The sequence below is a fragment of the Cnephaeus nilssonii genome (genome assembly GCF_951640355.1).
Source record: "Cnephaeus nilssonii genome assembly, chromosome: 20".
Lineage (NCBI taxonomy): Eukaryota > Metazoa > Chordata > Mammalia > Chiroptera > Vespertilionidae > Cnephaeus > Cnephaeus nilssonii.
This window is the reverse complement of record NC_137091.1, coordinates 26,008,882-26,153,060: the sequence shown is the minus strand read 5'-3', so window position 1 is coordinate 26,153,060 and position 144,179 is coordinate 26,008,882. Positions and strand designations below refer to the sequence as shown.

Sequence of the window (144,179 nt, the reverse complement as noted above, 5' to 3'; positions counted from 1 at the left end):
TGACCTCTCCAGCCCAATTGTAAATGTCTTGAGAGCTGGGACCACATCGTACTTGTCTGTATCTCCCAGGTCACCTGACTTGGTTAGGCAGGAATTCAATAATTATCTGTTTACTTGTTTCATGCTGGGTACTGGGCTAGGCCTTGGGAGGGAGAAAGGAGGAAGCAGATTCAGATCTTGCCCTCCAAGAGCTTCTAGTCCAACCCAGAAGATAAGACTCAAACATAAGCAACAAACATCTGATATGGGAAATGGGGGGTGTGGTGGGGATCGTAGCAGAGAGCTACACTGGGGTACACCCCCGTCCCAAAGCATCACTTGTATTTCAAGATTGCTGGGGGATGCCCGGCTGGCATAGCTCAGTGGTTGAGCATCAACCTACAAACCAGGAAGTCACAGTTCGTTTCTCAGTCAGGGCACATGCCCGGGTTGTGGGCTCGATCTCCATTGTGGAGCATGCAGAAAGCAGCTGATCAATGATTCTCTCTCATCATTGATACTTCTATCTCTCCTTCTCCTTTCCTCTCTGAAGTCAATAAAAAATATATTTTTAAAAGATTGCTGAGGAATTTATTGCAAGTGTGGGCATGTTACAATTCCATAACATATCATATCTGTTATATGCATGCATTTTAGGTAAAACAAAGTTCAAGGTACTATATTTGGTACACCCTTCCCCCCGCCTTCCTCCTAGGCTAGGTGGCTCTCTCTCTTCTGTTTTTAGGAATGTATTGGTGGGTGATGATAAGCATGACTGTTGGAATCAGGCAGAATTAGGTTTTCAATCACTTTCCAGCTATGTGAGTTTGAACAAGTGGTCTGAGCTCTCTGAACATGAGTTTACTAGTATTCGTGATTTTATGAGGTTTATGAGAATCAGTGTTTTACATAAAGCTTTTGCCATATACACAGTAGCTTTTATGCATATTGTGAAGAAATGAATGTTCATGGGACGGACGGATGTATGTATGGATGGATGGATGGACGCACGGATGGATGGAGAACAAACCAGTCTGTTGCCAAAGCAAAAAAAAAAAAAAAAAAAAAAGGCACATATTCCCTTGGTCATTAATACTTTGCAATTCTATGGCATTTTGTACCCTTGAAGCACTTTCGTATTCACAAAAAAATCAAAAAAAAGTAGAGCCATCTCAATTTTGCCTCTGAGGAAAAAAAAATGAGGCCTCAAGAAATGCCCAGAGTCTTGCCAAAACTGAGATTGGTCAACTTGAAACTGCACCTGGTTCAGCATCTTTAACACAGTAACTTGGGGACTTGTTAGGGGGTGAGGATGAGGGGAAGGGGACATGCCTTTCAAATTCCTGCCTTTCCTTTCTGAGCTGTGTGCAGCCTGCTAATTGAGCTACATGTCATGGGTCATAAAATTCCGGAATCCACACAGCTGGGGCAGGGCAGAAGTTCTTCACTTTCCCTGTTGAGAAACCGATACAAGCTGTGGACTCGACTCTCCTAACATACATACACACATAAATTCACATGCAACTTCAGGAAGCCCATGGGCACCCTGAAGACCCTCTACCATGCCCCTTCAGGTGCTCAAGACCCCTCTACAGCAGACATCCTGAGCCTGACCAACTGCAGAAACCACAAACGCATTAGCTCCGGGCAGAGTAGTAGAAACAGTACATCCAACGTAGCAAACCTCAGCAACTTCAGCCAGGGACAGCCTACACTCGCAACTCTGCAATCATCTCAGTTCTGAAAAGTTTATCTTTCAATAAATATCCAAAGCCAAGCCATCCTTTTCCCTACCAGCTTTTGGAAAATTTTGGTAGAAATAAAAATTGAGGTCATCTGTGTTTTAGAGATGAAAATTGCCAGTGTGTTAATGGAACAGGGTGGAGACTCGTGAATAGGATAACACATAGTTATCTAGAATCAACTGGCTTTACCACGGGCAATAACTTCGCTGTCATGTAAGCCAAGATCAGGCGTGAAAGATAAAGAACCAGACTTGCTGCTGGAAGGAAACTTGTTAAGGTCATTCACACACTCATTCAACACTTGTGTATTGAGCAGCTACTATGTGCTAGGCACTGTTCTAGACCCCTAGGATATATCTGAGACTAAAACAGAGAAAAATCCTTGTCCCACATATAATCATTGAGCTTATATTCTAGTGAGGAAGATGAACAAATACCCCTTAGTGTAATAAATAAATTGTACAGTATGTCAGAAGGCAAAAAGTGCTGGTGGGAGGGTGAAGAAAGGAAGTCAATCAGGATAAAGGGATTAGGGGGGTGTGATGGAGGAAGCAAGTTGCAATGTTACAATAAGGTTAAGGAAATCTTCATTGAAGGTAAGATTTGGGTGAGGTGTGGGCAAGGCTTGAAGACGAGGAGGCTGCCAAGAAGATGCCAATAACAATACTAAATGGCTAATATTCAGGCATTCACTCACAAGTATTTATTGGGTGCATTAAGAGCTGCTTGAGGTATGCTGAATAATAGCCCCCAAACACACCCAGGTCCTAATTCCTGGAACCTGTGAATGTCACCTTTAGGGCAAAAGGGACTTTGCAGATGTCATAAAGTTAAGGATTTTTTTAAAAAAAAATTCTTTTATTTTAAAATGTTTTTATTGATTTGAGATAGAGAGAGGGGGAGAGAAACATGGATCAGAAAGAACCATCGATCGGCTGCCTCCTGCATGCCCCCTACTGAGGATCAAGCCCACAACCCAGGTATGTGCCCTGACCAGGAATTGAACTGGCAACCTCTTGGTGCATGGGACAGTGCTCAACTAACTGAGCCACACCGGCTAGGGCAAGGTAAGGATTTTATGATAGGGATATTATCCAGGATTTTCCGGCAGACCCTAAATGTACGCATTAGGGGGGCCTTCTAAGCGGGAAGCAGAGGGAGACTTAACTATAGAAGGGAAGAAAGTGATGTGACTATGGAAGGAGGGGGAGAAGAGTGATGTGATGTGATGTGATGTGAAGCCATCAGCCAAGGAATGAGGAAGCTGGTAAAGTCAAGCAAACAGACTCTCCCCTAGAGCCTCCAGTAGGAAGCTTTCCTTCTGACACCTTCATGTTATTCCCATAGAACTCACTTTGGACTGCTGACTTCCAGAACTGTAAGCATAAACTTGTGCTGCTTTACACCTCCACATGTGTGGAAATTTGTTTAAGCAAATTACTACAAGTGCTATTGTAGACAAGGATATAGTAATGCGTCAAAGTGACAAAAATCCCTGCCGTGTGATGTCCTATTCTTGACCACTTGTTCTGTGCTCTGGATACACAGAATCCCTTTGCACACCAGTGCTAGGAGATGGTTGTTACATCAGGCTGTGTAACTCAGAGACCCTGTTCTTTAACCATCTGAGGGTCTTCTGGTCATGCCCGATTAGACTGGGTTTGTTGCTCGATTTGCTCATGTCCTCTCCGATGCCATTGGACTCCTGGGTGGATTGTACTACTCTGGGTGCCTGGGAAGCTAACCCCTTCCTCTCACCACACCAGGAGTAAGGCTCTTCCCAAAGAAAGGGTGACATCCTTCATTCAAGGTTATATGAATAGCATCCTCTGTGAATTGCCCACATAATCTTAGCTAACTCAGAGGTGGGACTATGTGGCAGACACTTCTTCCATGGACTTCAAGAACATAAATTTAGCCCTATAAGGTGGATTCTAATATTCTCCCCATTTCACAGATGAGAAAATACAGGCACAGAGAGATTAAATAGCGTGTCAAAGGTCATACGATCAGTAAGGTTTGGGAGCCAAGATTCAACCTCTTAACTGCTTTTAAGGCTTGTTAATAAAAATTAAATTTTATTGAGCATCTACTATGTGTCAGATACTCTTCATTTAAGCTCCAGAACAACTCTTTGAAAGAAAGTACGATGTCTATTTTATGGATGATGAAACTGAGGACAAAGAGGATAAAACCCAGGCTGTGAACCTGAAGCCCATTCTCACCTATTGTGCTGTCATTTAACTAAGCACCCACTTTGTCCCAGGAACTGTACCAAGCCTCTAAGATGAGGACATGAATAAGATTAAGTCAATAAAAGTAAATGGTTAAGAAGTTGAACTTTGTACTAGACTCACTGGGGTGATCACTTCGTAGGTTATAAATATGTCTAATCATGGTATTATATACCTGAAACTAACATAATATTATACATGTCAACTATAATTGAAATTTAAAATTTTTTAAATAAGAAAATAAAAATACACCCCCCCCCCCCATCCCAAAGAAATCGGATTTTGGAGTCACAGGAACCATCTGTTTGATCTTGGACAAGTTACTTAACTGTTCTGATACTCAGTTTTCTCATCCATAAAATGGGAAAGGTACTAGGACCTACCTCAGGATTGTTGTGAGGGTTACATGAGAACCAGCATGTGAAGTGCTTAAGCACAGTGTTTGGCACAGCGTGAATTGTCAGTACACATCAGCTGTTGTCATATTATTGCTATTATTGTTATTATAAGAAAGCTCAGTTTCTGGCCTGAAATAGAGAAGAATGCACCAACGATGTAGACATTAATTATAATGGTAATTTAGAGAACCCTGAACTAGGGTAAGACCTCTTGTTTGCTCAACCCAAATGTCAGACTGAAGGGGAAATCAGGGAACCCATCCATGTCTTTCACCTGTCCTGAAGACACCTGGAATTGAGTAGGAGATCTAGGAACATTGGTCACTTTTAATCCTCTTGGAACACAGTGGATGTACTTGAAGCCTGGCCGGCGTGGCTCAGTGGTTGAGTGTAGATCTGTGAACCAGGAGGTCTTGGTTCGATTCCAGGTCGGGGCATATGCCTGGGTTGCAGGCTCGGTCCCCAGTTGGGGGTGTGCAGGAGGCAGCCGATCAATGATACTCTCTCATCATCAATGTCTCTATCTCTCTCTCCCTCTCCCTTCCTTTCTGAAATCAATAAAAATGTTAAAAAAGAAAATTCTAGAAAATCCCACCAGGGCGTATGACTCTGACTTGAGCACTTATATGCTGGACTTAACCTGGTGCTCCACCCCCTGTGATGGAGATGAGGACGAGTTCTGAATCTCCACTGCAGAAGGAGCCATGGCAACCACCACTGACAGAGGATTCCGTCTTGGTCTCCAGGTCTGTGAACCAAGGCTTTGCTGGGACCAGTAGAGAACTGCCCCAGAGTTGTTTCTTGCTGGTTGAAGGAAACATCTAGGGCAGTGGTCGGCAAACTCATTAGTCAACAGAGCCAAATATCCACAGTACATGATTGAAATTTCTTTTGAGAGCCAATTTTTTTTTTAAAGAGAAAGGGTTAAATCTTTTATATTTTTTTTTAATTGATTTTTTACAGAGAGGAAGGGAGAGGGATAGATAGAGAGTTAGAAACATCGATGAGAGAGAATCTTCGATCAGCTGCCTCCTGCACCCCCCCCCACTGGGGAAGTGCCCGCAACCAAGGTACATGCCCTTGACCGGAATCGAACCTGGGACCTTCCAGTCCGCAGGCCAACGCTCTATCCACTGAGCCAAACCGGTTTCGGCAGAGAGCCAAATTTTTTAAACTTAAACTTCTTCTACTGCCACTTCTTCAAAATAGACTCGCCCAGGCCGTGGTATTTTGTGGAAGAGCCACACTCAAGGGCCAAAGAGCCGCATGTGGCTTGTGAGCCGCAGTTTTTGCCGACCACTCTTCTAGGGAATGATGGAGAAATAGGGGCTACATTTTTTCCCTTCCTGGAAGATTTACAAACCCTAAAATGTGACTTTTATTCTGGGACAACTAGCTATCCATATGCAAAAGAATGAAATAGGACCCCTACCTCATTCTGTATATAAAAATTAACTTGAAATGGATCAAAGTGCTAAATTTAAGTGCTAAAACTGTAAAATTAATAGAAGAAAACATAGGAGTAAGTCTTTGAGACTATAGCCTGAACAACGGTTTCTTAGATTTGACACCAAAAGCAGAAAAGATAAAAGAAAAATTAGATAAATTGGACTTCATAAAAATTAAAAAATGGGTGTACTTCAAAGGGCACTATTAAGAAAGTGAAAAGACTACACACAGAATAGGTGAAAATATTGCAAATCATATGTTTATAAGAGACTTAAATCAACAATATATAAAGAACTCTTACAATTCAACAATGAAAAGACAAATACCTCAGTTTAAAAATGGCAAAGGATTAAGAGATTAACCAAAGAATTTACATACTTATATGCACAGCCCATGGACACAGACAATAGTGTGGTGAAAGCCTGGGTGGGGTAGGAGCTGGGTGGAGGGGGGCAAAGAAGAGGAAAATGGGGACATCTGTAATACTGTCAACAATAAAAATATATACTAAAAAATAAAAATGGCAAAGGATTTGAGTGGATATTTCCCCAAAGACAATGTACAAATGACCAATAAACACATGTGAGATGTTCAACAGCATTAGTTATTGGGGAAATGCAAATCAAAACCACAATGAGACTCCATTGTATCTAGGACGACTAAAATAAAAACAGCAGAGAATAACAAATGAGGGAGGATGTGGACATACTGAAACTCTCATACATTGCTGGTAGAATTGTAAAATGGTGTAGCCACTTTGTAAACCAGTTTGGGAGTTTCTCAAAATGTTAAACATAGAGTTATCATATGACACAGCAATTTCACTCCTAGGAATATACTCAGAGAGAACTAAAAACGTATGTTCACATAAAAAGTTTACACATGAATGTTCACAGCGGCCTTATTTATGATAGACCCAAAGAGGAAACAACCCAAATATCTATCAGCTGACAAACGGGTAAGCAAAATATGGTCTATTCATACAGTGGAATGTTACTTAGCCAAAAAAGGAATGAAGTACTAGTTCATGCGACAACATAGAGAGATTTGAAAACATTATGTTAAGTGAAAGCAGCCAGTCACAAAGAACCCAAACATTGTATGATTCAATGTATATGAAATGTCCAGAATAGGCAAATCCATATAAAGTAGAAAGTAGCTTTGTGGTTGCCTAGAACTGGGGAAGAGGGGTGCAGAAAAAGGGGTGACTGCTAACGGGTACAGGGTTCCTTTTGGGAGGTGATGAAAATGTTCTAAAATTAGTGGCAATAGTTGCGCAATTTAAAATATACTAAAACCATAAAATTGTACGCTTTAAATGAGTGGATTTTTATGGTATGTGAATTAGATCTCAAAAAAAGGTATTATTTTCAAAAATGACTGTCTATCCCTAAAGAAGTCACTGGAAACTTTAGTTAATGCCAATTCCATGTCACCTGAGAATAGATAAATTGGGGGTCTGGAACTTGTCTTTTCTATGGTCTACCTTTTTCAAGTTTCCCATGCTTTCTCCTGATTCCAGATCGAGGCACTGCCCGTTTCTTTATCTGGATCACCCATGTCACCTAGGTACCTGGTACTATCCTTCACATGTCAGCCATCCCTGGCTCCCAACACAGCATTTTCTTAACCCCATTCCATTGAATTGTGTTGGTTTGTTTCCTTGGTACTGTGTCCTGTACTATGCCATTCGCTCCCTGAGGACAGTTGAGATGCTGGTTTTGCTTACCATTACATGCCAACATGATATGAATGAATGGATGAATGAATGAAATGAAATGAAATGAATATATGCCTGAAAAAGAACAAGTATATGTACTGAGTGGAAAGATACAGAGAATAAGAAAGAATAAGGAAATGGAAGAAGGGGAGATTTGGACTAAAGTCATATTAGCATGTACCCATACCCAGTTTTTTTCTGTGTCTGAGAAATAAGGATTTCTCAGCCCCACAGCCACGTTGATCATTTGAGTCTCTCAGATTCTCGGTTTCCGATTAATCAAATCAAACCCATTGGCCTTTCAAACAACACCCTAAACCTTGTTTTTCTAACTTTGGCTCAGAAATCCTAAATTGGGAATCTAGCCAAAGAAGATAACAAGCACCTGAATACAGAGCTGGGGAGAGGGGTGAGCTCTTGAAACCCAGGCACAGAGTTACTAAATTGGCATTACTTGTAATAGCCAAAAGCCACAAACAACTTAAATGTCCAGCAGCAGGGCAGTGCACTTCATGTCACGTCCCAAAGATGAAGTAATATATACCCATTAGAAGAATTTAGTGACCTGGGAAAATGCGTGAATCATCCGTTGTGAAAAAATGACAACAACAGGTTATTAACGGGCTAGTAGATTAGAAAGTGATTGCTAATATGCAAACTGTACACACAAAAACATCTTAAACTGGGGGAAAAATACCTACACCAGAATGATTGAGGGGTTTCCTTTTTGTGGTGGGACAATGGGTGTCTTCCTCATTTCTTCTTCTTCTTTTTTTTTAATATGTTTTTTATTGACTTTAGAGAGGAAGGAAGGGAGAGATCAAGAGAGAGAAAAATATCAATGTGAGAAGGAAACATCCGACCAGCTGCCTCCGGCATGCCCCCTACTGGGGATGGAGCCCCATTGTCAGGAATCGAACGGGTGACCTTTTGGTACAACTGAGCCACATCAGCCAGGGCCTTCATTTCCTTTTCTTAATGTATCCAGGTGTTCAACAATGACCATATATGATTTTAATAACCAGAGTGGGGGAAATCCCCCAGTTCTCTCATTCCACTGCTGTTTCTTAGGAAATTCACTCTCCACCTGCTTCGTTCAGTTAACCCACATCCACCTGCAAATCCTCGTCCTGAGCTGTACCCTCAGCCTACAAGGACTCTGCTGGGTGCTCCCTCCCGCCACTTCTAGGAAGCCTTTCCTGATCACCAGAAGGAGAAAAGGCTGGCTGGGGCCCCACAATGCCACCACATAATCCTTTGCTCACCTTGTCTGAGGAAATCTCTAGCTTCTTGGCTGCTGCTTGACCTCAAGAGACCATTTTCTGATGCAGCCCAGCAGTTGGTGCAGCCAGGCCTGTGTGCATCTGCACCTGGCTGATGAGTCTACACCCCTAACCACTATGGGAAGCAGTCTGGCGATTCCTCAGAATATTGAGAATAGAACTAACATATGACCCAGCAATCCCTCTCCTGGGTACATACTCGAAAACCTTGAAATCATATATTCACCAAGATATATGCACCCCTACGTTCATTGCAGCATTGCTCACGGTGACCAAGACATGGAAACAACCAAAGTGTCCTGTGACAGAGGACTGGATAAGGAAGATGTGGTTCATATACACAATGGAATTCTACTCAGCCATTAGAAAGGATGAAATAGCTCCATTTGCAACAACATGGATGGACCTTGAGAACATTATGCTAAGTGAAATAAGTCAGTCAGAAAAAGCTAAGAACCATAAGATTTCACTCATATGTGGGATGTAAAATGGAAACTTGTGAACAGAAAGAGCAGTGTGGTGGTTGCCAGGGGGAAAGGGGTGGGAGGTGAAGGAGGTCCTAATATATGGTGACAGAAGATTTGACTTCGGGTGGTGGGCACAGGGTGCCATATACAGATCTTGTAATATAGAAACCCACACCTGAAACCTATATGTTCATGTTGACCAATGTCACCCCAATAAATTTAATTTTAAAAATTAAAAAAATGAACCCCCAGAAGGAAGTTGGTGTTGAGGCCATGGTCTCACCATTTTTGCTGGATAATGAGGAAGGTGGCAATGACTTTTCTGTATGCATGTCCTGATTTGCCATGGGAAAGACTTCTCATTTAAAAACCACCCAAACAGTCTTCAAACAACTTAAGAAGTGATCAAAGGTGTTTGTATTTAACCTGGACAAGCAACCTTCTTAATGGAGTCAGCCCGACGCTCGGTAACTTTGGTTGGGAAGAAATGAACACGAACCAATACCGCTGATGTAGCTCGAATGCACTTAGATTTTCCGTGAGTTGAGTTGTCTGGGTATATAGATCCAGCTTGTTCCTGAATTGGAATCAACTTAGAGAAACCCTTGAAGGAAAAGGGGAGTGTGTCAGCAAACACTTGAGAGCTTACCGTGTACCTGCGCTTCCATCTTAGAGCACTTGTGAAATGTTGTGGCTTTGCCAGAGCAATAAACAAAGCTGAGTGATTTTTCCTGTAGAGCTTCCTGGTCACGTACTCCACCCACCTGGAGCATAACAAGGAAGGCTCGAGGATAGGATGGATTGTCTTGTGGTGCCTTGAAGAAAGACGCATGCGTCTTAGCTCCTGCAGCATTTTGAGCTCATTACCCTGGCCTGTGTATGAAATGCGATGGAATAAAGGTACAAGAAAGGTCAGATATCATGGGAACTGACCTTTGGTGCTTTTGAAACTGAGAAAAAAAAAAGATTTGTTGTGCCAAGCTTCCTCATCAGTCTGGTATTTCACCTCTCATCTTAAGGTAAACAAACCACCATGGACATATTTTTCTTCCCCGCAGAACTGCACCCTTTTTCATGATTAGGTCTGGGTGCTGTTTGGCAATGGGAATTGAGTAGAATGGAGGTGGGGAAGCATTTTTTCATTCCACCCTCTTCTCAAATATTTAAAGTAGAATAATGAGTAGGCGAGTGACGATCACTGTCACAACCCTTCTCCACTCCTGCCACCTGAATGCAGACCTCAGTCACGCTTTCCTTCGGCCACCACTAATGGCATTTCCTGATGCGCCCTGTCAAGACTGGAGGTGCCGAGACCTCTGGGGGAGAGTCTGAGGAAGATGGGATGGTTTTCATTCTGTCACCTTTAGAGTCTGGGTTTTTTAATGAGATCTGTAAGCTTTGCATGAAATGGAAATTCTGGGAGGACAGAAGAGGTTTTTGAGGGGCCAATAGGGGAAGAGCGATGGCAGGAACCTGCATGGGAATTTTGTGTGTTGTCGTTGGGGTCCATGTGAACTGTCTTCCTCATCTTCCCAGGAGATCCTCGGTAAAATAAATATCCATTTCTTGTTGGTACATTATCGAGTTGAATCCGTTTGTTGAGGGAATTTATTCATTCATTCAACAGATATTTATTGAGAACCTGAACCTGCCTGCAGTATTCTAGATGCTGAGGATAAAGTAATGAGTAAAACATACCCAACAAGGGAACAGCTTCGTTGGATGAATCTTCAAGGAATTCTGCTGTGTGAGAACAGCTAATCCCCAAAGGTCAATATTGTGTGATTCCATTTTTCCATTTACATAACATTTTCAAATGATAAAATTTTAGAAATGGTGGTTGCCAGGGGTGAGGTATGGGAGGTGGTGGTGGGAGAGAGGTAGGTGTGGTGATAGAAAAGCAACCTGAGACATCCTTGTGTCAATGTACTATTCAGTATCTTGACTGTAGTGCTGGATGCAGGAATTTATACATGTGATAAAATTGTATAGAGCTATACACACACACCCCGCCCTGCCGCCCCCCCCCCCAGGTAAAACTGGGAAAATCCAAATAATATCTGTGGATTGGTCTATCTCAATAGTCTGGTTGTGATATTGAACTAAAATGTTACCATTGGGGGAAACTTTCAAGTTCATGTAGAATCTCCTGTTATCATTTCTTAAAACTGCACATGAATCTATAATTATTCCAATAAAAGTTTAAATTAAAAAAATGTCCCTGACCTGACAGTGCCTACATTTGAGTAGAAACTAAGTATGGCTTCAGGGTAGCTGCAGGGCAAAAGCCAAGATCATCTGCCCCCCTCCCGCTTCGGAGTATTCATGCACTGTCATGGGAGATTCCATCCCATCCTTGCGACATGTCATGAATCCCCTCTGGTGACTGAATGAAATCTAGACTCAGGAGTAGGCAGGTGCAATACTAAGGGTGGAATCCCAGGCCTCCCTGACCCGCTACCATAGGTATCCGGGAACTATCAGGCCTGCCTTTGGTTCTCTAAACCAGGCACCAGGCACCAGGCACGTCCCTGGGGCTCCCAGTATTCACATGGGACCGTGCTTGGCTTGCTCCTACTTTCCTACATCCCCACCACCACGTTCCTTCCACCTCTGCCCCAAATGCCTGGTCTGTCCTAACAGCACATTCACCTTGGAGAACCTTCTTTCCTGTACACACGGGCGTGGCTTGCTGCCCTGGTTCTCAGCATCAGGCAAGTGCTCCTCAAGCCAGCCCTGGCCTGGGACTCAGTCCTGGATCTTGGCTCCTTAGCCACGGCCAGTCGGGTCAGTGTCCAGACCCTTAACCACCTCCTGTAAAAGGCGATTCCCACACCCATCTGTTGAAGCTTTGGCTGTACAATGAGCCATCAAGCTTGCTACCAACCATCTAGCCCTGCCACTGTATTTTATTGCCTTAGAAGAACTTCAGAGGAAAGAAGCCATGTAAAAATAAAATAAGGTCTGAAGAGACTTTAAAGTTTTTATTATTTTATATTATGCCATGCCTTGCATGGAATGACCACAAAGCAACATGCCTTCCTGGCCACATAATTTACTAACAGGGCATGGTGAGAAGGCTAGAACTCCCAGGCGTACAATCTAGTCCACTGGAAAGAACAGAGGGAGGAAAGGGAGAGAAGGGGATGGACGAAGAAGTAAAGATAAATGTTTATCTCTCTCTTCTCTGTCATTCTAAGAGCGATGAATACATGACAACATAATTACTGATTCAAGGTCATGGTCTTTATAGGAAAGGAGCTTCCCTTCCCTTCCCTTCCCTTCCCTTCCCTTCCCTTCCCTTCCCTTCCCTTCCCTTCCCTTCCCTTCCCTTCCCTTCCCTTCCCTTCCCTTTTCTTCTTCTTCTTTTTTAATCCTCACCCAAGGATATTTTCCCATTGATTTTTAGAGAGAATGGAAGAAAGAGGGAAAGACAGAGAGAAATATCAATGTGAGAGTAACACATCGATTGGATGCCTCCTGCACACACTGACCAGGGCCTGGGCCAAGGAGGAGTCTGCAACCGAGGTATGTGCCCTTGACTGGAATCGAACCTGGGACCCTTCAGTCCGAAGGCCGACGCTCTATCTACTGAGCCAAACTGGCTAGGATGGAAAGGGGCTTTCTTAAAAGTGCTAGAGCTATCAATAAATATTTGATCAATGCTCAAACGTGGTTTTTATGGCCAAAATGAAATGAAAGAAAGATACTGATAAGCTTTACCTCCAAACCTTTGTCTCAAAGCAAACACGAAAGAATAAACACCAAATGAAAGGAAGGACCTGCTCTTCACTCAGAGGGGGATCGCACCTGTGTCCCTGGGAGCCTACCCACGGGGCCGCTCACGCCTGTCCTGTCTGCGAGGCCACGGGGCAGTCTGAAGCCCTGTCCTGGACTTCCTGGGGAGGGGCCTGCTTCCTTGGGTCCCAGTCTGTGTCCGGGATGAATAACCCGTGGAGATCCAGGTGCATGTCCACATCAACATATGCGCGAGCTAGTTCTGCAAAACTTTTGGCATCCAGAATAAGCAGAAAAGGCAGCTTTTGGGGATCAGAAGAGACAACGGCCGTTAAGAGAATTCCTTTGGGGAAACAAAAAGAGACACTTTGTAAAAGTGCAGCCTTGAATCTCCTCCAGCTGGAGGGACGAGCTTCTCAGCTATGCCTCCCCGTCCTCTATGAATGTCAGTATCTATCAAAACAGAAGGAAAGTGAATTTTATATTCTGTGTGAGCAGAAGAGAAAGATCGGGGAACTAGGACTCAGGAGACCTGCTTCCAGCCCTGGCTAGGCCAGTCCTTTTACCTCTCTGAACCTCAGTCTCTTCATTTGCAGAGTGGGATAATGTCCCTACCCTCACAGGCTTGCTAAGAGGATCTCTTGCATGATGAATTATGAAAGCACTTTGTAAATTACTGCATGTGCTGCGGAATGGCTATTTCCCTACTATTTAGAAACTGACTATAGAGAATTGGTTTCGATGCTGCATTTAGGCTAATATGTGTCACTTGGCTAAATTCAGAATAGTTACACTCAAATGGCATTTGAATGAGCCCAATTCACCTCAAGGCAGCCTCAGCTTCCCCCTCTGCACAATGGGAACATTCTAAGCACTCACTCTCAAGGAACAGAGGGTTAAAAATAATGCACATAAACTTCCAGCAAACATTCGTGCTTCGTCCCAGGGCCTCCCAGGTTTCAGAGTGGCTGAGCATGATTGAAGTCAGATCGGCTTGCTCTCAAATCCTATCTCTACAGGCACTGGGCGTGTGACCGTGGGCAAGTTACTTCATTCTCTTGGCCTCTCCTTTGGTGAAATGAAGACAATGCTACTTCCTGCCCATGGAGAAAATGCATGGAACACACTCTCATAGCCCAGTGGAGGGCCGGCCTCAGCAGGAGGTGGTACCCACAACCCCCAACCTCGGAGATGACAGTGACACGGGGTCCCCAGCCTAGCGCCATGCCATGCATGATCAGTAGGTAGAAAACCCCTCCCTTCTCACCTGAGGGAAACAGCTGGCAGGCTCCATGGGGCAGCCCCACCCAGGGTTCTTTGTTACCCTCCTTAGCACCCTCATGGGTGTAGGCAGGGCATTTCTGGGTCAAAGTCAGAATCAAGGAGGGAAAGGACCATCTGTCATGTGGAAATCCAGAAAAGCAAGGTGGGCCTCAAACACACATTTCTAGGTGCTCCTCCCCAAAACGTTAACATGCTTAGATAATGAAGAACTCTGACCCTGCCATGAAAGTGAATTTTAAAACCAAGATTCTACACTCTGGGAAAGCGTGGTGCTGCTCACTGGGAAGTGGGCTTTTGTGTCGCAAATAATTCAATGCTAGGAGGTGACTGCTAACCTGGGGCCAACCAGATAACCTACCCTCACAAAGGGACTGAGATGGAAGCTTTAAGCCAGAAGTCAGCTTGACCTCCAGAGGGACTGAAGACTAAAAGCCAACCACAGTTACATGGCCAAGGCCCCCCACTCCCCCCGCCTCCCCACAGGCTCTGACACCAAGGCTCCGGGGAGTGTCCCTGGTCGGTGATACTCCACGGGTATTGTTGGGAGAAGGTGGCATCCATGACTTTCCCGGAGAGAACCACTGAAGCTCCACGCATGGAACTCTCTTGGACGTGGCCCCACACACCTCTTCTCTTTCAACCTGCATCCTTTCGCTGAGATAAACCATAACCATGAGAATAACAGTTTTCAGTGTGTTCTGTGATTCCTGCTACTGAAACCAAGGGTGGTCTTGGGGACCACAAAACCCGTAGTTGATGTCAGAGGTATGGGTGGTCTTGAGGACTCCCTAACCCTACAGTTTTAGATTCATACAGACTGGGGTTTCAAAGCACGACCCCCCCAAGCTGTGTGATGCAGGCGGGGCCACTGGCCCCAAATGATGTCTCTGTCTGAGGATGCGATCACCAGCAGAGTACAGCGGACAGGCTTCCCTTCCCCGAGTCTTACCGTCATCCTCCTCTTTGGCATCTGGCGAGGACAGAAACACGGATTCCGATGGCCAGCAGTGCTCCTCTCTCCATCTTAAGAACGACTTTGTGAGAATGTCATATTTTAGTATCTGCACATCCAAAGAGGAAAACATGGGGATGACTTGTTGGAAAGCATGCTTATCGCACAGAGAAAGAAAGCATGGGAGGCCCACAGAGAAAGAGGATTTAAGCCCCTCCAATGTAGACTCCAAAATGACATCTTGGAGTCATGAAAGCAATGAGCTTCCTCCTCCAACTTGAAGCAAAGATCCTCTTGCCACCACATAGCTGACACTACACACTGAATTCTTTTCAAAACAAAAATCCTGAATTTAGCTGGTGTTTGGTATCACATTGCAATTTTTCTATAGTTAGATAAACTAACATATCCAATGCAAACATTTTATTGATTTTAGAGAGGAAGGGAGAGGAAGAGAGATAGAAACATCAGTGATGAGAGAGAATCATTGATTGGCTGCCTCCTGCACGCCCCCTACTGGGGATCCAGTCAGCAACCTGGGCATGTGCCCTTGACCAGAATGGAACCTGGGACCCTTGAGTCCACAGGCCAACATTCTATCCACTGAGCCAAATGGGCCAGGGCTCCAATGCAAACATTTTAAAGTATAATACAGCCCTGGCTGGTGTGGCTCAGTTAGTTGGGCATCACCCCCGGCACTGAAAGGTTACTAGTTCAATTACTGGTCAGGGCACATGCTCGGGCTGTGGGCTTGATCCCCAGTGGGGACTTGCAGGAGGCAGCCGATCAATGATTCTCTCTCTCTCTCCCCCTCAACTTTTCCTCTCTCTCTAAAAATCAATAAAAATTTTTTTAAAAAATAAAATAAAGTATAATACAATTCTTTTGTTGTTTTAAAGTACAGATTACTGGACTTCTCTTAATCACCAAGAGGCCAGTTTCCTTTAGGGTATGGGGTTAGTGGTGAGTGACTTGGGGTGTGTGTACATGTGTGTGGAAAACTTAATTTTCTCAGTGTTTACTTTTCTACATGTACATTTTTATCAAAGACTTCCCATTTTATTGTTTAAAAATGAAGATAAAAGTGGTATTTGTATAGCACTTAGCCTTTCCCTGGGATATAGCAAATGTTCCACAAATAGTAGTTTGAAAAAAAAACCCACCACAACTGAATCTTCCAAGTTTCAGCTATACCCTCCCTGCTTTAGAGGCCCTGTATACTTCCTTATCCTCATTGCCTACTACCTTGTAGCACATAGTTGGCATTCAAAAAACACGTCTGGAATAAAGAAATCAATGGATAAACTCCAGCCATGGCCTCTTTCCTGAGCTTCAGCCCACTAGGTACGGCTCCCTCCCTGGGCTCATCGTTGCTTCAAATGTATTTGGTTCCAAACTGATCTTACTCTCTGACCTACCTCCTGTCCCCCAGGGGACCCCCCTCTTGCCCTCCATTTTCTAATCAAGGTCACCCAGTCTGAGAACCTGAGAACTCAGCTTTGTAGACAGACAGGACTGTTGCAAGCGGTGATCGCCCAGGAATCAGTACCTTGTTTGGGATGGGAGTCCTTTGAACTTCAATAGCAAAGACATACCGATATGGCTTCCCGTTGTGAGCGTAATTGATCTGAGGCAGTTCTAAGCCTAGAAAGAATGACACAGCTGACAAAGGCCCATCCTGAGGGCTGGGAGCATCGCCCTTTGTGCAGGGCTGGGCACCCTCTCCACAAAAACATCTCCCAGGCCAGCATCCCTGAACTCCATTCAGGCCCTGGATTGGATCAGGGTAGTCACCAGGCAGGGGAAAGGAACCTCTGATAATTATCCTGGCTCTAGTAGAAGGTTCAGGAGCAAGGTACTTAAGTATATAAAAATCTTTAATTATCCAAGATAGAAATCAAAATAATTGCATGATTAAAATCAGAAGCCACTGCAATTTTTAAAGCTCTTTAAAAAGTACTCATGTGTGCACACACGTGTGTGTGGGTGTGAAAAGAAACTTCTGAATCTGTGTAAAGAAGTGTCAATGGGGAATAAATAAATCTGTCGAATTCATATAAGAACCTTATGTTAAAATAATATCTACAAATAATTTTAATAACATGGGAAAGTGTCCATATCATAAGATTAAGTGTAAGAGGCTGATTATAGGATTATATCCACTATGCTAAAAAAATAAAGAGAAAAGTTTAGAAGCATTGCTGGGGTGATAACTTCATTATAGTTTATGTCTCATATTGTACACTAGGTTTCTCATTTTGTGAAATTTTCATTGTACTTATTGCTTTTATAATTTAAAAAAACCCTTAAAATGTTGTCCATGTAAATGTATATTGATATATGCCTGTTGTGTCAAATTAAATTTCTAAGGCTGAATACAAAAATAAAAGTCCCCCTCTGATGAAATATGCCAGGTAGTTGGAGCCAACTGCTGATGAAAATATGATGTCCAAGAAAAGAGGAAGCAGGCATGGGCACAGCTGCCACAGAAAGGCCTCCTGAGAAGGACCAAGGCATAAATGCTTCTCAGGCTCACTGAGAGTAAAGGGGAATGGATTCCTGAGGTGGGAAGATGTATAATCTTACAGGTGAGTAACCATGAAACTTCCAAGAGACAGGACATGATGAACATGAGGTGGAGGGACCTCCCACACACTTAAATCGGAAAAAGATGCCTAAATCCCAGCTGGTGTGGCTCAGTGATTGAGCGTCAACCTATGTACCAGGAGGTCACAGTTCAATTCCCCGTCAAGGCATATGCCTGGGTTGCAGGCTTGATCCCCAATAGGGGGCATGCAGGAAGCAGCCGATCAATGATACTCTCTCATCATTGATGTTTCTATCTCTCTCTCCCTCTATCTTCCTCTCTCAAATCAATAAAAATCCTAATATATAAGAACCCTGGGTCATAATGACCAGTAACGACCGGAGGTTGACCAACCGGAAGTCAGTGCTGGCCCTGCCCCCAAGCAAGCAGTAAGGGGCAATCAGGCAGGCAGGCAGGCAAGCAGCTAGGGGTGATCAGGTAGGCAGACCAGCAGTTAGGGGTGATCAGGTAGGCAGGCAAGTGGTTAGGGGAGATCAGGTAGGCAGACAGCCCCTCGCAGGGCTGGCCCTGCCCCCAAGCAAGCTGTTAGGGGCAATCAGGCAGGCAGGCAGAGTGGTTAGGGGTAATCAGGTAGGCAGACCAGCAGTTAGGGGTGATCAGGTAGGCAGATGGCCCCTCGCAGGGCTGGCCCCAACCCCCAGCAAAGAAAGAGGGAGGCCCAGGCCAGCCAAGCCATTGCACCCCAGCCTGTCGCCTGCAGAGGGAGGCCACTGGTGACAGGGGATGGAAAGCAGCGCTGCACAGATGGCAAGCAGTGGCAGCGGCGGGGGTGGGGCCAGCTGCCTGGAGCCTGGGGAAGGAAAGCCCCAATAGGCCCTGATCTCAGGCCAAGCCTAGGGACCCTACCCAAGGGGTCCAAGATTGTGAGAGGGTGCAGGCCGGGCTGAGAGACTCCCCGCCGAGTGCATGAATTTTCATGCACTGGGCCTCTAGTATATATATCCTATCTAATAAAAGAGTAACATGCAGATTGACCATCATTCCAAGACACAAGATGGCCACCCCATGTGGTCAAAGATGGCTGCCCCCATGTGGACACAAGATGGCCACCACAAGATGGCTGGCAGGGGAGGGCAGTTGGAGGTGACCAGGTCGGCAGAGGAGGGCAGTTGGGGGGGACCCAGGCCTGCAGGGGAGGGAAGTTGGGGGGGGACCAGGCCTGCAGGGGATGACATTTGGGGGGGGGACCCAGTCCTGCAGGGGAGGGCAGTTGAGGGGGACCAGGCCTGCAGGGGAGGGCAGTTATGGGGGACCAGGCCTGCAGGGGAGGGCAGTTGTGGGGGACCAGGCCTGCAGAGGAGGGCAGTTGTGGGCGATCAGGCCAGCAGGTAGGGCAGTTAGGGGTGACCAGGCTGGCAGGGAAGGGAAGTTAGGGGCAATCGGGCTGGCCCGGGAGCGGTTAGGCGTCGATCAGGCTGGCAATGAAGTGGTTAGGGGGTGATTAGGCTGGCAGGCAGAAGCAGTTAGGGGCAATCAGGCAGAGGCAGGTGAGCGGTTGGGAGCCAGCAGTCCTGGATTGTGAGAGGGATGTCTAATCACCCGATTAGGTCCGATCCCGGTGGACCTAAACAGGCGGTCGGACATCCCTCAAGGGGTCCCAGATTGGAGAGGGTGCAGACTGGGCTGAGAGACACTCCCCCGCCCATCCCCTCCACACCCCCCCCCCCCCCCCCCGTGCACAAATTTTGTGAACCGGGCTTGCTCTCTCTCTCTCTCTCTCTCTATATATATATATATATATATATATAGATAGATAGATAGATAGATAGATAGATAGATATAGATATAGATATAGATAGATAGATATAGATATAGATATAGATATAGATATAGATATAGATATAGATATAGATATGCCCATAGTCAGCCTTAAAGTAAGCCTGAGACTTCCTATGATGCTCCTGGGCCCCTCAATCCTGATCTGGGACTCCATTCCCCCACACTGTAAATGGCCAACCATAGGTACTTGGTTAAGTAAAGTCTGACTCATCCCAGTAAATTCTGCATGGCTATTAAAGCCACATTTTTGAAGAAGAAGCCATTTCAGAACATTCTAAATGGTATAGTATAGTACACATTCCTAAAAGTATAAATGCAGAGGTTAAGGGTCTTTGAGTCAGAGAAACCTGGGTGCTGATCCTGGCTTTTCTGCCTGTTACCATGTTGTCCTCAGCTTTGGTGTCCTCAGTTCTAAAAGAAAAAGAGGACGTGCCAACACTCGCCTGCTGGAGTTGTTCTAATAGTAACGGCTACATCTCTCGGACTCTCACTACCCTGAGCTCAGCCCCTCGTGTGTGAACTCATTGAATGTGGATGACAACAGGGCGAAGTGCTGGGATGAAAGGAGAGAACAGCTGAGCAGCTCCTAGAAGAGGGCCTGGCATCCGCCAAGCAGTCCATACACAAGAGAGAAGACTGGATGGGTATTTCCAAGGGTTGTCACGGGTGGAGGGATTTATTTATCGTCATACTTTTCAGTATTACCCATAGTTGCTATAATAAACAGGAATTCTTAGAAACAAAAGAACTATAATGTTTTAAGTCTCCATCTCCCACACCACATGGTGGACGAGAAGAAATGGAAGTTGATGCCTTAAGAATTAGAAATGGGCCCTAGCTGGTTTGGGTCCGTGGATAGAGTGCCAGACTGCAGACTGAAGGGTCCCGGGTTCGATTCTGGTCAAGGGCACGTGTCCGGGTTGCAGGCTTAATCCCCCAGTGGGGGGCATGGTGGAGGCAGCTGATCAATGATTCTCTCTCATCATTGATGTTTCTATCTCTTTTTCCCTCTCCCTTTCTCTGAAATCAATAAAAATATATTAAAAAAAAAAAGAATTAGAAATGGCCCTGGCCAGTTTGCTCAATGGTTAGAGTGTTAGCCTGCGGATGGAAGGGTCATGGGTTCAATTCCCGGTCAAGGGCAGTTGGTTCAATACTGGCCCTGGTTGGGGCATGAGTGGGAGGCAACCAATCAATGTGTCTCTCTCACATCACTGTTTTTCTCTCTATATATATACTCCCTTTCTCTCTGCCTCCCTCACCCTTCCCTTACACTCTCTCTAAAAATCAATGGGGAAGAAAAGATCCTCACTTTTTGGGTGAGGATTTAAAATATATTTTTTAAAGAATTAGAAAACGAGATCTGTATTTTCACTTTTAAAGACTCTAAGAGTCTGGGGTGCCGCACAGAACTGGTTGTTGGATCCATGGGACACTGTTTACAGAACTGATTGTTAGTGGTCAAATCTGAGGTCATCCTAGGAGAGTCCCCAGGCCGGCACCCTTCCAGAGCCTGGACCTGGCATGGGGCAGCCACCTGGGGAGCCACGCCTTGCCACGCCTGAAGTATCCTGGGCAAGCCCGTTCACTACGAACTCAAGCGTTGAGCTCAGACCCAGACTTTGGTCACACGGTGATAACACTGAGCACAAAAGCGTGGTCCCCACCCCATGGACTTGTTATATTCCAGGGCAGAGATTCTCAATCAGGGCCATGGTGTCCCCCCGCCCCCCCCCCCCCCCATGGACACTGGCAATGTCCGGGCATGTTTTTGCTTGTTCCAGTTCAGGGTGGGGGTCCTACTGGCACCTGGTAGGTCGAGGCTTGGGATGCGGCTCAACATCCTACAAATGCCCAGGATGGCCCCACCACAAAGAATGACCAGCCCCAGGTATCAGGAGTGCCAGGTGGAGGAGCCCTGCTCTAGTGGGTGTGACTTCTATTCAAGGGGTTTACGTTGTGTGTATAGCTCAACCTTTCTGAGGCCTGGTTGGCTCCTCTGTGACATGCTGACAGCACCTGTTTATGTGGGGTATTGTGAATGTGTAGAGGTAGGGATCCAAACGTGCTGTGCCTGTTAGTCCCCATTCAGTACAGCACAGCATTTGTGGGGGGCAGCCATGAAAGTCACCAGGTCCAGTGACCACCCAGTGCCTTCCTGGGTGGGGTTTGAGGACATATGAAAGACAACTGTCCCCAAACGCTTTGCCTCTTTGTCTCTTGTCTGTGCCTAGCATCTCAGAATCAGAAGGAGGTATTACCCGAAGAGGCCTGCGGGGCTTCATGAAATTCTGCTCTTCCCTAAACACAGGGATAGAGGGTGTAGTTTACCTTCACAGAGCAACTCTGGTTGGCAGTAGACTTGGTCGTCTTTTTCCTTCAGGGCTCTTGCTGTCGTAGATGCCAGTTTGATTAAATTTGAGCCCACTTCCGCATTCTGAAAGAATGAATTTTCCAACAAAAATGAAAACTTGTTACCCAGAGGAAACATTTGTTTTACTGTGTACATTTTTAAAAAAATGCTTCTGTGTATGTCATCTTGCTGTGTCCTCACATTACTCACAGGAAGCAGCTATGACGTAACTGGTATTCTCAGTTAAAAATGCGGATTGGCGATTGTAAGTGACTCTTCCAAGATCGGATAGCTGGTAGGTGGTAGGGCAGGGGCCACTAAAACCGTGGCTCTTTTTTTCTACCGTGGACCACATTATCCCTCACAGGTGAAATGAATGTACTTTTTAAACACTGGATGATTCACCTGTAAAAGGCTGCATCAGTCATTAAAAGATTGTTTATAAAGAGTTCATAATAACATGGGAAATGCTCATGATAGAATACTGAGTGAAAAGAGCAGCAGAGTAAATTGCATACGCAGTCTGACCTCAGCCAGCTAAAGTAATTACATTGAAAAGAGCCTGGGGAGAAATATACCAAATATTAACAATATAGCAGGCAGTGGCAGTATGAAGACCTTAATTTCTTTTTCTATGCTTATCTATATCTTTGGTATATTCTCCTGTGAAAATGTATTACTGCTGAAAATAAAATAAACATGCAATAAAATTTACTTGGGAGAAAGATATCTATCAAGGACATTCCTTGGTCTCAGGTTTCAATCAGACTTTGCTCTGTCCAGTGCCTTACTGCCATCATTGTAACCCAGGAGAGGAATTTAACGCAATTGATTGAATATTTATTGAGCATTTACCACTCCCTGTTTCTCCACATACTAGTTATGGGACCTTGAGTAAGTTACTTAGTATCTCTGAAATTCAGTGTTTTCACCTGTATAATGAAGTGTAGTATATGCATTGTAGGAATGGTATATGTGTCTTCGAATTATTGTGCAGATTAAATAATCCATGCAAATAATTTAAAGAGAGCCTGGTTGGCAGAAAGTGCTAGATAATTAGCTGTTGTTGATGATATGACTGTTGTATTATAACCAATACTAGTGGCCCAGTACACAAAATTCATGCACGGGGGGGGGGAGGGGCGCCCAGCCGGCCTATACCTGCTCACAGTGCAGGAGCTCCGCAATCGATAGCCCCAAAAGGTAGGCCCCGCCCATCCATCCGGGGCTCCTCGATGGATTGCCCCAAAGAGGTAGGCCAGAGCCGGGAGTCCAGTCTCCAATGCGGGCATGGGGCCGTGGGACCCCCGGTGGAAGCCGTGTGGAGCAGCGGCCAGGACCCGCCCCAGAGCCCTGCCCACAGCATCAAGCACCACCCACCCTGGTGACAAACTGTGATGGCGTGATGACCACCTAGGCCAGTGGTCGGCAAACTCATTAGTCAACAGAGTCAAATATCAACAGTACAACGATTGAAATTTCTTTTGAGAGCCAAATTTTTTAAACTTAAACTTCTTCTAACGCCACTTCTTCAAAATAGACTTGCCCAGGTCGTGGTATTTTGTGGAAGAGCCACACTCAAGGGGCCAAAGAGCCGCATGTGGCTCACGAGCCGCAGTTTGCCGACCATGGACCTAGGCTTTTATTTGTATAGATTACTCCTACTACTACATTACTGCCATTACCACTGGGAGAGGATGAGAAGCCCCTGTCTTCACAGAGTTTACTGGGGAAAATTATTGTTATGGTTGACTTTTCATTTAAACTTTTCTCTACTCTCCAAATTTTCCAAAATGGGCTTTTATAATGAAAACAAACTTATTTGAACAATAGCTGCTTTTGGCTGGGAAGGAGAGAAAATTTACTGCATCCTAGCTATTAAATTGCAGGGGCCCTTCAAGATATTTTTAGTTCAATCCCTCAATTTACAGAAGACTAAACTGAGGCCCAGAGAATAAAGTGGCTTGTCCAAGGTCACACAAAGAGAAGCAGAGCCTGAGCCCAGACCTTCACCTGGCGATTCTTCTACTCAGAAGCAAGAGCACTGCAGGCAGAGGACAAAGCAAGTGCAAAGGCCCGGAGGCTGGCCCGTTCCCATCCTGCAGGTCTCAACTCAACATCCCTTCCCCAACAACTCAATCTGCAGTGTCTCTGAGGTGTGTGTCCCAACCTGCAATTATCTCCTTAGGGAGCTGCTTCCTTCTTTTATGCTCTTTCCCTATGAAGACAGGGACCAGATTTTGTTCAGTGCATGGCACATAGCTCCCAGGGAGTAACTTCTGAATAAATGAGTGAATGCATGACTCAGTAAGCTTTCCCTTTAACTGTCAAGGGGCAAAACATGCTTTGCCAAGTGGTTGTAAGAATGAAATGCGATAAAGTGCATTAAAAAGTCACTTAGCACCCAGCACATCTACGGTTTCTTATAAACAAAAGCTCCGAATGCCTCCACCTGTGATGCACAACAAATTGGTGGGAGGCCCCTCCTGGTGACTTGCTAGTCACATGACAGCAATAGGCCTCTTGTGCATGTCCTGGGCTTGATTCTTAGGGAGTCAATCTGCAGAGCCGTCTTATAACTCCAGCCTGAAACTGGTCAGACTAGTTGAGGGATAAACTGAATTTTTCCACACACAGCAGTAATGAACATGACTCGGCTGCTTTCAGTGGCCAACATGCTCAGCTTTGGGAAGAAATGGCTTTCCAGCCAGAATTCAACAAAATTCTGCGAGCTTACTTTGAAATCCCTAAATTCAAGGGGAGAAGAAGTCATCTCAGTAATTCCCCGAAACACTGACTTCAGCAGCCCTGGGTGTGAAATCTGACTCCACAGCTTTCTCTGTGAACTTTCTCAGCCTCCCTAAGCCCGCTTCCTCGCTTCGCTTCCTCGTTTGTAAAACGGGGGGACCATTCGTAACTTTTGGACGGGTTCTTTTGACCTGCGTCTGAGGATAATGGCTAGGATTAAGTTAAATAATGGTTATGAAAACACCTGGTCCAGGGCCAGACCTATCATAATTAGTAACTGGGAGCCAGGCAGACATGCATTCAAATCCCACTGATAATTCTGCAATGTCGGGCAGGTGGCTCTCATCTGTAGTCACGGGATAATGCATCACTCAGAGGGCTGTCATAAAGATGAGGTGAGAGACATGCAAAGCATGGAACCACCCCTAAAACTTCAGGACCCCAATGAGAATGAGGCCCACCAACCCCAGATCTACACATAGCAAATGGTTAAGTAAAAGGCCGTTTTCTCCTCTGCCTTGGCACACAGACCTTCACAATGTTGTGGACCGATGCTGTCCAAAACAGCAATAACTAGCCGCATGCGGCTATTTAAATTTAATGTTTAATTGAAATTAAATAAAATTTAAAATCCAGTTTCTCAGCTGCACTGGCCACATTTCAATAGCACATGTGGCTAGTGGCTAGTGGTTACTGCGTTGGGTGGACAGATAAGTGTTCCTTCATTGTAGCAGGTTCCATTGCATGGTGCTGGTCCCGAGTGTGAATTTAGAATTCTAGGAACTCCTGGCGTCCGAAGCTGGAATAGGGTCGCGGAACGAGGGCCAGCTTCTAGGCCTGGGTTCTCTGCTCCTGCCCCTTTTCTTCCCACTGCATGGATGCCCCAGCCAGCACAACCAAGCCAGCAGCCAGCCCTGGCCACCGTGTGGGCCTGAGGAAGACTGGAGCAGGTGCTGTAAGCAGGCTGGGGCTATTTGGGCAGGAAATTCAGGGATCCAGGGTAGCCAGTTCATGGTTGGGGTTGGGGAGAGTCCCTCTGGGTGGGCATAACTCCATAGCCCTTTAACTCCTCACCCTGGGGAGAAGGGAAACTGTTGGAGAAAGGCCAGATCAGGGCCCCCAAAGTGCCAAGGCCAGAGCAGGGTCCCCTCTTGCTGAGGAATAAGAGCAGAAAAGTCATCTTAACACAGGGCCTGGCACACAGTGAACTCTCGTGGTGGCTGTCTTATAATATTGGGTCATTTTTGCATTTGGAGAAAAAACAAAAAACAAACCAACTGAGCCACCCTTTCTAGGTCCAAGATACCTACCCTCCTCCCACCCCCTGCCTGTGATGGCCCCTATGTGTGGATGGCTGTCAGGAGGGAAGTCAGTGTTTACGAATCCACCTGCAGGACAAGGGCAGGGCACCTGCAGGGACTGTCTGCACACGCCCACGCCCCTCCCGGCCCAGCCCTGCCTTCCACAATCCCCACGCCACTCTACATAAACAGGCCTCTCCTTCCTTTGACCCCAGCTGGCCCAAACACAAGAGAATCTGGGGCAGCTAGGAGGTCCCAGACTTCTGAATATACTTCATCATTCTCATTCTACAAGGCAAACACTTTCCACTTGGGAAATGTTCTAAGTGCTAAAGGAAGACCTTGTGCTCTTTTGGAGACCTTGATTCATTCATTCATTCATTCATTCATTCATTCATTCATTCAAAAATATTTAAGAGCTTAATGAGAACTCTCTGAATGCCAGAAGCTGTAATGGGTGCAGGGGATAAACTGCTGACAAAACAGAGTCCTGGCCCTCTTGGAGCTTCAACAGGAAGAGGTGACTGAACAAGTTCATTACAAAGAGCTGCAGGTGCCATTAGAGTGTACAAACTCATCTGAGGGGAGTAAGGACCCTGACACCTGCAGGATGACCAGGAATTTGCTTCACGGATGCGAATTAGAATCCACTGTGGGCTCTGAGACCATGCCCACCCCTGGACCCCACTCCTGGAGGGTCTGGGCTGAGGCCCAGCAGGAGCTGATGTGGTCTCAGAGCCCCCAGGTAAGTCCGACCTGCAGCCAGGACTGGAGATCTGATGGGAAGAGAATGGGGTTGCAGGCAGAGGGACAGGGATGTGCAAAGGCCCCAGACTGAAGGGCATTAGAGAAAGAGTGGCATCGCCTGCAGTTCTTCCCTAATAAGCCTTTGGATGGGATGAAATCAGAGCTGCTGGATCTGGGCATAGAGGCCACGTGCTCCTGCTTGATTTCCAGATCACAATATGCAGGCGGGGCGACTTGAAAGTGAAGCAAGAAGACATTTTTTAAGGGACAATAAATAGCAATTAGAAAGCGTGGCCAGAGCTACCCTTCCCAGACTCACTCTTCTTTGCAAGTTTCAAAGCAGCAGATGGCTCACTCGGCGCCTTTTAAAAATACACATGCTAAACTTCTTAGCTTGGTTCCAAGGAAGCAAATCATTTTAGAGCGTGATAAAAGGTTATAAAATACTGTGGTGTGTGGGCAGTGGGAGGGAGTCTTTCCTCTCTGTCTTTCCCTGGACTGAGGTCGACATGAGATGGGGGCTGGCTCGTGATTTGCCACCTGTGAGCTTTGTGACACCCCCCATTGCTTCCTGGAACCCAGGAGCTGCGGTTTGAGGCCCTGCCCAGAGCAAGGGGCACAGAGGGCGGTGGCTCATGTGAAGATTATGTGGGACACAGCCAGTTCATTCAATAGCCCCGGGGGGAAAGCTAACTCCTTTTTCTCTTCCAAGCTTTCTGACAGGTCAAGGAGCAAGTCCCAGTTAGGTGCCACTAACTATTACTAAGTCTTTAACAGGTAATACATTTTAGAACTTTCTTATTAACAAAGACATTAAGTCTTGGCAAGCAACAACGTCTGACTAGAGCGTAAGACCTCTGCTTTATTTCCATTTTTTTTATGCTCATGATTACCTGCTATTTGCAGCAAGCAAGGCTGGCTTTCCATTGGGTAGTGATAAGTTTTCTTTCAACAGTGAGTGATTTAAACAAAAATGTGACTTGTAAATGTTAAATAGAGGTGATAGGAAATATGGTATAAATCATAACAGAGATATGCAGATGGAGAAATGCCGGAGAGACAGGAACAACAAACATACCTGGTGTTTAATGCAGGCCCTGCTCACTGGTTGGGAGATGCCTAAACTCTGGCACTGAGGAGCCTGGCAGTGAGGGTGGGAGAGGTTCTCTGGGTGCTGTGGGAGTGTCCCCTACTCCTCAAGCCTGCAGAGCCCCAAGAGGCATCAGTGGGACCCATCGGGGGTTCTTTCCAGGAGTTATACCCCTTACCAGCCATGAGGATGGGTTTAGAAGACAGGCAGGTACAGATAACGACCTTGGCTCTGCCATTCTGGGCTGTGTGACCTTGGGCACATTCTTTAACATCTCTGAGCCTCAGCTTCTTCATCAATTAAATGAGTCCAATATAAGGACCTCTCCCACAAGTTGTTTGGATCATTAAGTGAGGTAAGGAAAATAAAACGCTTAGCAAAGTACCTGGCATATGGAGTGCAGTTAGTAAATATGAGCCATCACAATTGAATTGAAATGAATTTGGCTTCATTTAAATTAATTAAGTCATGAAGTCAGTGAGTTCTGGAGCCAGAAGCCTCTGGAGCCTCCAAACCAAGTCCAGAACTCTGGCAGCATGACCCTAATTAAGGCTAACGTCTGATCTAGTGGTCATTTTTAATGCAAGAACCGTACCATTCAACAGCAGGGCACTGGGTAGGCAAACGGTGTTGAATCCCTGCCATAGGCTGTCAGGAAAATAGCAAAAACGATGTTGTAGAAAGATATTTAGATATACAAATAGGTGGGGAAAGCGGTACACAAAAGAGAATGTACACATTCAGCCATATATGGACGCATACTACAACACAGATGAACCTTGAAAACATGATGCTGAGTGAAAGAAGCCAGTCACAGAGAATCACCCCTGTATGATCCATTTCTATGAAATGCCCGAGAAATACATCCTCAGAGACAGGAAGTAGAGTAGTGGTTGCCTAGGGCAGGGGGATGGAGGGATTTGGGAGGTGTTATGATTAAGGGGTATGAGATTTCTTCTGGGGGGGTAATAAAAATGTTTTAAAATTGATTGTGGTGATAGTTGTACAACTCTGTGAATATACTAAACGCCATTGAATTATACAGTTTAAATGGGTGAAAATGGGTAAATTATATGGCATGTGAATTATATCTCAATAAAGCAATTAGCCCTAGCTGGTTTGGATCAGTGGATAGAGTGTCAGCCTGTGGACTAAAAGGTCCCGGGTTCAATTCTGGTCAAAGGTGCATGCCTGAATTTCAGGCTCAATCCCCATTGTGGGGCATGCAGAAGGCAGCTGATCGATGATTCTCTCTCATCATGGATGTTTCTATCTCTCTCTCCCTCTCCCTTCCTCTCTGAAATCAATAAAAAATATATTTACAATAAACAAATAAATAAAGCAGTTAAAAGTATGTACAGTGTGATTTCCTTTTGTAAAAGTAAATCACACTGTACATAATTTTAATCACTTGATTGTGATATATACATATCAATATGTATACAGTATATGTAACATACATATACTGTATACATATATCAATTACGTGCATATATATACACATATATATATATATCAATGTGTCTGTCTATATAGCTAGCTAGCTATGGAAAGAGAGAAAGAGAGAGAGAGAGACACTGACTTGGGGGGGCAATACAAATATATCTACAAGGCGTTTATTTCTTTCCTTTTTACTTAATCTATATTTTCTAGTTTCTACTATGACTATCTACTAACTATGGGGAAATAATGAAAACCTTTTTCTGTCTCTTTAAGAACAGCTCATTTTGGATTTCAACGTCAACCAACTCAGCTTCCTACCTGGTACGCACATTTTCCCAGGAATAAAACGGCCTTCCTTCAAGCCATTACCTTGTCCATGCAGAGGGGCACGGCGAACCTCTTGAGGGTGGGGACAGGGACAATTCTGGAGTTCCCTTCGAAGCCTTCTTTCAGGTTGGCCAAGTAGAGGCACTGGTAGAGGCTGCTGTCCTCATAGGCGATGACGTCAAACAGAAGGCAGCCGTCCTCTTCGTAGGCGTTGACATGATGAAAGACCACCATAGGGTCCGTGTAAAACTTGGTGGACACAGGCTTCCCAGTCCTTTGGTTGACAATGTGAATGTAAGTCTGAAAGAAGAGGCACATCCAGTGGTCAGCTTCCTCTCTGCTGGCCCAGCGTGGTGGCATCAGGTACGGGACAAGACCCAGCCCTGCCATGTACTGGCTCATGCCCTGAGTGTTCCTTCCCCCTTCCGGCCTTGTGTCCCACTCCAGAGTGCCAGCCACGGAGAAGCACTGAGTATGCGGGGCTGTCACTTGCTGCATGTCTGGGATGATCTCTTTCCCACGGAGAGGAAGTTTGTGGGCCAGGGCTTCTGTGTCACCAGGACAGTGTTTGGGGGAGGCCCCGCGGGGTGCACTGTTTCCCCTCCTTCACTTGGTTGTGATTCCAAGTGGGCGGCAATATGCCAGCTCCCTGGAAATGGCTGAGTTGGAGAGAACTGGCGAGGTGCCAGACCTCTAGGGCTTCCCAGGCTCCATCCACAGCCAGAGCCCCTAACACTCTGAAACCATACCTTCCCTTTGGGTCCCCTCTCCAACCTGCACCACAGAGCCTGCTACAGGGATGCGGTTGCCACAGCAACACCCCTGCCCTGGAGGGCTGGGTGACCTGGTTCTAGCTAAGGATCCCACATGGGTATCTGCTCATGAGGCCACTGCACACACTCTGGGTGTCACGAGGCGGTGTCACCCTGGGTGGTAATTAGCCATATCTGTAGCCCCAGTTGCCTAATCCAAAGGGAGAGGGGGGGTGGTTATATCTTTTGGCAGCTCTGGCCCAATCACCCTCCTCCTGAAAAGGAGGGAGGGACCACTCCGGGCTGATCTTTCACCACCTCCTCCCTGCTTGTTTGCTTCTCTCTCACCTTCCTCAGAACCAAGATTTGAATGTTGGGCAGGGTGCAGAGGAGGAAAGCTTTGATGGCATGGTGGTGGGAGTCAGTAGGAGAGTGAGTACAGGGGTAATTATTTTAGGCCTTTTCTGCCCTAGGATCCCAATCCCTGGGTCTTTCAGAAAGTATTCCAAAGCTCTCCCAGGGCTCTCAGCCTGCCCTCCAGAGCTGGGGGGGGGGGGGGGGGGGGAATTCCCAGGGGCCTCAGGGTGGAGGCTAAGAGGGCCCTGCAGCTCCTGCCAGTGGGATGCTCCTCAGGTGTTTGAGGATTTTTTATTTTTGGTATGAGCACCCTCTAAGGAAGCAGTCTTTATTTGCATTTTAAGAGAATGAACACATAAATGAAAAACACTGCAGACAGGTTGACAAAAAGCTCAGCCCCTTTTTAATTGACATCCTGGGAGAAAGTCAGAGACGTGGGGAGACAGAACAATGGAATACACACAAGAGACTACCTATGGTTCACCCTATGAGTAAACAATGTGGCCTAACTTCGCCATTCGCAAGAAGTGTTCGGGGATTTAACTGGCTCCCCTGCCGCCCCCTTGCCCCACTCATTCATTCCATAAATATTTATAGACAATTTCTCAGGAACTAGAGAGACAAAATAAAACCAAGCCCCTGCTTTCCTGCAATTTATATTTCAGTTGGAGTGAGGCCGACAGCCCATGATCAAATATATCCTCTGTCAAGGATGATGAGTGCTACTGAGAAAAGTGAAGCAGGCCCAGGGATGGAGAAGCCTGGGGAAAGGTCTGTTATAGATAAGTTCACCAAGGAAGGCCTCAAGGTCAGAGGGCTGGAGCTAAGACCTAGAGTAGTTTCAGGAGGAAGCCATGCGGGGAAGAATATTCCAGGGGATAGAAAACCCAAAGGTGCTGAGGCAGGAATGTGTGTGGCTGGTTTGAGATACAGGAGGAGGTGGAGTGAGCAGGGAGCCACTGGTTGGGGTGAAGTGTGAAGGGCTGTACAGGCCAAAGAGTGAGGCCTTTGGATCTTATTCCAAGGAATATGGAAAATAACTGGAAGGTCTTAGTAGAGGAGGGACCGCACCTAAGCCCTTTGTTCCTTTGAACACCTTACTCTCTTCCCCAAGAAGAGCGGATAGGCCTTAAAGAGGTGGGGGACACACACGTTTGTATATGTACATAAAGATGTGTGTGGTGCGTGGAAAGAGGAGCAGAAGGATGTCAAACAGATATGGTAGTTCTCTCTGGAAAGGGCAATGGTTGGGGGGAGGAGTAGGGACAATGTGGGAAGGGGCCTGATAGGTTGGTTTCTATACTTCTATATTATTTGAATGACATGGAATCACTTGATATATTTCACAAGTAACAGCAGCAAAAAAATACACACATACACATGTACATGCATACATGTAGACACACACATTTATACACATATACACATGTGAAGACATATATGCACATCATACCTACATGGACACACACACATGCATCCACACATACATACTTTGTGCACCCAGGTGTCCCTACATGGAAGGCGTTTCTGTTGTACCGTCTGGTGGAACCCTATCATTATGATGTCTGAACAATCTATGGCCCCCCTCCCCTGACATTACACAGCGGCTGCAGGGGTGCTGTAAAGGCCTTGTCAATGGACAGCGGAGGCTGAAGGAGCCCAGATATTGGTTAGGACTGAGGTGAGTGGGGACTGCCTTGGTTGATGAGGCTACCTTGTCCAAGGTCACACACCCTTTTAGGACAGTCTTCTCTACTGACTTATTGATATGGGGCCATAAAGGCCCGGCACCCTTGCCCTAACTCGGGACCTCTCTGAAGGACCACCCTAAGTTCAGAACTCTCTGGAAGGTTGGCTGATGCCTCCGGGGATGCTGTACGGTAGCTTACTTCCTCCTTTCCTAAGAAACCTCCTCCGTGCTGACCTCCGTCTCAGTGTCCAAGGACACCTCGCTCTGGCCGTCCTCATGTTGCGTGTCCTCAGGCCCAGCCAGGGCTTACCTTGTCCTCCCTGTGGAAAGCCAGGCAAGAAGCCCAGCTCACTCCCCGGATGTACGCGGTTGCCATCTTGAGAATATCCAACTTGAAGGGCTGCTCGAGAAAAATGATGTAGTTCTCGGTGACACCGAAGCTGTGGTAATAGCTCGGGGAGAGGAGGGAGCGGGAGGGGATGGAGCAGAGGACCTCCGTGTGCTGCAGGGGGCTCTTCCCCTTCGTCCTGTCTGGAGAAAAGCAAGCCTCAGGCTCCAAGCAGGGTCTGGCTGCCCAGACCACAGCACCATCACCTGTAGCAGAGCCCCTCAAAGCGAGTAAAGCAGGTGAAGGGGTGCTGCCTAGCTGATGCGGGGCACAGGCCCACCCCACTCGGAGACCTGGTTCTGCAATCTGAAAACAGTGAACCACAGTCAGACCTCTGGGCCGGGGGTCCACAACCACAACCCGGGGTTTAACCCGCCTCCACCTGCTTTTGGATGAAGGTTTATTCGAAACACAGCACGCTTCCTCCTTTATGCAGGGGCCACGGCTGCTTTTGCTTTCAAGCCACAGCAGCATTGCTGAGTAGTTGCAACAGAGACTACATGTCTGCAAAGCCTCAAATATTGACTCTCATAAATATTTACAGAAAAGTTTTGTCAGCCCCTGTTCTGGAGCAATGCTCTCAAACTCTGATGTGCATATGGATCAGCTGAGAAGCATGATGAAACATGGAGTTTGGCTCAGCAGGCGGGCTGGGCCTGAGGCTCCATCAAGCTGGCCCAGGGGAGGGGCCGTCTCCCAGGCTAATGCTTGGATATTTTGCTGAGGACCCTCATTTGACACTGTGAGTTAATAGAAAAAAATATATTTTGGCGTCTGCCCCCAGGTCCTGGCACGGGGCTCCTAAAATCTGTGTAGTTTCCTAAGTAGTGAGAGCATGAGGAACATCTCTTGTTCTAATGTTTGGTCTTTGACCCCGTCCATGACCCAGGGCTCCTGAAAGCTGTGTAAACTCCCAAGTGATAAGAGCATGAGAAGTACCATTTGAGGTGACTCTGGGTGGGCTCTGGAATGGGGGCTGGTCACCAGAAAGACCAAGTCATAATTACAGCTTGGAATTTTTCAGCTCCATCCGTCATCCTCCAGAGAGGAGAGAGAGGCATCCATCATGCCTACCTAAGAAAGCCTCTATAAAATCCCAACAGTATAGGGGTTCAAAGAGCTTCCAGATAGGCAAACACATGCACACTGGGAGCCCGATGCACCCCAACTCCATGAGACAGGCATTCCTGAGCCCCAGAACCTCCCAGACCCTCTCCTCTGCATCTCTTCATCTGTATATTCATGTGTATACTCTATTGTGGCCTTTAATAAAATGGCAAACTGGGAATATATCCGAAGAAACTAGAAACACCAATCAGAAAGGATATATGCACCCCTATGTTCATAGCAGCACAATTTACAATAGCTAAGATTTGGAAACAGCCTAGGTGCCCGTCAGCAGATGACTGGATCAGAAAACTGTGGTACATCTACACAATGGAATACTATGCTGCCATAAAAAAGAAGGAATTCTCATCATTTGCAGCAACCTGGATGGAATTGGAGAACATTATGCTAAGTGAAATAAGCCAGTCAATGAAAGAAAAATACCACATGATCTCACTCATTTATGGATAATAAAGAACATTATAAACTGATGAACAAAAAGATAGATACAGAGACAGTAAAGCAACAAACAGACTTTCAAATTACAGGGGGAAAGTTAGGGAGAGGTGGGGGAGATAAGAAATCAAACGAAGGACTTGTATGCATGCATATAAGCATAAACAATGGACGCAAAACTCTGGGGAGTGAGGGCATGTATGGGTGTGGGGTGGGGGGGGGCAATGGTAAGATATGTACACATATAATACCTCAATAAAAAAAAAGAAAAGAAATAAAAATAAAATGGCAAACGTGTTTCCCTGAGTTTTATGAGCTGCTCTAGCAAATTAATTGAAACCCAGGGTGGGGGCGGGACCCCTGATTTGTAGCCAAGTTGGACAGAAGCTGTAGATAACCTGGGGACCTACTGCTTGTGATTGGCATCTGAAGTGGGGTAGGAGCAGTCTTGTGGGACTGAGCCCTTAACCTCTGGGGTTGTCATGATCAAGTAGATAGCCTTAGGATTGAGTGAAATCATAGGACACCAGCGGGCATCACAGAGAACTGCTTGGTATGGGGAACCCCTCACCCCCAGCCAGGGTCCGAAGTGTTGTGAGTGTAGTGGAGTGTCAAAGTGAAGGAGACACAAAGGTGGGGAAATGAGTTTTTCTAATACAGACATGTATTTCAGAGGGTTTCATGAATTTCTCTTGCCATTGCCCATTCTGAAACACTTGGGAGAGACTAAGTACCGATGGTGATGAGGGGCTTTTCCATATATTGTGACCATCAAGGTAGGCTGTATGATTCGCATTTTACAGATGGGAACCCAAGACTTGGTGGAATGATCTATATCATTATGGCCAAAGTTACAGGGTAAGCCAAGAAGACAGCCCCTTAGCCTGGCTACCTCCTCTGCTATGTGTTAGGGGTCATAACATTGACAGCGTGAAGGAAGAGAAAAGTGAGATAATGGAGTAGTCCAAGTACCTCGCCCAGTGCCCAAACACGGAAGGTGCTCAGTACATGTTCAGTTTTCTTATTCCTCTGCAAGCGTGAGTCACCCACTGGCCAAAAGGCCTCCCCTCCCAGGCCTGGGGCTGATTTCTAATGAGCTATCTGCAAGCGTCTCTCCCTTCCTTGTGGCCACCTGTGCACATTGTGAACAGCTGGCTGGTGGGAGGGAGGCTGTGGGTTGTGGGTTAGTTCTTTTTTACACAAAACAAATGAAGCACAAAGCAAACTGAAATGAAAAGCACCCTGGCCTGGCAGGCAGGAGATGGGCGTGATCCTAGGGAAGCCACCAGCAGGGAGCAGGCGCTCAGAGTAGCTGCTTGCATGACGTTGCTGTAAGCTGTGACCGTGGGCATGTCACCTGATCCCCTGGGCCTCACAGTCCTCTGTAATATGAGGTGGTAAACTCAAATGCCTAGACCATCCCCAGGTCTGACATTCTAGGATTCTAAGCTAGACCCTAGATCCCTTTATTGGTTTAATCAATAGGAGTTCCATTTAACAAGAATACTCATTGTACCTTCTGACTTCAGGAGCTTGCTCACATCTGCCAGCAGAGCCTGGTAGCTTGCTTAGGAGGTCCTACAGGACTGTGGGGAGGGGGAGCACCAGGGAGCACAGATGGAAACCAGTTTTCCTAAACCAGGAGGTCAAGCCAAGCACCCTTATAGTTCTGCCCTATCTCCAGCCACCACGGGAGGCCTGGTCTCCTGGGTGAGGTGCCCAGGAGGGTCCTGGACAAAATAAGGCCATGAGCCCCACCTTCCTCCCCCTCAGGAATACGCAATCACAATTGGCCTGGGCTTCCCTCCAGGATCCCTGTGCTAAGTGGAGAAGGCCCAGAAGGCCTGCAGAGCAGGGTGGGGAACTGGAGTTGATCCCAGCAGGGCTGAGCTCCCTGAACAACCCTGGGAACCTGGCTTCAGGGGCTGGCATGAAAGTGGATGGCACAGCCCTGACATACAAAAGTTGGTCAGAAGACTGAAAAAATTACAGGAAAGGAGGGAGGGAAGGAGGGAGGGAGGGAGGGGAGGGAGGGAGGGAGGGAGGGAGGAAAGAAAGGGAAATGGGTAGATGAGAAATATATGGATGGATGTGTGGATGATGAATGGGTGGATGGATGGGTGGATGAAGGATGAATAAATAAATAAATAAATAAATTAATTAATTAATGAGCTGTAAGCTACAGAAAAGGTTAGAATAGTAAAGGATTCACTTTGTCCCAAAGGAAGCCCAGCAACATCTCTCTTCTCCTAAAGAAGGGAAATGAGCTCATGGTCATCTGGACCATCTGGGAGGGAGAGTGTCAGATTGAGTCTGTGCCATGAACAAAAGTCAGAATTCTTCAGAGAGAGCCACCTGGTGTCCGTGCTTCTTATATCCCCAGGACGACCTACCTGGTGCTGTGGCAGGGATCTTAAAGATCACATATTTTGTCTTCCCCTTGTCCACAATGGATGTGCCTATGTTGAGAACATTTCCAGCTGAATCATAATGAGGATGTGCTGTTGCCAGATTTATAGCCAAATATTTACGATAATCAACCTGAAAAATATGACAGGCACCTGGCTTTAAAAAGGAGAGAAGTTGAAATCCTACAAATAGCTGACTGATTCTAGGTTCAAAGAGATGAAGGCTATTTCTGCACATTGTCTGATCTGAAAATAAGGCAGACTTCACCTTTCAAGAGAAGGTTTATTCTTGGTGAACTGATATAACCTCATGGGGGGCCTCTACAGCAGATAGGTTGCAGGGGGTTAGTGAGCTGTGCGTTTTCTGTGGCAGTGTTTCAGATCCTGCTTCCTGGCCCTGTCGGGGGTCCTCAGAATGAATACAGGACACCTCGCCACAGAGAGCTCTAAGCAATGACCTGTGCAGAGAGGCAGCCATAGTGCTAATTCTGGCCACTGCTCTGTGTCATTCTGCCGAAGTCATTTAAACCATCTCCTTTTGCATTCCACAGGGGCAGAAATCTCCAGGCCTCTCTCATAGGATTATTCTGGGAATGGAGAGGTTACAAAAACATTTGTTCAGCCCTGGCCAGTGTGGCGAAGTGTTAAGAGTGTCGGCCTGTGCACCAAAGGGTGGCAGGCGGCAACCAATCCATGTGTCTCTCTCACATCAATGTTTCTCTCTCCCTTCCTCCCTCCCTCCCTCCCTCCTTCCCCTCCCCATTCATTCTCTCTAAAAATCAATGGAAAAAAATATCCTTGGGTGAGGAGTAACAAAAAAAATACACACATAAGACAAAAAAAAAAAAAATTTGGTCAAAGTAAAATTCAACTAGCAAGCTCAATAATGGCCCACTCTGAACAAGCCACAACTGCAGAACAATGCAGTGGCCTGGGAACCTGCTGAATGCTCTTCCTCCCCACAGCACAACCCCCAGCTAAAAGTCAGGCAATACTCCGCTCAGGTAATACTTCGTTCTCTCCTAGTATTTCCTCTCTGCGATTCTGTGGAACTCGTACATCAGTTAGACCTATGCCACCTAGCTTAAAAAGAGCTGGATATAATTTCACAGCTAAGAAAAGCACTCCTTTTAACAGATCATGAAAATGTATGATAAAGTCATCAAGGCTTGGAATGGCCAGCTGGAAAAAAAAATTGAAAGCGGGTCTATTGATTTTGACAAAAATGTTGGCTTGATTCTGCCCAGGAAAGGTATCTGCTTGGGCATTTCTTTTTGAACTCTTGCTCTCTGCCTAATGCCTCCCTCTTCAGGTCAATACAAGGTAGGGCCACTGCGATTCCTGGGAGGTCCAGCATAGCCATTCACTTAGACACTCATTGAGTTGCCACTCAGAGCCAAGAATTATGGCCTCTATTAAAGGTTGAGTTGTGGTCTTCCAAAAAGATATGTTGAAGTCCTAACTCCTGGTACCTATATTTAGAAATGGGGTCTTTGTAGATGTAATCAAGTTAAAATGAAGTCATGCTAGGTCAGGGTGGCCTTCATCCAATGATCTATATCCTTAGAAGGGACTGGAGTGATGCATCCTATCTATCAGTAAAGGAACACCAGGGATTGCTGGTAACTACCAGGAGCGGGAAGAGGCAAGGAATGATCCTCCCCTAGAGAACACTGTCCTCCTTCAGAAAGAACATGGCCCAATGACACCTTGATTTCAGACTCTCAGCCCTCAGAACCGTGAGAGATCAAATTTCTATTGTCGTAAGCCACCTGGTTTGTGGAGCTTGCTATGGTAGCCCTAGGAATGAAAACAGCCACAAAAATGAAAAAAAAAAAACCACAGGCCCAGCCCTAAAGATTAGAATCTAGTGTAAGTGCCACGAGTTCCTGCAGGCCACATGGCCTCCCCTTAAGGGGTTCCTGTCTTGAGTCAAAAACTGATGCTGATTATAAATTCACTGATACCTTTTCCAGAGTTTCCAGAGTCTGGGGGTTGATTTTCCTGATGTAATTGGTCTCCGTGGTCGCATAGAAGTCTCCTCCACACTTCATGAAGTTAATCAGGCAGTTGTCTGTGAAATCTGGGATGGTGTGGGACAAGTAGGTAAAAGCTCTGGGGAAGAAAGCAAATCTATGGGTCAATGGCTGGGTCTCCCCAGCGGGAAAATTCTGCTTGAGATGATTTTAGTTTTTCTAACACTTAAAATGTACTACTTTAACTTAAGAAAGAAAAAGTGCTGGGTCCCAAAATGTCACTTGAGGACTCGGATATCAAGTGGCCAAAGGTACCACCATAATGAATAAACGAAGGAGTGACAATCAGCTGGACAACATGGCCACCAACTGAGCCCTCCTGGGCTCTCAAAAATCCAAAGGTCTCCCGCACCAAAACCAGAAAGAACTACTGGGTTATTCTGAAGATTTTTAAGAAGCCCTATAGAAACCATACATGTATCCATAATGGTTCCTAAAGACTAGCAAAACAACTAATCTTTTGGCAGGAATGTGAGTCCACACTGGTTACCTCAAATTTGTCCAGGAAATGAGTTTGGTGTTTTTTTGTTTGTTTTTTTTAAAGAAAGCAAACTAATTTTAAGATAAGAAGCCATAACTAATTTGATCAGAAGGCAAACTCCAGAAAATTAAGGGGATAGAAAGAGACTTGACTTGGGGTAGTAAACATACTACATACAGATGATGTATTATAGAACTGTATACCTGAAACTTATATACTTTTATTCATCAACATCATCCCAATAAATTTAAAAAACAAAACAAAACAAAAAAAAAACACCAAAAAAACAAAAAGGCAAATCCAAAGCAGGAAAAAGGATCCTAGATTCCTGTATTGGTTAGTGCTCCCCCTACTGGCAAGTAATATAACAGCAAGGATGCCCCAAAGGTTTTATATTCATTCCCTCCCCTTTTCTTTGCTTCCTCTTCCCCCACCTGTAAATGTGAGTTTCGAGCAATTCTGGAAAAGCAGAAACAATCATCCATCTCTGGGCCCCTCCACCCCTAACACATTTCATAATTCTTCTACATATAAAGAGTACCAGGAAGGGGATACTGACAGCAAGCCCGATTCCGTGGCCAACAATTTAATTATTAAATATGTAATACATTCATATGCATCATAACCCAGATGATTTAAAATATATACAACTAAAATATTCCCCTATCCTCTTCTCCCATTTGCCAGTTTCCCACCTCTTTTATACATCTTTCCAGTTTCTTTTTGCATGTACAAGCAAAAATAAATCTATATTTCTTCCTGCCTTTTTACACAGAATATAGCATATTACATGCTCTTTAAATTTTTATTTATTGATTTCAGAGAAAGGAAGAGAGGGGGGAAGAAGGGAGGGGAGAGAGAGAAAAAAAAAACCACATCAATTTGTGGTTCCACTTATTTATGCATTCATTGGTTGATTCTTATATGTGCCCTGACCGGGGATCAAACCCACAAACTTGGAATATTGGATGACACTCTAATCAACCAAACAACCTGGCCAGGACTTATTTACTATTTATATACCTTGATTTTTTTTTAACTTAATATATTGTAGAAATCCTCCCATTCGGTACATAGAAAACATCCTCTTTTTTACTTCTGCCTGGTACTTTTTTTGTGTTTTTTTTTTGTAGTTTTACTGTTACTAATCTAACCATTCCTCTGTTGATGAACATTTGGGTTATTTTCAGTCCCTCATTATAACAAATGATGCAGCCATGAATAACCTTGTACGTTTGTCATTTCAGCAGGAACAAATATGCCTGTGGACAGAAGGGAATGTGCATTTGCAATTTTTTAAAAAATATATATTTTATTGATTTTTTTTACAGAAAGGAAGGGAGAGAGATAGAGAGTTAGAAACATCGATGAGAGAGAAACATCGATCAGCTGTTTCCTGTACACCCCCTACTGGGGATGTGCCTGCAACCAAGGTACATGCCCTTGACCGGAATCGAACCCGGGACCTTTCAGTCTGCAGGCTGACGTTCTATCCACTGAGCCAAACCTGTATTTGCAATTTTGACAGATACTTCCAAATTGCTCTCCCACCAGCCATGTGGGAGAATACCTAACAATCTGTCAGATGCTCCTTGCCTCTCTTGCTGTCAGTGACCAAAAATTGCATAGCGAAGATAGGCCAAGGCCGGTCACGTGACACTTTCATCTCCCCTAAAGACCATTGTCAGACCAGTAAACACTGGTTGTTTTGACCATCAAGAATATCAGAAAGCATGACCAGATTAAAAATGGACAGTTACTTGGAAAATATGTTTTTGCTGGGGTCTGGATAGGCCATTGTTCCAAACTCTGACACCACAATCCTGTTTGCCTCCATATTGGCGTTGTAGGTGTCACTTCTCAGGTATCTGCTCCTGTAATAGACTTCGCCTGAAAGAGAAGAAGCAGAATCATCGCAGGCTGACACCTTCAATGGGCTTTCACATCGATTTCAGCTATTCCAGGGGTTTTACTGAGGGGTATTAGGGTGAGCAGGACAGGCATGAGCTTTACACCTGAGGAGATTCAAGTCTCCACATGGATATGAATCCTTGCTCCATCATCTACCAGCCATGCACTTGACCTTGTGTCACATGCAGGCTTAGTCCCCTTCACTGTGACATGAGGATCATGATACCTTTCTCACAGAATTACTGTGGCATTTAAGGCCTGTATAGCATATAGTAGGTGCTCAATAAAAGCTCTACTCTACATCTCAATACCTGTGCTATTGAGATGTAGAGTAGAATGGGCAAGGCTTTGGGCCATTGTCACACATTGATAACTGATGGCTGCTAAAATTCTGGATTGTCCAACAAAATCCTGGAGGCAGAAGGATCAGTTAGAGCTTGTGGAGGCTACACACACTGGTCTTCCAACTAAATGCTACACAGAACCTGCTCTAGGGACATCCTGGTCTCCCCTTGAGCTGGCCTGTTCTTTCCTGGCCTCTCTCTGAGAGTCACCACCCATAGGCACTGGCTAAGGTGCTGTGAGCCCTGTGGGGCTTTACTTAAAATGTTGAAATCTGTTTACTTGAAATGTAAACACCCAACCCAGGCGGCCCATTTCCTGTAAACAACCAGCCTCAGAGCACAGAGCACTTGGGGCCACAGGAAAATGTGTCTTTGGGATTGCTCAAGGCTGACATTAGAGAAGGAGTCACCCCCCACACCCACCCCCGCTCCTGGAAGAGTCCAATTAGCCACATTCCTTCTAAAGGAACACAAGTAAACAGTCTCCTGCTTGGAATCTTCTAGAATAAGTTCTGGTTTGGGGGTAGGGGAATGGCTATATATATATACACACGCACATATACTTGTGTGTGTGTATATTACACACATGTTGGTAAGCTAACTTTCCAAAAGATATAACAATCTTTGGCGCTATAACAATTGAAAAAGCTTGGAAAGGCTAAATTCTCAAGATCTCTTTTGTCTGTAAATCTTGGCAACTCTGGCTCTTAGAATTCCCATGTTCCTCATGGGATAACTTTGACTCTTATAAGAAAACTAGAGGCCCAGTGCACGAAATTCGTGCATTGGTAGAGCCCCTAGCAGTCGCCCACGGGGCATGTGGAAGGTGGGGAGGGAGCCCCCTTGTCAAACTCCTGGTTGAGGGGACAATTTGCATATTAGGCTTTTATTATATAGGATTATTGACTATAATGCTGAAAGAGACCTGGGTTCATGCATCTCTATGCCTGCTTTATAAAATGTCTTATTTTAAAACCATTTTAGACTTAAGAGCACTCCTGCATACCTTCACCAGCTTCCCTTGCTCCACTCTGCCTCTTTCATTCAAATCTTTGTTTTTTTAAAGCATTATTTCTCTGGCCTCTGCTGAAGGCCACAAGTCCTTTTTCTGTCTTTTTGTTTTCTTGCTCCAAAGTCTTATTGGTTTGGCACTAACATAGGTTCTCCATGATGGCTGTATACTAGAATCGCCTGGTGCTTTTAAAAATTTCAAGAGTCTGAGCCCCACCTCACAACACCCTGATAAGCTTGTCCAAACGCACACAGCTAAGATGTGGTAGTAGTCAGATATAGGCTGGAGGTCTTCGGTGGAGGCTTTTTCAAACCTCTGTGTGCTCAGGGTCATCTGGGAAACGTCTTAGAAACAGATGCTCTGGCCCTACTTTCAGGATTATGAATCTCTGAAGGTGGTGGTGGTGGTGGTGGTGGTGTGTGTGTTTGCACCTTTAATTAGCATCCCAGGGGGTTCCAGTGCAGAAGGCTCACAAACCACCTTTTGAGAAATACTTTGTGTTCTCTGCAAATTCAAGAACCCCACTTGCCCTGTGCATGCCCTCTTGAGTCCTATATAGTATATTTACCATTTTGGGTTTATATTTCCATTGTTAGACAATGGGGAGCCATTGAGAGTTCTCAGGGAGAGGAGATGAGGCCAGACTGTGCCACACTAACACTGACAATCTGGCAGGCTCGAGAGGACTGGGTTGGGGAGAGATGGTAGCTGGCAGAATGGGGTCATGGGGGCAGAAGTGCATAATGATTGGGATTTGGGATTCTGGATTTAGAGAGTATTGGGTTTTTATCTGACCACCACATCTTAGTTGTGTGCATTTGGACAAGAATCTTGGCTTTCTGGCCTTAGACTCTCACTATACGGTAAAATCGAGATAATAACAGTAGTACCTACTTCAGAAACCATAGTGAGGGCTGAGGTGTGAATGGGCATGAAGCACTTAGGCCAGTGGCCAGCAAGCACTTCCTGTAGTGAGTATTGAAGAGATGGGTGGGAAAGGATTGCTTCCTTCTACCAAAACAATCTTACTTCATTTGTGTCATTTCAGCTCCATGAAGAGTTTTAAAGTGCCCCTCTGGGCAAGAGCAGGACAAGGGAAGTAACTGGGTGTATTCTCCATACTTCCCATTTTCCATCCAGTTCCAGATTATGAATAAAACTGTCTTTCATGCTACTGTATTATATCTATTCTTTCTAATTGTTTAACTTTATTACTGTTGCACCATTTATACAATTATATCACTCCAATGAATCCAGGTGTATTTTGATGTCTTGACATCTTAAAATACCTTTTTGGCTGGGGAGAAGAGACTGTCCTCCCTAGACTAGCCAATTCTTAGAGGTAGCAATGGGCCCAGCATGTCTTTGATATGCAAACTAATTCAGAACCAGATGGAAGACAGGAGGTTCTATCTGGTTCTTACACCCCAGGAGCGAACATTCCTCTACCTTAACCATCCGAGGGCTAGGTGCCAGGCAGCTAAAGACAACCACCATAGCCCAAGTCCATTGAATCATTCATAATGAGCCAATCCTGCCCTGTCTTTCCCTTGAAACCCCAATAAAGGCTGTGGCCTAAGCATTTGCCCTGTCCTGTCTTCTGCCTCTTGGCCACCCTGGTGTTTTCCCATGTGGCCTTGCGTGATGTACTGTGCCTCCTGTCCCTAGGACCTGTAAGTATAATCACCTTTGTTTCCTGAGCCTCTCTGTGTCTCCTCTTGTGGTCACACCTGTATGACCATCTCATAAAAGGATACCAAATAACTTCTTACCTTTGACAATGAATTTTTAGTTTGAAAACCTACTAGGAGCTTTTAGAAATTCTAAACAGCATGGGATAACTTTGGTCATTTGCCTCCTATTTATCCCACTAGAGGCCCAGTGCATGATTAAATCATGCACGTGTAGGGTCCCCTACACGCTTTCACTTTCGATCGCGGGGGAGCTGGGTGCCTGTCTGCTGGTGCACCAGGCCTTTCAGAAGCCTCTGGCATGGCGGAGGCTTCTGAAAGGCCTGGTGCCAGAGCGGACAGGCACCCAGCTCCCCCGCTTTTGATGGTCCACGGCGGGACGTGAGCTCGCTGCCCCAGAGGCCCCGTCCCCGTCTGTGCCGCAGCATAGCCATGGTGCAGACGCTGAGCTCGCGCCGCCACTGGCGACGCGAGCTCAGCGTTCTGCCGGCCCAATCGGCCACCCCGGCCACCCTGAGTCCCGCCCCCCCTGCGCCTCCTGGCCAATCGTGGGCATAGCGAAGGTACGGTCAATTTGCATATTTGTCTATTATTAGGTAGGATGCTTCCATAAGACAGCCATGGCTCGGCCACTCTCTGCTGGTTCCCTTGACCCTGGGGGGTCTCTATGGAAGGATGCCAGAGCTACTGCTTGGTAAGCTGTGAAGGGGCCACTTAAGCAATCTTGCTATTTCTCAGGTAGGGGTGTGTGTGTGTGGGGGGGTGGGGGGGTGGGTGTGGGTGTGGGTGTATGTGTGTGTGTGAGAGAGGGGGATGGCTGCAAACTAAACTCCAGACAACACAAGCCTGACCTTGGAAAAGTCACTCAACCTCTCTAAAGTCTCCATTTCTGCACCTGCCAAGAGGGGACCAGAACACCTCCTACAGCATCAACATGAGCACCAGATATGGCCACAGAGGACCTGGCAGCCTGGTGAGGCAGAGCCTCACAGAAAGGAAGCGGCCTTTTATGCATCTCATCCAGCACAGCATTTATTTCCCCTGGAATCATTGGTGACTTCTGTCCAGAAAAGGAGGAGATTGTTAGAGCTTGGGGCTATCAGGAAATATGGAACCACCCTCTCTGCAGCTGAGTCTGAGTAAAATGTCTAAGTTTTTGCAAACAGAGCTCATGGTTTTCACACGTAGTATCTCCATTCCTGAAACGTTTGAGCAAGTTGCTGGCATATAGTCAATAATTGCTTACTGGCTTGGAAGAAAGAATAGTTATGCAAAAATAATAGTTAATGCTTATTTAGCACATATTATATGCTGGACATTATGCAAAGCTCCTTACACATATTAATGCCTTTAAATTCCACAGCAACTCTATGAGATATGCTACTGCTATATCTCCATTTTGCTGATGGGAGACTGAGACACAGAGAGGGTCAGTAAGCTGGCCAAGGTCACACAACATAGGTGCATGTTAGCTAGGATGGTGGAGCTGGGATTCAAACCCAGAAATAGTGATGATGGCTTTTAATCTACTGAGCATCTCCCAGGTGTCAGGCCCTTGCTAGTCATCTATACTTCTAAGCATCACAACTCTCCAGAAAGGACGATTATGCTCTTTTCACAGATGAGGCCAAGGGAGGTGAGTGACCACACATTGCCCAGGCTAAAACACAGGGTTAAAGAAAAAGGTCACCGAGCTAAAGTTCTTGAACATGAATTTTCCCACCATGTGCCCCTAAGCCTGTTAAAGCCTCATGCAAGCCATCCTGGACCTCTTGGAGAACTCAGCTCATGCTGCTGTGACATAAACCAGCCAGTGGCCAACAGCCAAGAGTTCACACTCCACTTTTTGTTGTTGTTAATCCTCACCTGAGGATATTTTTCCATTGATTTTTAGAGAGAGTGGGAGAAGAAGAAACAGAGAGAGAGAAACATCGATGTGAGAGAGACACATTGATTGGTTGCCTCCACACACGCTCTCCAACCAGGGCGGGGGATGGATCAAGCCTGCAACTGAGGTATGTGCCCTTAACGGGAATTGAACCCGGGACCCTGCAGTCTGTGGGTGGACACTGTATCTACTGAGCCAGCCAGCTAGGGTTACAATCCACTTCTTGAGCCAGTATCCTGAACTCAGAATTTCGCCTTATCTGTGGCACTCTCTATTTTCTGCCCTATATTCTGTGTCCACTCAGGGAGAGCTACTGAATGTATTACTTGAGTGACATGGCTTTCCTGAGCAATACATTCGACTTTGATCTTTTCAGCTCTGTACTCCCCCTATTTTGAGTTGATGCATGTTTGATTCCAAAGCCTGTAATCTTCTGCCTGTGGTTGCCCACCTTATTGAGAATACATATTATTTTGCAAGTTGAACTCTTTGAAAAAGAACTTTGGCCACCTTTCCAGGAAGGTTTATGCTTATGGTGGGCTGAATAATCACCTCCCCAAGATGTCCATGTCCTAGTCCCTGGAACTGTGAATATGTTACCTGACAGGGCAAAAGAGACTGCATATGTATAATTAAGGTAAGGATCTTGAGAGGGAGGATGATCCTGGATTATCTGATGTGCTCAATGTCATCACAAAGGTCCTTATAAAAGGGAGATAAGAAGGTTAGAGTCAGAGAAGGATATGTGATTTTAGAATCAGAGAGAGAGAGAGAGAGAGAGAGAGAGAGAGAGAGAGAGAGAGAGAGAGAAACAGAGAAAGAGAGAGAGAGCTGGCTTTGAAGTGGGAGATGGGGCCACAAGCCAAGGAATGCTGGTAGCTTCTGAAGCTGGAAAAGGCAAGAAAATGGATTATCTCCTATAGCCCTGAAAAAATGCAGCCCTGCCAACACCTTGATTTTAGTCCAGTGAAATACCCATTTTAGACTCCCAACTTCCAGAACTATAAAAAATATTTAATTTGTATTTTTTGTAGCTACTAAATTCATGGTCATTTGTTACAGTATATAGAAAACTAATATAGTGCTTTTACCATCTCTAATTGTGAAGCTGTGGAGCAAGGCTAGGCCATCAAACCAATGGCTGTATCTGGTCTCCCCCACAGTGTGCATCCCAGGCCCATTTCGAAGCAGTGTTCCCCGTAGCCAGGTTGGAATCTTGCCTGTTAAGAGAAAGAATGTTTAGTTTCCAGTTTCCATGTCTAAACCAAAAAGCTAGGAGAAATGGCCATGGAAAGGAACTGAGGCCATACCACTCACTACATCCATTCATTTACCTAGCAGTCATTTCCAGAAAGTGTATCATATGCCTGATGTGGTGCCAGCACTGAGGATACCAAGATGAATAGGCATCGCCCCTGTCCTTAAGTTGATCTCCATCCATTGAGAGACAGAGGTAGAAGAATGAACAGACAGTCCAAATAAACTGTGCTAAAGGCAATGCAAGATTCAGCCAGGGGGTGAGGGGAGTGCAGTAGGGTGAGGGCTGCTTCCTAGGGGAAGCAACTTGGATGAGACTTGAGGGAAAGTAGGCCTGAGGAAATAACATTTTAGAGCTGTGCAATCCAGTATGGTAACCTCCAGCCCCATGTGGCAATTAAACACTTAAAATGTGGCTAGTCCAAACTGAAATGTGTCAAGTATAAAATATACACCGGGTTTCAGGGACTATGAAAAAATATAAAATATTGATTAGCAATTTTTAAAATATTGATTACATGTCAAACTGGTCATATTTTGGATATGTTTGGTGTGTAAAATAAAACGTACTACTAAAATTAATTTCACCTGTTTCTTTTCACTGTTCTGAATGTGGATATTATTAAATTTAAAATTACACATGTGGCATGCATTATATTTCTATTGGACAGCACTGCTCCAAAGATAGAGTGTTGAAGCACATGATGTTGGTCCCCACCCACCTCCCTTGAGGGCTTTGTTCTCATCCAGGGAGCTGCTCTGCTCATGTGCTGGACAAGCTGGAAGCACCTTGGAGAGCTAATGTCCCCGGAGGCAGTTCTCACGCATCAGTGGATGGGGAGTGGGGGTCAAATGCCACCACTTCCTTGCCCTGAGCTGGGACAATGTGAGGCAAGTGTTATACTATGCCCAGAGGATTCAGCTCTGATGGTTCCCAGTGGTCAGTGTCTTGACAATGCTCCTTTTTTTTGGCTTCCCTCCCAGTATTTCTTAGAATCGAGTCCCACATAAACTACTTACACCTGAATGCTTGTCTCTGGAAGAACCCAAACCAGGAGATCAAAGACCAGTCCAAAGAACTGGAGATGTGCCAGCTGTTGAGTGAAATTGTGCTGTAATTTTTGAGTGAGAACATCATAAGTATCGAGGTTATAGAGATAAGCAGGAGCCAAGGGACAAAGGACAACAACACCATACTCCAAGGGCTTTGATTTTATGTTCAGAAGAATGGGACACTTTTGACAGTTATAATAGGGAACAATAGGACCAGACTTTTTTAAATCCTTACCCAAGGATATGCTTACTGATTTTAGAGAGAAAGGGAGGTGGAGAAAGAGAGGAAAAAAAACATTGATGTGAGAGAGAACATCGACGGGTTGCTTTCCGTGTGCACCCCAACCAGGGATCAAAACTGCAACCTTTGGGTGTTCAGGATGATGTTCCAATCAACTGAGCCACATTGGCCAGGCAGGATCAGACTTTTTTATTTTTTTGAAATTACAAAAAATATATGTTTTTATTGTTTTAGAAAGAGAGGAAGGGAGAGGGATAGAGAGATTGAAACGTGGATGAGAGAGAAACATCGGTCACCTTGACTTCTGCACACCACCCATTGGGGATTGAGCCTGCAACCTGGGCACGTGCCAGCCTGGAATTGAACTGTGACCTCCTGATTCACAGGTCGCCGCTCAACCACTGAGGCATGCTGGCCGGGCTGCAAAATTTTTTTTTAATTCTTTATTGCTTAAATTATTACATGAGTCTCCTTTTTCCCCCATTGACCTCTCCCCTGCCCCCCCCACCCCGATCCCCAAGCACAAGCCCTCACTCCCCTACTCTCTGTGTCATTTGGGTTTGCTCATATACATGCATACAAGTCCTTTGGTTGATGTCTTACCCCCTCACTTACCCCCGCCTTCCCTCATAGGTTGGACAGTCTGTTCGATGCTTCTATGTCTCTGGCTCTATTTTTGTTCATCAGTTTATGTTGTTCATTATATTCCACAAATGAGTAAGATCATGATAGTTATCTTTCTCTGACTAGCTTATTTCACTTAGCATAATGCTCTCTAGTTCCTTCCATGCTGTTGCAAATGATAAGAATTCCTTCTTTTCTACAGCAGCGTAGAATTCCAATGTGTAGATGTACCACAGTTTTCTAATCCACTTGTCTGCTGATGGGTGCAATTTTTTTTTTTATTCAGAAAATTCACACAACATACGATCCACCATTTTAAAGTGTATAATTCAGGGGCTTTTAGTATATTCCCAATATTGTGCAACCATCACCACTATCTAATTCCAGAATATTTCCATCACCCCCAAAAGGAGCTCTGTACCCACCCGTTAATCATTCCCATTCCCCAGCCCCAGTCCCTGGGCAACCACTGATCTACTTGCTGTCTTTTAGGATCTGCTTCTTTTGAACATCTCATATCAATGAAATATGCTTAGATTTGGGATTTCGAAATTTTGTCCCTGGCTGTGGTATGGAGTTTGGACAGCAAAAAGATTTGGATGACAGAACTGATAGGATTGGACTAAATATGGAGGAAAGGGGAGGGGAGCATTAAAAAAAAAATCCAGACAAGTCTCTTGCCTTGGGAAACTAAGTCCCCTTGCGGGGATTATTCACAGAGACCCAGGACACAGGAGAAGGAGCAGGTGAGAGGTGAATTGGAGCATAGGATTAATGTCATAGACATATAATAGGAACAACATTTACAGAGCACTATGCAATTTCCAAGGCAAATTCTCAGCTGAAAAGCTCCAATCTGACCTTCCTCATAAAGAACGCTCACTGTTTTCCTCTCCTCGTGAAAAACATCCAGTTAATTTCTCCAAAGATGAACCTGCCCGTGAGCCTGAGCTGCCCCACACGCTGTTCTCAGAACACCAAGCAAGCGACCAGCTGGGGACCCGAGAGTTCAGACCCAGTCACTAGCCTGTATGTAGAATCTAAACAAGACGATACCAGAAAGTCAAGTTGCAATGCAGAAGAGGAGAAAGCCAGAGCAATAAAGGAGACACAAGGAATGGGTCTTTTGGCTCTGTAGGCACTCCATGCCCAAACGACCCCTGTGGTATCTGAGAGGACATCACATCAGGTTCTCCATGCCCTCTGGTGAGCACATATGCAGGAGTGGGAACTCACCCCACTTCTCGCACCACATTGAAATTAATTCACGATACGCACATTTGCACAAATACAGCACCCAGTTGGAATGGGCCACATTTTGCAGAATAATCCCGTTGTATACATGCCAGATGCAGCATTCCCGGGACTTTTCTCCTGGAAATAGTGAGGACAGTTCCCTCTCTGTGGAAATTGAGTTATAATATATAAAAGCACACCTAGATTGTCACAGAGAACGTGTCTGGTTTATGGGTCATTTTCTCCCAGATACTGTTTTCCAGAAATAACTCATAATAAGCAGAAAAAAAAGCATACATCTAAACATCAAAGAGGAGCCAATCATTTATACAAAACACTCACCTGTCACTTTGGCCCTCACAGGCTCCAGTTGTTCTTTCTTATTTTTGCCAAATAGTACATCCATCGCACGGGCCCCGAGGGAGAGTGACATTGACAGTGAACAGACGCTCCTCTGAGTTCAAGGCGACTGCTCCCAGGCTCCTCCTTGCCTTTCCCCTCGTGCTCTCCGGCAGCTTCCCTCCTGGCGCGCCCTGTTTCTCCCTTTGCTTTTTCACTCTCTGAGGACCTGGTATCTCTTCACCTATCAAGGGGAAGCTTCACCTGGGCTACTTATGTTTGGTCAAAGGTCAACCCCCCAGCCATCTGTCCTAGTTGATCTTTAACCCTCCTATTGTCTCTCCCTTTCCAGTCCCACTTTTGGTTTAACCGAGAAAAGCTAGTTTTTTGCTGGGCTTAGATTGGAGAGATAATTTAGCAGTGCATTTGGCTTGGGTATGCCGTCTGAAATAATCCAACCAGGAGGTGGGGGTGGTTTATAATCAGGAGAGAGGCTGTCAGGACCATCAAAGACACCTGGAATCAATGATGGGCGCTCATATTGTTTTGAAGAAGAAGAAGAAAAAAAACACCTGGAATTAGGGGGTGCCAAGAGCATGCTAATCATGTGAATTCCTTCTGCACATCATGAGAAGTTCTGCAGAGACGGGAAAGGACTTTTTGGTTTGGTTTTAAATAAAGGTTGCTGAGCCTCCTACGCCCCTCCCCATCCCCACCCCCCAAATCGTACGTAAAGAGCAACTTAATTCGTATTTCTCTTTTGGAGAAGTAAACATAAAATATTTTGTGTACCCATTTAAACAAATAAATGAAGGAAACCAAAAACAAACTTCAGCTCAACTTCCTGGCCTATCAGGAGGGAGAAACGATGCCTGAATTTGATTTTAGGGTCTCCCTATATTTGTGCATCTTGATGCGATGCCATTGCCTAAAATCTATATTCAGTTACTGTGAACGTTGGGTGATAAATTCTTGAACTCATCTTACTTGTGCTGCTTAAAGAAAGAACCAGCCATGCCCTCTCTAAGGAAAGGAGGTGGTGCGGCTGCTGAGTGGAATTACTGTCAGGCCTGGGCGGAGACTGTGTTCCAGTAGCTCAGAGCTCTGTCCTGACAGCAGCTGGCTGTGCTTCCCTCTTGGCTGCACATTCCTTTCACCTGGCTGGGCCCCACTCCAGACCCATGATTCAGAATCCCTGAAGATGGAACCCAGCCATTTAATGTCCTAAAAATGTCTGTAGAATCGTGGTCGGCAAACTCATTAGTCAACAGAGCCAAATATCAACAGTACATGATATTTCTTTTGAGAGCCAAATTTTTTAAACTTAAACTTCTTCTAATGCCACTTCTTCAAAATAGACTCGCCCAGGCTGTGGTATTTTGTGGAAGAGCCACACTCAAGGGGCCAAAGAGCCGCATGTGGCTCGCGAGCCGCAGTTTGCCGACCATGGCTCTAGATGCTTCTCTGTGTGCAGCAGACATTGAGAAGCCCAGATCCAGGGGCAGATGTACAAATTTGTGTTGATACCAGATTCACATTCCTCCCTTTTCTGTGTGTCTTGTCCTCTTTGAACCTCTATTTCCTTAACTGTAAAATGGGGGCATAATGGTATCAAAATCTCAAGGTTATTGTAGATCAAGGATCTGGCAAAAGCACCTGGCCCCAAGAAGTTATCCATCAATGTTATTGCCTCCCTATTCTGCCCCATTCTCTCAGAAGACACTTCCCTTTGACCTACATTTTCCATTAAGTCCCGTAATACTTGCCAGTTTATTCTGCCATCTGGTCTGAACATGTGTATCCATGTCAGGGTTATTTATTCCCAGGTTGTGAAAGCTGCATCCTTCTGAGGATTAAATGAGAATATCTGGCATACCCTGCGGGCTCAGGAAAAAAAAAAGCACACCACCGGGGGCAGCAGCTCTGGTGCAGAAAAAAAGAGCCCAGGGCTTAGAAGTCAGAAGACCTGGTTTGGGAAATCAACCCTGTGATTTAAAAACTCACTGACCATTGCCACATGATCCCTCTGAACCTCACTTTGCAAAACAGGATGGCAATTCCTATGTCACAAGGTTTGTTGGGAGGATTATATTGAAATTATAAATGAAAACATGACATACTCTCCTTTAGTAAAAGTATAAATGAAAACTGACATGTTCTCCTTTCTTGTCCATTTTGTGTCTTCAGAAAAGCAATGTCCCCCAACCATTGAGCTCATTCTCTGAGTCAAGTGCTTTGCAAAGTACTTCACATGTACCAGCTCGCTCTGGCCTTATATTATATAATCGTATGAGATGGGTATTCTTAGCATCATTCTAGAGATGAGAAAGCTCAGGGAAGATAACCAACTTGCCTTAGGATACACAGCTATTAAGAGATCGAATTAGGAAGCCACGCCAGGCAGTCTGACTTCAATGTGTACCATAATCTGTGACAATTCCACACAGCCCGAGTGCATGATGGATGTTTGCTAGATTTTTAATTGAATGAAGTATCAGGTGGTTATGTTGACGAGTGGAGGACCATGAGAGAGCCAGTCTTTAGTTGATATCATTACCTTGTTACATAATACTGAGGCACCAAGGCAAGCTCTCTTCATTTAGGTCCCATCTGCACCCTGGGAACAAGGATTCAGAGATAAGGATTTTTTTTTTTTTAATAACTAGAGGCCCAGTGCATGAATTCGTGCACAGGTGGGGTCCAGCAGCCCGGCCCCAATTGGAGTGGATTGGAGCCCCAGCCTGTCAGGAGGAGAGGGCAGGAGGTTGGCTGGCTGGCCCACCCCGATCAGGGCCCAATCAGGGCCAGGCCAGCTGGGGGGAGGGGCTGAGGGCAATTGGCCGGTGGACCCCACCCCCGATTAGGGTAGGGGGGCCAACTGGGGGTGGGGCCAGCTGTGGGGAGGGGCTGTGGGTGGTGGGCTGGCTGGCCTGGCCCAGAATGGGGTAGGAGCGCTGGGAGTCAATGGCAGGGGAGGAGCCGTGGGAGGTTGGCCGGCCAGCCCCACCCCCAATTGGTGTGGTGGGGGCTGATCTGGAGTGGGGCTGACTGTGGGGAGGGGCTGTGGGCAGTGGGCTGGCTGGCCTCACCTCCAAATGGGGTGGGGGGCCGATCAGGGGCCAGTGGCCTGGGGGAGGGGCATGGGTGGTTGGCAGCCAGCCCTGCCCCTGATTAGAGTGTGGGGGCCGATGGGAGGGCGGAGCTGGCTGGGGTAGGGGCTGTAGGCGGTTAGCTGGCCGGCCCCACCCCCATTGGGATGTGGGGCAATCAGGGGCAGGGCTGGCCATGGGGAGGGGCTGCGAGCTGATCGGGGTGGGGCAGGCTGGTCAGGGGAGGGGCTGGCTGGGGGGAGGGGCCTCAGGAGGTTGGCCGGCCTTCCCCACCCCCCAATCAGGCTGGTTCATCGGCCGCAGTGGGCATCATAGCAACTGGCCGTTCCAGTTGTTACAGTGTTACAGTCACTGGCTTTTTATATAGAGAGATGGTGATAATATATTGATCATAATGATAGATATCTATCTGTCTCAGTTTTGTAGGGCTACCATAGCAAAGTACCACAGACTTGGTGGCTTAAACAACAGAAATTTATTTACTTACATTTCTGGGAAGTCCAAGATCAAAATGTTGGCAGGGCATCTGAGGCTGTTCTCCTTGGCTTTCTCACTGTGTCCTTACATGGCCTTCCTTCTGGGGGCCTGCATCCCTAGTGTCTCTGTGTGTGTCCAAATTTCCTCTTCTAATAAGGACACCAGTCAGGCCCAGCTACTGTGGCTCAGTGGTTGAACATCGACCTATGAAGCAGGAGGTCACGGTTTGATTCCTGGTCAGGGCACATGCCCATGTTTCGGACTCGATCTCCAGTAGGGAGTGTGCAGGAGGCAGCTGATCAATGATTCTCATCACTGATGTTTCTCTCTCTCTCTTTCCCCCTCCCGTCTTCTCAGAAATCAACAAAAATATATTTTAAAAGAAAAGAAGAAGAACACCAGTCAGATTGGATGAGGGCCCAACCTAATGGACTCATTTTAACTTAATCATCCCTTTAAAAGTGCTATCAGCTCTGGCCGGGTAGCTCAATTGGTTAGAGCATCGTCCTGATATGTCACAGTTGCAGGTTGAATTCCCAGTCAGGGCACATATACTAGTAAGAACCAACCAATGAATGCTCATTCTCTAAAAAAATCAATAATTAAAAATAAATAAATAAAATACTAGTAAAAGTGCTATCAGTCACATTCTGAGGTACTAGGGGTTTGGGCTTTAACATATGAATCTTGGGGGGACACAATTCAGCCCATAACAATATCATGAAGGCTCAACAAGTTAATGGAAGACGCTTTGGCTGAAATTAACAAGAATATCTGCTGAACTCCTGAAAATGTGCATTCATCTTGGACATCATGTCATCTGTTGGATCCTGAGTAGCTCAGAAGCTCACCTGAGTCATCTCGTCAGGATCCATTCCATCCGACACATTGCCATCTTCAGAGAGGTGGTTTCTCATCTGTGGGCTTGTTCGGTTTTGCTTATGAATGATTGCCTTTACTCCGGGAACCGTCCTGGCATAGTAATATGCAAAAGCAGGGACATAGGTGGGGACAAAAGAGGCATTTTCTTTTCATATCTCTCTCCTTTAAAGCTAAAGGAAAATCTTTCCCAGAAGCCCTGATTTTTTTTCTTAGTCTCATTGGCTGAACTGTGTCACATGATCATCCCAGGCTAATCCCTGGTGAGGAGGAACTGGAGTGCCCTGATTTCCTTAAATCAGGAGTCTCTTCTGGGGGCAGCAGGTTGTCACCTGAATGATATCAGGACTCCATTACCAAGGGAAAAAGGAGAGAATGGCTTGGGATAGGCAACCTACAGGCAGTACAGTATTCATGCATTCTCACATTCATTCATATTCAACATATATTTACTGAGTATCTACTACATGCTGTAAATACAGCAGCGAATAAAACACTAATTCTGTGCCTTCTTAGAATTCACGCCGACTACACGCCACGTTCTAGGGATACAGAGGTGATCCATGAGACTCAGTCTCTGCTTTTTGGGGCTCCTGTTAGGTTCTTTTTGTTTGGGGCCGAGTTTGCATATCCCAAAGGACATGAACTTCCCAGAGGGGTTAGGGTCTGCCTTTGTGTTGAACCTCCATCCTTCCTCTTTATAAACAGAGATAACAAGCAGCAGCTGCTCTTCCCCAAGAAGCTCTGGCACTGCTATGAGCCCGAGGAAGCCTGATCACTGCTTTGAGATGTTTACTAACATGGGAAGAGTAGGACATGGGACTTGTTAGTCTCCTGGCCCATCCTCTAGCCTCTGATAAATGCCATTCACTGGACACTTGACATGTGCCAAGTACCATGCTAAGCGTCTTATTAGCAGTCTTTTCTTTAATCCCTATCCATCCCTGCAAGGAAACCATTAGCAATCTTACTTTTATAGACTCAGAGATGCAGAGGATCAAGGTCAAGAGCTGGTCAGTGCATGGTCTTTCCCATTACACAATAGTGCCTCCCACCTTTTGAAGATCCTGGTTGAGTAGATATGAGAGCAAAAGTGGCTGTTTCACAGACAATGTTTATAGACTGCATTCGCTGCATCACATGGGATGAAAACTGGCCAGTGCATAAGAGAACAGGGCAACGGGCACGTGAAGAGAAGTAACTCGTCTTATAGATAGATGGTTTCAGTCCGCCTTCGGAGAGTCTGAATTGCTCACTGGGTGAGTCGGAAGGCTTTGTCTCCTCCCTTCAGGAGGGAGAAGGAAGGGTGTTCACCCATGGGTGCCCCCTGCTCTGGATTTGCACACACCGTATCTTCTAATCCTGGTACAGGCCTGGCAGGCAGTTACTAACCCCTTTGTATCGAGGAAGCAACTGGAGCTTGGTGAGGTTGTGCCCCTAGGCCAGAGATCACACAACATGTGGCAGGGTGGAAGATTTGAACTGTGGCATCCTCTTACTTCATAAATTGGGGGAAGGATTTGGGAAGAGGAGGCTACCCTTCCCTGAGGCCACTTATTCCATGTACGTGTGGTGTCCCTAAAAAACGGTCATGAGGTGAAAAAATGAAAGCTGACTTCAAAAAGAAACATTGTTGTGCTATAAAAAACAGCAGTCTTATTTTGCAATTCTGTAGCTCCTATTACAAAGTTATTGCCTGAAGTGAGTTAATATTTCCCTTTCAGAGATAATGTTATCACATCTAAATTACTTTGCAGTTTTCCAAATAAGTTAGCTTCTAAATGGTACCTTTAATTAGCCAGGGTGATGAGCTGAGCAGATAATGTGGAAATCTTAGATAGCAAGGTTCAAGGTGACAGGCAAAGTCCCAGCAGCACAAAGGTGCAGCTGCCTCCCTGAGGGAGAAGCATTGGAGGTGAGCTCGGGAAAACCCCAGCTCTCCGCAGGCCTGTTCAGGAGGGAGGGAGTGGTGGGAGAGCCGCCCTGGGACTCCTGGAGTGAACACTTCACCACTAAAGGAAAGATCATACATGAGGCAATTAAAAAGCATTCATTAAGTCCGCAAAGTCCTACTGGACAGCCGCTTTCAAAGCCCTTGAGCAGCATAGAAAAGACTCACCATCAGATGCTAAGTGGGAAGTGCAGCATAGAAAAGACTCACCATCAGATGCTAAGTGCAATGTGCATTAATGATAGGTATACTATGGTTGTGCGTAGGTAAATATCTTCAAGCAAGAAGCATTCAAGGGAACCACAAAGAATTGAAAATGTATTAGGGTGATGGGACCAGGAGAATTCTTTTGCTAAGCTGTCTTTTCAGACGAGTGGAGGGCAAAGATTTACTATGACTAATTAAAAACACCAATTCACAGAGATCAATGTACTCCACACTCCCCTGCCACTGTTTCCTGCTGGTGCTTGAATTCTTGTCTCAGTTAGCTTTGGGGTGAACCCAAACTAAAATTTGTCTATTCCCAGGACTAGGGTATCTGGGCCATTGGGCATGAACATCTTCAGGGTTCTTTTCATGGTTCAATTTAAACCAGGCGTCCTCAAACTACGGCCCGCGGGCCACATGCAGGTGTTTTTGCCGTTTTGTTTTTTTACTTCAAAATAAGATATGTGCAGTGTGCATAGGAATTTGTTCATAGTTGGGTTTTGTTTTAACTATAGTCCGGCCCTCCAACGGTCTGAGGGACAGTGAACTGGCCCCCTGTTTAAAAAGTTTGAGGACCCCTGATTTAAACCAAACTCTTTCTCTTTCTATTTTCATTTGCTGATCCCCAAAATCAGCATTTGGTGGCTCAGACAGATGCTTCAGATAATTGGAAACACGTTCACACGTGTTCAGCCATGTTCTGCTTCCTTTCTTCATGTACACAGAGGCTGAGGAACTTTGGGAGTTGACATCATCAAGACAGATTCCGTGCCCAGGAGTCTGCAATTTATCAGAATGTAAAGAATGTGAAAATGGAATTTAGCCTGCAGATTGTGTTCCTTATCAAATGTCTCGAAGCATGTTCCACAAGCGACATAAATTAAACATTTACCCAGAAGATACATTATCTCTGTGTGAGGCCTTCCACATAGTTTTCTAATGGAAGTCATTAGAAGCTTGGATCCCACAGATAAGAGACCAGTTCTGCCGAGCCTGTGAGTCAGCAATGACATCGAATCCTGCCTTGGGCTCTGTCTGGCAGGGCTTGCAAAGGCTTCTGGGAAACCAAAGGGGGACAAGAGTCAGCCCCAGGGACTTGGGTGACAAATGTTCATTGAGTCCTACTATGTGCCAGCTATGGGATAGATAGAGAGTTTAAGAGACATTATTTCTTCCCCTCAAAAAACTCACAGAATAAGACAACTCAAATGTCCATCAATGGAAGAATGGATGAACAAAATGTGGTTTACTCATATAATAGGATATTATCCAGTCATAAAAAGGAATGAAGCACTGACACAGGCTACAAGATGGGATGAACTTTGGAGTTACTGTGCTAAAGTGAAAGAAGCGGGTCACAAAAAAGTCATCATCATATTGTATGATGCCATGTACATGAAATGTCCGGAATAGGCAAATCCAGAGACAGAAAGTAGATGAGTGTTTCTCTGATGCTGGGGGAAGGAGGAATTGGGGTGAGAATGCTAATAGATTTCCTTTTGGTGGGATGAAAATGTTCTAACACAACCTCGTGGATATACTAAAAAATGCTCACTGGTTAGAGCGTCATCCCACGGACTGAAGTGTTGAGGGTTCAATTCCGGTCAAGAGAACTTACCTCTGTTGCAGGCTCAATCTTCATGTACGTGGGAGGCAACCAATCAGTGTGACTCTCTCACATCAATGTTTCTCTCTCTCTGTCTCTCCCACTCCCTTCTACTCTCTCTCAAAAAAAAAAATCAATGGAAAAAATATCGTTGGGTGAAGATTAACAAAAAAATAAAAAATATAAAACATTGACTTGTATACTTTAAATGGGTGAATTGTATGGCATGTGAATTATATCTTAGTAAAGCTTTTATTGAAAAAAAAGAGAAAAACATTCAGAGGAGAGAAGCATATTATATGAAGCAAGTTCTACAAAGTTCACAAAGGAAGTGAGATTGGAGCTGAATCTTGAAGGTGATCAGGGAAGGACTAGGGAGAAAGTGGCTTCTGGACGAGGGGACAGCACAGGAGCACACAGTGTGAGGAAAGGTCTCCAGCAATTGATTAAGATAGTTAGGAAGAGCCGAAGCCGGTTTGGCTCAGTGGATAGAGCGTCGGCCTGCGGACTGAAGGGTCCCAGGTTCGATTCCGGTCAAGGGCATGTATATTGTTGCGGGCACATCCCCGGTGGGGGGTGTGCAAGAGGCAGCTGGTCGATGTTCCTCTCTCATCGATGTTTCTAGCTCTCTATCCCTCTCCCTTCCTCTCTGTAAAAAATCAATAAAATATATTTTAAAAAAAAAAGATAGGAAGAGCTATGACTTTGAGCTTGTGGAGGATGGGGTAGAGGATATTTTTCCATTGATTTTTAGGGAGAGTGGAAGAGAGAGGAAAGACAGAGAGAAACATCAATGTGAGAGAAACACATTGATTGGTTGCTTCCTGCATGTGCCCCGACCAGGGCCTAGGCCAGGGAGGAGCCTACAACCGAGGTACCTGCCCTTGACCGGAATCGAACCCTTGACCAGAATTGAACCCGGGACCCTTTGGTCCACAGGCCTACACTCTATCCACTGAGCCAAACCAGTTAGGGCCATATATGTTTTTATGTAAATGCATTAGACCATCAACAATGTCTCATACTTTGCTTTTAATAGTAACAAAAATATTAGATATCATTCCAAATTTGTATACAATGAATTTGTTCATTTTTTTAATGGGTATGTAGGATGTACCACATTTTGATCACCCATTTCTTATCAATGGACATTTAGGTTGTTTCCAATTTTTCCTTCTTAAAATAATCTGCAATAAATAATCTTATACATATTACATTTCACATATGTATGAATTTATCTGTAGGTGAAATTCCTAGAAGTGAAATTGCTACATTACAGAGCTTGTGCTTTTTAATTTTGTTTTCAGAGTTCAGCTTTCTATTGAACGTGTTACAAAAGAAGTTTAGTCAAATAGACCAAAGCCCGTGTCATCATCAGACTCCGAAGATTCTTCTTTCTTTGCCTCCACTTTCTTCTCCTCAGCTGGGGCAGCAGTGGCAGAGCGGGCAGGACCATTGGCTGGTGCAGCACCAGCTACTGGGGCAGGTCCAACAGCCCCTACATTCCAGATGAGGCTCTTGATGTTGACGTTGGCCAGAGTTTTTGCAAACAGGCTGGACCAGAAGGGTTCAACTTTTACACCAGCTACTTTAATGAGGGCACTGATCTTATCCTCTGTGACCATCACCTCATCGTTTTGCAGGATGAGGTCTGAGTAGATGCAGGTAAGCTCTGAGACCGAGGCCATGGTGTGGATGGGCACTAGGTGAGTGCTGCCAGCCATGGTGCTAGTTGCTGGATGGAGTGAGGGCCTCACCCCAACTCGGCCTTAGCTTCGTAGGAAGAACCCAGCATCTTACCAGCAGCTGGGGAGAGGGACTTAAATTTTGACAGATATTGTAAACACTGCCCACAATAGAGGTTGTACCAATTTATTCTTCCATTGGCAATGGGTAAAAGAGCCTGGTTCCCCACCTTTTGGGGGATATGTTTGGAAATATTGTCAATTACCAGTTCATAGAGAGCCTTGTATACTTAAGCAAAGAAGTTTGAACTTGAGCCGTAGACCATGGACATCCACTGAAGGGTTTAAACACTGGATGAGGATAGATAGGTTTGAAGTTTTTAAAGCTTATTTGCATGATAACATCAAATAAATGTTGTAGGAAATTTTTATTCTCTAACAGGCAATGAGTAGTAATGTGATGAATCAGAGAGGGGGAGGGGGAATCTCCATTAGGATTTAAGCCATGCTGGAGAGAATGTGATTATCATTTAGGTACAGCAGCCATTCTAGACAATAAGATTGGATATGAGTGCAATCTGTTTTTTTTACAATCTCATAACTCTAACTTTCCTGCCATTTTTCTTTTATCACAGCCTTCCCACATGCTGATGGCTTCTAATGAAGCATTTGGTCTTTAAGGGTGACGACATAAAACCAATAGCCAGGAATTTTTATCGTAAGCTAACAGTTGAGCAAGTGACAAGAAGACAGGTATATAGCAGCTTTATCATTCTCTAGAAGAACATTCTGCAAATGAATTGTATTTGGAACTGGCATTAAACAGAGAGCTGGGGAAAACAAAACAGCAGACACATTCATCCTGAGTCATTGTTTCTTAAACAGGAGGTAATCGCTATTATTTGGTGCAAAGTGAAAAGGAAGATGGATGGCAGATGGCTGTGAAGGCAACAGCATATGAAGGACTGACAGCCAGCTCCATCCAGACTCTCCAGCTGGTTCAAGGATGAGAGCAGCAGACCTGGTCCTCCTGGGGCTTGCTCTGAGGTTTATGGCCACTCCTGCTCAGCCAGAGGAAGGCAGCGTTTGCTCTAAGAGCCAAGTGGCTTTCAGAGACTCTTGCTATGAATTTGTGCCTTTTGGCCGCTCTTTCTATGGTGCCCAGAACTGGTGTGAGGAGCAAGGAGGCCATCTGGTCTTTATTCACGATGAAGGCACCCAGCAGTTTCTGCAGAAGCACGTCTCTCAGGACAGAGAATGGTGGGTTGGACTCACAGGGAACTCGGCTCAGAATGGAACCGCAGAAGGTAGGTGCTGTGATAACTATGTTTTATGGGAGCGAGTGGCTGCAATTCTCCCATTGCTTTCTACCCAGAGCTCCATAAAATAAATTAATATGTCCCATTCTCATGGTAAGCAAACCCTCCTCTTTGGTTGTTTCGTGGATAAAATAATTCATGCACAGTATTTAGCACAGTACCCGGCACAGAGCTGACACCAGAAACGTGCATTGCTTTGCATATGTCTAATATTCATCATATCTATGAATTCTTTGGCTCTTGTCAGAATAGTGTCCAGCTCTATCCTGAGTGAGTCATGTCCATTATCATGTTGAATCCTCACAATAACTGATAATATAGTTATTATTGCTGTCTCTATTTTACAGGTGAAGAAACTGAGCCTCGGGAAATAATTACTAAGCTATTTTCAAAGCACTTCCACATGTCTTCCTCCCTGAGACTGAAGCAGGTCAAGTGCTTAGCATGGTTCAGTTCCCATGGGAGAGTCTCATGTTAATAGTTCTCCCAGGAACTCGCACTTATCCTTTCTCTGCGAGGGCTCCTTCCTCCAACCCCAGCACAACCAGTTGAGTCCTTCTCTATGCACCTATAGGACCCTTTTGGCATGACTTTAGTTATTTAAGTGTCTTTCCTCATAGATAATAAGCTCTTTAAGGGAAGGAACCATATTCTGGCCAATCCCTCCCACCCCCAGTGTCCATACATATCTAAGAATGGACACATAAACCTTTGTATTTAATCCTTACACCGGCCCCATGAGGTAGGCTTTGCTACTCTTATTTTATGGGTGAGAAAAATGAAGTCCAGAGAGAGGAACTGCCTTGCTCAAGAAGACACATCTAGGGAAGGGCAGTGAGGTCTTGAGCAAGTGTCCCGCCATCTCAAACGGCTCTGTGGAAGCTACTGGGTTTTAGAAAAGAAAAACTTGGTCTGTGCTAAGTACCTAGAGAAATATACCAGAGTGGATGGAAATGCTTTAATAAAGGGGCAGATGGGAAGCTCATTTGAGGAAGCTTACAGCCAAAGGGATGCAATTTCTGCCATGTGTCTTCAGCCAATAACTCTTGAGTGGTTTTTTGCTTTGTAGATGCAGCAATTTGCAGATTTCCATTTGTATGCACTTAAAGGAGTCCAGACTATTTAAGATATTCAGGGGAAACTGCATGGCTTTACAGAAAATGAAGTAGATTTGAGTAGGCAGATATGTAACAGCTTTTAATATGTAATGTTATTTGAGAGGCAAGAGACAGTGCTGTGTGCAATATGATGGCATTTGTGTAAATAGATTTCAGGCACTCATGGGTGCCACTACATGGATAAAATGCAGCGTGGAACAACTCGCAAGAAACAACAATAATGGGAGTGGTCCATAGGTTGGGAAAGGGAAGATTCATTTCATTCCCTTTTTACTCCTTAAAAAATTTTAACCATTTGTATGGATTTCTTTTCTTTGAAAAATTAATAAATAGCCCAGCCAGCGTAGCCCAGTGGTTGAGCACTGGCCTATGAACCAGGAGGTAACTGGTTCAATTCCGGGTAAGGACACATGTCCAGGTTGTAGACTTAATCCCCAGTAAGGGGTGTGCAGAAGGCAGCCAATCAATGATTCTCTCTCATTGATGTTTCTCTCTCATTGATGTTTCTCTCTCTCTCTCTCTCTCTCTCTCTCTCTCTCTCACACACACACACACACACACACATACATACACACACACACACACACACACACACACACACACACCATCCTTGGGTTCAAGGCTCTGAAGAGTCCTGAAGTAAGCAGTCCTGTGTCTGCTGCAGCTCAGCAGTGCCCATTTCTATTTGTCAAGGGCCCTGTTTCTATGTGAAATTCCTTTTAACACCCTGGGGCACACTTCTGTGCTCTTCTTTAGGTTACGGTTAGATAGAGCTGAAAGCATCATTTATTTAGTCAAACCAACTTCTACAGGCTCTCCAACTTGGGTTCCCGGTGTTTAGGTCGAGTTCTGATGTTTGAGTGTCGGAAGATAATGGGTAGAAAATGCTCCATTGCTGGCATGGGAGAGGCCTTTAGCATTGATTGAGCACCTACTGCACACAAAGAGCTGAGCTGGGACAAGCCTTGTTCATAAAAAGGATCAGAAAAAGTTCTGGTGGTTGTGTTCCCTCCCAGGACCGGGGATCTGGCTGGATACCTCAAATGTGAACTACAGCCACTGGCACGGAGGGCAGGCCTCTCCTGCTCCCAACACCTGGGGCTACATCGGGAGAGACCCTTCTGCCAGGTGGGCTGCCTCAAACAACTGCACACAGCTGTTCGCCTTCATCTGCGAGTTTGGTGAGCCTCTGTTGTAGAGTCCACTTCCTTTGCCCCATCTCTTCCTGTCTCTGTTTTCTTGTTTTCCTGTGTGTCTCTGTACTTCTATCTCTGTCTCTGTTTCTCTCTGAATGTCTCTCTAAATGCCCACTTGTCTCTGTGTGATGCTCCATGTCTCTCTATCTCTCTCTGCTGTCTATCCTCATGTGTCTCTGTCTCTCTGTGTGTCCCTCCATCTCCCTAGCTCACATCCTCGCTCTCCCTGTCCATTTACCTGCATATTAGTCTTGCTTGTCTCTCTCTGTCTTCCTTCCTCATATATCTGCATCTAGGGAGAAATGCCACTCACCCTTAACTCCTGCTCCCTGGCCAGCCTGAGTCTGAGCCCCCCATGCCCACATCCCACCAGCTCCCAACTATTCTTCTCTTGTGCCCTTTCTGGCTGCTACCCATGCCCGACTCCCAGTGTAGGTGCTGGGGACTGTGTATAAGAAACCCTGCCGGAGTGGGATGTGGCTGCACACCAGGTCCTACCCACCAGGTGGGGACTGGGATTGGGGCCTGGTCTTAAAGCTGAGCCTCCTGGTCCCCTGACCCACAAGCCAGGCTTGATAGAACCTTCTGGGCTTCCTGGGTCCAGTCCCCTCCCTGGCTCTAAGCTCCTGGTTCCTTCCCTTAAGGAGCTTATTATCTATGAGGAAAGCTTCCTGGTTGGACACTCACAGAAGCTCCTGCTCCATTCTTCCCCTCCCCCAGCTTTAAATAGATGCACTTCGCCCTGCCTGACTACTTCTGAAAATGTGGAAGCTCCTGTGAAGCCCTCCCTGGTCTGTGCATTATGCAACTTCCCTCTTTCTATCACAGCCTCCCCAAGTTCCTGCCCCCTCCGCCACCCCAACTTCAAGCCTGTCTCTCAGACTCTGTCAGCCCCAGGGTCTTGGAGCCCTTGCATGAGTTCATGCTATGAAGAACTAATGAGTATCAAGCAAAAGTTCCAGCACTGAGCCAGACATTCCATGTACATTTATTCACCATAATAGAAGTCCGTCCACCATTCTATTGTAGGCCTATTATAAAGCTAAAAGAACGTGAGTCAGAAAGGATAAGTTCCTTGTCCAAGGCCAGAGAGCTGGGAAGTGACAGAGATGAGACCTAAAGCAGTTTTGCCTAGAGAGAGAGAGAGAGAGAGAGAGAGAGAGAGAGAGAGAGAGAGAGAGACTGGCTTTGGAGATGGAAGAGGGGGCCACAATCCAAGGAATGCTGACAGCCTGTATAAGCTGGATAAGGCAGGAAACAGATTCTCCTCTAGAGCCTTCAGAAAGAACCTTGATATTAGTCCAGTGATACCCATTTGTGGACTTCTGACCTTCATAACTATAATATTATAAATTTGTGATAATTTGTTACAGCAGACATAGAAAATGAACACAGATTTGGTCTCTCCTACTCTGTGGACTTCCCACCAGGCAAACAGGCCTGAGTGTGAATTCAGCATTTCCCACTTTCTGGCTGTGCACACATGAGCCAGGTCATTGTTTTGCAACAAATGTTTACTGAGCAGGTGCTAGGGAGCAGGGCTGGTGTTGGGGTCTTGGCACAGTGACCCCACTGAGCCCCATGTTCCTAATGGAGAGAATAATAGCTCAGCTCATAGGATTGGAATCATTCATTGAAATCACTCATTCATTCAACAAAAGCTTGTTTAGCATCTATCATGTACCAGGCATTGTTTTCAAATAAGGCTCAAGGAAGGTACTTGAAATAGATAGAATAATAATTGCTACTTGAATAGCCCATACTCTGAGTGTACAAACTTATTTAATCCTCCCAATGACCATATGGAGTATGGGATACAGAGGAGGCATAGAGAGGAGGCATAGAGAAGATAAGTAATTTGCAGAGGTCACACAGCCGCTGGGTGGCTAGGCTGGATCTGCCCTTGGGCAGTCTGGCTCCAGAGTTACTCTCACCCCTGCTGAGTCTGCTTCTGCTATGTCCTTGCAGCTCACAGTCCTGACCCCTGAGACTCTTCCACTTCCCATCAACCTGGCACTTGCCCATCCGTGACCATAGGCCTCCTATGTATCACCTTACCTTTGTACAGGTGTCGGCCAGAGTCTGGCCTGCGAGGGCCACGATGCCACCATGCACTGTGGCTCAGGGGAGGTCATTCAGATCCAGGATGCTTTCTATGGGCGCCAGACTCCCCATTATTGCACCCAGGATGCTGGGAGCCCCTTGGACCTGGAGGAGGAATGCAGCTGGGTCAGCGTCAAGGGTGAAGTGGCAGGTAGGGCCCCAGGGCTCCACAGCTCTGGCTGTGAGCTCAGGGCAGTTCCTGGTGTCTGGAAGGCTCCACCAATTCTCATATATGACCTTGAGCCTCCAACATTGGGAAAACTAGCCAGTCTCTGCCACAGCACTGAGCTGGGAAGCAAGGGAGCTACAGCTCACCCCTTCACTTTTGCTCCCCACCCAACTTGAATGCAAGAAACATCACTTTCCTTTTTTAACTTAATTTTTAAAAATTTTTTAAATATTTGAAATACATAGGCAAGAATAAAAAAAAAAATACTTCAACGAACTCCCATAGACCCACTACCCAATGTTGTCAAATCATATTTGTTTAAAATTCCCTCATGAAGGAATCAAACACAACATTGGATATACAGCCAACACTTCTGTGAAGCCCTCCCTGGTCTGCTCCTGTCATAAAGTCAGCGCTTGTTGATCTCATGGGTGGTTTTGTATTGCTGCCTTCTATGTATGCAACCCTAAGCAATATGTAGTATTGCTTTGCAGGTTTTTAGTGTTTATAAAAATTGTATCATATCGTATGTCATTCTGTGATGTGCTTTTTTTCTCTTTTCCTTCTCTATTTTATTTTTTGTTCAAAGTATTATCCATCTTGATACATGCTGTGTTAGCTTATCTGCTTCATCTATTGTATGTGCCAGAATTTGTCTCTTCCTCTGTTAAGAGTGTATGGGTTGGGTCTTAATCCTCGGTATTGTGAATAATGCTAAACAAGTGTTTCTGGTGGCATCTCTTGTTCACATGGGAGAATTTCTCTAGGACCTGTTTTACAAAATTAGGTTAAATCTGCCTCTGAGCTGCCTTTGCCCCCTGGCAATGATTCGCTTTAGGACATTTGACTAGATGCCCCTGGACCAGTGGTTCTCAAAGTGGGGTTCCTGGGCCAGCAGTGTTAACATTACCTGGGAGCTTGTTAGAAGGAAATTCTCAAGCTGCCCTCCGCATCTATTGAGTCAAAGCCCTCCAGGGAATTCTAGCACAATCCACAGTTTGAGAAACACTGGGATGGACTCTGAACTACTTTGAGGATGGGAACCCTACTTCTCTCTCCCCCAGTACCTAGCACAGTGCCTAGTCTTCAGTAGACACCAACTGATATTTGTTGGGCGGATGGTGGGTGAATGAATGAATGCGAGGTTATTCATCTGTCTGAACCTATCCCTTTATGTCCTTCACACCATTTCTGCTTCCTCTGGGATTCGGGTGCTTCCCAGGACGGTGCCAGGGTCTGCAGGCATGCCAGGTGGCAGCAAATGGGACCTTCTTTGGAGACCTGTGCCCCACCCGGGGCAGCTACCTCTGGGTGCAGTACCAGTGTCGGGAAGGTGAGTCCCCAGCTTGCCTTGGCGTGGGAATTCCCTTCTTATTTTCACAACAGGCCCAGCCCCCTCAGAGCAGAGAGAGCAGCTACCTTGGGGTTAATCTACTGTGTGCTAAGAGACTTCCTAACCCAAAACTGCTGTCCTGTGGCCTGCTTTAACCTGGGGATAAAGTATCTGAGGGTCCTGTTGCAGAAAGGAACTGACAAGCCAGAAATTAAAAAAAAAAAAAAAAAGTGTTGTGAGTGTGTGTTTTTTGTTGTTGTTTTTGTTTTTTAAATCCCCAGAATCCTTCAATTTAAATTTCATGGGGTGGCCCAATAACCATAACAGACAAATCCAAGATTACTTGGTTGAAAGGAATCAAAAGATCTCTCCCACATGCCATTCCATTCAACCACTAACCTTTCCATAGGCTATCATTTGAGTACACATAGGAACTTATAAAAAATAAAAACCTTGAAAGCCATAAAAATAACCCACATTACCACAATTTACAAAAGTTGATAAATCAAGAAGGAAGAATCCCTCCCTTTAGCTCTACACTCCTATTCCCCATAACGAAAACACTGTTAACTATTTAGAATAAATTCTTTCCCGATTTAAAAAATGTATTCATAGAATGGCTGTGTATGACTTTATATTTTAATAAAAATATAATCTCATAAAATATATGTCTACAACTCATATATATATATATATATATATATGACATCTCTCAAAGTCACTAGCTTATTCTTTTAATAACTGCATAATATCCTAGTATAAGATTATGTCAAAATGTATTTAATCAGTTCCCCTGTTGCTAAACATTTAAGTTGCTTCTGGTCTTTTGTTGTTACATATCACTCTGCAGCGCTTTCTTGTACGTTCTTGTGCATATATCTTGACATGTGCCTGGGATTATTTTTAAAGGAGGGATCCCTAGTAGTGGAAATGCTGGGTCACAGGGTATGTGCATTTTATTTTATTTTAAATTTATCTTTCTTGTTAAAAGTATTACAGAAGACCACCCTAACCCCCCCATTGACCCCCTCTCTACCCTACTTCTACCCCCTCCCCAGGCCTTCACCACACTACTGTCTGTGTCCATGGGGAGTCTGTGCACTTTAAATGTTAATAGATACTGCCCAATTACCCTTCAAAATCGCTGTATCGATTTATATTTCGACTAACAGTGCATGAGGGCGCCAGTGTCCCCTACGGCTGTGAAACCACATTATGCCATTTTCCAACACATTAATCGGTCAGAACAGCTACTCCTATTGAGGGCGTGTGTAATGATGCAAGGAGCTCTGAAGGGGAAAGATGAGTCAGTGAATGTTGGAGTTCCCAGGGGCCATCCAGGAGAGCAGGGTCCGTGGTATAGGAAAAGGGAGGACCACATGGAGGAGAGGGCACAGAAATGGGAGGGTGGCCTGGAAGACACGTTCTACCAGAGACATTAGCCTGCTGGACATGCTTGGGTAGAAAAACAGTGAGCGAGGTGTCTCAATTCTATTTCTGGGAAGAGGAGGCCGCATGTTTGGCAACACGTTCCATTTGGTGGTTTTGCTAATGGACAGAGTGCCCTTTGATCTGCCATGCCCGGTGCAGCTGTCATTGGACAAATGTGTAGCTCGGAGCAGGGGGCAAGCTGGATCTAGCAACTACGTGGTCCAGATTTTCTACCCCAACTTTGTTTCAAATACCCTGTCCCCTTGTGAATCAGTGTGTTCTGATCACTATCAGGTTCTGATTTGTGAAAGGGGGAACTTTATCCAGACATCCCACCCCGACTGTGCCCAGTTGCATGTGACTTTCCTCAGGTAGCTGAGAATCAGGACCTCCTGAAAGTCCTTTTTATTTGCAGTCAGCCTCTTTTCCCTTCCCATTTGTGCTCAGAAACAAAGATTATGCTGCACAAATTAGCCCAGAGCTGTGTGAAGACCCAGCAAATTCTGCCCTTCACCCCATCCTCCATGCCAACTTTTGAAGCTCAAGGTTTTGTAAAATTTAATGTGCATTAAATGGCTTACAATGAATCATCGGCCACCTTAGCCAAGTAGATTTTCTTAAAGGTGCTTAGCCTTTGGTCTTTTTAAACATTATAAAATGCATTTGGACAATCAATAGAATCCTGGCAAATAAATTATGGTACATTGTGTAGTTATTAAAAAGAACAGGGCAGCTCTAACTGAATTTATATAGAACAATCTCCAAGATATACTAAGTGAAAAAAATGGAAGGTGTCAAATAATGAATATAGTATGCACCGTTTGTATAAATAGAAAAGTACGTACGGGTTGTGAATATCTCTAGTCGGTGAAACGGGATACTGATAACAGTGGTTGCCTCTGGAGAGCAGAATGGGGGGGGGGGCTGAGGTATGGCAGTGGGAGGGGGTTGTACATTTCAAATTATTGGTCATATATTACCTATGAACAAAAAATAAAATTCAAACGAACTTTAAAAAGTAAAACTAAAATTTTGAAAACTTTAAAAGTCCCACCTAAAGATGCAGGACAGGTGGACAGAAGAGAGTCAGTTTTAAGCATGCAATTTTGCTCTGTAATGGCACACAGCCCTTTGTGTTTTCACCTGCAGGCCTGTAGCTAACGGTGTCCAGTGAGAGTTTCATCTTCGATAATGTCACCATCTCCCTGATGTGGCTCCTCTCTCCCTACACTGGAAACCTGTCCTGTATCATTATCACAGGGGATGGCCACACTTTTGATCCCTATTACACCCCCCCCCCCCCCAGGTAAGAGGAACCTCTGAGCCTTGATTCAGGATGGTATCAGTTAGGGCAGTGGTCGGCAAACTCATTAGTCAACAGAGCCAAATATCAACAGTACAACGACTGAAATTTCTTTGGAGAGCCGAATTTTTTAAACTTAAACTTCTTCTAACGCCACTTCTTCAAAAATAGATTCGCCCAGGCCGTGGTGTTTTGTGGAAGAGCCACACTCAAGGGGCCAAAGAGCCGCATGTGGCTCGCGAGCCGCAGTTTGCCGACCACGGGGGCATGTGTTGCTCATCACCCAATAAGCCAGCCCAGGCTCACTCGGGTGGTGGCAGAAGAGTTTCTAGCAGCAAGTGAGAGCAAGGCTAGCAGCAATGTGCAAGCATATTTCAAATCTACTTGTGTCACATTTTTTAATGATCCATTGGCCAAAGCAAGTTTCATGGCCACGCCCAGATTCAACAGGTAGAGAAACAGACTATACCTGTTGATGGAAGAAATGGCAGAGCCAATGAACAAAGGGGCATATATATGGGAGTGGGAGAAATGGATGCTCACCTGTTTCTCATTATGGAAGCCACATGAACAGGCATGGAGAGCCGGTCCCTTTGGCTTGGCGCCGTGTAGAATCTCTCCAGGGTCACTGTCTGAGGAGCCGGTAATGGGATAAAGAAGATGCTCACCTGGGAATGCTTTTTATTGGTAAGGATTATAAAAATAATAGTAACAATATTAATAATAGTCCAGCCAGGCAGCTTTCACACATAATCTCACTAGAGCTGTGCTGTCTAATGTAACAGCCACTCACCACGTGAGCTATTGAGCACTTGAAACGTGGCTGTTCTCAGTTAAGATATGCTGTACATGTAAAGTACACATGGGATTTTTAAGACTGAGTCCCCCATACCCGCTCCCAAAAGCATGTAAATATCTCACTAAAATTTTTTTCTCACTAATAATTTTTATATTGATTACACATTGAAATGATAGTACTTTGGATATATTGGGTTAAAGAAAATAAATTAAAATTAATTTCACCTGTTTCTTACCTTTTTCAGTGTGGCTATTAGAAAATTTAAAATTACACATGTGGCTCATACTATTTGCATTGGATGATGCTGAGCTAGATAATCATTATCTTGTTTTAACAAAGGTACAGGGGTGTTGACCAAGCCACACAACGCTGTGATGCAATCAGGACTGTCTAGCCTTGAACGGAGCTCAGCCTCTGAGGTCCTTGGTGGGTTATACAGTCATGGTATCTGGGCCTGAGAGCACTACCCCCCGACCTCCCACCCCACCCCCCCACACACATCCTCCAGGAAACAGTTACCTCCCCAACCTGATAGTAGCTAGACCCAACTCATAATATTTCAAAGTCCTACCTGGTAAGCTCCGATGCCCCAGCAGGAGGGTGCCCCAGACTGTTTCAGAAAATCTAGGTGCTCTTTGGATTCTGAGGCTCCTTACAGGGACCCCAGTTCAACATGGACTCCCCGGGAAAGCACAGAGGCCCAAAAGCCTCTCTTCTAATCCCCAATTCTGGCCCCGTGAGTGCCAGCATTCCCAAAAGCACTAGTTGCAGTGAGGCAAATAGAGGGCCAGCCCTGTCCACAGCCCGAAGCTGCTCCAGTGAGTGCAGGTCTCAAATTCAGCAATGCTTTGACGTCTCAGGCATTGTGCCAAACACAGTGGTGTCTGAGGCTGGGGTTCTAATCCCAGGAACTGCTAATGTGTCAGACCCAGAAACAATCCCCAGCCTTGGGTTTCTGTTTCCTTCACTGTCATATATATATATCTTATCTAATAAAAGAGTAAGATGCAAATTAACCATCACTCCACTACATCCACAAGCCACGCCCACCAGCCAATCAGGAGAGAGTATGCAAATTAACCCAACCAAGATGGCTGCAGCCATGGAGAGAGCAGGAGGCTTGGCTCCACTCAAGGCTACAAAGTTTCAATTATAGAAGATAGATAAATCCCAACAAAAATGGCTGTGGCCATGGAGCAAGCAGGAGGCTTGGCTCCGCTCAAGGCTACAAAGTTTCAATTATAGAAGATAAATAAATCCCAGATCCCAAGGCCTCCGCTTGGGTCACCAGGGGGGCGTGGCCGGCCTGCAAACCACCACAGGCCCCTCGCCCAGGCCGCCCCATACCCCAAGGGAACCCTCACCCTGATCTGGGACACACTTCAGGACAAACCAGCCGACCCCCACCCGTGCACCAGGCCTCTATCCTATCTAATAAATGAGTAATATACAAATTGACCATCACTCCAGCACACAAGATGGCTGCCCCCATGTGGACACAAGATGGCAGCCACAAGATGGCCAGCAGGGGAGGGCCATTGGGAGGGACCTGGGAGGGCAGTTTTGGGCAATCAAGCCTGCAGGGGAGGGCAGTTGGGAGGGACCAGGCCTGCAGGGGAGGGCAGTCAGGGGCAATCAGGCTGGCAGGGGAGCAGTTAGGCATCAATCAGGCTGGCAGGGGAGTGGTTAGGGGGTGATCAGGCTGGCAGGCAGAAGTAATTAGGGGCAATCAGGAAGGCAGGCAGGCAAGCAGTTGGGAGCCAGCAGTCCTGGATTGTGAGAGGGATGTCCGACTGCCCGTTTAGGCATGATCCCACCAAGCAGTTGGACATCCCTCGAGGGGTCCTATATTGGAGAGGATGCAGGCTGGGCTGAGGGACACACCCCCTGTGCACGAATTTCTTGCACCGGGCCTCTAGTATACACACACACACACACACACACACACACACATACACTAGAGACCCGGTGCATGAAATTCATGCACAGGTAGGGTCCCTAGGCCTGGCTGATGATCAGGGCCGATCGGGGCCTTCTGGCTGCTGTCAGGAGCCTTCCTTCATTCAGTGCTGCCCCCTGGTGGTCAGTGCACATCACAGCAAGTGATCAAACTGCCAGTCTCCAGTCAAACTCCCGAGGGGACACTTTACATATTAGCCTTTTATATATAGAGATATCTATCTATATATATAAAGCCAGCAACTGGAATGCCAGAATGACCGGAATAACTGGAACAACCAGTCGCTCTGATGCCCACTGCGGCCAGCCAACCTCCCGCAGCCCCCCCTGCCAGCCCTGCCCCTGATTGGCCCCCCCATCGGGGCAGGGCCGGTCAACCTCCTGTCGACCCCCTCTGGCTGGCTTGGCTCCCCGATTGGGAGCAGGGCCAGCTAGCGAACCTCCTGCAGCCCCTCCGCCTCCGCCAGCCCAGCACCCATTGGTCCCCATTGGGGCAGGCCGGCTGGACCCCACCCATGCACGAATTCATGCACCAGGCCTCTAGTATATATACTATATTTATGACATAAAAAGGAACAAATCAAGATAAAAATTAAAATGGGTGGTATAAAAAGAACACAGGTTGTAAAACCAGAAAAATCTGAATTTGAATTCCTGCTTCATTGAATACCCACTGTATAACCCTCCATTCATTCACACTCCCTCTTATAATATCTATTTCCAAACCTATAGGATTAAATATAAAATTGTTTGCGCTATCCACAAGATATATAAGGGTGCATGAAGTTAAATAGCTCCAAATCCCATAGTAATATCACAGCCAGGAGGGGGATTAGATTGGTTTTACTATAAAGTCTATGATCTTTCCACTACTCTAAAGCTACAATGAATAAAGCAACAAAAAAGGAAATGTTTACATTAAAAATACACAAATCTAAGTGGACCCTACAGATCACCTGGGACTGTTCAAAGTGTCCAGGTATTTACCTTTTGTTTCACCCAGTAAACATTTATTGGACAACTGCTATAATCCAAACATTGTGTTAAATAGTAACAGGTGACTGTCTATGGTGGAATCCCAGGACTGTCTGGCCTTGAACGGACCTCAGTTCAGCTACATGAAAGAAAGGAAGGAATCCAGGATCAGTTTTGTTTTGTTTTGTTTTGTTTTAAGGGTGGTCACAGAAATGGCACATAAAAAGGGATGCCCACTCTGAGATTAGAGGTGATGGCACTGGAAATGAAGACTTCAATAAAGTAAGAAAGGTTGTGAGGAGAAACCAAGATGGTGGCATAGGTTAAACACCTAACCTACAGCCTGGCACAACAATTTCAAAAATACAACTAAAAGTCAAAACGGACATCATCCAGAACCACAGGAAAGCTGGCTGACTGAAATGCCCACAACTAGAAGGAAAGAGAAAACCACAAGGAAAATCAGAGGAGCCGTAAAAGCCTGAGGTATGGAGACATGGGCGGAGACACGAGCACGCGTGCGTGCAGGGAGAACGGAGCCGGAGAGGACGGGGCGGCTGGGTGCCTGGCCAGCGTTCTCTAGCGGGAAGGAGATAAAAGCTCCAGATTGCGCTGAACCCCAGCTCCGACTGCACTGAACCCCAGTTCTGGGCGAGACCCTGGGAAGCCAGGCTCATACTGGGGGAATCTGGGCTGTAAGGCGGAAACACAGAGGAGCGGCGAAAGGCAGAGCTCCGGAGGCGCGCACATGAATGTGCGCAGAGGACGGACTGTTGCCTGTGCCGCTGAATTGCCCTAGCGGGAAGGAGACAAAAGTTCTGGACCGTGCTGAACCCCAGTTCTGACTGCACTGAACCCCAGTTCCGAGCGAGACCCTGGGAAGCCAGGCTCATACTGGGGGAATCTGGGCTGTAAGGCGGAAATGCAGAGGAGTGGCAAAAGGCAGAGCACCAGAGGTGCGCACGGGAATGCACGCAGAGGATGGTCTGTTGACTGTGCCGCTGAATTGCCCTGATGGGAAGGAGACAAAAGCGCCAGACTGAGCTGAGCCCCAGTTCCGACTACACTGAAACCCAGTTCCGGGCAAGAATCTGGGAATCCAGATTCATTGGGAGAGAGACTAGACTGTTTGGCAGCGGGCGAAACTCTGGGGCGCTTTTCTCTCAGAGGTGTTTGCAGGGAGTACAGAGGGACACTGAGACCCAGGAACCTCATAGGGCGGGGCTGATGGGAAGCCAAGGCTGTAGGCTCCACCCTGAAACTCCGCCCCATCCAAGCTGAGCACAGAGGCTTTTACAATTTTGCAAGTCTAGTTGAATAAGGCTGTCTCCCGGCGTAGACACAGCTGATCCTCACAGCCAATTGGCCTGGAGGTCAAATCCTCCCAGGGTACCAACAGCAATCAAGGCTTAACAACACCAAGACTTTGCACTCAGCCCACAAAGGAGGGTACCAAGAGCGACCACCTAGGGAGATTGGGGAAGCTGAGCTACCGGCCCCTATAGGTCACTGACCACACAAAGCCATTCCATCAACATAGGGAGGCAGCCAAAATGTGGAAACACCGAAGCAGGTCACGAATAGAAGGGATGAAGGAAAGTAAACTAATGGACGACACAGTGTTCAGAACCACATTTATAAGGTTACTTAAGAATCTTCTGGAGGACCAAGATGGCGGCATAGGGCAGACGCCTGGTTGTTGCCTACCACAACAATTTTGAAACTGCGGCTGGAGAACAGAGCAGACACCATCCAGAACCACCAGAGGGCTGGCTGGGCGGATGCTCTACGGCTAGAATAAAAGAGAGGGGGACACCAAAACCAGTTTGGCTCAGTGGATAGAGCATCGGTCTGTGGACTGAAAGGTCCCAGGTTCGATTCCGGTCAAGGGCATGTACATTTGTTGCGGGCACATCCCCTGTGAGGGGTGTGCAGGAGGCAGCTGGTCGATGTTTCTCTTTCATTGATGTTTCTAGCTCTCTATCCCTCTCCCTTCCTCTCTGTAAAAAAATCAATAAAATATATTTTTTAAAAAAAGAATAAAAAAAAGAAAGAAAGAGAGGGGGACGCGGGATGATGCTGATGCCGATGAGCCAAAGATCACACTTTAAGAACTACGGCTCTGGCGACACAATGGCAGCCTGGAACGTGCTCGGTGCAGTTCCCCCAGCGGTCTCTGGCTGAGGGGACGGCTCCGCTCGCTTAGGAGCACGGACAGACGAGCCCCTGGCGGTCATGGGGTGGGAGACTCCACGCTTGCTGACCTCTGAGTCATTCGAGAATCTCTGTGCCCCAGAAGCGGCCAGGTGCATACGCCCGGCAACCGGCCGCCGCTGCAGACCTGAGCGCTGTCGCAGCGACATCGGACCAGCCTGCCACCGCGCACCAGAGCCTCGCCGAGCCCACCGCCTAGCGAGTTCCGCGGCAGCCGCCCCGGAACTTTGAGAAAATGGCCGGAGGAATTGCTGAGAAGGAATTGACCGATGGGAGTTGGGATCGGGAAGACGAGGACCCGCTGGGTCCCGGATCCAGGTGCGCTCGCCCGGCGACTGGTCGCCGCTGCAGACACAAGTGCCGCCGCAGCGACCTCGGACCAGCCCGCCGCCGTGCACCAGGCGCACCGGAGCTTCGCTGAGCCCGCCGCCCGGCGAGTTCCGCGGCAGCTGCCCCAGAGCTTTGAAAAAATGGCCGAAGGAATTGCTGAGAGGGAATTGACGGACAGGAATTGGGATCAAGAAGACGAAGCCCCGCTGGGTTCCGGGTCCGGGTGAGGCCGCGCGCCCCTGGGTTCGGGCGAGGCTGGGTCCCGGGTCCGGGCGAGGCTGCGTGCCCCTGGGTCTGGGTGAGGCCATGCATCCCTGGGTCCGGGTGAGGCCACGCGCCCCTGGGTCCGAGTGAGGCTGGGTCCCGGGTCCAGGTGAGGCCACGCCCCTGGGTCCAGGAGAGGCCACGCACCCCTGGGTCCGGGTGAGGCTGGGTCCCGGGTCTGGGTGAGGCCGCGCCCCTGGGTCCAGGAGAGGACGTGCACCCCCAGGTCCGGGTGAGGTCGCGCGCCCCCATGTCCGGGCGAGGCCGCGAGCCCCTGGGTCCAGGTGAGGCTGGGTCCCGGGTCCGGGCGAGGCCGCACGCCCCTGGGTCCGGGTGAAGCTGGATCCTGGGTCCGGGTGAGGCCACGCCCCAGGGTCCGGGAGAGGCCATGCGCCCCTGGGTCCGGGTGAGGCCACATGCCCCTGGGTCCTGGTGTAGCTGGATCCCGGGTCCGGGTGAGGCTGTGCGCCCCTGGATCCGGGTGAGGCTGGGTCCCGGGTCCAGGTGAGGCCGCGCACCCCTGGGTCTGGGTGAAGCTGGATCCCGGGTCCGGGTGAGGCTGTGCCCCTGGGTCTGGGAGAGGCCATGCGCCCCTGGGTCTGGGTGTAGCTGGATCCCGGGTCCGGGTGAAGCCATGCGCCCCTGGATCCGGGTGAGTCTGGGTCCCGGGTCCGGGTGAGGCCGCGCGCCCCCGGGTCTGGGCGAGGTGGCGTGCCCCTGGGTCCGGGTGTAGCTGGATACCGGGTCTGGGTGAGGCCACACGCCCCTGGGTCTGGGTGAAGCTGGGTCCCGGGTCCGGGTGAGGCCGCGCCCCTGGGTCCGGGAGAGGCCACGCGCCACTGGGTCCAGATGAGGCTGGGTCCCGGGCCCGGGTGAGGCCGCGTGCCCCCGGGTCCGGGTGAGGCTGCGCGCCCCTGGGTCCGGGTGAGGCTGGTTCCCGGGACCGGGTGAGGCTGCACGCACCTGGGTCCGGGTGAGGCCATGCACCCCGGGGCCCGGGTGATGTTGGGTCCCAGGTCCAGGTGAGGCCACACGCCCCTGAGTTCAGGTGAAGCCGCGCCCCTGGGTCTGGGCGAGACCAAACCAGAGGGAGTCGGACCTGCATTACCACCATTTGTCCACCATCCAGAGCTGAAAAGTCAGTGCCGACATGTACACATAAGGAACTGGTAGACATTGAAATTGGGTCTCAAAAGAACTGTTGGTCCAGAAAGAAACTCACTACAGACTGATTCATTTGCCTGTCAGCATGACCATTATTGCTCGTCTCACATTCGGTTCTTATAAGTATACTAGCAGCCCGTTTGCACGAAGATTCGTGCAATAGACCTTCATTCACCTGGCTGCTGGCACCAGTTTTCTGCCGGCACCAGGGACCCAGGCCTTGGCTGTGGCCACCGCCTTCTGCCTTCTTTCAGGGTCCGGGATTGGCCCCGGGCGGCGGCCTTGGCTCTGCTGCACCCCAGCCTCCCTGCTACGGATCGTAGGAGCCGATCCCCGTGGTTGCCTGCGATCCATGCAGGCTCCCCACTGGTGCCCAAGGCCAGGAAAGCCTCCGCCCCAGGCTTTCCCAGCCTTGGGCTCGGCCGCACCCAGCGTCCCTGCTACGGATCGTAGGAGCCGACCCCCTGGTCATTGCCTGCAATCCGTGCAGGCTCCCCGCTGGTGCTCCGCCACACCCCAACGTCCCTGCAACCGTTTCCTGGTGGGTGTGGTTGGTGGGCGTGGTTGGTGGGCATGGCTTGTGGGTGTAGCGAAGGTATGGTCAATTTGCATATTACTCTATTATTAGGTAGGATATCTCTAGTAACACATGATCTCACTCATCTAGGGGAAATGATGAACAACATAGACTGATGAAGAAGAACAGACCCAGAAACAAGGAGGCATTGATCGGACTGTCGGGCCTCAGAGGGAGGGTAGAGGAGGGTGAGGGTAGGGGGGAGAGATCAACCAAAGGACTTGTGTGCATGCATACGAGCCTAACCAATGGTTAAGGACAACAGGGGGGTGGGGGCATCCGTGGGGAGGGGTGTGAGATGGGAATGGGGGGATGAGGACAAATATGTGACACCTTAATCAATAAAGAAATAAATTTAAAAAAGCAAGAAAGGTTGTGTCACATTTATATTGATGGCCTCCTTGATTTGGAGTAAAATGAGAAATTACACGTGAAGATGCTTAGGGAAAAAATGTTTAAGTAATACAAATACCATGGTATTTTCTGTAGGTTTCTTTCCATTTGCTACTATTTCATCAATAAAAGAACAAATGCTAAGTTATACATTCCTAATCCCCACATTTTATAGAACTTGAATTTGGCATAAGTCAAAATGCACTATCTGTAGCCCTGCTAAGACTTTCAGTTACACAAGAACCTTCTAGCAATAAACAAACAGTAGTTAAAAACTGGAGCAAATGGAACAAAATGCAAATATCTGTCTACTCTGGATGGTGAGTCCAAGGGTGTTTGTCATACTACTCTCTGAATTCTGTGTGTGATTAAATTTTTTCATAATCTAAGTCAAACAACAATAAGTGATGCTTTACATTTGCAATCCCTTGGGCATTAACTCTAAGTGAAAGTGACTGTCATTTTTTTTTCCCTTTTAAAAGGAATAGATGGTAATATCTTCTGCCATCACCCCACCCAAATACTCAAATTTCCTCTTCTTTAAAGACTTGTTAAACCTTGAAACAACTCACCCACCTTCTTCTATTATTTTTATTAAGATTGGGAAATATATTTCTGGTGCTTTCGAATCAGTCTTAGCAGCCTCAGAACTCAATTTACAATGAAAAATGGCATGAATTTTAAGTCACATATTTTGTGTAGATGTGACTGTGTTTTTCTTTTATGTGTTTGTATAGACTCCTACTTCTGCTTAAAATGGAGGCTCCATTTCCATCGTAGAGAAATAACATGAGCCAATGGGGAGAATACAGCCTCTAATAGAAAAGGCATAATGAAAGCCAAACAATTGCTCCTTGAGAAGCTCCTTCTCACCTTGCACTCCCCATGTCTTGGGCACATTTGCATGGCAGGCTGTTTTGTTTCTCTGTAATGGAAAACTTTCTACATTTCTGAAATTACGTTCCTTATGGAACAATTTGCATAAGGTGAAATTTGTCCAAGTCTAGCATTAGGTAACGCAGCGCCACCTACTGACAGATTTGGGGATTGCCGTTATTCTTAGTCTATTCAGAGCCGCACAGCCAAGTCTGGAGGGGGACGTCCCTGGAAATGGATCCTTCACAAGCCAGGATAAGCCTTAGAGTGACTGGGATGTACACAGGCTGCTGGGAGGCGCAGAAGAGAGAACTCTGTGAAAGCCTGGTCAGAAAGGACTGTAGAGCCGAAGTCCTTGGTGGGGGACCAGAAATAGGAGGCAGGCGCAGAGACCGTAGAGCAAGGGAAGTCATGGATTTGGAGGGTAACTGCGAGCACCTCATTATACTGGGAGTTCTGGGGTACGTGGGGAACATGAAAGATGGAAAACTCAAAGAGGCCTGGTGATGAAGAGCCTTGGTACCTGCCAGTATAAAGACACTGTTTTTAGGAGCATTTTTAGGCTCTGATTTGGAGTGCAGGTTTCCTGGGGGATACTAAGACAGGGCAGGGTGAGATGCAGTAACAGCACAGGCCCCACTGACATTGAACAGCCACTGGATTCAGGATGTCCCTGAGGAGGGGATGTCACCTTGGGACAGGCGGCTCACTTTGGCTAAGAATTCCTGGAGGTGGTTCAGCTGTGAGCTCTCAGCCGCTATCACGCCAGGATGCTGGGCGGGGGTGGTGGTGGTGCAGGCCTCGGTCTTGAAGGGTGGAATCTGGGTGACATGCCACCACATCCACTACAAAGGATACACAGGAATCTTTAGGCCATGGAGTTACAAGCTCTGTGATTATTAGTATTGCCAGTGTCAACTAATACTCACTGGGTAACTTTAAGAGTAAATGGGACTACAAAGAATAACTGGTACAGAGTTGATTCTAAAAAGCAGGTAATTGTTACTATTATATTAATATTACATGAAAGTATATACTAATTTTATTTAATAGGCTAAGTGCATAAATATCATCCTATTATACAAAAAGCTACAATATATGAGACGATTATATGCCAGATACTTATTCAGCCATGGCCTCATTTGAACTTTACAACCCAGCCAGGAATAGCTCTCACCTCATTTTATAGACAAGGGCACTGAGGCTCAGAGAGGTTAATTGAGTCATTAGGTTTTACAGGTAACCCTAGGAGCCCTAGGAGATCTCATTTCTAGTTTCCTACCCTTTCCATTCCATCACACTGCCCGATTTGGTCAGATGGCCTCATCCACCAAGCTGGCTGGCAATTTGTGAGTGACATAAATAAAATGACACAGATTATGGTGTTCTTACAATTGGAAATTATAAAAAATGACAAAAAATGTGAGCTTTCTTCTCCACTTTCTTTTTAAGTTGCATCCCATTAACATCAACCATCAAAGTAGTATATACAAATCAGTGAATGTCAGTCTTGAACCAATTTTTAAACATTCTATTTAAGCATAATACATGTACAGGAAAGTGCCCCAAAAGATACGGAGCAATTAATTTTTACACAATGAACCAGCACCTAAATCAAGAAACAAAACATGGCCAGTCTCCCAGAAACCGTCTCCCCGCCCCCCGACCCATGCCCTCCAAGGATTCTAACATCATCGAATAGTGTGACCTGTATTTGAAACTTATATAAATGGAATCTTATAAAGGATTGTATATTCTCTTTTGTGTCTGACTTCAGTTCAGTAGTGTGTTTTTTATATTATTCCTTACTGTTGTGTATAATTAGAATTCCTTTTTTATTATTGCTGGATAGCATCTCATTGTGTGAATATATCTCAATTTGCCTGTCCATTCTAGCACTGGTAGGCATTTTGAGTGATTTCCCACTTGGAGTATTATAAATTGTGCAGCGATGAACAGTGTAGTAGTGCTTGTCTTTGGTGCACATCAAACACATTTCTGTTGGGTTTATACCTAAGAGTGGAATTGCACAAATCCATAGGATTATAACACAAAGTTTTGAGTTCTTGTCTCCCTCTCTTTGTATTCCAAGCATATCTTCCATATGCTGGCAGCAGTTTCTAAAACCACTTTGTAGGGTTCTCCTTTAGGTGAGACCATTGGGAGAGAAATCAGAGGGGAAAAAATCAATTTCTCTGCTTTTTAGTCCTGGACAATTTCAGTTGGTACCAGAGTTTTAAAAAAACTTAACAAATTACTTTTTCCAGACAGATCACTGAAAAACTGGCTGGATTTTGCTATTCAAAACCACCCTTCACATATCCACAAAGAGTTAGCATTTTCTTGTTCTAAAATCTGCATTATCTGATATTAACAATACCCACTGCAGCATTCTTCTGATTAGTGTTGGCTGGTAGATCTTTCTTCCATCCTTTTATTTTTTTTTACCTATCTATATCATTATATTTATAGTGGGTTTCTTATAGACAGTATATGGCTGAATCTTGGTTTTTTAATATCCCATATGGTATGTTTAGAGCATTTACAATTAATGTAATTATTGATTTAGTTGAATTTAGATCTATTATTTTGGTATTTGTTTTCTGTTTGCCCCCTCTGTTTATTCCCCACCCCTGGTTCCTCTCCTTTCTTGACTGCTTTTTGATTACTGAATATTTTTAGTATTCCATTTTAACGTAACTACTGTTTGTTTGTGTGTTTTTGTTTTATTTTATGTTATATCTCTTTGTATTACTTTTTTTTTTTTAGTAGATACTTTGGGAATTTCTGGATACATGTCTAACCTTTCACAGTCTACTTAGAGTTACTATTATACCACTACAAGCATATAGGTCCATTTGCCTGCCTAAGTTTACATTATAATTGTCACATGTAGGACATCTACATACATTGAAACCTCTTTCAACAATCATACATATTATAAAGAACTTAGGAGGAAAAAAGTCTATGCAGTTACCAAGATGGCCATTCCTTGTGCTCTCCCTTCATTCCTGAAGTCTCAAATTTCCCTGGTATAATCTCCCTTCAACTGGAAAAACTTTTTGTTGTTGTTGTTGTTGTTAATCCTCATCTGAAGATATTTTTCCTTCACCATTTCTTTTAAGTCAATTTCCTTGCAACAAATTCTTAGAGAGTTTCTTTACTGCTGAGATTATCTTTATATTGCTTTAATTCCTGGAAGATATTTTTGCTGGATATAGAATTATGTGTTGACAATTCTTTTCTTTCAACACTCTAAAGATATTGTTCACTGTCTTCTGACCTCTGTGGTTTCTGAGGAGAAAGCTATAATCATTTAAATCATCAGTTTCTCCATATATAATGTTCACGCTGATTTTAAGATTTTTTTATTTTAAGCAGTTTGGTTATTATGTATGTGGGTGTGGTTTTATTTTTATTCTTTTAAAAATATATCTTTATTGATTTCAGAGAGGAAGGGAGAGGGAAAGAGAAATAGAAACATTAATGATGAGAATCATTGATTGGCTGCCTCCTGCATGTCCCCTACTGGGGATCAAGCCTGCAACCCAAGCATGTGCCCTTGACTGGAATCAAACCCAGGACCCTTCAGTCCACAGGCTGACACTCTATCCACTGAGCCAAGCCACCTAGGGCTGGGTATGGTTTTAATGCGTTTTGTTTTGTTTTTCCCTTTTAGGGAATCACAGTGCTTTTTGAATTTCTATGTGTTTTGTCACATTTGGGAAATTTTCAGTTATTATTTCTTCAAATACATTTTTCTACACCAATCTCCCTTCTCAGTGGTGCTCAAATGACAAGTTTTCCATTTTTATATTATTACACAGATTATTGATGCTCTGTTCATTTTTAAATTTTAATCTTTTTCCTCTCTGTTCTTCAGATTGGATTTCTCTTGCTCTGTCATCAGGTTCACAGACTCTTTCCTCTGTGGTCTCTATTCTGCTATGAATTTTTTAGTGGGATTTAGATGTCTGCATCACCCCACATGGTGTGTGTAGCTTCGAGAGAGCAGAGCCTGGTGCAGGGCCAGGAGAAGAAAATAAAAGAGAAACAGCACAAAACAAAAATGGGTATTTCCTCTCTATTCTCAGGCTCACTGACTGGATCCCTTTTCTTGGTTCTCTGGCTAAACAGAGGGTATTTCTTTTGGGGGTTTTGTTTTATTTACTCACTGTGCAGTTCCATGACTCAGGCTACTACTCTGGGGACAAAGCCAAGAGATAAAGGAGATTTTTTAAAAAAGAGACAAAACAGGAAACTCCCATCTTCATGGGAGAAACACCAATCTGCCTGCTATTTCTGTTTGTTTTTTTACTTTTGAGTCCTCAGGTAGTTTCTTTTTTAGTTCTGTCTAGGTATTTAGTTGTGATCAATAGAGGAAATATGCTATGGTGGGCTCACTCCATTTTGGTTGGCACCAAGAATCAGGTTATTGTTTTCTAAGCTTTTTCACAAATACACTCATTTGCCAACAATTTCTCAAGCACTAACTATGTGCTAGGTGCCAGGTATATAAGAGAGAGCTAGACAGACACTGTGCTAACAGTCTAGCAAGGAAGAATGACAGGGAATAAGCAAGCACACAAGGCATGAGTATCACTTAGGAGAAGCAGCAAAGCTACGGCAGTAAAGGGAACCTAAGGAAGGCTTCCCTGAGGAAGTGATGTTTAAGCTGAGAACCAAAGGAGGAACAGGAGTGTGAGCAAAGACCAGTGCACTTGCAGGCCTTGGGGTGAGCAAGAGGTGGCATATTCTAGAAATTGAAAAGATGGTCTCAGTGAACATACAGTTAGAGGAGTATGACAGAAGATGGGGAGATGGTCAGGAGAGGAGGTCATGTGCATCTTTGCAGATGATCTTCGAGATTTTTAATTAGTCCCCTTGGGAAAATGAGAGGCAAAACAAACCCATAATTTTGGTATGTTTGGAATCTGACCCCATTTCACAGATGGGGGAAATAAGGCTCAGAAAGTAGGCTAGGGCACAGTATTTTACAGATGAAGCAAGAAGACCCAGAAAAGAGATTTATGTGAGCCACAGAAGGAATAAATGGCAGAAAACTGACTTGTAGCCAAATATTCAACTCCCTGGTTGGTCAGTGCTATTTCTTCCACTCTCACTTGCTCCAGGATGTCTCCTTGTCACCTTTGCAAGCACTGAGAGCTTGGTTTGTAGCATCTTTTTCTTCACCTGTTTATCTTCACAGTGCAGAAAAGGTGTGGGGTGGGTGACTGCAGTTGTGCACACATGTGTGAATGCATGTGTTTGCACATTCCCAACACTGGTAACGTTTCTGTTTCCGGCAGTTTGTCCAGAAAAGTGATCCACCAATTCACATCCCCTGGGGAATTCACTGTGTTTGCTGAGTGCACAACTAGTGAGTGGCATGTGACAGCTCAGAAGCAAGTGACAATTCGAGACAAGATGAAGAGACTCAATGTGATTGGGTGCTCTGGCCTGTCCAAATCAGGAGCCAGCCCTCTCTGCCAGGTTGTCTTCGAGTATACTATGTGGATTCAGGTGGAGCTCGATGGAGGTGAGTCTGCAGAAATGGTCAAGGTCAAGGCAATCTTGATATCCCCCAAATTTATCCATCCAACTCCCAGGCTTTAATAAATACTAACAGCAATCACTTATCAGTTAGTTATTTAATTATTCATTTGTTTAGCACCTCATGTGTGCCAGGAACTGATCTAAGTATTTTACATATACTGGCCCACCCAGTATACTATTATTATCTCCATTTTACAGATGAAGAAATGGAGGAAAGGTTCAGAATCAAAGATTCAAAGTCTCAGGCTATTAAGCTAGTGAGAGCTTCCAGCTTTCCGAAGGTCCTTCTTTGCATGCCCAGAGTCCCGTCTCAAGAACTGAACTTATAAGACACTCCTTGCTGGGGGTATTTAAATAGGACTGGAAGTGCTTCCAACTGGGCCCAAGCCCATCTCAATGCAGCCAGCATTGACCAATTTGGCCCAATTATGTTGTCCCAAGTCAGGGCTCATATTCGGCTGAACACACTGCTACAGCCATAGCAGCTGTTATGACTGGTGTCCATTCTCATTGGCCACAGTTTCTTTTCTGATTGGTCACAGAGGCCATTCTAATTATGTCCATTCTGATTAGTCAAAGTGTCCATTCTGATTGGTCATAGCAACATTTCTCATTGGTCATAATGTCCATTCTGATTGGTCACAGCATCCATTCTGATTGGTCACAGTGTTCATTGTGACTGGTAACAGCATCTAATCTATTCTGATTGGTCACAGTACCCATTCTGATTGGTCACAGTATCCATTCTGATTTATCAGAACACCCATTCAAATTGGTTCATACCCATGCAAGTTTCAGTGTTAAATATTTTGAAAACCACCCCTTCTCTCAGTAGAGACCTTCCCAAATAAGATCCATCCTCACCCAAGACAGCATCTTTCCTCAAGGCACAGGTCCAATTTGAGATCTAGATAGAGGCTTGTTAATTTAAAGTGTGCAGCACAGAGCTGTAGAGGTGAGGGCATGACCTCACGTCACTTCACACTACCTGAAGCCTGATTCAGAGCAGTGACTTACAGGAACTCTAACCAAGCTTTACATACAGTACTGGTCCTTGGGACTCCTTTCTGTGTGGTGTGTTTGTTGGCTGAAGATGGTGGCTGTGTGTAACTGGAGAAGCTTAAAATAATCCTTCATGTATTTATTCATTCTACAAATATAACTGAGAGCATACTCTTTGCCAGGTATGGGAAAGGCAGCAGTAAACCTGAAAGTCAGGATTCCTGCTCTTGAGGGCTTACATCATCATCATCATCATCATCATCATCATCATCATCATCGTCGTCGTCGTCATTATCATCTTTATCATTATCATCATCATCACTCAAACAAGAAACACACTAGCCTAATTTCTTTTGGAAAGAATCTTAATTTGTTGGTTTATATCCTATTTTAAGAGTCAACCACAATATTTAGCATTCAGTAAGGACAAACAGCCCCAACCTGTAAGGGAGCACCATCGCGATGTCAACAAGCTGAGTTCTCCTGTGGACAGGGTTTCTGGCAGTTAGCTGTGGGAGTAGAAGGAAATGGCTTCACCTGCTCCTTCCTGAAACAAGACTTGAGGCTAATCCTGGTGCATATACATCAGCTATACCCTTAGCCTTCCTTTTTTAGCCTTCAACCCTACAAAAAATATGTCAATAAATAATCTAATACTTTTATTACAAACTTTTAAGTTTTTAGGTAACACATGCATAGTATAAATAAATTAGAATATACAAATGAGCAGAGAGGATCCAAAACTCATGAATCCAATACTCATAGATAATCACTGTTAGTATTCAGGGGCAGGGTATATCCTTACTTACGTCTTTATAGCTATATCTATATCCATGTCGATTCCCAGAATCTCACTTCAGAGCTTGAGTCTGAACTATTGCAGTATAATCAACTACATGGTTGTTATCACATTCCTAAATGTTTCTTGCCCCACCCAGAAATGGAGGTGACTTACACTGTGCTATCAGATAACACAACCCTGGCTGAGTCCACCACACAGCGGGCCCTGCTCCCCTACAACCTCACCCTGGACAGAGCAGCCCAGCAGGAGATGGGCCCAGGGATGCACCACCTGGCGATCCGAGCCACCAGCAACACCACCATCTCTGCACCCTCCACAAACATCACGGTCCACTTCATGAAACCTCTGCCAGGGCTACAGGCCTCCTGGGCTTCTGACCACTTGGAGGTTGGACAGGATCTACTGGTCAACATCTCAGTGGCTCATGGCATTCCAGAAGAGCTGGCCTTTGAGATAGCAGGACTCAATGCATCCTTCTCCCATGAGGAAGAGAGCCTTGGGTGGCCATCTAGGATTTACCATGTTGTAGTTCCTCTTGAAGGTACTTGGGATTGGTAGCTCCCTTCCAAATCTCCCTCCTCTTCCCTTCCTAACTTAGAATCCAAGCTCTTGTCAACCAGTTTCCAGGGTGTCCTGGACACAAACATGGATAAGAGCATCCAACCTGAGTTACAAAATAAGACAGAGACAGATATTATCTGTCCGCATGGAACGTATTGTCACAGGGGTTCTCAACTTTGGCACTTCTGACATTTGGGACTGGATCATTCTTTGTTGTGGAGGCTGTTCTTGGCATTATAGGATATTTAGTAGCATCTCTGGCTTCTATCCCTTAGATGCCAGTAGCACCAGCCTCCCAAGTCTTGGCAACCAAAAACATCTCCAGACAAAGCCAACTGTCCCCTGGGGAACAAAATCACCCTCACTGAGAACCATTGGGGGGAAAGCAGGAGTATTCCAATTTCTTCCATCATTTCTAGAAAATAGTGTGTCTGGGAAACTGCAGCCCATGCCCTTAGGGGCAAGAGAGGTAAAAACTGAAGAGTGGGAAGAGAAGAGAGAGGGACAAGAGAAGAAGTGTCATAATTCTTACTGGAATAGAGACAGGGCAACTGACTGGCTGGGGACAGACTGCCTGGCACCAGCCAGGGGAGGAGACCACACATACATTTGCATTTAATATAAAAAGAACAGAGGCCTTGAGGGCAGTGTAGTCAGGTTAGCAGGGAGGAATGTGATGAGGTTCCAGAGTCTCCAGCTCACCCAGGACCCTGCCGACAGCATCCTCTGCCCTCAGTCTCAGAGGTGTGCAAAATAGAGGGTAATACTATGCAGGTGTAGGCCTACCATGCTGTCAGTAAAGGATTTGGCAAAAGAGATGACAGAAAGGACAATAGATTCAAGAAGAAAAACATAGGAACTTTGCCAGATAACAAAAGTCCAGTTTGGAACAGGAAGAGCCAAAATGAAATGAAATGATGATGGTAACTATACATAATATATAGACTATAATTCAAATGCAAATTATATTTTTGTCTCCTATAAAAGTTACTCAGGGGATAAGAGATAAAATTTCAGCATGACCTGTGACTTTATGGCTTATGCTTAGATCAGGGGTGGGGAACACCCAGCCCGCTGGCCATATAAGGTCCGCAAAATCATTTGGTCTGGCCCTGCCAAGGCATTAGGGGTGAGCTAATTAAATGTTTGACCAAAGATAGCAGGCTAATTTTGTTGTTGTTGTTGTTAATCCTTGTCCGAGGATATTTTTCCATTGATTCTTAGAGAGAGTAGAAGGGAGGGAGAGAAACAGAGAGAGAGAAACATCTATGTGAGAGAGACACATTGATTAGTTGCCTCTGCATGCACCCAGACTGGGACTGGGTATCAAGCCTGGAACCCAGGTACGTGCCGCCCTTGATCAGAATCAAACCTGGGACCCTTCAATTCACGAGCCGTCACTCTATCCAGTGAGCCAAACCAGCTAGGGCAGCAGGCTAATTTTTAAGTTGATAATTTTGTATGGCCCACAAATAATGTTATAAATATCCAATGGCAGTAAAAAAGGTTCCCCACCTCTGTCTTAGATGGTAAGCAGTCTTCTCCCCACAAGAAAAATAGACTTGGATGGCTCCAGTGATGAAGGGGATGAGGAGGAAGGCAAGGGAACAGGTAGGACAGGAAGGCTCTCACTTGGAGGGGCTGACCCAGTCCTGGCTGGCCTTGTTCTCAGGGCCCAGCACATATTTGCAACTATCTCCGGGCTCTCAAGGCCCTGGACTGGGCCCCTCTGCTCCAGGGCTGGGTGCCACCTCTCCTTCAGCTGGCCACATCCTCCCACATGCCTCTTCCTTTACTACTAAAGAGGTGTCTTTAGCCCACTGGTAAACATAATGGTTTGCTTTTGTCCATTTCCCTATGACCTGAATGTTTGCTATGGTCCCTAAACTCGTGGTTGGCAAACTGTGGCTTGCGAGCCACATGCGGCTCTTTGGCTCCTTGAGTGTGGCTCTTCCACAAAATACCACGGCCTGGGCGAGTCTATTTTGAAGAAGTGGCGTTAGAAGAAGTTTAAGTTTAAAAAATTTGGCTCTCAAAAGAAATTTCAATCGTTGTACTGTTGATATTAGGCTCTGTTGACTAATGAGTTTGCCGACCACTGCCCTAAACCATTTCCAAAGACAGGCAAATTCCCCAGGATCTTCAACATACCTTGTGACTTTGTCCTTTGGCAACTTTATCAATACCACCAAAGTCTGACACCTATTCCCACTGTGTTCACAGCTCCTTCCAGTCTCCAAGAACCATCTGGAACAAACACTGAGGAAAAGAATGTGAGTATTTTTTAAAACACTTAACCTCACAAGGAAAAGATATCCAAGTAATCTGGGGGGTTTTTGTTTGTTTGGTTGGTTCTGGTTTTTCAGAACACTAGGAATCACCAATATTTCTTCTGCTTAAAGAGAGACCCAGATGGATTGAAATTAAACAAAGCATGCTCTCTATTTGTGTTATAAATCAATAGTAAGATATCTATGATACATACATATCTTTTAGCCATCTTGGAAATTAAAACCACACTTCTAAAAATATATTAATGGGTACAAGAAAAAAATCACATGAGAAACTTAAATATATTTCTAAGTGACAATGACAATACAACCTACCCAAATTTGTGAGATGCAACCAAGGCAGTGCTCAGAGGCAAATTTATTTCTTTTAATATGTATATCAGAAAATAGGCTTGCTTCTTACAGGGCTGTGATATTTCATCTTCAGTTAACACTTTGAGATTAGATCTGCCTCTCTTTTCTCATTAGCTATTATAATTAAAGTACTATTGGTGGGTCCCAATTCCATGATAAAAGTGCATACATGGGCAGTGTGCTGGTTTTATAGCAAGACTAAGTCTTTGACTCCCTGCTGTTGACATTGCTCATGCATGCATTTATTCAATAACAAAGACTTATTTTGCATCTACAATGTTCAAGGCTTAGCATCAGGGGCTGGAGATACAATGGCGAATAAAAAGACATGATCCCTGCCTTCATGAACCTTACTGGGTCAGATTAACAAACAAATTAGCATGTAATTAGGAATTTTGATATGTCTAACTAGAACCAATAGGGTGCAATGAAAGCAACTAACAGAGGGTGATCTAGCAAATGTGATCAGACAAGGACTTTTTTAAAAAATTCTTCATTGTTTAAAGTATTACACATGTCTCCTTTTCCCCACATTGACCTCTCCCTGATGTTCCCACCCCAGATAAGGAGTCTTAAGAGGTGACATATAATAAGGGGGAACCTGCTGGAAAATAGAACAAGAGCTTTCTAGGTGCATGGATTAGAGGGCTCTGAGGCCTATGTGGAGGAGGGGTTGGATGTAGGAGATAACAGAGAGATGGACAGAGGTCAGATCACATGGAGTCTAAGATGCCAAGGCAAGAGGGTTTGTGTTTTATTACCAGGCCATCGGAGACCACTGGGGTTGAATTCTGCTGTAGCCTCATGTTACTCCAGGTCAAGCCCTATGAGCATGAGCTGTTTAACAGGTCCTTCCAGAATTGACTCCAGGAACACACTGCATGCTGGCTGATCCCTATTCCTAGAATCCTCATGCTCTCCATTGTTGCCAGCTGACCTTCACTCCTCTTCAAGGTAGCTCTCTTTGGGGTCTAGTCCTCTGGGGAAGCTTGCCCTGATGCTAGCTGTCTGCTTTGTAGAGGTAAAAGCTCGGTGCCCTCCTCTGCACTAGACAAAAAAAGGAAACACATCACTAGTTTCTCTCATTTAATCCACAGCAATCCCGGGAATCAGATGCTATCAAACCCTTGGAGGGACAGAAGCTGAGAGGCTTTAGATACTGGCCAGAGGTCCCAGGGCCAATGATCCAGTCTGAGATCTGGCTGCCCCAAGGCCTACATTCTTAACTTAATGACCCCCTCTCCTGCATTCTCATAATCTCCTGGGCCCCCTTTCCTGTAGCAGTTAGCACTCTGTGTTTTAATTATTGGTTTCCTTGTCTGTCTTCCCTACTAAATGGAAGGACAGAGGCCTGGTCTATATTCCTGTTTGTCTAGGCATCAAGCACAGGGCCTGGCTAGAGCAGGTTCTGATAATGCAATTGAACACAGGGTGGACCTTTAGCACTGAGCCCACAACTAAAGTTACTTACCCAGTGATCATCCCAAGGGGAACCAGGCAGATCGGACAAGGTGTCTCCATTCCACACCTTGGCACGATTGCTCTGAGGTAGAGGGTGGGATGCTAACTGTGGAGAAGTGTCTTACAAACCAGCTGCTTTTTCTGCAGAGAGATAAAGGGGATGTGGAGGTATACGTGGAACCTGGTCAGTATGTGGATCCTTTCACGACAGTGACTCTGGGCTGGCCGGATAGTGACAAGGATTTACACTTCCACTGATCATGTGGTAGGTGGCGTTAGAGCTCTGAAGCTGTCCTATCTCATCACAAAGTGATGGATAGCGGTTAGCTTTGCTGTTCTTTTTCTTAACCTTCACACCCGCATACTCATACTCATTTTGTGTACATTGTATATGCCAAAGGCTGCAAATTCCAATGGAAATGGGAGGTAACAGTGAAAAACTAAGGTGGGGGTGGTCGTGGAGGCAGGCAACAAGGAGATGCATTATCTGTAGAGAATTTAAGAACTATAACAAACCTGAAAGTCAGTCTGCTGTTGTATTTTCACTACAAACAAAGTCAGTGGTAAAATACGCCTCCCTCTTAGATGGATCCTTCCTTTCACCTCCATGCCTTAGAAGGAGAAAGTGATGAGGCATTGTTTTGGCAAACCAAAATTGTAGCATTAGTGCTTATTTTTAAGAAATGGTTGTCCTGGTCCTGGCTGGGTATCTCCATTGGTTAGAGCACCATCCAATATGCTAAGGTTGCAGGTTTAATCCCTGGTCAGGGCACATACAAGAATCAATCAATGAATACATAAATGAGTGAACAACAAATTGATGTGTGTTTTTTTCCTCTCCCTCTCTTTCTTTCCTACCTCCCTCCCTCCCCCCTCTCTCTCTAAAAATAAATAATTTTTTTAAGTTACAACAACAACAAAAGAAATGGTTGTCCTCCTTTTCATAAGGATATATCCTAGCTACGTACACATTCTTTAGAAAGAAAATGAATGTATTCATACTGTACATATTTCATTTGCTACCCTTCTTTTTATTGAACAATATATCCTGCATACTTTAATGTCACAGTATCTTTGTCTCCATCTTGATATTCATAGTAGTTGCATAATAGACTGTCAATTGATGCATGATCATTTATCTACCATTGCCTTCTTTTTGGACATTTTCAAATTATTTGCCTTTATAAACACTGTAATGTTTATATAGGCAAATAATTTTGGCCATTTTGGCCATTTTCTAATTATTTGCCTGTATAAACATCTTTATAGTTCAATCTTTATTTGCATCTGTGATTACTTTCATAAATACATTTCTAGAAATGCAATAACTGGGTCAAAGTCATAAAAAATTTGAAGGTTTTTTTTGTTGGTGTTGTTAATCCTCACCTGAGGATATTTTTTGCATTAATTTTTAGAGAGAGTGGAAGGGAGGGGGAGAGCCAGAGAGAGAGAAACACCTATGTGAGAGAGACACATTGATTGGTTGCCTCCTGAGTTACATGTCCTTGACCAGAATCAAACCTGTGACCCTTCAGTCTGCGGGCCGAGGCTCTAACCACTGAGCAACTGTCTAGGGCTAAAATTTAAAGTCTTTTGACATTAATTATTAAGTGGTCAGAATGTCCTTGTGAGTATTAGTTCTTGTTATCTGAATGAATGAAGGATACCATGCAGAGTTTAGGTGATGGAGCTGATGACCTGGCCCCTGGACATGTCTTTGGAATGACTATCATATTGGGGGCAGGGGATAAACAGCAGTAAACAAATTTGAAGGGCAAAGAATACAGAGACTTACTAAGATGGTGTCATAAAGCAGGAGGTGACACTGCAGCCTCCCAGGTGGAGGGACAGCTCCCCAGATCCCCAGTGCACCCCACAGCGACACACAGCTGTGGACAATCACTTCCACGTGGAGTGAGAATTACACCAGTGACAAAAAGCTGCCCTGGACATTTTCCCAGGCGGGGCACCTCTCGTTATATGCCAGCCTGCTCACCAGCGCAAGTCACCGGTACAAAACAAGCCAACATATTCTGCAGGTTTGCTCAGAGTCTGGGTGAAGCACAGGTCATTTTACCAGAAGTATCCTTCTGCAGTACCGTTCTTGCAACCTGCAAGTGAAAATTTAAAAAATATATCAAAATCTCTATTCGAAGCTGATTTTCTTATCTATGACCCTTTTCTTCTGAGAACCCCAAACCAGAAGGTAGCCATATGTGTGAGGTTCAGAGTTCCTGGATGGGCAGTGTTTGCCCATCTCTGTTTCTCAGGCCGTTGCTGGGCTCAGTGGAGCAACTGTGTTGAGAGGCACCTGCTCTGCACAGACCAGAGGGAGCTGGTGGTTCCGCCGTCCTGCCTGCCATCACCTGATTCTGCAGTCACCCTGCATCTGGCCATCTGGAGAGGCCAGGAGCTGGAGAAGCAGGAGGAGCAGTCCGCCCCCCTGGAACTCAAGCCTTGAGTCAGGTGGGGCCGAGAGAACGAACTCCTGCAGTGATGAATTCATTCATCATTCAGGCACCATTTACTGAGAACCAACTTCGTCTGGCATTGACTTAGAGCAGGGCCTACAGTGGTGGTCAAAACCAGACCCGGTCTCAGTTCTTATAGGGTTACTACCTTGTGGTCAGCAGTGATTCGAAAATGAATGAAAGAAGAGAACATACTTCTATGACAACTTTCCCAACTTGGGGTCAGGAAAGGCTTCCCTCAGCAGAGAAGAGAAGCGTGAAGAGGAATGAAACTGGCCAGGGAAAAAGGGACTGGGAAGAGAACAGAGTGATAAAGGAGGGCGCACAGAATAACCTGGACCTGAAAGAGGCTGGTGTGGGAAAGAGAGAGGCAAGAAGAAACTGAAGAGTAGGCAGGGCCTTGCAGTCATGTCAAAGACAGGATTTTGGTCTTTATCCTAAGAGTTTGGGAAAGCCATGCAAGAGTTTTAAGCAGGCTCAGGACATGATTGCGTTTTGCTTCAAAATGCTCTGGGTGCAGGGTGGAGGAGGGCAAGAGAGAATTCAGGGAGATTGCTTAGGCTCTTGCAGGAATCTGGGTGAGAGCTCAAGATCGCTTGGTCTATCACTCAGGTCCCTGCAGGAAGCAGATGGCTCACTCAGACCAGGAGTTGATGAGAGCTGGATGAGAGTGGGCAGAAATGAGGGAACAACCTGGGGATGACAATGCAGAACTACAACCGGGGGGGGGGGGGGGGGGGAGCCATTATCTCCTCTTAGGAATGCAGAAGTAAGGGAGTGGGGGATGGCGTTACTAGAAACCTCGAGGATCTGCAGCTTGGGACAGGTGCCCCCCAACAGGAGCTGTGGTCTTGGCTGGAGGAACACAGCCGCTGCCAGCTGCAGCCCATCAGGGGAAGTTGTAAGTAAATAAATACCTTAGCCTCTGTCCTCTCACCCTCAAACACCAGCCAATGCTTCCCATTGGCTGAGCCCAACCGGAAGCCAGAGGGTGCAGAAGACTGGGTGATGCAGTCTACAGGGATCAGTCTCCTAGTACACAGAGGCCTGGAGTTGATGGACAGTGGGCTGCAGGGTAATGTCTGCACGGAGAATGTCTGGCACACTTATCCTAGGATAGACATGAAGACAGGAGTAGGGCGATTTAAAGAGCTGCTTTCAAGTTATAACTGAAAGGACCTGGGAATGGATTGAACACACAGCAAGTGCCAAAGTAATTCCCACTGGCTCAAGGGAGGGGGCATTATAGAGAAAGCCCAGAATTCAAATTAAGCCATGTTGGTTCACATTCCATCCCCCACTGAAACAAATCATATATAAGCTCCCCAACCTGGTTTGCTGGTCTGTGATATGGGGATTCTAATATGACACTCATAAGGTGTGGTAAGCATTGAATAAGCTAATAACAATGGAAGTCATGTATAAACTGTGGCATGAATGCTATAAAATCAGAGCATTCATTTATTATTATTAGAACGAGGAAGAATCACAGACAATGCCTGCTCTAATCCCCTCACAAGGAAACTGAGGCTCAGAGAGTTCATGTAAGGCGACCATTCCAAAGTGTCAGGGACAGAATTCAAGGCCAGCGTCCTATCTCAGCCTTACACACTTTCCATATCGTTACCCTGGGCAGTGCATGAAATGGGAATTCAGTCAGGCACAAATCACTCCACCTTCATGGCCAAAGCTATTTCCCAGTTTTGGTTGGGGTGGGGGTTGCTTTTATTCCATCTTTCACTTGAAAAAAAGGCCCTTTCTCACCTTCTCAAAGGACTGAGAACAACTGGACAAAAGACCAGGCAGGTAGGTGGCCACGATGCCTGAATGAGCTTCCTCACTCTGTTCTCTGTCTCCCTTTCAGCTGTGAGAACTGCGGGCCAGTGAATGCCAGCGAAGACGTTATGTTCAGGGTCTCCATGGGGTATGATTCCCCAGAAGCCATGTTCAGCTGGTATTTAGATAACACTCCACTAGAGAAGGTGAGGACACTGGCAACCACTCAAAAATGGGAATGTTTCCCCACTTTGACTTCTCATATGCCTAGGACTAAGCTGGGGTGGGTCAACTCCACTCGGAGCTGGTGGAGGGGGATAAAGGGGTGGGGCACATTCCCCAAAGGAAAACCAGGGCATTGGTCAGAGCAAGAATGGGTGCCTGGGAGCAAAAACAGTGGGGAAACACCACTGCAGGTGCTGTTGGTGCTCCAGCCCTGTGGCCAGTAACTGTGCAGCTTATGTGATCCAGAGCTCCCTGTGGGATCAGGCTGAGGCTGGATGACCCCTGAGACCACTTCTTTGCCTAGTTTCATTCTCCACCCTATTCTGCTTCCCTCCCTCCCCTACTGGTTTTCCCTAAGAGCCCTCCCTCAATAAACCATCTGCAGGTGAATCCTCATCTCAGGCTGTGCTTCTAGGGGACCTGACCTAGGACAATACCCTAACCAGGATGGAGACTGCACATCTGGGCTGACCTCAGGAAGCACACAGTGCCTGCTACTCATCCATCAGAATAAATCTGAAAGGCCTCCCAGGGTCAGAAACCAGTGTCCTGCTGAGGTCTACTGGCCTGACTGTAATCTCAGGGGCTCTGGACTGTGCTCTCTTTCAGATCCAGCCCCTCCCAGCAGCCTGTAGACTCTGAGGATTTTGGTCAAGATCTTTGATCCTCCTCCAGAGCAACACCTCCACCCTGCTGCTCAACAGCTCCCTGCTGCAGGTCTGGGGCCAGGCCAGATGCATCCGTGTCACAGGTGGGAAGGCCTCCCTCGGTGTCTTGTCATGGATTCGGTCTGTTGCAGAAAATGAGCCAAGACAAACCCAGAAACCTGACATATAGAACATCAGGCTCTGGTGTGAATCCCATCGACCACCACTTTCTAGCTTGGAGGATTTAAACAAGGGATTTAACCTCTCTGTGCCTCAGTTTCCACACATGTAAAGCAGGTGTACTAAAATCACCTGCCTCCTAATTGTATGGTGCACGGTAGATGAGACAGCACCTCCGGTGCAAGCAGATCATCCTGGGGTCGTGCAGCCTGCATGTCTTGCCAGGACGATTCAGCACTTTTTAGTTAAAACAAGCCCAGCGCACAGGGCAAAATAGATTCTCAAAAAGATAAATACTGAGGGTGAGAATTCTTTTTCTGGATGGATTCCTTTGACTCAGTATTTCTCAAAGTGGCTCATAGACCACCCACACTGGGATAACCTGGGGTACTAATATAGAATGCACACTCCTGGGTTTATCCCAAACCTTCTGAATTAAGTCTAGGCCAAGGAATGAGTTTTAGTTAAGATTTTCTTTATGCCCAGTTCTTGCAGATGTATACTCTTTCTGAAAAACCAGGAGATTACGCCAGGTGATGCGGAATGTTGGTGCAGCAGGTCAACTGGGGGGCGGGGGAGGTTTTGCTATTCTCTGTGCTGTGGGGCCTGGAAAGAGCATGGTCTCAGGTGGGTGATCCAGATCCTGGCTGTGGCCCTACCTAGCTGAATGAGTTTGAGCAAGTCATTGCTCCCAGTATACTCCCTCCTCACCAAACTCTGAGGAAGCTCCATTTACAGCCCCATTTTACAGATGAGGAACTGACTCTCAAAAGCTTAAGTCCAAGGTCACATAGCTAGTAAATGGCAGAACTGGGATCAAGCGTAGGTCTGTATGAATCTGTTCTTCCATTTCTGCCCAATTTCTCAAAGTGAGATGCTGGGATGTCCTGCATCAGGGCAGCTGTTAGATTTCCAGATTTCTGAGCCCATCCCAGAACCTCCAGAGAGGTCTGAGGCTCAGGGTCCAGAGAGGGACTTGGGAATCTGCATGTTCAGCAAGTTCCCCAGATGACCCCAACGCATGGTTAGTGCAAATTAGAAAAAGTCTCCTCTTTCTGTGCAGACGCAGCTCTGAGCTGGGGTGCACAGCTTCATGACCATGGTAAGCTGAATAAAGACCCCAAGATGTCCATGTTCTCATCCCCGAGCCTGTGAATATGTCACCTAACATAGCGAAAGGGACTTTTGCAGATGTGACTTAAGTTAAAGATCTTGAGATGATCCTGCATTATCTGGATGGGCCCAATGTAATCACAGGTTCTTATAAAAGGGAGGCAGAGGAAGAGATGATTACAGAAGAAGAAAAGGCAATTCGATTACAGAAGCAAGAAGGCAGGTGATGGGAGGAAGGAGTTATGAGTCAAGGGGTGTAGGCAGCCTGCAGAAGTGGGAAAAGACAAAGAAGTGGATTCTCCAGGAGAGCCTCTGGAAGGAACCAGCCCTGCCAACATTAGCTCTGTCAAACGGATTTTGGACTTCTGGCCTCCAGAACTAGAAGATAACAAATTTGTGCTGTCCTAAGCCACCAAGTTTGTGGTCATTTGTTATGGCAGCTCTAGGAAACTAATTGAACGAGCAAAGCACAGAGTGGATTTCACTTCCCCCAGTGCTTGCCTTGCCCAGCTCTGCCCAGGAGCCCTGATGCTCACTGGCATTCCCACCCTGGCTAACCCCTGATTTGGTTGTTTCCAGTGACAGATTCTGCTGCCTCGGCTTTCAGGAGGACATAGTGAGCCAACCGTGTTGAATCTGACCAGTCCTGAAGCTCTGCGGGTGAATTTGACTTCAGGGGGCGCAGTTTTGGGGATCCAGCTGCACTGGAGACCTGACATCCCTCTCATACTCAGCCTGGGCTATGGCTACCACCCCAACAAGACCAGCTACGACGCCAAAGCTCACCTTCCACCAGTGGCTGCTCCAGGTAGTCACATCATCAGACCAGTTTCTCAAGCTGCTTCCTGGGAGTGTGACCAGCTCAAAACTTGAGCATCAGAAGCCAAAGGGGAAAAAAGAAAAAGAAAAAAACACTTGCTACATTAAGTGCTTATTTTTGTTGTTGGTATAATAATAATTATTATTGTTATTATTCAGCAATATTAGATGAGCACTTATTATATGCCCTAAAAAAGCTGACAAGCACTCACAGAACTGACCTCATTGCAATCCTCCCAGCCCTCAGGAATGGGGGCTATTGAAATCTCCACTTTCCAGGTAAGAGCAGAGAGGTTAAGCAACTGGTCCAAAGTCAAACATCCAAGAAGGACAGAGTGAGAATTTGAACCATTGTCTGTTTGACTTGGCAGCCATGTCCTGCACACTAACTGGGAGTGCCTCATTTATGCTCCTGGTCTAAGGAGGAGAGGGTACTGCTAGCACATTGGGGAGACCATCAGGGTCAGCTTTCCTGGCAAATTACCTCAGTCCCCCTTTTCTATGATGTTAGCCACGTCTCCACAAGGCTTCAGGCTGACCCTAAGCCCCATTTCCTGCAGATGGGCTGTCCACATGGATCCTGAGCCCAGAGGACCTGCACTTTGGAGAAGGTGTCTACTATCTGACTGTGATCCCCGAGTCTGACCTGGAGCTGACCCCTGGCAGAGACCTCACAGTTGGCATCACCACCTTCCTTTCCCATTGTGTGTTTTGGGATGAGATCCAGGAAACTTGGGACAATTCTGGGTGCCAGGTAAGGAGGAGGAAATGAAGAAGACAGAACAGCTTGGTGGGGTGCGTCCTGCTCCTTTAGGGTCCTGTTTTAGTGCCTCTGGTATACCATCAGCCCCTCCTTGGGTCCTTTGCATGTGTGCCTGGGAACGCACCCCGAACCCCCATTCAGTGATATTAACTCCTCCGTCACATTCCAGCTGAAATGTCACTTCCTCCAGAAACTCCTCAATGCCCTGGTTAGCTCAGATTTCCTTCTGTGAACACTCAGAGCACACAGGCCCGTCTCCTCCATGGACTAAGCGGAGTAGTAGCTCACATCCTCTCAGATCACTGAACCATGTCTGTACCCTCAGTGCACTGGGAGTCACACGAGACAGGTGCAATGTGCTTTGCTCACTGTTAGGAACAAATGACCACTGAACGAATGGACAAATGGCTGGGAAGCCCTGCTGACTTGGTTGTGGAAAGAGGCCAGAGTGTCATGTCCAAGGAGTCCTTTATTCTATTCCATGGTGCTGTGTTCCATGCTTTCTTGTGTTATCTCATCAAATCTTCACAATAACCCTCTAAGATAGTTGGTATTCACATTCTACAGATGGTAAAACAAAGGCTCGGGAAATTCAACTAACTAGCCCCGAATTTCTCACCTAGTAGGTAAAAGAGCTGGGACTCAAACTCAGGTCTGTCTGCCTCCAGAGAATAAGCCTTAGCGATATGAGGCACTGTTTCTCCGGAGCCCAGGCCAGTCTCACTAAGCCCCTGGATGGCACATGGCTCTATTAACTGCAATTAAATCCCTGTTTTGGGTCAGTTCAGCTCTGCTCCCAAGAAGGCAAGTGTGCTGGTAGCAGATATTGGCTTTGATGCCATCAGAAGCCATCGCTGTGGTATCAGTATCTCCCTTCCCCCTTCTATGCTATTGTATATGCTGTTCTCTTCCCTAGAATGCCCTTCTTACCTACAATACCTATTCACCCTTCAATCTCCCACCCCACTGCCACCTTCTTCAGGGAGCTTCTCAGATGTCTGAGTCTCCCTCTGTTGGATTTCCACAGCACTTCATACTTTCCCCAAGAACAGCAGCCTCCATTTCTAGCTCAAATTTATCACACATCTGTCTCCACCTACGAGACCATAAATGCCTTATTTCATTTATTCTACAAATAGTTACCATGTGCCTGGCCAACTGGTGGGGATATAACGGTGAGAAAAACCAGTGAGCTTTCAGTTTAGCAGAGGACACAGACAAGAAACCTATGGCACATGCCATGTCAAATGATGCCAGTTACAGTAGCATAAGAGGTCAGGTTGCAACAGAGTCACAGAAGGGGACTCAGAGCGAGCTCCTTCCAGGTCCTTTTCTGCTGCCATGGCAACTCCTGCCCTGGCTTCCAGCTGCCACACATGGGGAGTTCCCAGAGCACCAGGAAGAGATGAGGGGGCACTGAGATGTCCAAGGCACAGCAGGTCCCCCCACTTGCAGCACAGGTCTTTGTTCCTTATGAACAATACCCTGGTTGTGTGGTGACCTCCTAGAGTCCTTGCTCCCAGAGGCTGTTTGATCCCCATGTTGCTGGCACAGAGTGCCCGCTACAGGCTGCCCTCAGATGCCCGAGGCTCAGAAAGTGTAGGGGCTGGCAGCAAGGGCTCCACCATTAGACAGACTTGGGTCCAATCCCACTTCATCAATTCTAGCAAGGTGACCTGGGACGAGTCACCCGCCTCTTTGAGCTTTCCCGTCTGGAAATGAGCACAAAGATACTTGTAGTTGGAGGTGGGAACCTAGGTGAGATTAGGGGTATGAGGTACTTAGTGTGGTGTCTGGCACACAGTGAGTGCTCCATAGAGTAAAGAGATGGCTGTGTTAGCCAATATGAATATAGAAAAGACAAAACTGTACATAAAATAGAAATCAAGGAGACAATGAACATGGGATTCAGCATGGTGGGTAGGTGGGGAGAAGCATGAGAACAGGTTGGGAAAGGACCACTTCACTAAAAGTAAGTTATTGGGAAGTTCCTAGCTTTTGAGTTGTGGGTGCTTGGGTGCTTATTGTGTTATTTAAAATATACACTTACTGCCCTAGCTGGTTTGGCTCTGTGGATAGAGAGTCGGCCTGCCGAATGAAGGGTCTCAGGTTCGATTCTGGTCAAGGGCACATGCCTGGGTTTCAGGTTCGATCCCCAGTGTGGGGCATTTAGGAGGCAGCCGATCAATGATTCTCTCTCATCGTTAATGTTTCTATCTCCCTCTCCTTCTCCCTTCCTCTCTGAAATCAATAAAAAAATACATATATACACTTACTAATGCATACATACATGAATGTGGATGTACAAAGGTCTATGTGAAAGTGTGTCACAGATGAAAAGTACCCAACATTGTGTACTTGCTGCTTATTATAGATATATATACAGATACAGATATGTCGAGGTCATTGAGGGCCATAAATAAGTAAATGGGATCATCAAGTTTGCATGGAAAACCACCAATGAATCCTCTAAATAGCTAAAGAAGGTTCCAAATCTATGGACTACAGACCTCGTCACGGGGTAAAGGCAGAAATATTGCAAGGGGTCTGAGAGCCATACTAAAGGCACAACTACTGTTGCACAGATTAATTTCAAATTTTAAAAGAGGTCCTCATGCTAGAAAAGGTTGAGAAAACGGCTTTTTCTTCCTCTCCCCGGAAGTCTTGTGAAAACCCAGAAGGGCAAAGATCTTAGACATAAATCAGATCTGGTCCCAGGGCTCCCAGCACTGAGATGGTCTTGTTACTGGCACCTGCTTGGGTTTCTTCTCTGAAACTAGCCCCACCCCTTCCGGGTGTGCCAAGTGTTCCCATAAGCCTCACAGCTGTATGCCAAATGCTCTGGCCAGAATTGGGAAACAGTGAGAAAAACAACAGAACACACAAGGGACTAAGACCCATTTGAAATCCATCAATGAACAGTTGGTGCCATGCCTTTGTTGGGTGGCTCATTTAAGGAAAAGGGGACATGTTTGGGATATGGCAGATTCTTCCTTACCAGGCATTGAGCAGAGTACTTTCCACATGCCAGTGTTTCCTGCTTCCTCCTTCCTTCACCTTGTGGTGTACCCTGAATTGAAAGGGTGGTTCTGGAAAAAAAAAAAAAAAGAAAGGGTGGTTCTGGGTTGTGGGGTTGAATTAAATCCTCTTTACCCACCAAATGGCCCTGGGGGGGAGAATTCAAACTGGTCGAGGGCTTTAGGGAAGGCTTGCTTCTAAGTGCAGGGTATACATTAAGAGCACAGCTAGGGTCCCTGCCCTCGCCCATTCCTGTCTCCCTGTCCCCAACCTCATTGTCCCATACCACATGGGACAGTATTCCAAGCTCCACCCACATGCCCCACCTACTCAGGCTGATGATCCTGAGGAATAAGTCAGTGCGGGCCCTAGAAGCAAGGAATTCTGAGGTTCCAGGTCCCCGAGCCTCAGTTTAAAAGTGAAAGGGTAGGATAAGTCAAGTGAGGCACCAAGAGAGCAAAATTTAAGGAGGACTCATTTTCAGGGTCACCCAAGGCCTTGCCCTAGTCCTAGCTAGGTGGTATGTGCTGTGGTGGGAATGTCTCCTCAGCCCCAATGCCTCATCCTGTGTATCGGAGCACAGCCAAGGACAGCTAGAATGGGACCCTTCTAAGGAGAAGCCCAGGACAAGGGCTCCAGATGCCTAGAGCTAAGGAAGGGGGGTCAAGTTTAGGGAATACTTTCCTGGTGCTGAGACACCAGCTTAGAATGAAATATTTGCCTTTCCCTTTTCCTAGCATGGTTCCCCCAGTCTTGGTCTTCCTTTGCTGTTCAGTGTAAGATGGCCAACTTAAGATGTTCAGTTTGAAAAGCAGGAAAGTCCCTAGCATTGGTCACCCTGGATGTCCTCTCAGCACCTAGCCCATTGCCTGGTCTAGAATTAGCATTCAACAAATATCTGTACAATGAATGAGCATCAGGTGAGAGAATGGACTGGAATGATGCACACCGAAGTGTGATAATGGTTGGTTGTGGAGGGTGAGGGACAGAGGGGACTTCAGCTTGCCCTGCAATACTTATCTACAAAAGGCAAAGCAGACTGACAAGGTGGACAGTTGCCCATTGAGAGTGATGGATACAAAGATGTTTCTTTTTTAAAAAAATATATTTTATTGATTTTTTACAGAGAGGAAGAGAGAGGGGATAGAGAGCTAGAAACATCGATCAGCTGCCTCCTGCACACCCACCACTGGGGATGTGCCCGCAACCAAGGCACATGCCCTTGACCGGAATCGAACCTGGGACCCCCGAGTCCGCAGGCCAACGCTCTATCCACTGAGCCAAACCGGCCTCGGCCAAAGATGTTTCTTAAAGGCAATGTTCTCCTCATTTTAAAATTATTTTTTAATTAAAATTTTAAAAACCCAAACAGAATCCTGAAACTGGTCCCCCAACAGGCTCCCTAGCCTCTTCTCAGGACAGTGTCCACTTCTCATCACTCTCCCTTGGGCTTGAGCCATTCAGGGATGTACTCGCATTGCTACCAGGGCCTCTTTGCGGTTGCAGGTGGGGCCACGAACCACTGCCTCCCAGACACTGCCTCTGCAACCATCTTACCTTCTTTGGAAGCACATTCTTGGTGATGCCCAATGCCCTTGATGTCCGCCAGACCAGAGAGCTCTTTGCCACCTTTGAGGACAATCCAGTAGTTGTGACCACTGTGGGCTATCTCTTCGTGACCTGCGTGCTGGTGGTGATCTGGGCAAGGAGGAAGGATGCTCAGGATCAGGCCAAGGTGAGATTGATGGTCCTGGGGAATGGGAGGGAGAAGCAGGTGTGAACCCTTGCAGGAGCTCCAGGGAATGGAGCCCAGATGGGGAACCAAGAGGCTAGACGAAAATCTAGGCCTTGATCCCTGTAATCATCTCAGGCAAGCCAGCCCCCAGCCTCTTTATCTGTAAAAATGTTCTTTTTCATAAAATTATCACAAGGATTATGATATTGATCATTTATTAAGAATTTACTATATGCTAGGCATTACCCCCATTTAATACTCAGAATAGCCCTAAGAAGAAAGTACCGTGTTGAGGGTCCCCCAAGACCACCCTCAAGTTCAATGATTTTCTAGTAGGACTCACAGAACCTCAGGAAAGCTGTTATACTCATGATTATAGTTTATCACAGTGAAAGGATACAGATTAAAACCAGTAAAGGGAAGGGGTCCCTGGGAGATCAGGTGAGAGCTTCCAGTTGCCCTTTACCAATGGAATTGTATGGACAGACTTAATTCTCCTAGCAAAGTATTACCATCAAGAAAAGCTCACCTAAACTTTGGTGTCTAGGGTTTAATTGGGGGTCAGTCACATAGGTATGGAGTGCGCACATGACTGACTTTCCTTATATAGTCTCCAACAAACCACCCCACTCCTGCCCAGGGTCAAATTGATACAGCATGGCTCAGAGCCTGCACCAGAAATCACATTGTTAGCATAGACTACCTGCTGTGGCCCACGGCCCCAGGTATTCAAGGACATACTTATAATACTGGATCTTCTGGGGAGTTATAGATTATCTTTCAGAATCTGGACAAGAGCCAGTCCTTTCTTTGAAATGTGCAGGGTTTGGACAACCCAAGCTTGCTGAGTTCACCCTTTACTGCACAATACCTCTATCATCTTACAGAGGAGGCAACCAAGGATCAGAGAGCACAATTAACTGGTCAAGAGCCACCCTCCTGGGAGGCAGAATTCAAACCTTGAACTCTGATCATAAGACAGGTCTGAGGATAGAAACAAGATCAAACAACACATTGTGCAACAAATTACAACAACAAAGTTCTGATTATTGTTCCAATATATGCTCCATGTCTGACACATAGTGAGCCTCCAATAAATATCTGTGAGTGAGTGAGCACATAAATGAACGCTAGTATGCAGGCGCAAAGCTCTGAAACATTTCTATTCTCTGCCCTCTCCCCACATAGCAACACCTCTTGGGTGTTAAGATGATATGGCACTTAAGATAAATAGCTGCAGCGTTTATACTGCTGTCTTTGATTCACTCAAGGGATTAAACATTAATACTTTAAGTGCTTAGCTGTAGTTTGATTCCCACAAGGCAGAGTCTGGGATGGAGTTTAGCATGCAGAGTGTTTATCAAGGAATGCCCGGGATCAGCCCATGGGAAGGCAGGGAAGGAGACAGGATGAGTAGAGAGAGAAGCTGAGCTGAAATTCAGCCCACTGACTGCCCCGCCGACCCAGAGAGAACTCCAGAGCTCTCCAGAATTGGGTTGAGATGCCCAAGTCTTGATCACACTCAGGCACCACATCAATCTGCCATTGTATGTTGGCCTCCCCAGGGGGGTGCATGACCTCAACAGAGGTGGCTCTTGCATCCCTGACAACAGCACCTCAGCAACTGGGGCAACAAGCCCTCCCTTGACAGATCTGAGCATCTCATCACAGCTTTTGAAAATATTTTTATTTTTTGCTTAATCACCTTAACATTCATTCCTTTTAAAATCCCTTAGCCCTAGCTGGTTTGGCTCAGCGGATAGAGCTATGGCCTTCGGACTGAAGGGTCTTCGGTTTGATTCCAATTAAGGGCACATGACCGGATTGTGGGCTCAATCCCCAGTAGGGGGTGTGCAGGAGGCAGCCGATCAATGATTCTCTCTCATCACTGATGTTTCGATCTCTCTCTCCCTCTCCCTTCCTCTTTGAAATAAATAAAAATATTTTTTAAAATCCCTTAGAGGCACAATATGGTTATCAAATGCTACAACAAATTATATATAAACAGAGTTTGTATCATTCACCAGATCAAACATTATCAGCTTAATAATACCAAGTTCATTTCCAATCCGACTACTTTAGGTCGTATTTAATAAAAAATGCATTTTGAACTTTTTATTTTAAAAGTGTTTGTTTTTCTCTATTCTCACCTGATGGAATAAGTAAATAGCATACATAATTTTGCTTCCCCCCTTTAATTGTCATGAATGCCCAGCTCACTGTTGGCTGCTGTGCCGTGGATAAACCCACTGAGCAGAGTCCTCCTGACTTAATCCTTCTGTCCAGGTGAAGGTCACAGTACTGGAGGACAATGATCCCTTTGCCCAGTACCACTACCTGGTGACAGCCTACATGGGACATCAGAGAGGGCCAGCTACTTCCTCAAAGGTACCTGACCATTCAAGGTCGCTCAGTCAATCAGCATGTGACACTCAGCAAAGTGCTTGCCAGTCCATTGTTGGGTTACTTTAGCAGAGTGGATTTGGTGCTGTAGGGTGTGTGTGTTTTTCTCTTGCCTTTTGTTTTTTATAGGAATCTTTTTGTCAAATAAAATATCACCCCAAGCCCCAATATTTAAAAAGAAAAAGGAGTTGGTTAATAGAGAGTTGGAGTCTAGCATAGTGCCACTGGTCATCTCTCTTATCCCTATCAAGGAATAACTCAGTTGGTCACCTGCATGCAAATTTGCTCACATATGAAGAACAATCAATAAAATGATCAATGAATACAGGTAAAAGAGAATTTATAAGAGAGAGGGAAGAAAGGAAAGAGAAAAAATGCCCACCATTTGAAAACAATGAGTCTTACATTATATTTTTTAAGTAAACTGATTAGCTAGCATCTAGCTAAGAGGTCAAACTGAGCCTTGAGTCCTTGAACAGGCTGACTGAAGGTAGTAAAGAAACTATTTTACTTTTTTATAGATTCTCTGAAATCCTTGAACATTTAGCTGAGGGGCATACAGCAGGTTGTCTCTGTGATGTCTCAGCATCTTTAGTTAGGTCTGCCCTCCCTACGCCATATCCCTCCTCAGATACATTATCCCTTGCAGCAGCCTCCAAGGGTCCTTTACCAAAACTGAGGGCTCCAAGGAACACAGGTAAGGAGGAGAAAGTGAAGAAGACAGAACTGACATTTTTATTCTGTCTTTATTTTATCAAAATTGATATTAGGCTTCATTAGTGTAGGGCATTTATCTGTTTACTTTTTATTTTTTAATCTTATTATTTTTATTTATTTATTTTTAAAAATTGTTTTATTTTTATTTATTACTGTGTCTTAGGTCTTCAACCAGCAGTCTAAAACAAAGTAAGTGCTCAGTAACTATCTGTTAAATTAATGTAGGATTCAAAAACATAACAAAAAAAAGTAGGATACAATTTTATCCAGCTCATGAAATAACCATCTCATTTTGTTTGACACTGAGGAGTCCTTAACAGGAAGTGATACCTGTGATGCACAGGCCATTTCTCTTCGTGGAGAGTTGCAGTCACATTTCAATCTGATATAGTTTTAGTCTGATTTCCCCTAGCACAGAAAATTAGGCATGCCCATCAGCATCACCTGGACAGCTTTAGAAAAACACAGATTCCTGGGCCCTATCCCTAATATTCCTAAGTGGTAGATATGCAGCAAAGCCTGGGTATTTTCAACATAGGGGACATTCATTCATTCATGTCTCAATGCCAGGCCCTCTGGGAGACACTGGAATATAGCTGTTAGGGGGGAAACCAGTTCCTGCTCTACAGCCCTTACAAATAAATATATGAGAAGTTTGAAAAGGCCACCAGACGTGAATACAGATAATATCACCCCAAATCTTCATACAACTAAAAAATAACCAGGCAGGTCCAACATGGGAGGAGAGGAGAGGATGAAAGGGCCATGCTTGCTGTTTTTCCTTGTGTTTGTTTGTTTGTTTTTTACATTTCCAATGAAATACTGCCATTGGGGCTTGGTTACCATGTACGCTGGCCACTCTGGATTCTGGATTTCAGGTGACTATAACCCTATATGGCCTGGATGGAGAGAGTGAGCCCCACCACCTGTCAGACCCTGACATTCCGATTTTTGAACAAGGAGGAGTGAATGTGTTCTTACTCTCCACCCTGTTCCCCCTGGGGGAACTGAGGAGCCTGCGGCTGTGGCATGACAACTTAGGGGACCGGCCCATCCTGGTGAGTAGGGGTTGAGCAAACCACAAGAACCTACTAAGCCCTAGGCCAGGGCTGGGCACTGTGCATTTGCTGCCTTGCTGATCTTCACAGGCCTCTGAACGACACATGGAATGGATTCCTATTTCACAGATAAGGAAACTGAGGGTCAGAAAGGACCACCAGAAGATAAACAATCCAATCAAAAAATGGGCAAAGGACCTAAATAGACACTTTTCGAAAGAGGACACAGAAAAGGCCGAGAGATGCAAATCAAAACACAATTAGTAACAAAATCACTAATCATCCGAGAGATGCAAATCAACACAATGAGGTACCATCTCACACCTGTCAGAATGGCTATCATCAACAAATCAACAAATGACAAGTGCTGGCAAGGATGTGGAGAAAAAGGAACCCTCGTGCACTGCTGGTGGGAATGCAGACTGGTGCAGCCACTGTGGAAAACAATATGGAGTTTCCTCAAAAAGTTAAAAATGGAACTCCCATTTGACCCAGTGATCCCACTTGAAGGAATATATCCCAAGAAACCAAAAACACCAATCAGAAAAGATATATATGCACCCCTATGTTCATAGCAGCACAATTCACCATAGCTAAGATTTGGAAACAGCCTACTAGTAAGTGCCCATCAGCAGGTGAGTGGATTAAAAGACTGTGGTACATCTACACAATGGAATACTATGTCACTACAAAAAAGAAGGAACTTTTACCATTTGCAATAGCATGGATGGAACCAAAGAGCATTATGCTAAGCAAAATAAGCCAGTCGGAGAAAGATAAATACCACATGATCTCACTCATATGTGGGATACAATGATCAACATAAACTGATGAACAAAAATAGATCCAGAGACAAGGTAGCACTGAACAGACCGTCCAACCTCAGAGTGAAGGCAGGGGAGGGGCGGGTTAGAGATCAACCAAAGGACTTGTAAGCATGCCTATTAGCATAACCAATGGACACAGACACTGGGGCAGTGGGGGCTTGCCCTCGGGGGTGGGAGTGGTGGGGGGGTCAGTGGGGAGGGGGAAGGAGACATCTAATACTTTAAACAATAAAAAAAGGAAAGAAAGGACCACCAGTCCAGGGGCCACAGAGATTGAATCAGTATCTAGGAGAGAAACTAGAACTTGCAGCCCTGGTGTCCAATGCTATCACCCTTAGCACTTTTGCAGCATCAACCTATCATTTAGCTCTTTGTTTCAGCATCTGTAAAATGGGAACAGATGCCAATCATGAAGACAAACCCTGCCCAATAAGAGGACATTGAGCTGATTCTCTGGTAGAAGAAGCTGCCGCTGCTGAATACTAAGCTAAGGTCATCTTCACAATGACCCTCAGGGACAAGTACTGTTAATATCCTCGTTTTACAGGAGGAAAACCTAAGCTCAGGGAAGATAATTGACTTGCCCAAAGTCACACAGCTGGCAAGTTCAAGGCCAAGACGCCTCCCCATTCTATCTGAGGTCAAAGCTAGTGATCCAAATGAGTGGTTTCCAGCCTGACCACCCCATCATCGGCTGGCAGCTTTAGAAAAACACAGCATTTATATTGCTGCCTTTGATTTACCTAAGGGATTAAACATTAATACTTTAAGTGCTTCAGTTGTAGTTGGTTCCCATGAAGCAGACTCTGAGATGGAGTTGAGCATGCAGGGTGTTTATTAAGGAGTATCGGGGGTCACCTCTGGGAAGGAAGGGAAGGAAGCAGGATGAGCAGAGAGAGAAGTATCGATGCAGCCCCAAAACAGCCCGGTTGACCCCCTCGCTCCCCGACACTCCCCAGGGAGCTCTGGAGCTGTCCTGACTTGTGTTGAGATGCCTAGGTCTTGATCATGCCCAGGCACTGCATCCACCAGTCACTGGATGTCAGCCTCCCCAGCAGGCTGTGTGACCTCAACAGACGTGGCTCTGGCATGCCTGACAGGGCTGTCCTCCCAGAAATGAGAAAATGGATGTAAAGAACTTCATAGTTTAGCCGGCCAGCGTGGCTCAGTGTTTGAGCATCGACCTATCAACCTGGAGGTCACAGTTTGATTCCTGGTCAGGCACATGCCCAGGGTTGCAGGCTCCATTCCTCCAGGAGGCAGCCAATCAATGATTCTCTCTCATCATTGATGTTTCTATCTCTCTCTCCTTCTCCCTTTCTCTCTAAAATCAATTAAAAAAATCTTTTTTTTTTAAAGAACTTCTTAGTTTAGTCTCTATTATGCAGTAAATGCTCTGCAAAAGGAGTGGCTACTGATATTATTACTATTTTATTGGTTGTAAGGCAACAGAGAAATTGGCTGCTGCTGGATCTGACATTCCAGCAGAGGTGAGATGATTTCATCTCTTCTAACTCAGGTTAGATGATACTTGCAAAGTCCTGAGTCCAAGATGGATAGTAGGCTCATTCTCTGGGTGGAAGGAAGCCTGTGGGAGGATCAAATTTTGTGTCTGCACCTCCCTGAATGCACACATTTAGATAACCTGTATTTCCTTTTCACTTGTTCTTGCTGCCCTGTGTTGGGGTTAACGGTTTCTAGCATCATAACTGTGAAAATATGGCGGCCTTCAACAGCTGGCTCTCTACCCTAGCTGAACACCCTACATGAGGCCAAATTCACCTACTGATCAGGGCATTTTGATCAAGGCATCGAGAACAGTGAAGAAAAAAAATAAATAAAATCTCTCTTTACAGGAGCTCTTGTTCTTGGGCTCAGGTTTGCAAAGGTGTTCAAAAAAGTCTTGTCCCCCTGACCTTGTCCTCAAAAGTGTGGGTCCTTTCTCCAGGTACGTGAGCCGGGTGCTGGTGCATGACCTGGCGATGGGCAGGAAGTGGTATTTCCTCTGCAATTTGTGGCTGTCCATCGATGTCGGAGACTGTGTCCTTGACAAAGTATTTCCAGTGGCCACAGAGCAGGACAGGAAACAATTCAGGTACTTTCCCCCCTCTTTTTTTTCCTTTTTAAGCACATGCTCTTTTCTTTCTTCTTTCATTTCTAGGGAACTTGTATCACAATCCAGGCGCAGCCAAATAAAAGCACATTTCAGCTAGCAGGACTGGGTAGCTTTGAGTGTGTAACATTAATGACCAATCAGTTTTTCTTGTTAAGAATGAAAGGCCCTGGAGCAGTGGTTCTCAACCTTTCTAATGCCACGACCCTTTAATACAGTTCCTCATATTGTTGTGACCCCCAACCATAAAATTATTTTCGTTGCTACTTCATAACTGTAATTTTGCTATTGCTAATGAATCGTAATGTAAATATCTGTATTTTCCGATGGTCTTAGGCTCTACAATTGTATCAAAACATGTGATGCCTAAAAACTAAACAAGGCGCTTTCTACAGACAGGAGCGTGTCATTAGTCCATGAATCCTTGGTGCTCAGTGGAGCACTGGCCCAAAAGCGCTAGGATCACCAAATATTTGTTGAATGAATAGAACAACCATTTGGAAATTGCTGTTTTTGGCAACTGACCTCTTTCTTTATACACCTTTACTCTGAGTCCAAGCCACCCACACACCCCAGGGTGGCATCCAAGTATTATACAACCCTGGAGGGTGCTGGCATTGACCAATAAGAACAGAGCCAGCTGAGAATATCAGCTCTGCACACAATCAAGAGAATCTGGGCCCTTGAGAGCTCCTGTGGTTAAACTACATTGTATTCACAGAGAAATGATACGAATTAAGGGGAATGTGGTACCATTTTCAGAGACCCTATCTGTCAATTTTAATTCTCTCAAACTGGGTCTGAACTCAGAGCCTGGAATTTTAACTGCTATCTTTTAGTGCTTTAATTATAACAAATACTAGTATTATAGTTCTATTATTACCTTAAAATTATAACAAAAGTAATAATTGTTAACACTGATGAACATTCACCTATATGCCAGCTACTTTGCCAAATGCTTTATAAGAATTATCACTGTTAATCCTTTCGACAATCTGGTGAGGCAGGTTCTGTTATTACCCTCATTTTACAGATGAGTGAATTGAGGTGCAAAGAGTAAAGCGACCTGCCTGAGGTCACACAGCTAGTAGGAGGGCAGTCTAGCCCACTCGGTCGAGAGTCCCCATCATTAACTCTAAGTGATACTGCCAGGTTGATATATTTCTTTTACAATAGAAAAATAGATGATAAATCTTAGAAACAAACCCCACCTTCTCATCCCAAGATTATTCCAAAGAGACCAGTCTTCTCCCATCCTATCTCCTTAAGTGGCTGTCCCTCTCTCCCTGCCCGTCCACAGCCACCTGTTCTTCATGAAGACCTCCATGGGCTTCCAGGACAGACACATTTGGTATTCCATCTTCAGCTGCTCAGCTCGGAGCAACTTCACCCGCGTCCAGAGGGTGTCCTGCTGCTTCTCCCTGCTCCTCTGCACCATGCTGACCAGTATCATGTTTTGGGGTGTTTCCAAGGACCCAGCTGAGCAAAAAATGGACTTGGGTAATTCCCACTGTCATGGCAGTCAGGTGAAGATGAGTAGCTGGTGAAGATGAGCTGTCACTGCTCCAGAAATGCCACACAGTTCCAGAGCTCCCAAGACCACCTGTTTCAATAATTCACTAAAAGGACTCACAGAAGTCAGAAATACTGTACAATTATACTCATACTTATTACAGAGAAAAAAAACACACAGATTAAAACCAGGAAAGGGAAGAGGCACATGGCGCAGGGTCCAGGAGAGACCAACCGGGGAGCTTCTAGTTGTTTCCTCCCAGTGGAGTTGTGAACAGTGCTCATTCCTCCTGATAATGACATGTGACAATACACATAGAGTATTGCCAACCAGGATGCTCACCCAAGCCTTGCTGTCCAGAGTTTTTATTGGGGCTTGTTCACGTGGACGTGACTGCTCCCCTGCATGACTAGCCTTATCCTCCAGTTCCTCCAGAGGTTGAGGAAATACCATGTGGCCAAGGTCCCCACCATAAATCACACTGTTAGCATAGACTATACAGTGTGACCCAAGACCCCAGGTAAACAAAGGTTTTACAAGGCAGGACATCCCAAGGGCTTAAGAGGTCACCTCGTAGGAGCAACTCAGGGGCCAGACCCCTCCTTGGGCAAGTTTAATCCTTACTGCATGGCCACCTCCTGGAAGAGGAAGAGACTCTCCCACTGAACTTTCCCTTCCTCTGCCTCAGGTAAAATTGAATTTACTTGGCAAGAAGTGATGACTGGGCTGGAGAGCTCTCTCCTCATGTTCCCCATCAACCTCCTGATTGTTCAGATCTTTCAAAACACCCGACCGCGGGTCACTAAGGAGCAGAACACTGGGAAATGTGACAGGGGGTCTCCCAGTCCAACCCCCTCACCACAGCCCCTGGAGGATGGCCTTCTGACACCTGAAATGGTGACCAAGGTATGTTCTCAGCCTTGGTGGTGTGGGAGGTGCTCCACCCTGGGCAGAAGTGGGGGTGTAAACTCAGCATTAGGGCCTGACAACCTCATGTTTTCTGACAGCAACAATCATCAAGATACATCAAGTGCATGCACACATGTGCATGTACACATGTGCACCTACACATGTATACATATATACATAACACATGTGCACCATACAAAGAAACACACATGCCTACGAACATGTACACGCATACAGATATACACAAACATATACATGCATCTACACGCATACACATGCATGCACACATACACAAATTTATAAATGTTTACACACATGCACACATATACAAACCAACACCTACATATACACACATGCATACACACACATTTCTGGGGTAATGGAGAGGAATATTGGTAATGGAGAGAAACTACTGTGTACAAAATATTGCACCTTCATCATAGATCAGACTGTAAGCCCATAGAAAGGACTCCCTCTGCACTCATGCACTCAGTAAGTAAGCACTTTATTGAGTGCCTACAAAGTGCTATACTTTGAGGAATACAGCCTGGAATGCACCAGTTCAAATTCTAGGAGAGGGATTTTATAGGTGACAAATGGAAGTGCAGGGTGGTCCAACATCATGTCTCAGTGGGCAGAGCTGGGATTCAAACCCACATTGTCCGGCCCCAGGGCGAATGCTTTTGACCACTTGGCTGCCCCCTTAACTGTAGCTAACATCCCTTACCCTACCTGGTCTGACCTGCAGGATATGTGGAGACTTGTCAGCTCCCTGTTTAAAGTTCTGAAAATGCCATCCCCTGCCTCAGGCTGGGACTCGGCAAACTTGATGGACATCAACCAACTGCTGGCCTTGCTAGAAGACGTCATCTGTCTGCAGAACATGGCAGGGCAGATGTTCTGGGAAGAAGCCAAACAGAGAGAGGGCCCATTAACACTCACTCTTGGGACAGAGCAAGTGAGAGGTAGGCCCTGATGTTTCTGTGCTGACAGGGGGGCATGTTGGATCCAGGTGGAGACAGGACTGAGGGCATGTCTGTTCACTAAGGGGTCAAGAAGTCCTACCAGAGTCTCCCTCACCAGCCTTCACTCCAACACTGGCCACTGACTCAATCTCAGTACCATACTCACCCTGCTCTCTTCACAATGCCAAGCTGCCTTCCCACTAAAGGCCTTCACACAGCCTAGTCTTTTAATCTAGAATATTCTTTCTCCTTTCCTCACTTGGCTAACTCCTAGTAAGCCTATGGTCTGGATTTAAGCATCCCTTCCTCAGGGGAGCCCACAACAGGGTCTCCAGGCACATGCTCTTTAGCCTTGAAGCTTCTCTTACACTGTTTTCACACTGCTTGTTGCCAAATCATGAATTGTGTGGAGAGTTGTTTAAAGTCTGCACTGTCCTTCCTGGAACATGAGCATTGTGAGATGGGACCCACCTGACCATCTTGTCTCTGTTGATTCCCCAAGCAACACACAGAAAGCATGTAACAAGCATGCACAAGACGACCTCAACATAGGAGGTCATTATGGAATGCACAAAGCAAAAGCCATGCTCTTCTGTATTTAATTAAGAATAGCACTGGCCAGCCTTATAGCTTTGGCCACTCAAAAGAACCATGGCTGGGTACTGGCTCTGCCATTAATGGGCTGTGTAACTTTGGACAAGATACTTCAGTTCTCTGTGCCTCCATTTCTTTTTCCTGTAAAGTATTTGGGGGATGCAAAGTCAAAACAGATCCATTTCCAAATGTGTGGGACAGGACACAGAGGATGGATAAGACAGTAAAAAACAACAACAAAAAAACAAACATTAAAGAACATTGAATCGAAGAGTGAAAAAGATTCCTCTCCATTCTCTTCCAATCCGTCTAAGTCAAGAAAAAGGTCTTAGTTTAGTATTACTGTGTCGACAACTCTTTAACACTTGCTAATCTCTGTTTAGCAGATAGATAGCAATCCTCAAACTTAGAGCCTTTTGAGACAATATTCTGCTAGAATTTTGTAACATGGTTTCACTTTTATTAAGTTCTATGTGAGATACATTATTCTGGTTTAAATTAGTCTCTCTCCTCTTGCCCCTTTCCTGTCCATCTTCCACCCAGATCCTTGCTGCCAGTGTTTAGACAAGGCTGCCCAACAGAACTTCCCACAGTTCTGTATCTGTGCTGTCCAATATGACAGCCACTCTCCACATGTGGTTGTTTAAATTAAAATAATGGAAGTATTGATCCACCTAGCTCCTTGGCTTGTTGCAAAGATTGACTTAAATCATAAGACACATGCAACACTTAGGCTCCAGCGTGACACAAAGCAGGTATTCAGTAATTGGGTGTTCTGATTGGGAGTGATTGCATCTTTCAGAAATATTGCCAGAATGCTTGCAACAGGAAGGCTGTTGATACTGGAACCTTAGCTGAAGCTTCAATGAGGGAGTCACAGGTCAGAAGGGTTTGGGAGGAGGCTTGAGTCAGAGGGAGGAGGAGCCGACGTTGCCCTAGGCCTTTACCAACATCTAGTCTGAACCAGCCACAGCCTTTTCCACATTCACTTCTCACTGGTGACTGGATAAGGATCATGGGACAGGGATGCTTCAGGGCCCCTATTGCCCTAAGAAAACGTGCCCGTGGGCGCCAGCCTCCCAGCTCAGGGTCCAGGGACCCAGGCCTGGTTCCGTGTAATGAGGTCAAGTTTCCCGTAAGGAAATAATAGAAATGTTCAATTTTTTTTTCTTGTGTGGGCGAAAAGGGGCCACATATTAAATCTGACAAGCTCAGGGAAGTGGGGAACCCTGCGTGGTGGCCTTACAAACTCAGAGACCTAAAATAACCACAAAGGATGGTCTGAAATGAAAACTGTTTACTAAGAGCAGTTTATGATGGGTAGTCATGTCGTAGGCTAGAAATCTTCCCTGATAAAGGTCAATTTCACCTTAACTAAGCCTGTCTGTTGTCTTTTTGCATCTATGATAACATACCTTTGGAATATCAAAGTAATTTTCTTTTTCCAAACCTCTCAAAGCACAAGGATCGCTCTGTGGAGACCACAAATTCCCTCATTGTTATTGAGTTCATTGTTGACTAACTATCCTATACCCACCAATGTAAAAGAAATATGTCTATCATTTTACTTTTTTAAAAAATACGTTTTATTTAAATCAAAAAAGGAGGGGATAGTAGAGGAATATCATGTAAGGAAAAATATCCTGTAAGTAAATTACATCTAGAAAATTAATACTTTAGAAAATTAATTGTAAGGCTAAAAGCAAGACACCCATGAAAAACACACAAGGTGACAAAACAAGCCAGAGGAAAATCATTTGGGCAAAAATTGAAAAAGGATCCCCAGTCAAATTTATAGAAAATATTCCTTTATTAACCTTTGGTCGAGAATATGTTTGTATATTTTCAGAAAACAACTCCGAGACCATGTGGATTCCAGCAAGAGAGGAATTGACAGGACTACTCCAGCCATGAAGACAGAAGAGAAGCAGTCCAGAGATGGAAGACGCTGACTTGGTCTTCCCATACTAGCAGTTAGCAGCTGTGCATCACTGCAGATTGCCCAGGACCAAACCGGACAGAGTCGGACCTGCATTACCACCATTTGTCCACCATCCAGAACTGAAATGTCAGTGCTGACATGTACACATAAGGAACTGTTGGACATTGAAATTGGGTCTCAAAAGAACTGTTGGCCCAGAAAGAAACTCACTACACACTGATTCATTTGCCTGTCACCATAACCATTATTGCTTGTCTCATTTTCGGTTCTTATAAGTGTATTTCTAATAGCACATGATCTCACTCATCTAGGGGAAATAATGAACAACATAGACTGATGAACAAGAACAGACCCAGAAACAAGGAGGCATGGATCAGACTGTTGGGCCTCGGGGGGAGGGTAGGGAAGGGTGGGGGGTAAAGGGGGAGATCAACCAAAGGACTTGTGTGCAGGCATATGAGCCTAACCAGCGGTTAAGGACAACAGGGGGGTGGGGGCATGTGTGGGGAGGGGTATGGGATGGGAATGGGGGGACGAGGACAAATATGTGATACCTTAATCAATAAAGAATTTTAAAAAATACGTTTTTATTGATTTCATAGAGGACTGGAGAGGGAGAGAGAGAGAGAAATCAATGATAAGAGAGAACCATTGATCAGCTTCTGCCTACACATCCCACAATGGGGATTGAGCTCGCAACCCGGGCATGTGCCCCAACCAGGAATCAAACCATTACCTCCTGGTTCATAGGTTGATGTTCAGCCACTGAGTCACACCAGCCGGGCTATCATTTTACTTTTTATCCAATCCCAGAGACTCACCCCCCCCCCACCCTTTGCTTTCTCCTGTCTCCCTAATCTATCACCAATGGATTTCATGTAACCCAGTCATGTCTTCTCTTTTGATTGGAATGTAGAAAATAAGGTGCAAAACTACCATTCTCTAGACTCTAGTCTAGAACATTATCTCAATCCACTGAGGTTTTGCTTCCTGGCAATTGTCGACAGTTTGACTCAAATGAACTAAAAAAATTATTTACAGGTTTGAATGTTTCTATGTTGACACTTGCAATAAATGTGTATTACCTGTTCAAAGCAAAATACCATTTAAAACAATGTAGGAAGCTGAAATTTGAACAAACCAACTGTAGAGCCCTAGCAGGTTTGGCTCAGTGGATAGAGCATCAGCGCATGGACTAAAAGGTTGTAGGTTTGATTCCAGTCAAGGGCATGTACCGGGATTGCAGGCTGGATCCCCAGCTGCAGGCTCCATCCCCATCCCCAGTCAGGGCAGGTGGGGTTGGCAACCAATCAATGGTCTCTCTCATATCGATGTTACTCTCTCTCTCTCTCTCTCTCTCTCTCTCTCTCTCTCTCTCTTTCTCCCTTCTCCGCCCCCCCCCCCCCCCCCGGCCGCCTTCCACTCTTTCTAGAAATCTATGGGAAAATATCCTCAGGTGAGGATTAACAACAACAACAACAAAAAACACACAAGAAAACACACGAGATAATGGGGGGTGGGGAACCTGACCACTCATTGGATATTTGATGCTATCAAGAGATTATCATTAATTATTCTAAAGATTGATAATGACATTCTGGTTTTGTTTTTAAAAAGAGACCTTATCTTCTATAGAAGCATCTTTATATATAAAAGGCTAATATGCTTAGTGTCCCTCCTACCTTCCGACCGACCCATTACTATGATGCACACTGACCACCAGGAGGCAGACGCTCAACGCAGAAGCTGCTGAGCTGCAGTGACATGGCAGCAGCGGTTCTCAGGTGACGCACCCTGAAACCAGAGAGGAGGGAGCCCTATTCTTCATGGGGCCACGCTATTCCACCTTTGGCCGTGGGTTATGTTGTTGCTGGGGCACTGTCGGCCCCCAATCTGGTTTACTGAACACTTGTGTTTTCGTTCCACACCCTGTACGACAGCAACTCTGCAGAGAGCCCTCTTGCACTCCGGGACCCTTCGGGGGATGTTAGAGAGCTGGTTTTGGCCAATCCCCTCAGGCCAGGCCAAGGGACCCCCACCTGCCAGAGGGACCTGGCTCACTCAGCAGACGCTGGGGAGGGACCGAGGGAGGTTGACTCCAGGGCGTGTCTGGACCATCTCTCCCAGTCCCGCCCCACCAGCCACCTTCTAATTAATTTCCTTACAATGTGCATGAAAATGTGTACTGGGTCACTAGTATTACAATATTTATTGATGTGACATGAAGCTTGGAATTTGCTTCTAAATAATCCACAAGAAGAGAGTGGGTGAAGTACAGATGAAACAGGAATGGCCATGAGTTGATTTTGAGAAGTGGGTTTGTGCAGTTCATCTTATCATTCTCTCTTTTACAAGTTTAAAATTTTTCATAATTAAAAAAGCTATTAAAGACAAAAGATTAAGACTGACCATCTTTGACATCAGGTGAACCTGGGTTCAAATTCAAATCTTGTGCATATTAGAGTATTTGCAGATGAGGCAACACTATGTCTGGGACTTTCTTTAAGGTACTCCAGAGAAAGGAAATATTGGGGGCAGAGTGAAACAAGATTAGAAAAATGTTGGTCACTGTTATGGCAGGGTGATAGTTATTTTCTTCTCTTCTGTCTATGTGTAAGGAAATTTTGAAAATGCCCTTGATAAAACACTGAAAGGGGGAACATTCAAATCCTAACTGGCTGAGTGAGGCTGGTACCTTGCCCCATCTTTCTGGCCTCAGATTTCTCCTGGTTTGGCACAGTAAGTACCTGATGCAAAAAAGCTGATACTAACAATATTGTTTTTATTGACAGTCTGCTTTGTCCTTCAACACCAGGGCATGCTCTTTCTCTCCCTTGTCTTCCAGAAAAAATTCCATACCTGACACATGAGGTGGGCGCAAGTGACCCATGGAAGAACAGTGTGTACAGGCAGTGTCTCCACCTTCAGCTGGAGCATGTGGAACAAGAACTGCGGCTGGTAGGGCCCCGAGGCTTCCCCCACTGCCAGAGCCAGGCCCGGGCCCTCAGACAGCTGCAGACCCTAAAGGGCTGCCTCATGGGATAGCTGGGCACGCTACCTCCAGCACACACCAGGTAATACACTCCCTTGGGTGCTGAGTGGGTATCTGACCCCAGCCTGGGGCCTTCGGGGAAAGGGCATCCCAAGCAACTCTGGAAGAATGATCACCCAGATCCCCCAGCAGAAAAAAATTCAGGATTCCTGCACAAATTCTGGGAAGGGGGTTTTGAACAAGAAGGCATTTATTGCCATTTGTACAGCATTTTGCAGATCATAACCATTTTTAAATGGGATGTTTCCTAGCTGTTAGCCCTTGGACAAGTCCTTCAACATCTCTGAGCCACATCTGTAAAATGGGAATGATAAGGCCTATCTCCTAAATTGAACTTCAATCAAAATATATTTTTAAAGATAACTAGTGAAATTTGTGTCAGGGATGTTAGAATGCTCTTACTAATAAACGGTGTCGCAGGAATGAGACAGACACTCGAAAATGGCTCGGCGAGGCAATTTTACTTCTGCAGAAGGGTGTGTAGCCAACCAAAAAACTATCTGGTGGGCAAGCACATGGAAAGGGAAGTCTGTTCTCCTTTTATCCCTGACGCATTGCTGCACCGTGAGCTGATTGGTAAGAGTGTGGTTTCACAAGCTGACGCGAGTGGCTAATTCAAACAGGGCAGCACAAAAGGGGGGGGGGGGGGGGGGTTGACTTTTGCAGTTTAACTGCCTACCAGGAAATGGGGTGAAACTAGGCCTTCGTCTTATAGGGAAGTGAAGCCTAAAAGGCAGTTGATCTAGGTTCTAGGTTAAGCTACAAAATGGAGGTTTATACACAAAGGAAAAGAAGTTAGTAACTATACCTTTGACAGAAAAGACTTTTTGATTCTCACAGGGAGAAAAAATTTTACTCTGCCCTTCAAGGTTCTTCTGGCTGCTCTAATAATCAAATTGACATGAGACAGGTTAGCAGGGGGAAAACAAATTAAGATTTAATAACATGCAAATCTGTATACATCAGAGAAACCCAACAAAACTGAGTAACTCACCAAAATGGCAGAAGCCATCACTTATAAATACCACCTTCAGATTAAAACAAAAGATGATGTTGGGGGTGGGGAGTCAGCTCTGGGGGATTGCCAGGAAAAACACAGTAAATAAGAGTAATATTTGGTCTTGCCGGTGTGTCTCAGTGGTTGAGCATGGATCCATGAACCAGGCCATCAGGGTTGGATTCCCATTCAGGGCACATGCCTGGATTGCAGGCTTGATCCCCAGTAGGAGGAGTGCAGGAGGCAGCTGATGGATGTTTCTTTCTCTCTCTCCCTCTCCTATTCCCTCTCTAAAATCAATAAGAACATATATGGAAAAAAAAAAAAAGCAGGGATAGATGAAATAAGGTGGTGATAATTGTTAAAAGTAGTTGATGGGGATTCCTTATGCTCACCGATTTTTGTATGGAGGAATTTTCATAATAAAAAATTATACAGCAACAGTCTTCATGGAGCAAATCTGTGTAAAGCACTTCACTTGGGGACTGGCTCTTAGTAGCACTGAATAAATGTGACTTCAATAGAATATATACACTGTATATACTAGAGGCCCGATGCACAAAATTCATGCAAGGGGCTCGGCCCTCACAGCCCCAGCAGCCTCGGCCCTCGCAGCCCTGACTTGGTCTGGAAGGTCATCCGGACAGTCGTCTGGACGGTCATTCTGCTGTTGGGTCTAATTAGCATATTAGCTCTTTATTATATAGGACAGTGTTAACCCAAAAATAAAAGGCTAAGGTGAGAAGTAACAAGCCTTTATATGAGATCCAAAAGAATAGCTACTCAGGAAGCAATGATTCAGGCAGAAACCCAAATAGTGTTCAGATTAGGAGGTGAAGGCAAGAGGTATTTATAAGAAAGGTAAGTGCAAAAATTACATGAATAGAAGGAATTTCTATGGATGTTAGTAGGCTAAGAAAGGCATTTCTATAAAGGCAGATAAGCTAACACAGTGCTGCTAATTCTAAAGAATGTCTTTAATTTTCATGCCAATAACCATAATGTCTGCTTTCCTGTTTGCTTTGCAAACAGTTGCTTGGAATACAGTGTTGCTTTGGGCCTAATCCAAATGTTATTTTGCCCTGTTTTAACATTCCAAAGGGTAGAGGAGTAGGATGTGCAAGGAAGTTCCTCTAGGATGGTACTCTGACTCAATTTTGAAGTGGTTCTGCTTATATTATTTTTACAATATGTATACTGGATAGAATATAGAATAGCCCTTTGAAGCAGGTACAAGATATAGAGAAAATTGAGGGTCTAAGAAGTCAGGGAGCTTGGCTAAGGTCAACAAGCTTGGCCAAGGTCACTCAGCTGATGGGGTGGAGTTAGATTTTAACTTGAACCCCAGTGGGTGGTGTCACCCTGATTATATCCACTTTCCATTACAGCTCCCTGAGATCAAGCAAGCCCCCTCGAGGCCTGCCCCGGTGGTGTGTCCTGGTGGGCTGGCTCCTGGTGGCCGCCACCAGCGGTGTGGCAGCCTTCTTCACCATGCTATATGGCTTGCATTACAGGAGGACCAGCTCCCTCAAGTGGCTCATCTCCATGGCCGTCTCCTTTGTAGAGAGTGTGTTTGTCACCCAGCCCCTGAAGGTCAGGACCCCTTACTTTCTCTCCTGCTAGCTGCCTTGTCCTAACTTCAGCTGTTTCTTCATCTATTCGTTCAACAAAACTGCATGGAACACCACCTCTGTGCAGGTCCCAGGGCAGGAACAATAATGAAGATGAGTACCATGATGACCCAAGCTTTTGGCCACTCACTCTAGGCCAGGCTTAGTGGTTTACTGAGATGCTGGCATTTCATCATCACAATCACCCTCAGGAAGGACCTTGTCTCCATTTTATAGATGAGAAAACCTGAAGTTAAGAAGTTAAGGTCAGCCCTAGCTGGTTTGGCTCAGTGGATAGAGCGTCGGCCTGCCAACCAAATGGTCCCAGGTTCAATTCCAGTCAAGGGCATGGACCTTGGTTGCAGGTTCCTCCCTGGTCCAGGCCCTTGTCAGGGCTCATGCAGAAGGCAACCAATCAATCAATATGTTTCTCTCACATCTATGTTTCTCTCTGTCTTTCCCTCTTTTCCACTCACCCTAAAAATCAATGGAAAAATATCCTCAGGTGAGGATTAACAAAAAGAAAAACATAAAATATCATAGAGAGGATATTTTTTTAAAAAGTAGAAGGTAAGGTCACCCAGCCAGTGTGGTTCAATGTTTAAGTGTCAACCTATGAACCAAAAGGTCATGGTTTGATTCCCAGTCAGGGCACATGCCTAGGTTGTGGGCTCAATCTCCAATTGGTGGGGGGTGGTACAGGAGGCAGCCGATCAATGATTCTCTCTCATTGAAGTTTCTATCTCTCCATCTCCTTTCCTCTCTGTGAAATCATAAAAGCTAAGAAGAAGAAGGAGGAGGAGGAGGAGGAGGAGGAGGAGGAAGAGGAGGAGGAGGAGGGGAGAGAGAGGGGGAGGGGGAGGGGGAGGGGGAGGAGGAGGAGGAGGAGGAGGAGAAGGAGAAGGAGAAGGAGAAGGAGAAGGAGAAGGAGAAGGAGAAGGAGAAGGAGAAGGAGAAGGAGAAGGAGAAGGAGAAGGAGAAGGAGAAGGAGAAGGAGAAGGAGAAGGAGAAGGAGAAGGAGAAGGAGAAGAAGAAGAAGAAGAAGAAGAAGAAGAAGAAGAAGAAGAAGAAGAAGAAGAAGAAGTAGTAGTAGTAGTAGTAGTAGTAGTAGTAGTTTAGGTCATAAGCATCCTGCCCTTAGACTACACATATAAATAGGAATAACACCAAATTTCCTCAATTCTAAGATGCTTTTAATTGTAAGACAGACCAGCAATTTACAGGAATTTGACCTTCAGATAAAACCCCCAAGTCATTAAATGTGTACAACTATTAGAAGATGCAATCCTATTTCTGAAATGTAAAGTTACTGTCAGAGTAGAAGAAATACTGAGCCCTGGCCTGGAGTTCAAGGTCACAGCTTTCCCTGGAAAAAAATCAGGTGGTAGGAGTACTGTGTGTGTGGGTTAGGGGAAGCTAAAGAAAGGAGGGGACATTTTCAGTGAATCTTTACGCCTTTGAGACTCACCAAATCTGCTACCCCATTTCTTCCCTTTGGCCCTCTGCCTTGTCATGAACAGCCTTTGTCAGAAGATTTCAACAGTTCCTGACACCTCCCCCAACCTAGTCTGAGAATTTTAAGAACAGAGTTCTGGGCCTTTCTATTCCCAATCAAACCACAGAATCCTATTATACTTGTGTACTGTAGGTACTGTTGGGGAGGAATAAACTTTCCTCTACCCTCAAGATTCTTTCAGCTGGTCTAACAGTTAAATCTACATGAGACAGATTAACAAGAGGAAATAACCAAATTTAATACACACATATGAATGAGAACCTGATATACATGAAGGAGTCAGAGAACCCATATACATGAGAGGTTCAAAGACAGAGAAGGAAAATGAGATATATATATGACACTCTGAGCTAAGAATCACCTTGGGGCTTCAGAGGGGAGGAAGGTCCTTGCAGGATGATAAGAGCAGGTGTTCAGCAATTAGAAGTTTACCCTGCCCTACAAATAGGTCATAAAAACTGTAATAACTCTTACTATAGGCAAGCTCCCTAATTTAAATTACTTAAGAGAGAGGTAAAAATTGCTCATGAGCTTGCAGGGCCTTGATTCCCTCAACTCAAAACAATTCACATAGCAAAGAAACTTATTGGAGAGGCCTGTTCTGAACCCTTACATCAGAGACAGTATAAGGGCTAATCACTTAATACAGGAAGAAAGGGAGGAGGGAAGCTTAACTCACCTCACATTGGAGTATGAGCCAGGTGCATGCAAGCCCTGGCCCTCACCCTTCATAAACATGTGCCCTCTCTACAGAGGATGGGCTAGTTCCTACCTGACTTACCCAGAGTATGGCTCCTGGGACAAGGACATAAAAGTGGCCCCAGTCCCACCCTCTCTCAGACCAGTAGTTGGTAGTTTCCAACTTGGGTTTGGTGTTCAACATGGGTATTTTCCAGGTGCTGGGGTTTGCTGCCTTCTTTGCACTGGTCTTAAAGAGCGTGGAGGACGAAGAGGAACCTATGGCCTCTCTCCTGGAACACTTGTCCAGCCCAGGTAATGGTGCAGGCAGGGACCTGGAATCTGACAAAGCTGAGAAAGCCCTAGAGAGCCCAACCACTGGGTGAGTGGTCCAGGCCTCAGATTTTGCTCCCCATCTGCTCTTTACCCCTGACTGGTGAAACATCCAGAATAAGTGACTCCGTTGTCACTTGAGCAATCTTATTCCTTCTTTACTGGGCCTTTCTATCTGACACCTAAGCATGACTCCTTGGCCATTAGAGGCACCTCTGGGGCCATGCTCTGTGCTATCATTCTCTGGCCCTCACCCTTGATTGTAATTTCAATCAAGCAGTTTTCTTCTCCAAGGCTCAGCTCCCTGGTCTTTAGAATGGAAACACACACACACACACACACATACACAAAAGCATGTGGATTGGCTGCAAAGATTGCTATAAGCTGGAGTTCTAGGAAAAGGATCTGCAAACTATAACCAGGGGCCCAAATCTAGCCCAACGCCTATTTTTGTAGTTTTACTAGAACATAGTCAAGATGAGCCCTGTTGGAGGAGCCCCATGACCAGACCCCTTCCCTCAACCTGATTTCTCACTTACCAATAGAAACTCCTGAGGGTGTTGACAATAAGAGAATTACAAAAGCAAACAAGCAAACAGAACAGAATCAACACTCTTAAAGTCTATGCAGTTATCTTGAGCTTCAGGGAAAATAAAACAGGAACTAACAAAAGCCCATGTATTTACATCAGTATGCACTGTTGTTCTTACCCACACGGGCCTGTATTCTTCCATTATAAATTAGGGTTTTGGCTTTGCAAATCCAAAGGTCCATTAAAATCTTCTTCCTAAGACAAGAGTAATTTTTCTCTAAGGAGAGGCCACCCTCCAGACTAATTAAATATTCATTAAGTCATTCCTTTGGCAATTATTCAGGGAGTACTTGCTGTGTGCCAGACAGTGCAGTGGCCTGGGAACATAATTTATATGAAATCTACTCGTAATGTATAATTCATTGATTGCAGTAATTTATAGAGTTGTGCAACCATCACCACAATTAAGACTTGGAAAAGCTTCATCACCCCAGATTACCTCTTGCCCATTTGAAGTCAATCTCTGCTCCTACCCCAGTCCCAGGGAACACAGCATTGACAAGACGGAACAGGTTGCTGCCCTCGCAATGAACAGCCCATGTGGAGAGACACATTAAATAATTAAATGCACAAGTAGACATATAAGTATGAGTTGTGATGAGAACTAGGTGTGGGATAATAAGAGAGTGCAGGCTTCTCCACTGAGGTGGTACCTAAGCTGGCTCCTAGAGGATGGGGCCAAGGAGGAATTACACACTGGAAATGTGCAAAGGCCCTGAGGTGATATGCAGCTTGTCATTTTATAGCAATTACTGACAGTGTGGATGAATCATTTGGGATTGTGGGAGGGAGAATGGTTCAAGATGAGGGCAGAGAGGTGAGTGGAGAGCAGGTCATGCAAGGATCTTGTAGGATCTGGGTCAATGTTAGGGTTTCAAAGTGTTTTAAATAGGAGAGCAGCATGGCCTATTTGTGATTTTAGAAAGATTACTGTGGCTACTCTTGGAGAACAGAGGTATTATGTTAAAAGTGGAAGTGGGGAGGCCATTAGGAAGAATATCAAAATGGTCCGGACAAGAGATGACATGTGCTGGCAGTGAGGGTGAACAGAAGGGAATGGAGAAAAAAAAAAAAAAGTTGGGCTAATATACTCCTACCAGAATGGCTAAAGTGAAAAAAAGTGGTAGAACCAAAGGCTGACAAGGATGAAGAGAAACTGGAGCATTCATACATTGCTGGTGGTAATATAAAATGGTACAGCCACTCTGGAAAACAGTTTGGCAGTTCCTTTAAAATCTAAAAACAGACTTAGCATATGCTCCAGCAATTGAACTCTTAGGCATTTATCTCAGAGAAACAAAGACTTATATTCTCATAGGAACCTGTGCCCAAATGTTCATAGCAGCTTCATTTGAAATAGCCAAAAGATATTTGGCCACTCCTAAGAATCTACCCAAGAGAAATGAAAATATATGTCCACACAAACACCTGTACTTGAATGTTCATAGCAGCATTATTCATGTTAGCCAAAACTAGAAACAATCTAAATATCCATCAATGGGTGAATGGAAAAACAAAGGAAGTATATCCATACAATGGAATACTACTCAACAATAAAAATAAACTAACTACTAAAATGGGTGAACAACATGGATGAACTAACTACAACAACATGGATGAACTCCAAAACATGCTAATTGAAAGATGCCAGATACAAGAAACTACGTACATATGATTCCATTTATATGAAATATCTTGAAAAGGAAAACCTATAGAGGCAGAAAGCAAATTAATGGGGCTGAGGGTGGGAATAGAGTGAAAGTGGGGACTGACTTCAATGGGACATGAAGAGAACCTTCTGGGGGTGATGAAAATGTTCTAAAATTGGATTGTTTAAAATGTACTAAAATCATTGAGTTGTAGACTTCCAATGGGTGAATTTATGAAAATTATATCTCAATAATGTGGTCTGAAAAAGAAGATACTGGAATTAGACATGGCATGACTTTTCTTGAAATACTATTTACCCTCATTCTTCCATCCTTTTGAAAGTGTTGGGATCCATCTTAGAATCCAGGAGTGCAAGGAAGATGGCATCCAGGAGTGAGTAACCCTTCAGGGAGGGGAAGGTATTAATTTTCAGTACCAGGACAATTCCCCACATGAAGAAAAAGGGATGGAGTTCCGGGCACTGGAATAGCGTGGGCAGAGCATGGAGGGCAGTGTTGGGTAATGGCTCCCACAAGGGAGGAACTGTGAATCCTAGCTGTACTGGTTGCAAATGTACAGCCTGATTCCACTGCCCATGGGGAACTATCCTTGTGTTCTTGCTTTCACAGACCCCCTCTGCCCTGTTCCGAGTACGAAGAAACAGCAGAAAGGATGTCTACCAGCCGCCTCTGGCTGCCAACATTGAGAAGATGAAAACCACCCACCTCAAGGAACAGAAAGCGTTGGCTCTAATCAGAGAAATCTTGGGTAGGCAGCCAAGATTACCCGTGAGCAATCTTCCCACTTGGCTGGTTCTCAACACAGACTTGAAAAGGAACTGTGCAACCTCTGATGAGCCCCACACTGCATCTTGGACATTTTCCCAAGATTTTAGCTCACTCCAGCTTCTGCCCGACACTTAAATTTCTTCAGTGGCCCTTCGGATCAAACTCCCCACTGTGGCTCCATCCACAGCAGGTCACCTCTCTCGACCCCTTTTGCCCTGAGCTCCAGTGACACAGGATTTTACAGCTCCTGGGACACCGTACCCACTCCTGACCCCAGGTCTTTGCCCAGGCTGTTCCACTAGTCTGCTGGAATGTGCTTATCCCTCTTCCCTACCTTTTCTTCTGGCTAAGTCCTCTTATTCTTTCATTTTCAGCCCAAAGACTATTATATCTTCAGATAGGCTTCCTCTGACCAAAAGCTTTAAAGCCTATGTATATCTTAGTCTGGGTTCCCCACAAGCAGATCTGGGTACATATAGTTGGTTTGGGAGGTGATCATAGGGAATATTGGTAGGGAAGGGGAAAGTGCAGGGGGAGAGAAGAAAGCCAATGGAAAGTGGGGTGATGAGTGGTTTCCATGTGGATAACTAGGGCTCAGTTCTGCTGGTGACCTTGCTGGGAGCATGTAGTACACACCCCCAAGTTGTCACCCACTAGGTCACTGGTGAAGATGGTCCTGAGGAGAACACGGACCTTGCAGCACTCCTGGCCTGCCTTCCCACTGGCTGACCATGATCCTGGCCAAAGCAGAGAGCAGGGAGGATTGTGCAGGAGAAGTAGCATGTGCAGAGTGAAGAGTTCCGAGGGGTGTGGGCAAAAGCCCCGAGAAGTCATCCCAGGAAGAGGTTTCCATATTGCAGATTCCCAGTCCCTGACCCAGAGAGTCTGATTCAGTAAGGCTCCTAATTCCCCACATGATTCTGATATCTGGCCTCCTAAACGAAATCTTTATATGTTCTTTGGCCCTTACATCACACTCACCAGTCTCCTACAAGACAGGTGAGTTCCATGAGGGCAGGGAACACATCTGTCATCTTCATCACTCTATCCCCAGCATTACAATATGGCAAATGCCCCATTTTTTAAAAATTCTATTTAGGAAACACTCATATAACATGAACTTGAGCAGGCACTATTTTAAGTGCTTCATAAATATTAATTTCTTGACTTCTTCATCACAGCCCTGTATAATATAATTATTATCCCCATATCATATATGAGGAAAGTGAGGCACAGAGGGTTAAAACATTTGGAAAGGGCATATAGATAGAATGTGACAGAGTCAGGATTTGAACCTAGAAGGTTCACGGTCTGTGGACTCTTTCTTTCTATTGTCTCTATAAAAATCAGTTCCATTGTCACCAGAGAGGTGAATAATTGGTCTACAGAACCTCAATTGTTCTGATCCCATGTGCCATTCTGTTTCCTTCCTGGGCTTGGTGGGAGTGGGGACTCTGCCTGACCAGGGGCTATGCTTCCTTTCCCAGCATACCTGGGCTTCCTGTGGATGCTGCTGCTGGTGGCTTATGGACAGAGGGACCCCAATGCCTACAACTTCAACAGACACCTTAAGCATAGCTTCACCCAAGGCTTTTCAGCTGTCCTGAGTTTCCAGGAGTTCTTCATGTGGGCCAACACCACGCTTGTAAAAAACCTGTATAGTCATCACCCAGCTATGGTCCCCTTGCCCCAGGACCTGTGTCAGCCACCTGGTGTACTGTTCTTTCTAGGAACAGGTGTGGGTCTCTGTCAACATCAGCCTTATAGAGAACCAATAACCATAGGCCATATACTTTAAAGGAGGAACTCTCAGAAGACTGTGTGTACACAGAGAAGGGACCTAACCCTCTCTTGATGCAGAGTGGAGAACTTCCTAAATGAGAAGTAACTGAGCATGAATCTGCTAGGTGGAAATGGTGTACCGGGCAGAAGGAACATGAGAAAATATGAGGCATGGCACATTCTCAGAACTACAAAGTGTTGTGTGGCTGCAGTGTAGGGTAGGAATTGAGTACCAGTGAGAAGCAAAGCAGAAGAGAAAAGGGGTCAGATCAGGAAAAGTCTCGAAGTTCATATTTTATGCTCAAGGAAATAAGGAGCATTGATGGTTTCTACCTGAAGGAGTAACATAATCAAACTTGTAGTATAATCAAAGCTTATAGCTTGTATATCTGCAGGATCCCAGTTTTTACTTTGAACCAGTGTGTTTCTTGACTCACTGATTTTATAGACAGAGCTAACATTTATTGAGTTATTGTTGGATGCCGTACACAGTCATAAAGACACCACTTTATTTATTTATTTTCAATGTATTTCTTTATCGATTTCAGAGAGGGAGAGGGAGAGAGAGATAGAAACATCAATGATGAGAGAGAATCATTGATTGGCTGCCTCCTGCATGCCCCTTACTGGGGATCGAGCCCACAACCCGTCCATGTGCCCTTGGCTGGAATCAAACCCGGACCCTTCAGTCCACAGGCCGATGCTCTATCTACTGAGCAAAACCAGCTAGGGCTAAAGACATCACTTTAAAATCATCTACTTTCACCTTTCTGAAACTTCTGGGATATTTATTTATTTTTTTTAATATACTTTTTTAAAAATAAATATTTATTGTTCAGATTATTACAATTGTTTCTCCTTTTTTCCCCCATATCTCCCCACCACCTGGTTCCCACCCCCCCTCTGCCCTTACCTCCCCCCCATTGTCCTTATCCATAGGTTTATGACTTTTGTCCAGTCTCTTCCCGTACCCCCCACACAGACACCCCTTTCCCCCTGAGAATTATCAATCCACTCCCATTCTATGCCTCTGATTCTATTATGTTCACCAGTTTATTCTGTTCCTCAGATTTTTAATTTACTTGATTTTTAGGATCACTTGTTGATAGATATGTATTTGTTGTTCATAATTTTTATCTTTACTTTTTTCTTCTTTTTCCTCTCTTTAAAGAATACCTTTCAGCATTTCATATAATACTGGTTTGGTGGTAATGAACTCCTTTAGCTTTTTCTTATCTGTGAAGCTCTTTATCTGCCCTTCAATTCTGAATGATAACTTTGCTGGGTAGAGTAGTCTTGGTTGTAGGTTCTTGCTGTTCATCACTTTGAATATTTCTTGCCATTCCCGTCTGGCCTGTATAGTTTCTGTTGAGAAGTCAGCTGACAGTCGTATGGGTGCTCCCTTGTAGGTAACTAACTGTTTTTCTCTTGCTGCTTGTAAGATTCTCTTTTTGTCTTTTGCCCTTGGCATTTTAATTATGATGTGTCTTGGTGTGGTCCTCTTTGGATTCCTCTTGTTTGGGGTTGGGATATTATTATCATCCCTTTTTCACAGATGAGAAAATTGAGGCTCAGAGAGGTTAAGTTATTTGTGCAAAGTCACACAGCAAGGAAACTCAAGGCCTAGAATTTGAACTCTACACTCCTAACTTCCACTCTAGAATGTCTCACTCATTCAACATACCCAAATTGAGTTCTACTTTGTGCCACACCCATGTTGCCACACCAAATATATGACAAAAACTCTACCCTCTCTAAAAGTCCCTGTCCATAAAAATGTCTCAGTATCAATAGAATTCTTTGAGCTCAAAAATTATCAGAAGTACTTTTATTTTTATTTAAGTTGATTATAAAACTTATGCAGAACAGTTATTTTAAAAACTTAAAGATGGTTTAGCTCTTGAAGGGGTCTGCAAAAGATGACAAGGGAGCTAAATCCAGCCCTCCACCTGTTTTTGTAAGTTAAGTTTATTGGAACACTACCTCACTTATTCCTTTATGTGTTATCTATGGCTGTTTTCCTCTAAACCGGGTTAAGTCACTGGGACGGAAACTGGCCCACAGGGCCTCAAATATGTGCCATCTGGCCCTTTACATTAAAACTCTGTCTACTTGTGCTTAGAGAACAAAGCCTGAGTTCTAGGAAGGGACAATGGTGAGTCTGTTTTAGGTCACAATGACTGAGATCATTGCCAGCCAGTGTGATTATTGTACCACACTAGCCATGCTTTATGATTCCTTACAATGATCTAAACAGGTTCTTTTTTTTACATTCACACAGACTGGTTTCTTGCTTAGATGGATTATAAAACAATTTTACAGTACTCTTTTTATATTGAGTGTCAGAAAACAAAAGAAATCTGCCACTTTTGATAGAAACCTGAGTATAGTTAAGTTTGGCATTATAGGAAACCCTCAGTTGTATTTTGATTAGTCAAATAACCAAAGTTTGTGTTTATTTCAGAAACTTGCAAATTTTGTTTTCTTGTTGAAATAGATAAACCATTTTGTAGTTAGGTCCTAAATTTTAAAAGTACTTTTTAAGACCAAATTATATGCTTCATATTTTTAGTCTCCCTTTAACCCAATGGTTCTGAGGCCTAGCTCCTCAGCAGAATCACTCAGGGGGATGATTCAACCCTGATGTCCAGGCCTACTAAATCAGGATGTCCGGGGACAGAGCCCCAGCACAGTATTTTTAATGTTTTCCTGTTGTTTTTTTCTAAAATGTAGATGAGTTTGAGCCCACTGCTTTAATTAGAGCTAATTGCCATCATAAAGGAGGGCTTACATGGTTATTATTTCCACATATATGAACAATTAGATGACATGAGCGAAGGTTGGGTATTTTAAAAGGGGGAGAGGGGTGGGACAAGGTGCTGCAGGAGCCAAAGGAGGAAGCCACCATCCATACAAGCCACCCCAGTCTGTTCAAAAAAGGGAGGAAAGTTCTAGAAGGCAGAAGATTAGGTAAAAGGAAGACTTTCACTAGGGCATTATACATGTGTATGAAATGCTTTTAAAAACTTGAGATCATATAATTTTTTCTATAGACGGTTCCCATCTATGTCATTAAATATAGATCTATGCCATTTTTAATGACACACCAACATTAATACTGAATTTAGAGTGCAAAGGCATGAGAGGGAAATGAATGGCAGGGTGGGATAGGGGAAGAACCTGGATTTTGGAATCAGACACACCTGGATCCTAACTGTCATTCTTCCACCACCAGTTATGCCACTAATTATGTCACTAGTTTTGTGACCTTATGCCAACTCTCTGTCCTTACCTGTAAATGGAGACAGCATACTCCCTCATTCGGTGATTTTCAGTCAGATGACATAATGCAATTAAAAGTTCATTAGCCTGGGTCTGGGTGAAGCTGGATCCCGGGTCCGGGTGAGGCCGTGAGCCCCTGGATCCAGGTGAGGCTGGGTCCCGGGTCCGGGTGAAGCTGGATTCCGGGTCCAGGTGAGGCCGTGCGCCCCTGGATCCGGGTGAGGCTGGGTCCCGGGTCCGGGTGAGGCCGCACCCCTGGGTCCGGGAGAGGCCATGCGCCCCTGGGTCCGGGTGAGGCCGTGCGCCCCTGAATCCGGGTGAGGCTGGGTCCCGGGTCCGGGTGAGGCCGTGCGCCACTGGATCCGGGTAAGGCTGGGTCCCGGGTCCGGGTGAGGCCGCGCCCCTGGGTCCGAGAGAGGCCACGGGCCCCTGGGTCCGGGTGAGGCTGGGTCCCGGGTCCGGGTGAGGCCGCGCCCCTGGGTCCGGGAGAGGCCACGCGCCCCTGGGTCCGGGTGAGGCTGGGTCCCGGGTCCGGGTGAGGCCGCGCCCCTGGGTCCGGGAGAGGCCACGCGCCCCTGGGTCCGGGTGAGGCTGGGTCCCGGGTCCGGGTGAGGCCACGCCCCTGGGTCCGGGTGAGGCCACGCCCCTGGGTCCGGGTGAGGCCACGCGTCCCCTGGGTCCGGGTGAGGCTGGATCCCGGGACCGGGTGAGGCTGCACACACCTGGGTCCAGGTGAGGCCACACGCCCCGGGGCCTGGGTGATGCTGGGTCCCAGGTCCGGGTGAGGCCGCGCGCCCCTGAGTCCGGGTGAAGCCACGCCCCTGCGTCCAGGCGAGACCAAACCAGAGGGAGTCGGACCTGCATTACCACCATTTGTCCACCATCCAGAGCTGAAAAGTCAGTGCCGACATGTACACATAAGGAACTGGTGGACATTGAAATTGGATCTCAAAAGAACTGTTGGTCCAGAAAGAAACTTACTACAGACTGATTCATTTGCCTGTCAGCATAACTATTATTGCTCGTCTCACATTCGGTTCTTATAAGTATATTTCTAGTAACACATGATCTCACTCATCTAGGGGAAATGATGAACAACATAGACTGATGAACAAGAACAGACCCAGAAACAAGGAGGCATCGATCGGACTGTCGGGCCTCAGAGGGAGGGTAGGAGAGGGTGGGAGTAGGGGGGAGAGATCAACCAAGGGACTTGTGTGCATGCATATGAGCCTAACCAATGGTTAAGGACAACAGGGGGGTGGGGGCATTCATGGGGAGGGGTGGGGGATGGGAGTGGGGGGATGAGGACAAATATGTGACACCCTAATCAATAAAGAAATTGAAAAAAATAAAAAATAACAACAACAACAACAAAGTTCATTAGGCCCTCACTTAGCACAGCAACTGGATGGTACTTCCATCCCTCCTTTAAATGTAAGGGCAGTAGGGACATTCTCTCAGACAGGAGGAAGTGGCATCTAGTGACCCCGAACCAGGAGGGGAGGTTCACAGTACTCCCTCATCTTTGTCCTCTGGTCCCTGGGAGGATCCCTCCTTTGTCATTCTTCCATAGCTCTGCAACCGTTAACCAAGACTGCTAGGTAACGGCCTCACACACTAACTGCTGAGGCCCCATGATCACCATCACCATCACTATCCCTATCATAATTATCCTCATCATCCTCATCACCAGCACCATCATCACTGTCATCTCTATCTCCATCATCATCATCATTATCACCATCATCCTCACCATCGCCATCTCATCATTACCTGGCTGGGGGGATTGGGACAGCTCTGTCTCCCAGACCTGTTGTAGGAAGTGGTGGCCTCTCAGATAAGTCTAATCCTGGGCTGAACTGAGTCCAAATGAACTCTGGCTGAGCTATATACAGTCTCTGAGACCCAATCTTCCTTCTTGGTCCCAAAGTGGGATCAGTTTCAGTGAGACAGCTGCAGCTGACACTGCCCTTGGCTACATCATTGCCTTCCTGGTACTGCTGTCCACAGTGAAACTTTGGCATCTGCTCAGGCTAAACCCCAAAGTGAACATGATCACATCAGCTCTACACCGTGCCTGGGGAGACATTTCTGGCTTTGTTATCATCATCCTTATCATGCTCCTGCCTTACTCCATTGCGGTGAGTGGCTCCTTTTGGGAAAACCTCAGGGCTGGTCTCCTTGGAAGCAAAAGACTTCTCAGTGCTAGGGGATTGGGAATTAGGGTAAGAGAAACCGTGGGAACCCGAGGGAGATGATGGGTTTTCTGAACCTAGGGCCTTTTATCTGGGAGCTCATGAACTGGTCACTCCAAACGGAGACCTCAGTTGGGTAAGAGTGAGGAGGTACAGTCTCTATCTCCAGCGAAGGATTCCTTTCTGTATCCAGACCCTGCCTGGATGTGCCAGTTCTTCCGACTTTCCCAATTGCTCAAACATGCACAAAGCGCTCCTTCTGTGACAGGGGATGTGGAGATGAGTTGGGCAGTCCTGTCCTTGAGCTGGGGCAGAGATGGGAAGTGAGGATGGATGTATCTGCAGGCCATGTCAATGCTTAATGTCCTACACATGAGGCACGAACTTAGTAGGGCCAACACTATTTTATTCAGCCACTTAACACTGAGAGCATTTAAACAATCACATTTCTTTTGTGACTGAAAAAAAAATTAAACTATCAACTTTTTTTATATCAAGAAATGTGAGAAACAAAGAACCTCTAATACTTCCTGATCTCCATCTAAATATGCTCCCCATCCTCTCCAAGTCCATGATTCTCATCATAACCCTGGCTCCCACTCCTGACACTGTTCACTCAATCTTGACTCACTCCTCACCCTAAGCCCTTTCTGAATTATCATTCTGGCTGCATCCAGTCTCTCATGTTTCACCATCCCCTGATCTGCATACCACGCAATAATCTATCTTATCGTAGTCCCCACTCATCTCTAACCCTCTTCCCATTCCTGATCCTTTCCCTGACTATCACCTTAACCCTGATCCCCGACTCCATTCCTGACCTCACTCCATCTTCCTTTCTCACCCTCAAAAATAGGGTGCAGTGCATTGATGGAGTATATATGCTGAAAAGCTGGAGTCTGCTTTTGTCAAAAGTACCCCATCCAACCTCTTAGTTCATGTGGATTTATTCAGTCCTCCATACTCAATGCACAGACTGCAATGAATTGCAGTGTCCTCTGAGAATAGAAGTCATTGACTCAGAGCCAATGCAGTGCGGGGCTTCCCTCTGACACAACCCCCCGTGGAAATCTTTGGGGTGGAGAATGTGGTGGTGAGGGAAAAGTACGGTGGGGAGAAGGTCCTGTCCAGGCAGAAGAAGCCTATTGTCCATCCAACCCAGCTCCCCCAACGCAAAAAGGATTGGGCCTCAGAGAGCCCAGTTTCATTACTGAATTTTAGAACAGCCATCTGAATGAATACAGTAGGAGCCTAGTGGGTGGTGTGTGAGCCCCAGAAGTGCACAAACTGGGTGTGTACTTCTACCAACTTTCATGTAGGTATCAGTAGCTTAGCCAGGCCAGGCCAAGGATGTGGCTGACTCAGACCACTGACTCTGTCGAACAGCAGGCTTTAAGGAACTGCATGTTTTCTTTCACTGCTCATGAGGACTCTTTCCGTAATAGTCAAACTTGATATTTGTTTGGAAACTCCATTCCTACAAAACCCTCTTTGATGCAGCAGAAACGATGATCAGCCTTCAGCTTGGAATCTTCAACTATGAGGAGGTAATGGGGTAGGGTAAGGGAACATGGACACTGTTATCTATACCAAGCCTTTACAAAAATTAGAAAAAGCAGTCCCCTCAAATGCCTTCCCAGTGGATATCACCCTGTGTCCATGGCCTGGCAAGTGCATGTTAACTATGGACAAATACAAAGGCTCCACTTCCTCCAGGCAGACAGCCCCACACTAAGGCCCACAGCTCACCCTGGGGACCCCAGCTTACAGAAGAACATCAGGTACTGGCTTCTCAGGAGAGGGCTGCGCTAGGGAGTCCTGGAAGGGAATGCTCCTGACCCTAGCCAGAAATGGTGACCGTAATTGGAAATGGCAGCAGTAAGGAGTAGGGATGCTGCCCTCTCACTCTCCTGGCAGCTCTTGAGAGCACTGCCCATACTGCCAGCCCCCAGGCAAAAAGGGCCCTTCTGGCTCAAGGCTCTGCCTAACTCTGAGGACCAATTTTCCTTCTGAGGATACCTAGTGGGGGAGGTGGCCAATAGGACACAGGACCCTCAGGGATGACTCTGTATTTCTTCCTAACAGGTCCTGGACCACAGCCCAGTGCTCGGCTCCTTCCTAATTGGGTCCTGCATTGTTTTCATGGCATTTATTGTGCTGAATCTATTTATCTCTGTCATCCTGGTAGCCTTCAATGAAGAGCAAAAATACTATCAGGTGAATTCCTTTGGCCTAATCTTCAATAGTCATTGACCTTGAAATAGAAAAAGGTTGGCTGAGCAGCATTAGACATTAGGGGAACTTGAGAGACCATTGTAGCTTAAAGCCTTCATTTCATGGGAGGGGAAACTGAGGGCCAGAAGAAGAAAATTACTTCACCAAGATTGTAAGCAAATGATCTTGAATTTGCTAAAATTGGGTCTCCTGATTGCCAGTGTGGGACTGTTCCTTACATCGGTGATTCTCAGCTCTGATTGTACATTTTAATCACCTGGGGGCTTTTGGAAACTACTACTGTTGTACCTGAGACCACTAAAAACAGAATCCCTGGGTGAATGATGCAAGCATGGGTATTTCTGAAATCTCCCTGTGTGATTTTAATATTCAGTCAAGGTTGAGAACCCATCTATAATAATAAAAGTGTAATATGCAAATCAACCAAATAGCTGAACAGCAGAATGACTGTCCGGAAGACCTTCCAGACAAACTTCTGGATGAAGTCGCCAGGGCTGTGAAGGCCTACTCTTGCATGAATTTCGTGCGCCGGGCCTCTAGTTACAAATAATCAAAGAAAACTTAGGTGATACAAACAAACTTTAATACTTCATGAAGTGATCAGTGTCCATTCAGAGAACTGCAAGGTAGGGTGGAAGGCGGAGCTTTTATAGGATAAAGAATAAAAAATAAAAATAAAAAACAAGGAAGAGAAAAATGAAAAATATCGATTGGCTGGGGCCACAGAGTCAACCTGTTTGGGGTGAGAAGGAAAAAGAAATAAGTACGGATAGAGCCCAGAGTTGGGCTGGTATTTGGGGACTGGCTGACTAAAGTACTGCATTTCTGTCAAGGGGAGCATTTACCAGGACACAAATGTTATCTAAATTTCAGTTTTTTGACATGGCACCCTGGGCAGGAGCAGCTCCACTCTAGGCCTAGAAGTTTATTTCAACAAGTCATATGGTGACTCTGGTTTAAATTTTGAGAAATTGCCAAACTGTTTTCAGTGGCACCATTTCCCATTAACAGGAGCAATATATGAGAGGCTTTGTACATATATTCCTAATCACCTCTGATGGGAGGGTGGGAAGGGGATGGAGGAATTTTGTCATTTTCATCAGAGGGGAAGAAGGAACACCCACTCCCCTGGGATAAAGTGGGGAGAACACAATCTTCAGATTCCCTGAAAGAGATGAATCCCTGGATTCACAAAAGCAAGTCTAAAAATCAAAGTGACTTTGGCAGGGACCAAGTTACACAAGAAAACCATGATTTCCCCTTAGAAAGAAAAGCTCCCAAAGAGAATGTGTCTATATATGTTGTATGGTTCTTTCTCCCTCTGCAGCTGTCGGAGGAAGGAGAGATTGTCGATTTGCTGCTGATGAAAATACTCAGTTTCCTGGGCGTTAAATGTAAAAGACAGGAGCCTGAAAACTGCAGTGAGCAGCCCAAGTTGCTGTCAGAGGCCCAGTCCCCTCAACCTGCACAAGCTGCGCTCCAGGTTTAAGCTGTTCGACTACACACAATCCTCTGTAGAGTCAGCAGAAGGCCAGAGCCTCGGGCCTACACTTACCATTGATTCTGTAATCTCTCCAAGTCAATGTTTTCTGTGTCCATGGATAAGTTACCAAGAGTGGCATGTAAAAAAGCTAATAAAAAATGTATAGACATACACATACAATTGCCACTACCTGTGATATACTGTCCAAATAAATTTTCTTCTAGAAATAAAAATAGTATGGACTTCAAGGGGAAAAAACTCTTTTACAGACTAATTATTTCATTAGTCTTTTACAGACTAATAATTATTAATTATTTTCTTAGTCAGGGGTTGCCTTTGAATGGTTCTAGTTCAGGGTTTCTCAAACTGTGTCTGAGAGATGCTGTTGGATGCCATTAGTTTGCTAGGGCAGCTGGAACAAAGTACCACAAACTGGGTATTAAAACAACAGAAATTTATTGTCTCAGAATTCTGGAGGATAGAAGCTCAAAATCAAGATGTCAACAGGGCCACACTCCCTCTTAAGGCTCTCCAGAGGAGTCTTCTCTTCTAGCTTCTAGCATTTGTCAGCAATGCTCAGTGTTCCTTGGTTTGTAGATGCCTCTGCCATCACTTGACCTTTTCTCCTGTGTCTTTCTCTTTGTCTCTTTTCCTCTTCTTATAAGACACTAGTCATAGTGGATTGAGGGCTCACTCTACTCCACTATGACTTGGTCTTAACGACATCTGCAACAGTTCCTATTTCCAAATTTGGTCACATTCTGAGGTAATGGGTGTTAGGACTTCAATGTATCTCTTCAGGGGGCACAAGTCAACCCATAAAAGGTGTAATGACCCCCCAAAATGTTTCTGGATCAAATAAATGTGGGAAACACTGGATTATAAAAGGCTATTCAAGTTCTTTAGAATGGGAACTGTCAGAGCTTTTTAAAATTACTATATTTTATTTTATTTTATTTTAGTGTGTGTGTGTGTGTGTGTGTGTGTGTGTGTGTGTGTCGGAGCTTTTAATATGTTAAATGTGCACTGTGAGTCTCCTGGGATGAGATGAGCAAGAGCAGCAAAGTGTGTAATGATTCCCAAACATCTGGCTGCTTCTCAACTTTGGCTGCATGCTAGAATCCCTAGACTTCATCCCAATTTATCAGAATCTCTGGCTGGGACCCAGTTGTCAATATTTTTTTTAAGCCACCCAGGTGATTCCAATGTGCAGTCAGACTTGTTAACCATGCCCCTAATTCTGAGAACTACAGATCTAGATAATAAAAGGCTTCCAGATGTCTGTGTGGATAAGTGCACATTTCCCCTCCCCCATGCAGGGGAAGCACCTCACACATCCTCTCCAGGTCACCCTGTCTTGTCCCTCCTCACACATCCATTGCAGCAGATACTCTAGGTTGCCTGCTCCCAATCCATTCTATGCTTTCCTCCTTGCTATCAGAATCTTTGAGACCATGGGGAACAATCTGAAGATGGCAGAACAAAAAGATGAGAGGAGCATGCATGCCTGATGAAGTCTTTCAATAGCTGATGTAATCAAGGCGGAGTCGAACTACTGCCTTTTATCTGGACGAGAGCTTAAACGTCTTTTTATAATGGTTGAATCAGTATCACACCCTGCTACCCTGACAATCAAAAACCTAGGATCTTTTATAAACGGAGAGCCACATAACATGCAATATACATAAAACCTTGGCGATTTCATTATCTTCCATCCACCCAAAAGCCCATGACTATTCTCTATTGTGTCAGGTATGGGTATAAGCTATATATGCAGAGATGCTCATCAAATAACCCATAGCAAGGTGTACACATGTCTCCCAATAAACTGGTACAGAAACCTACCGAGACATACAAAACAGTCTATTTTAAATAGGAAATCTGGAGAAGTTATAAATTCTTCATTTCTCTTTCTCAACTTTTCCATCTACTCTCCACTTCTCTACTGACTTAAATATTCGAGCTGCCAACTCTTTCAACCACATTACATGTTAAGGAGAGACTGTACCATGATGTGACCCCTGACAACCTTGAGCTAGCTAGATCCGGGCCACAATAGAAATTGCTTCCCTTAAATCTCCTCACAGACTATCTGAGCCATCATTCACATATGCCCCAAAGCTTGCTGGCTCCTGGAACAGGCTGTCACCCTGCCCAGTAGTCTAACACTTGGTGCTGTTCTTGAGGCCCCCAACAGTCCCAGGCACATAGCAAGGGTTAAAAAAAAAAGACTATTATTTGCTCAGATGAAAATACAGCATGACAGCCCCTGCAAGGGCAAGGCACTGAACAGAAGTGTGGACAATCCCAACTTAACGAGGCAGAAGCTCAGTGCACAGTTCAAGGTTCTTTAAGTGTTTCCACCTCAGTGTTTCTTTCCTGATTCGTGCCCACTCCATAAAATTTGTCTTTCCCAGAACAATTATTTTCTGTCTGCTTGAATGGAGGCATGACCTCTGCTTTTCTCAGAACTTGGTTACTGGGCTCACTGCTTAAGCAAGAAACAGACCATGCTAGGTCTCAATTCTCTGCCTTTTTTTCCCCCCTTTCTTCTTTTCTTTTCTTTCTTTCTTTTTTTTTTTTTTTTTTTGAGATGGAGAAAGATCAAGAGAGATACGGAGAGAGATGGAGAGGGAGAACGATGGAGAGAGACAGAGAGAGGCAGTGGGATACAGGGAGAGCAGAGAGTGCAGAGGGAGAGAAAGAGAGCAAGAGAGTTGGAAGAGAAAAGAGAAAAAGATGGCGAGGAAAGAAAAAAGTGAGAAAGGGAGAGAAATGAGGAGAGTAGGAGATAGAGAGAGAGAAGAAGAAGAGGGAAAGGGAAGTTGAGAGGGAAAGACTAGAAGAGAAAGTTGGAGAAGGAGAGTGAGAGAAAAGTGGGGGATAGGAAGTGAGAGAAGGAGAATAAGGGGGAAAAAAGGAGTAAGAGGGGGTGAAAGGGAAAGAGAGGGAGAGGGAAGGAGAGAGGGGAGAGAGTGAGAGGAAAAGAAAGAGAGCCTGAGAGGAAGAGGAGAATGGGAGGAGAGGAAGAGGCACAGTGAGGAAAGAGAGGGAGAGAAAGAGGGAGAAAAATACAAATGGGAGGAGAGGGAGTGAGGGAGGAGTTAGAGAGCGAGTGGGAGAGGAAGGAGAGAGAGAGAGAGATGGAGAGGGTGGAAGAATGAGGGAGATGGGGAGAGGAAAAGAGGAATGGAGAGAAAGAGGAAGAAGAATAGCAAGGAAGTGAGAGAGTGATAGAGTGAGAGATGGGAGACTGAGAAGAAGAAAGTGAGAGGGAGTGAAAGAGGTAGAGGGAAATAGGGAGAGTGAAAAGGAAAAAAAATAGGGAGAAAGAGGAAGAGGGAGAAAATGGGAATGGAAGATAGTGGGAGAGATAGGGAGAATGAGATAGAGAGAGGGAGATGGGGGGAAAAGAGAGAGAGACCTGGGAAGAAGAGGAAGAGCCAGGGGGAGAGGAAGGGAGTAAAAGAGAGTCTGAGAAGGAGGAGATGGTGTGGGAGAGAAATAGGCAGAGAGGTGGAGAGGGAGAGAGGGAAAGTGAGAATTAGTATAAAGGGAGAGGGAAAGGGAATTAGAGCAAGAAAAAGGAAAAGGGAGAGGGAGAAGGACAGAGAGGGGGACAAGGAATGGAAGTGGGAGGGAGAGAGAGGGAGATGGAGTAAGAGGAAGAAAGGGAGAAAGAATGAGATCCAAGATGGTGGCGTAGATAAACATCTGGGCTGCTGCCGTCCACAACAATTTCCAAAACTACAACTAAAAGACAGAACGGCTATCACCCAGAACCACAGGAAAGCTGGCTGAGCGGAACCTCTAC

General features: G+C 45.6%; 3 protein-coding genes across 3 annotated transcripts; 1 reads left to right on the top strand and 2 right to left on the bottom strand.

Annotated features, from left to right (window-relative positions):
* Positions 1 to 12,638: 12,638 nt before the first annotated feature.
* On the bottom strand, positions 12,639 to 51,141 carry BCO1 (beta-carotene oxygenase 1). The gene is made up of 11 exons (XM_079760016.1): positions 50,920 to 51,141; positions 47,258 to 47,386; positions 41,081 to 41,210; positions 38,771 to 38,918; positions 36,789 to 36,936; positions 32,755 to 32,975; positions 29,688 to 29,945; positions 21,968 to 22,073; positions 16,799 to 16,893; positions 15,247 to 15,358; positions 12,639 to 13,356 (listed from the first exon to the last, which is right to left on the bottom strand). The coding sequence occupies exons 1-11, from the start codon at positions 51,008 to 51,010 to the stop codon at positions 13,118 to 13,120; spliced, it is 1,677 nt and encodes a 558-aa protein (XP_079616142.1). The 5' UTR covers positions 51,011 to 51,141; the 3' UTR covers positions 12,639 to 13,117.
* Positions 51,142 to 60,489: 9,348 nt separating this feature from the next.
* Positions 60,490 to 60,834, bottom strand: LOC307092294 (large ribosomal subunit protein P1-like; the record flags this gene model as incomplete). The annotated part of the gene is made up of 1 exon (XM_079759534.1): positions 60,490 to 60,834. One exon carries the CDS (start codon positions 60,832 to 60,834, stop codon positions 60,490 to 60,492), a length of 345 nt encoding a protein of 114 aa, XP_079615660.1.
* A 1,003-nt stretch (positions 60,835 to 61,837) lies between these two features.
* LOC307092479 (polycystin-1-like protein 2) lies at positions 61,838 to 140,371 on the top strand (the record flags this gene model as incomplete). The annotated part of the gene is given in 37 exon segments (XM_079759759.1): positions 61,838 to 62,138; positions 64,285 to 64,449; positions 66,533 to 66,718; positions 67,959 to 68,092; positions 70,658 to 70,806; positions 85,673 to 85,893; positions 87,851 to 88,255; positions 90,499 to 90,548; positions 92,529 to 92,636; positions 92,640 to 92,646; positions 94,652 to 94,814; positions 96,717 to 96,834; positions 97,463 to 97,492; positions 97,496 to 97,582; positions 99,379 to 99,601; positions 100,173 to 100,366; positions 104,900 to 104,925; positions 104,927 to 105,128; positions 107,415 to 107,516; positions 109,127 to 109,297; positions 109,299 to 109,306; positions 112,082 to 112,228; positions 113,547 to 113,746; positions 114,448 to 114,665; positions 115,417 to 115,633; positions 121,015 to 121,211; positions 121,215 to 121,243; positions 123,607 to 123,811; positions 126,241 to 126,337; positions 129,227 to 129,234; positions 129,236 to 129,365; positions 130,873 to 131,121; positions 136,082 to 136,277; positions 136,383 to 136,593; positions 138,093 to 138,194; positions 138,733 to 138,864; positions 140,210 to 140,371. Coding segments are annotated over 37 exon segments (5,550 nt in total).
* Positions 140,372 to 144,179: the final 3,808 nt, after the last annotated feature.

Excerpts from the sequence above, each read along its gene's own strand:
- BCO1 (XM_079760016.1), bottom strand. The coding sequence starts at position 51,010 with ATGTCACTCTCCCTCGGGGCCCGTGCGATGGATGTACTATTTGGCAAA. Across the intron at positions 32,976-36,788 it reads GATCCCTGCCACAGCACCAG|ACAGGACGAAGGGGAAGAGC; the intron begins GTAGGTCGTCCT and ends GCTTTTCTCCAG. Across the intron at positions 13,357-15,246 it reads TGCCAAAGAGGAGGATGACG|GAATTCTCTTAACGGCCGTT; the intron begins GTAAGACTCGGG and ends GTTTCCCCAAAG.